Raw genomic sequence first — 112711 nt, 5'->3', positions numbered from 1 at the left:
TTTCTAAGGAAGAAATAAAAAGAGATGCACAAACACATAAACACATTTCCAGTGAGGGCCTCTGTCTTCTGCCTAGAGCCTCATTAGGGCTTGAGGTTGTAAAGTCTGTCCAGGAGACAGGATTTTCCTCATCAGAGCTTGAGGTTGTAAAGTCTGTCCAGGAGCGAGTCATGTCTTTCAGTTCTTGCAAGGTGTTTCCCGGGAAGCGCACAGGAGAATCTGAGTTTGCAGCAAGCCTGGGAAGGCTGGCCCAGCTGTGCTCTGGGCCTCAGGTCCCCCCTATCCCCTCTCGCTGCCTGGACATTTCTGTATGCTCTTCATCCATTTCAACCAAGCCCAAACTTCCTGTTTTGAACTGTGCAAGGGCACCCGATGCGATCTTGATCTGGAGAGATGCATGGAAAGTTTCCTTCATGCAGGTCACTGATCAGCAAGTAGGCGCAACTGCAGTTCCTCTGCCTTCCTGCCCCCAGCCCTACTTCCAGTCTGTGGCTTCGGTCTCAGATTGTCCAATGACCATGGCATGGGGCTGGCTGCTGTCCAAAGGGCGCAATTCCCTACCCTGGCTGACCAGACTAGTTTATTGAAGGTTAGTGTGTGTTTCTTTTCTTTCTTTTTTTTTTTTTTTTTTGAGACAGAGTTTCGCTCTTGTTGCCCAGGCTGGAGTGCAATGGCGCGAATTTGGCTCACTGCAACCTCCGCCTCCCGGCTTCAAGCAATTCTCCTGCCTTAGCCCCCCGAGTAGCTGGGATTACAGACATGCACTACCACGCCTGGCTAATTTTGTATTTTTAATAGAGATGGAGTTTCTCCATGTTGGTCAGGCTGGTCTCAAACTCCCGACCTCAGGTGATCTGCCTGCCTCAGCCTCCCAAAGTGCTGGGATTACAGGCGTGAGCCACTGTGCCCGGCGCGTGTGTTTGTTTTCTTTTCTTTTTTTTTTTTTTTTTTTTGAGACAGTCTCGCTCTGTCGCCCAGGCTGGAGTGCAGCGGCGCGATCTCAGCTCACTGCAAGCTCCATCTCCTGGGTTCACGCCATTCTCCTGCCTCAGCCTCCTCGCCCGGCTAGTTTTTTGTATTTTTTAGTAGAGACGGGGTTTCACCATGTTAGCCAGGATGGTCTCGATCTCCTGACCTCGTGATCCACCCGTCTCGGCCTCCCAAAGTGCTGGAATTACAGGCTTGAGCCACCGCGCCCGGCCAACGTGTGTTTGTTTTCATAGCTGTGAAGACAGCAACAGGCAGGTGAGAGAATCTGGTCTTGTCCCTCCCTCACTTGTGACCTCAGACCAGCCATTGCCCTCACTGGGCCGCAGTTACTCCATCTTTATAGTTGGGGGTTGGATCCAACGATTTTGAAGAGCTCTTTCTTAATCTCTGACATAATGAGTCTGAAACAAAGAAAACTTACCTTACCGTGTCTTCACTTCCTTTCTTCTGGGCTATGAACTCAAGTGCCTTGAGGGCCAGCTAAGAGCTTTTTGGGATATTTGTCTAACTTCATTGAACTGTTACTGAAAGATAAATTAACAAAATGGTTCAGAGTTTTGGATTAAGACCTTTGGAACGAACTGACGGTGAGCACAGCAGCGTCAGTTTCCTTCTCTGTAAAACAGGGTTCCTCATTCCAATTCCACCTGTGCTGTAGCCTCGTGGGAGTAAAAGGAGGTACCACTTGGAGGTGCTTGGCAGGGTGCCTGCCTGGCTCGGAGTCAGTGTCACTACCTGCCCTGAACCAGGCTCAGTTGTAGGGGCTGAAAGGTGGAGGCCATGATGCTTTATGGCTTTGATTTCATGAAATCAGTCAGCTGCAGATCACAAAGACATTTGAACCCAGAAAGAAAAGTGCCTTAAAATATATACTGAGGGAAATGGGCTTGGGACAGAAAGGAAAGAAGAGTGGAATCAGGGAATAGAAGTGAGGAGAGCCCATGGGGCTGAGGGGAACACGGAAGAGGAGGCCTAGAAAGCAGGACTGAGGACAGCTAAAATCGGGCACTCGCTGTGTATCAGATGCCGCCCTAATAACCTCAACATGCATTTTCCACATAATTTTCAGTTAAGGTAGTTGTGTTCTGGGACCGGTCGGTAGCAGGAAGGAAACCCCTAAGAGTTTGCGAGGTGAGGTAGACAAGATGAGAAGTGACAGTGTGTCTCCAATTAAGGAGGACTTTAAATGTCAGGATTTTCTCTGATAACCTAGGGGAAGCCTTTGGAGTTCTTGAGTGGGGAAGGTGTGCGTCTAGCTATGCTCTCAGGACAAATGTAGGAAGGCAGGGTGCCCGTTGGGAGCCTTTTGCAACAGTCCTACTAAGAGCCAGGTGCCTGCTGAACAAACCACATTTTTTTCTCGGAGAGTTGTAGCAGAGGAGGAGAGAAGCCACTGCTCTGAACCGGAGCACCCCATTCGTGCATGCATGCAGTTTACACTTAATGAGTGGCTCCTCTGTTCCCTGTCACGTGCTAGGTGCAAAAGATACGAACCAATGTGTTCTGGTGCTTAAGGAGCTTCCGCTGAGTGTCCCTCCTGCTCAGCTCTCTCCAAAATGACACTGGAGAGTGCTTCTATGGCCAAAGTTTAATCGGGAGAAGTGATGGGGGCTAATTTAAAACTAAAAGGAAAGAGAAAGCAGAAGCCCAAACCATTGCTGTCTCAAAGTGGGAGAAAGGGAGGATGGCTGTGATGTTCTAAGGGTGGAAGGGGCCCTCAGAAATTCTCACCTCCCTCTCTAACTTGCCGATGAAACAACCGTCACTTCCAGAGAGGAAGCAACCGGCCCGGGGTACGTAGCAAGATAGCAGCAGACAGAACTGGCACTGCCATCCCGGCCAGGGCCGGTGCTTTTAGAAGCAGCCTGTGTTTTCTCCTTGTGTCGTCACCCATGGATGGAGGTGGGCTTCAATACTCCCTAGCGCCTCACTGCTCCCCAGCCTGCCTTGAGCCTTGCATTTTCCCTTTAGGGCAAACTGTTCCCAAGCTCTGGACTGGGATAGGCCGATCATGGTCTTTGGGGCCACTAGGAAACATCCGAAGGAAGTTGCCCATTGGGAGGGGGGTGCCCTTTTAACCTGAGCAGCGAGCAGTTATTTGGGAATTGCCGCTCAGCCTCCTGCCCGTGGCGGTGGTGTGGAACCACTGGCCGTTTAAAATTTCCCTATAGCCAGGTGCAGTGGCTCATGCCTGTAACTGCAGCACTTTGGAAGGCCAAAGTGGGCAGATCGCTTGAACCCAGTTCAAGACCAGCCTGTGTGTAGCAAAACCCCGTCTCTACAAAAAAAAAAAAAAAATAGGAAAAAAAGAAAATGTTGGAAGTAGAGGTGCATGCCTGCAGTCTCGAGAGGCTGAGGTGGGAGGATCGCTTGAGCCCAGGACGCCGAGGTTGCAGTGAGCCATGATCGTGACACTGCACTCCAGCCTGGACTACCAAGGGACACCGTGTCTCAAAAAAAAAAAAAAAAAAAAAAAAACCCTATATTCATGGTGCCCCAGCACAGCTGCAAGCAATAAGTCGCCACCAGAATAATCCCGCTTGAGAAACTTTGCTCCCATGGCCATTACTTCCTTTGCTGTGGTAAAGGGGTGATCACCTCATTTTACCAATGAGGAAACTTGGGCTCCAAGCAGTGAAACAAATTGCCTGAAGACATAGGCAGTGCATTGGGGATTGGCCTGCTGGAAATGGTCTTAGAGATGGTCCCAACCAACCCTCTCATTTCACAGGTTTGGTAACTGAGGCCAGAGACAGGACTGTGACCATGGTGGTAGTAAGGGCCAGATCTGAGGCTGGAATGCAGCTGTGCTGATTCCAGGCTCTGCTCTCTCTGCTGACACTTCCTCCTTTACCTATTGATGAGGAAGCCAGACTGAGCTGAGCATGGGAGGGAGAAGTGTTGTTGGGTTGCTCAACCTGAAATTTGGAACCCAGAAACGGTAAACCAGCGCTCTAACATGCCTCCTCATTCCCCACCAGAACTTGGGTTTCCTACAGATTTCCCCACTTTAGCGTTGGTATGAGGCAAGTGGGAAATTGTAGTTACATAACTGAGCCCTCTGCTCAGTGGTTAAGTCTGGAGGTAGGCAGGCCTGGGTTCAAATCCCATCCACCACTATTAATAGAAGTAAATAAGTAACTTGACCTGTCTGTACTGGCAATACACATTTATTTCTGAGCACACTGTCTAGAACATACGAAGGACTCAGTAAGTATATCAGCTCTTTATTATCAATAGTAGGCAGGATTCTATTTTAGAGAAGAGTAGTCAGGGTCAGAGTGGGGAGTCTGATGCTCTACACTATGCCTGCTACATGGAGAGCTAAGTGGGGAAAGATTATTAGAAAAATCTCAACCAGACCAGGCTCAGTGGCTACGCCTGTAATCCTAGCACTTTGGGAGGCTGAGGCGGGTGGATCACCTGAGGTCAAGAGTTCCAGACCAGCCTGGCCAACATGGTGAAACCCCGTCTCTACTAAAAACACAAAAAAATTTTGCCGAGTGTGGTGGCAGGCACCTGTAATCCCAGCTACTTGAGATGCTGAGGCAGGAGAATCGCTTGAACCCAGGAAGCGGTGATTACAGTGAGCCAAGCTTACACCACTGCGGCCTGGGCGACAAGAGCAAAACTGTCTTAAAACACAAAAAAAGAAAAATCTCAACCAAGCAAGGGACACTGAGTGCACAGGCAATGAATTAACCACAGGGAGGACTAACAAAGGCTCCTTGGAGAAGGGGACATTTGAGAGCCCCTCAACAGATGGTTAGAGAAGCTCTCACATTAGAAACTACTGAAGGAGGGAGGTGGGGTCCAGGCAGAGGCAACGGCTGAAGCAAAGGTGCAGAGCTGGGAAAGGAGAGGTGCATGGGAGTGTGCGAGCCCATCACCAGCTGTGCGAGGACGCCCTCTGGGAAGGTCACTGAGTCCAGGCTGGAGTGTGGACTTTATCCTCCAGGCACTGGCTAGCCCCTGAATATGCTAGGGAGGAAGAGTATATGATCAGAGATGTCCTTTAGAAAAGATGTCCCCAGGGACCAGTGTGGAGGAGACAGGACCAGCAGCTGGGGTCCCTAGGTGTGAGAAGGATGAGGACACAAGCCAGCACAGAGGAAGCAGAGATGGAGAAAAGAGAGGGACACTGGGGAGCGAGAAAACAGGGAAAAGGGCCCTAAAGTGCTATGGGGAGTGAGCGGGGAGGAAGCAGATGTGAAACCAGGTTCCATTCCCTAAGAACCCAGAGAAGAACATGAGAACAGAGGTCCCTGATGTAGGCTGTCCCACTGCCCTCCTCTCATCTAGGTAAGGACTGACAAAACCCTAAACGAGAGCCATCTGGGAATGTCCCCCTACCACACACACAGGCCCAGCTGTTAAAGTTTCCAGAACATGCATTTCCCTCTGTGGGATGGCCCCGCCCCTTCCTCCCAACTACCACCATCTGGCTATTGCGCTGCCAGCTGCATACAGAGCCCCTCCCTGGCCCTCTTGAAGGCCATGGACCTTGACCTGGCGGGGTCTGAAAGGAAAGCAGGGAGGGTGGGGAACTGACATTTCTTTCCCCCACTTTCCCATGTGCCTGCTATCCACTCAAGGCCCATAAATACTGCTTGTCACACACAGAATTACAGTCACTGCCAGCCATACCCGCAGAGCACACAGTAGAATGAGAAACACATTGCCGGTAACACAAAGGAATGTAAGGTATTCTGCTGGTAACACATACAGAGACACACATTGTTGACCATATAGAGAAAATAACTTTTTAAATTTGCTGATAACATCCAAAAATACAGACATTGTGTGTGTGTGTGTGTGTGTGTGTGTGTGTGTGTGTGTGTGTGTGTATTGCTGTCCGCATGGGAAACACCTCGCGTATATATCCTAACTTGTTCTTCACACACACTGAGGCATGTGCACACTCACACTTTTCTTAGTGCACAGCCTTAGTGTGCCCCACACACCTCCAGAAATCAGGAGTCTGCCTGTTGTTGTGTAGGCCCATTGGAGAGAACAATCAACCAGGCTGTGTGGAGGGCAGACTTTGAGCCCAACAGCCCTAACTTGAACTCTGATCCTACTTGGCATCCTGTTCTGGGAGACAAGATTAGCTCCCTGGAGAACCAGGCAGTAAATGGAGATCAAGCCTTGGGAAAGGAGCGAAGTCCCCAGGGAAGGCTTTGTGGATATGGTGAGGCACAGAGTGAGTGAAATTTAAAGAGGTAGCAGAGAAAGATTGATTCTCCTTCAAAAGCATGGATCCCATTCCGTTCACTTTTCCAGGAGCATTCTAGAAACTGGTGGTGAAGGGGTTAACTGTGACAGCTACCACATCCCTTGCCCCCATAAGGCTATGAAAAACCAGAGTGCTGGGATTTGCCCAAGGTGAGTCAGGGTCACTACCTTCCTGCTGCCTTTGGCTGTTCCCAGGATAAAACTCCCCTGGTGAGTGAGATGGAAACCTAAAATGAAACCTTGCTAGACTCCCGGACTCAAGCCTCATTACCGTCACCTTTGGCAGCAGCAGCAGCACCAAATCTATCATCACCATCATCACTTCTCCCTAAGGCCTGGTCTCCCACTGGGGTAGGAATGTGCTGATTTTGCTTGGGCAACACACCCTCTCACTGGGCCTCAGACTCTCAATTCTCCTGCATTGGAGGATACTGTAGAGGCAAAATGAGATTAATTTCATGAGGAGCCTTGCACAGTGCCTGGTACCCTGGGGATGTTCAGGTCCTATTACCTGCCCTTCTGTCTTTCCCAGTGTCCTCTCTCCTTTTTTCTCTCTGCCATCCCAGAGTCCAGGTTAATTGCAGTGCCATATTTGCATAGACATGAGACCTCACCCGGGGAAATTCCCCCTGGTGACCAACCAGGCTTCCTTTCTGAGGTCAGGCCACATCATCAGACACTGCTCCTTCCTCTCCAGCTTGCCACTGTCACCGCTGGCTTTCGCCCCTGACATCTGGCAGGGTTAGATCCCGGCACACAGATTTAGGCTCATCCTTTGACCTTGGGTGCTGTCCAGAGGGTGGGGATGTGGAGGCTGGGCTAGGGACCCAGAGTAAAACAGTGAGGGGATAGAGACTGGGGGAGAAGAGGAAAGGGCAGCAGGTAGGTGGTGGATAGGAAGCCGGGATTGCAATTTGAACTCATCAGTAACTCCCTGGCTGCCCCTGGGCATGAGCCTTCCCTTCTCTGAACCTTAGTTTCCCCTTCTATCCAGTGAGAAGATTGGTCGAGATAATCTCTAAGCTTTGTTCCTGATCTGATAGACTAAGAAGCCACTTCCTTTGCTTCCACTTCCTTTGGCTGCACAGTGTTGCAACATTTGTACTTGGATCCTCTTCCTCTGACAAGAATCTTGCAACATACCACCCTGTATCAATTTCCTTGGGAAGCACAATTGTGCAAAATGCCTCCCTGAATCCCATTTTTCAAATGCTGATAGAATTACACAAACCTCCTCTCCACTTAGTGGCTTAGCTTGCGTTTTAACTTTTCCTTTCACACTCATCATATGTTCTGTGACTCCCCAAAAGAGGGATTCTCTCTACATTCTGAAATGTGTTGTCCCTATCCTGGTATTGAGAAGTCACCTTCCTGATACAAAAAGAGGGAACAAGTTGGGAGACCACAGTGACTCAAGGACAGTAAGGTCTTGGGATCACCTGCATCAGAACCAGCTGTTAAAAGGGCAGCTTTGTCTCAAAAAAAAAAAAAAAAAAAAGGCAACTTCTAGGTCAGTGGTCACAACTTGACACCTTAAAATCACCTGAGGAGCTTTATCAATAAATGCCCAGGCCACACCCCCGGAAGATTCTGATTTAATTAATCTGGGGTGGGGCCTGGAGGGGCTGTGTGTTTAGAAAGCTCCCCAGGTGATTTAAATGTGCAGTCAGGACTGAGAACCCCCGTAAAAGGACACTAAAGTTAACAAACCCCTGGCCTATACTGTTCTCTATGAAATTATCCTAATGGATGCCCTTGTGTGCACACAGCTGTGCTCAGTGTTATAAATGGCAAAGAGAATGTACTCCCTTTTACAGATGAGGAAGGTGAGGGATGGAGAGAGGAAGTACTGATGAGGCCACAAGGTGAGTCAGTAACAGCGGCTGGCCTGGCACCAAGCAGATGCCTGTGGCCTCAAAGTTTGAGACCTGTCCATTTACTCATAGTCTGAAAAAGGGTGCTGCCGGCTCTCCAGACAGCTGTTTGCAATCAGGGTTACCCCATGTGCACCAGTAAAATAAGGAGGGATATTTGTGGATTTAAGACCTGCCTCTGTCACTAACAATTCAAATCCCCTTTCGCAAGACATACTTCTCACTGTCTCCAGATCTCTTCCTGAGGTGCCAGTTTGATCAGATCATTTTTGGCCACAAAAATATTTTGTTAATATTAGTGGAAAGAAAGACTCCTATGGCCTCCCCATTGCTTATTGAATGGAGGTGACAATTTTTTTTTTTTTCGAGATAGAGTCTTGCTCTGTTGCTCCGGCTGGAGTGCAGTGGCATGATCTTGGCTCACTGTAAGCTCTACCTCCTGGGTTCACGCTATTCTTCTCCCTCAGCCTCCCAAGTAGCTGGGACTACAGGTCCCCACCACCACGTCCAGCTAATTTTTTGTATTTTTAGTAGAAACGGGGTTTCACCATGTTAGCCAGGATGGTCTCGATCTCCTGACCTTGTGATTCGCCCACCTCAGCCTCCCAAAGTGCTGGGATTACAGGCGTGAGCCACCACGCTCGGCCAGAGGCAACATTCTTTAACCCAGTGTTCAAGGCTCCCGAGGTCTGTCTGCCCAGTCTCAGCTCACTTTACATGTGTCTCCCCAGTCCTCTACTCTCCCCAACCTCAGGGACATTGTACGCATCAGCCTCACTCGATGGGATTCTAGCAGTTCATTCTATGACCCACTTCCTTCTTCTCTCCTTCCCTCCACAAGCATTCATGGATTGTCTGCTGTTTGCTAGGCACTGGTGAAATTGTGACAATCAAAGAAGAAATAGTCCCTGACTACACTGGGCTTGTACTCCAGCACAAGTTTTCTCTATGGACATGTTGAGAACACCAGTGATGTGTTAGGTTGGATCATTTTTTGTTATGGGGATCTGTCCTGTGCATGGTAAGCTGCTTGGCAACATCCCTGACTTCTGTCCACTAAATGCCAGTAGTATACTCCCTCCTCAGTTGTGACAATGAAAAATGTCTCCAGATATTGCCAGTTGTCCTGTGGGGGCCAAAATCATCCCTGGTTGAAAACCATTTCTCTCATCAGATGCTAAATTAACTGCACCAATAATCATTTTATTACAACTAGTTGCAGAGAGAGAGAAAGGGAGGGCCTGAAAATGCAGAACGAGGGGCCTGCTATGGTCTGGAGGGGAGTGCAGGAATGGGGAAGGTCAGGGAAACTTCCTAGAAGAGGCACACTTAAGTCGAGACAGAGAAAATAAGCAGGCATTGGCCAGGTGAAGGGCACAGTGGGGGGAGGTGCTACAGCCAGCGGCCAAGGCACATGCAAGGAAGCCAAAAGAAGCAGAAAGGAAGACCAGGCATGGTGGCTCACGCCTGTAACCCCAGCACTTTGTGAGGCTGAGGTGGGTGGATCATGAGGTCAGGAGTTCGAGACCAGCCTGGCCAACGTGGTGAAACCCCGTCTCTACTAAAGATACAAAACATTAGCCAGGCGTGTTGGTGCGTGCCTGTAATCCCAGCTACTCAGAAGGCTGAGGTAGAAGAATCACTTGAACCTGGGAGGCGGAGGTTGCAGTGAGCCAAGATTGCACCATTGCACATTTGAGGAACCCTTAGGGATGTTTAGAGTGGAAAGGGATGGTAAGTAGAGGCTAGATCATGAACGGCCTTGGAAGAATTTGTCAGCCATTGATAGGCACTCATCCAAAGGAGAAAAAGGCAGACCTGAGCTTTAAATAAGAGCCGACTGACAATGCAATGGACTACCTGTAAGGTAGTGAGCTCTCCGTCATTGAAGTATGGTGGCAAAACTTGACTGACCACTTGCCAATGGTGGGGGAGGATGTGCTGGCTCTGGGTAGGCTATTGAGCCAGCAGACATCTGAAAAACTGTGATTCTCTGACCTCTTCTAGCTGCCTGTCCTCAAAGTTCAGATAAGAAGGTAACTTCATTGGCTTGAGTGGGACTTTGAAAAAATCATAGATTTCATGCTTGGGTGACTCAGAGAAGTGAACGCATCCTCAGGTTCCTGACAGTAAGTTCGACCTGGCTGCCTATATGTGAGCAGATAATTCTCGCTTTGGAGTTGGAAGATCCAGCTCAGAGAGTTTTGGCTTCTCAAACTCTATGGGGAGTATCAGGGAGTTTAATTAAACTGCTGCCTTTCGGGATCCCCTCGTTAGAGAGTCTGATTTCTTAGCTCTATGATGGGGTCCAGAAATCTGCCAAACCTTGGGCTAACGGCATGAAGAGTTTCTATCCTTGGGGAACTTTCAACAGAATTGGTGAACCAGGAAACTCAGAGTCAAATTCATTCATTCCCTAAATAAGTATCAAATAGCTTTTGAGAGACTGGCCCAATCCTGTCCCTACAACATCAGCAGCAAGACCAAAGATGTCAAAATGGGTGAGGTAGGGCTGCATAAAAAGTATCAAAAGAGTGGTCCTGTGAGAGTTTCCTTGCGTATATCCAAATTTTGCCCTCTTTTAAGATCCAGTATAGGTCTCATCCCCTCCACATTCGCGCTGGAGACATTACTTGGGTTTGAACTCTACTTGTGCCATTTATTAGCAGTTGACTTAACTCACTAGAAGCCTCATTTCTTCTTTTGCAGAATAGTAGTACCAGTCTTATACAGTTCTTAAGAGAGCTGCATGAAATAATTCACTTAAGAGCACTGAGTACTGTGCCTGGCACATGATAAGCTTAAATATTAACTATTAGTGTTTTTATTTCCTAACTACCTATTGGCAATCTACCTTTATTCCTCCTGATTTCTCCTTCCTCTGAACTTTTGGACTTCCTTAAAGTGTCAGAATGGAAGGTCCCTTAGTGGTCATCTAGCCTGATTTTTTACATTATAGAAGGAGGAGTTGGGGACCAAAGACTTGCCTAGGGCCATATGGCAGAGCCAGGACTCAAAGTCAGCTCTACTGATTCCCAGTCTGAGGGCCTCTTCTTCCTTGGTGTCTATCCCCTGGCCTGAACAGAGAAGGCAACTTCAGGGAATCCATGGCTGGAAGGGGGAAGAGAGAGAAACTGATTGCTGTCAGCATTTCAGCAGGGAGAGCTCAGAGCCATTCTCCTCACAGGATGTGCCAGTCAAGTATTCTAACTGGAAATCCCAGCTCATATTCACTCCAGCTCCTTGAAACTCCTTAGTCCTTCAAGGTCCCTTAGCCATCTAAGATTCCATGGGCAGGAACTGGTCTAAGCCAGGCTCTGTGAATTTACAGAGAATATGTGATTACAGTGGACTCCAAAGTGAAAATATTGTATATGGGGGGGAAATTGCAATCCAGGAGCATTAGGGCTGAGCTACACACATTTTCACCCCCTGCAGAGAAAAGGGTCTATGTACAGGCAAACATATCATCTTTTTGCCCCTGGTCTAGCTCAAGGGTCGGTGTCATTCATCCAACTGCACTTTCTGTGATGATGGAAATATCTGTGCAGTCTGGTATGGTAGCTGCTTGCCACGTGTGGCAATCGAGCTTGAAAAGTAGCAGTGCCACTGAGGGGCTGAGTGTGGCATGGGAAAGAGCACTGGACTAGGAGTCAGGAAGTCCGTCTGTTTACTCACATGGAAATGTATTTCCCCTGTCTGGCCTCCACTTCCTTACCTGTAAAGTGAGGCAATTGGGCTAGATTTAGCATCCCCGTATAATCCTGATCTGAAGGGCACAGATGCAGTTGGATGGGATTCAATGGACCCTTCTCCACCCCCACCTCTTATCGTCCCTCTCCTCCCGCAGAGGCTGCATGTGGCCCCTTGCGACCTGGACCTGTTTATTTCTCCAGGTCTACCTCTGTCACTTCCCCCAATCTGCCTCAAACCCTTTGGTCTACTCAGAGTGAACAGTTCATGGAATATTCTCTCCTCTTTCTGTTCTCGGAACATGTTCTCTCTTCTCTTTGTATATTCTATTCCCTTTGTGGAGAACACTCTTCCTTATATTCGTTCTTGGCTACTTTCAGGTCTCAGTTTAGATGTCACTTCCTCCAGGAAGACTTCCCAGATCCCTATATTCTGACCAGATACTCTTTTGTCCAGGCTCCCAAAGACCCCTGCATTTCTCCTGCCAAAACACATCTTTCCTATACTTTATTGTAATCGCCTGTTCATTTACCTATGGCCCCCAGAGCAGTGCTATCCAATAGAACTTTCTGTAATAATGGAAATGTCATATATGCATGTAATCTAATGTAGTAGGTACATGTGGTGGTTGAGCACTTGAAATGCAGCTTGTGCTGCTGAGGAATTGAACTGTTAATTCTATTTAATTTTAGTTTAATTCTACTTGATTTATATTTAAAGAGCCCCATATGGCTCCTGAGAGTCTGTGAGCTCTGAGAAGGCAGGAAGCGGGTCTCATTAGTCCACTCTTGTATACTCAGTGGTCCATAAATGTTACCATAAGAATGAGGAAACTCTGGAACCAGGATGATGAAGAAAGGCCACAGCTCATCCAAACAGCCCTCTTCATCCCCTCCCCAGGCATCTTTTCAGGGGATAAGGAACAAAGACATTATGTTTGTAAAGCAGTCAGTAGTTTACAAAGGATGTCTACAAATCATGATTTTTATTTCTAAAGCTATTATTATTTTTGAGACAGGGTTTCACGCTGTTGCCCAGGCTAGAGTGTAGTGGCACCATCATGGTTCACTGCAGCCTCAATCTCCTGGGCTCAAGCGATTCTCCCACCTCAGCCTCCCAACTAGCTGGGACTACAGGCAAGCGCCACCACACCCAGCTAATTTTTGTATTTTTTGTAGAGACAGTGTTTTTGCCATGTTGCACAGGCTGGTCTCAAACTCCTGGGCTCAAGTCTGCCTCGGGCCTCACATAGTGCTGAGATTAATAGGCATGAGCCACTGTGCCGGCCCATCATTTTAATTACCATTAAATGGCAGGAGTCAGGCAAAGCAGGACTCATTAAGCAAGGAATTACTGGGGCTTAGGATGACGAGGTGACTTGTTCAGGATCTCCAGCTGGTCAGTGAAGAATTCCTTGGGCTGCAGTTTCTAAGGCCTTACCTGACATCCAAATGTGACTCGGCATGCACCAAGAAAGGAGTGGGCCCCTCCTTCACTATGGATGGAGAAGCCTCAGAGAGTAAGTGGAAACAGGTGGGATAGGAACGGGGTGGGAGGATGTGGGCTGGGCATCTGGCAGCTTCCTCAGGGCCCTGAACACTGGAATCCCCCACCTTAGGCGAAGGAGGAAATGGAGGTCTTCAGGAGAACCCAGGGAGGCCAGGCCAGGTTGCCCCAGCCCACCCTCGGGTGCCTCTTCCCAGCCCAGCTGAGGAAGCATCAGGCTTCCAGCTCTTCCCCCCATATTCCCCCCACTCCCCTGCCAACTCTCTGTAATTCACAGCACGGGACAGCCAGTCTGGGAAGTGACAGGTGGAGGCTGACAAATAAGGGCCCTCTGCTCTGCCAGGGGGCAGGATGGGGCCTCAGCTGGGCCTTGCGGGGCTGCCTGGTGGCGGCTCCTCCATCTCGGGGAATTCCCCTCCTGCCTAAAAGTCAGCTCAGCCCAGCCCTCCTTCCTGCAGAAGCACAGTGAGCTGAGGAGCCTTCGCAGGGACAGCCGCCCCCGGTGCACACACCCTGGTATTCTCCTGCCCTTCCCCAGGTGAGTGACCAGATGGGGGTGGGTGGCCAGGACAGGGGAAAGGACCCACCGCACAAGGGTGCTGGGGTCAGCAGACACCCCCAGCTCCATGCCAAGAGCCACCTGGCCTCCCATGTCCTGCCAGTCAGGGTCTGCTGCTCCCAGCCCAGCTTGCTCTTCCCACCCAAGTCCTGGGTTCCCAGCCCCTGCTCCTCACCCAGCCTCCTTCTCCGCTGTCTTCTCTCCTCCATCTCGTTTCTTCTTCCTGCCCCTCTTCTTCTGGCCTTGCTTTCTTGGCCAGGCTCTTTCTCTCTAGTTGTTACTAGCTTTTCCAAAGGAAAAAGAAAAGCCTATTTTTGTCTTCTTCCCTCAAGAAAAGGGAGGTGTGCGAGTGTGAACATGGATGTGGGTGTTTGTGTGTGTGAGAATGCCTGTGTTGTGTCAGATCCCTGAGGTGTGTATGTGTCTGTGTGGGTGTAAGTTGGTGACTGTATTTGTTTGTGTATCTGTGTGTACGGTCTGTGTGTGTGTGTGTGTGAATTTTTGATGGGGAGTGTACAGGTGTGTATTGGGCACGTTAGAAGTCTGCAGCTAGATAGGAAGAGACCAAGAATCGATGCTGCCTCCGAGGGGAACACAATGGAGGCTGAGGCCCTCCTTAACACTGGAGCAAAAGGATCTCTTGCTTCTCTCCTGCCTGCTCTGCTTCTAGGGCCGCTGGACTCTTTTGTGGTGGAACCTTTAACAGAGAGCCCAGGGCACAGGGAGTGGGCCAAGGGCAGGCAGATACAGCTGATGCAGCTTCCTCTTTGATTACTTAGAAAATCTGGACTAAAATTCTATTTAATTTTAGTTTAATTCTACTTATTTAGATAGCCCCATATGGCTCCTGAGAGTCTGTTAGCTCTGAGAGAGCAGGAAGCGGGTCTGATTGGTCCACTCCTGTATCCTGAGTGGTCCATAAAAATTACCGTAAGAATGAGGAAACTCTGGAACCAGGAATGATGAAGAAAAGGCCAGCTCATCCAAATGGCCCTCTTCATCTCCTCCCCAGGCATGTTTTCACAGTCCAGGGAAGTCCCTGGCTAGAAGAGGCAAGGAACAGAGGCCAAGTCTGATGGTGGCTTCTAGGCTACAGAGGAATGGAGGGAGAGCGGGGAGGGGCCATAGAAGAAGAGGCTGTGGGAGAGGACAGGGAGGAAGGTGGGTGGGACTGAAAGAGGGTTGCTCTCAGGGCCCTGTTAGGGCTTCCCAGGATTAGGAAATGCTCCGGTTTTGTGGGTCTAACTTCCTGAGAGGCTGGGCCGGGCTGAGCCTGGCTGACCTGTTCCCACTTCCAGGAGGATGACGAGGGGCAACCCTGGATGCAAGCCCAGATCCAGCTTGACACCCTGACCTGGAGACGGAGAGGCCAGGGGGAGAGAAGCTGGAGTCGGAGGACCCAGGGTTCCTAGGAACTGTGGGAGGGGCTTGGCTAGGCCGCATATGTGACTATGTGACGAGGCTGGGAATTTCCCCCAGTGTCACTTTGCCTTTCCTCTCCTCCAGTGGTGCCCTAGAAACTGAAGTGTAACAGGCAGGCCCAGGGACACAGGGAACATAGTTGGGATGGAGAAGGGGGAAGAGGGGAAAGAGCCTGGAGAGTAGTCAGAGCAATGCCTTCTAGGCCCAGCTCCTCAGAGGACAGTGTGATGTCCAGGGCAAGCTGCTCCCCAGCTCCAGGCCTTGGGGTCCTCCTGGGGAAAGGAGAGAAGCAATCCCTGCTGCCTCACAGGATGGATGATCATAATGATCATCACTGAGGCCAAGTCCTGTGGCATTTGATTGTCACCATCCTGTGAATTGGGCACAGTTATAACCTTCATGTCATTGATAAAGAAACCAAGGCACAGAGTTATAAGTGGCAGGGCTGTGATTTAAGCCCAGAGGCCAGAGCCCACACCTTATCCTCTGCATGACAGTCTCTTAGGAGACGGGCAAGTTGTGGATATGAAATGGTTTCATTCACCTTAAGGTGCTGAATGAATGTGAAAACTTCTGAAGATACAACTACCTCCTCATGCAGGTATTTGGGAGGTGGATAGAGAGAATTAAAAATGTGTTCTTAGGCAGAGGAGAGAAGCTGGGACCATGGACTCTGCTCATTTATTTACTTTTTACCAAAAACTGCCACAATTGCCTAGAACAATTTTAGTCAGTATCATGTGCTTGACGTGCATTATCTCATTTAACTATCATCAAAATCTCTCTCTAATATACACTTACACCCAGCACCAAAAAGTACCTAGAATCCACTGGAGGGTTTTACACTCCTGAGATTGCCTCAGGCTATGGATCTAAGGAAGGGCTGCTCTTTTCCTAGTTCATTAGCTGCTCCCCCTGAGTTCCATTCTCCCCTAGCCAAGGCCCTGATTCACTCATTCTCCTAATGGAATGAGGCATGTGCTTGTTTGATTTAGATGCTCCATTTCCAATCAGTGGGGTATGTGGAAACAGCACTGCGCTGGGAGCAGGATACTTGGGTTCTGTCCTGTGTATGAATCATAAACTCAACGTAAGACCTCCCGCAAATCCCTGCCCTTCTCTGGCCCTTGGTGTGGTTCCAGCCCTACAATGAAAAGACTGAGTTGATCATTTCTTTTTTTTTTTTTTTTGAGACGAAGTCTTGTTCTTGTCCCCAAGCTGGAGTGCAATGGTGTGATCTTGGCTCATTGCAAACTCCGCCTCCCAGGTTCAAGTGATTCTCCTGCCTCAGCCTCTCGAGTAGTTGGGATTACAGGTGCCCACCACCACGCCTGGCTAATTTTTGTATTTTTAGTAGAGACGGGGTTTCACCATGTTGGCCAGGCTGGTCTTGAACTCCAGATCTCAGGAGATCTGCCTGGCTCAGCCTACCAAAGTGTTGGGACTACAGGCATGAGCCACCGCATGCCCCGCCTGGGTTGACCATTTCAAAAGACCCTTCAAGCCTGGCATTCTGAGTTCTATGTCTTGCTAGCTGGCAGGACTTTGGAGCATGATGCTTAAGAGTGTTAAGCATTTAAGAGCCTGGATCTTCAAGCTCTGGTTACTTGCTGCGCTGTAAGACCTTGGGCAAGTCATCTAATACCTCAAAGCTTCAGTTTCATCTGTGAAATGTGGATGATAATGGTACCAACCTCATAAGCTGGTTGGGAGACAAATTATGAATAAAAGCGCAGAGCTAGCACACAGCAAATACTCCATATGTTACCTTTTAATGCTTTCATTATGCAGCCTCCACCCCTCTTCTGGCACTTGGTCTAGGGTTAAGTTGGTTATAGATGGATTTTTTGTATGTTTTTTATTTCCTTCAAATGTGTATCTGGGTCTGACTCTGTAGCTACCTCAGTAGAGGTGGTGGAGAAGGGAGTAGCAGAAAGGAGATTGAGAAGTTGTGCGCTTTAAAACAAAACCAAATAAAACAAAACAAAACAAAGGCAGTTTGATCTTCCTTGTGGGTGTGACTTTGTGCGAGTGCTTGTCATTACTCTGGAAGAACAAGAGGTTGCACCTGCCTGAGTCACTCAGCTCCCAGCGTCAGGCCCAGCTTCTTGACTTGGAAATCCCCTTCCAGACCACAAGGTAGCAGGCAGTGCCAGGCTAGGGGGCCTGTCTCCCATTCCTGCCACGCCCCCAGAGGCTAGGGTCTCAGAGAGGATGTGTATGGTGGGATGGAGCCTGGTGAGGTTGCACTGCAGAGTTTAACAGCAAAGTTCTACCCAATGCATGCAGCCCACAGCTAGACACCACTATCATTTCTTGAATGCCTACTGTGTGCTGAGCCTTGGGCTTTATTTGCATTATCCAATTTATCCTCATGATCACATGAGGAATAGGTATATTATCCCCCATTTTCCAGACAGAAGCCTCAGGCTTAGAGGGGCCACCCAGGTAGTAAGTGGCTGAGCAGGGACTGGAATCCCATTAGTTCGATTCATAGCCTGTGTTTATGACAGTGGTGAGTTTCTGCAAGACAGTGAGAAAAATCATGTCATTGTGAAGACAACCTGGTACAGCGGACCAAGCACACAGGACTGGGAGCCAAGGCCCTGGATTCCAATCCCGGTTGTGTCACTCAGTGTGTGTGGCCTAGAGCAAGTCCTTTTCTAGACAGAGGACTGAATTTACCTATCTGTCAAATAGGGGTTTGTTATCAATGGGCTCCAGGGCCTCTATCAGGGTGGAATACCCTGAAGACAAACCAAGACTTAAAAGAATGGAAGGGGTGGGGTTAGTCACGACTTATAAATAAACAAGTTTTCTCACAAATTGTAACTGTTAAGAAAAAGGATCCAGAACTAGAAAATCAGACAAAGAGATGACTGAATGCCATTTTTACGTCAAGCTTGAGAATTCCTAGCGGGCACTTTGAGAAATGAAACTGCCCAGCTAAGGCCAGACATGCTACAAAAACAGCTGAAATAGTGTGGAAACAAAATGCAAGTAATTAGAGACCAGTCATTTTTAGGTGAATTTTAGTTTTCAGTGGATAGAGGGTGGGGGTGGAGAAGATGTGGGTTGGGAATAGGAACACAGCATTGCAGGAAGAGAATTGGGAAGTACAGGCAAAGAGCAGGAAGAAAACTGGCAGGTGGGGACCTGATGGGTGGAGATGATGCCTGGGAGATGATACCAGGGCCAGGATTCCCAATTTCTCTGTAGGATCCCCCCAGTGGTGACACTCAGTGGTGCTTTGGTGTTTGCATCGCTTCCTCCCTCCCTTCCTCCCTTTTGAATCGAGCCATAAGTGTAATTCTTCTCATAATTAAACTAGAATGAATATAGTTTTGAAGATCTGATAACACCATTGAAGTAACTGAAGGAACCCTAGGACGTTACAAAACCTTAGAGAATCCCCAGATTAGGTATCTAATTTGGTCAAGCGTCTGCCTGTGTATTATCGCGAAGTCACAGTTGATTGATGAGTCTCTCTTCTGTAAAATGAGGGTGTGTATTAAACAGTTCCCCAAATCCTTTCCCCTAATTCTTTTCGAGGATGAGGGCCTGTCAATGACTAAGTTTTCAACAGTACCAGTGAAATGAATCTTTTGCAATAGGTTTTTCATAAAGCTATATTTAGTTTAAAGAGCCCCGTTCTTTATTCCAAGGTTAGGCCTTCTACTTTTTGGAATTAAAATTTACCTTTCTCTCTTTTTAAAAATAAAAGGATAAACTTTTAAAAAGCTTTCCTACCCTTAAAGCAAGTTTCTGTTCCTTACCGGTCTAGGAAATTCCAGTCTGTTGGGATTATCTAGCCCACATATAGGTAGGTAGGGTGGAAGGCGGCTTCCGGATTTGCCCACCTGGGTTTGAATCTTGGTTCAGCCCTTTACTAAGGTCATCTAAGCTTTTTGTGACTCAAATATTATTTATTTTAAGAAAAGGCAGTAAAACCCACCTCACTAGGGTGATTGTGCAAAGAAAATAATGCACGCAAAGCATTTACAATGCCAGGAGCAAAGCGTTTACAATGTCTGGGAATCCTTTACGATGTCTGGAGCAAAAAATGTTAGTGGTAAGTGTCTTTACGGGTCCTTTCAGCTCGGAATTTCTATAGTTTCGTTAAGAAGAGTCCTGGAGCTCCCTGGACGGAACTCGGGCCCTGAGCTCCAGCTCTGGCTTAGTGCCAAATGCTTACGTGCCTTTTGGCAGGTCCCCTCCCCGCTCTCGCCACTCGGCACAAGGAAGGGGCTGGGTGGTCTCTGTGGCTCGCCTCCGCTCTGAAACTCCGACTTTCAAGGTGGCCCCAGGCCTCCGCCAGGGGCTTCCGGGGCTGGGAGTGCGGCAAGGGGCCGCGCGGGCCCGGGACGGTGGCGCCAGCGAGGTCGCTCCTAGAGGGGGAGGCCGCCGAGGGGACGTGATAACACCGCGGGCCCCCGGAACCGCGGGCAGCCTGTGTTTACCTCGCTCGGTCCCACCCCTGGCGGCCGTGGGCCCGCCCGGAGCGCGCGGCACGATTGGGCGAGCGGTCTGCCAGTCTCCGGGGACTTTCCCAGGGGTGGGGCGGCCCGGCTAGGCCCCCGGCACTTCCTAGTCCTCGGCCGGGTCCCCCTGCCCCCGCCCAGGAGCCGGAGGAGTGCTACGGGGGCCCGGAGCCTGTCCCTGGCCGCTGCCCAGTCCCTGGATTCGGGGCTGGACGCAGCAAGCGGGGCGCTGTGTCCCAAAGTTCCCGGTCCTCGGGTAAGCTGGTCGGGCCGGAGCGGGGATGGAGGGGAAGAAGGGAGGCCGGGCCCAAATCGTCCAGAGCATCGGTGGTGGCGGGGCGCGAGCTGGGAAGATGGTTTGTGCACCCGGGCCCCGCGCGCGAGGTCCCGGGGCCTCTCCGCCAGCTGCCAGGCAGGGCAGCGAGGGGACTCCCTGCTTGGCGCTGGGGCTGGTGGGGGGCGCGCGTGCGCACTGCGCGGGGCAGCGCGCCTGAGAACGGCGTGGGGCGGCTGTACAGCGCGCAGACCCTCCGGGTGCGGGCGGCGCTGCGGCCGTTTGGGTGTCTACCCTGTGGAGACGAGTTTCCTACGCGGCGTCAGGAGTTTCGTATAAAGTTGTGGAAGCAGTGTACATATGTCACGAGGAGGAAAATAATAATTCTTATTGGGTGCTTTCCAAGTGCTGATCTTAACGCTGTACGTGTATTAGACTCATTTAATTGTCACTTCCATCCTAAACATTGTTTTTATCTCCATTTTATGCTTTAGGAAACCGAGGTACTTGGAGCTTGAGGTCACACAGCTGTGAGTTGCAAAGTCAGATCTGAGCTCAGGCATTTGACTCCAGAGTTCCTATTATACGACTTCTGCTGAACATGTTTTGCGTGCACATTGTTGGAGACATTTGTGTACATGTGCAGGATAGATGAGTGTCCAGGAGTGCTTCTGGGGATGGAGTTTGAAGGCTGAGCTTTCCACTGTAGGACATTTGTGTGCACGTGTGCGTTGTACATTCATTGTGTGTACAGGAGCAGATGGGAATTTTGTGCGACTGGGTGAGAGATTGTGTTTTGGTAGGGGGAGGGAGGGACTTTTGTGGATGATGCAGAAGAATCAGCAACGTCCTTCCCCACCCCCTTGCAGAATGACAGTGCAGGGAAATGTGTAGATTCCTAATGCATCATTTTTTTTTTTCACAGTGCCGTCAAAATGGGATTTAATCAGCACTTACTCATTTTCCAAACAATGGGGTGTGATAGAGGGGAATTTGGCATCTGATGAGAGGTCAGAAAAGGAGACTCAGAATTTTTAAGAAAAATCCTTGACAAAGGAGGGTAGAATTGTATTAGGAGGGTAGAATATTAATTAGTACAAACTCAGCATCCCCGTGGTGTTCTCTGTTTTGCAACAGAAGAAACTGAGGCAGTGAAAAAACTGCTAATGCTAATGCTAATAGCTTACTATGTGCCAGGCACAGTGCTTACATTCTGTATCTTATTTAATCTTCTTTTTTTTTTTTTTTGAAACAGAGTCTCACTTTGTTACCCAGGCTGGAGTACAGTGGCGCAATCTCGGCTCACTACAACTTGCCTCTCAGGTTCAAACTATTCTGCTACCTCAGCCTCCCAAGTAGCTGGGATTACAGGTACCCGCCAGCATGCCCGGCTAATTTTTTGATTTTTTAGAGACGGGGTTTCACCATGTTGGCCAGGCTGGTCTCAAACTCCTGACCTCAAGTGATCTGCCCTCCTCAGCCTCCCAAAGTGCTGGGATTACAAGTGTGAGCTGCCGCGCCCAGCCTCTCTTAATCTTTCTAACAACTCTTAATTTTCAGATGAGGAAACTGAGGCCTAGAGAAGGTTAAGACTCCCAAGACTAGCAACCCTTGAATCCTGGAGTGTGTTCCCTTTCCCCTGACCAAGGCTGCTGTCCTGGTGTGTCCCGGGAAAATAATGTGATCAAGGACTGGCACTTCATGGAAGCAATTGATCATGCCTCTCTGGAAGCTGCCACTGGGAGTGTGCAGTGTTCTACACGCTTATGTAACCATGTTTGTCTCCCAGTCTTGGGTGTTCCATGGGTATGGCATGGCACTCATGCTGAGGGTTGATGCCTACCCCTGGATACCCCCACCAGGTTTTTCGGGGCCCCAGGAAGCTGTGGGGTCTGAGTCATACCCTTACCCCCAGTGCTGCCTGTGACTTGGGGCCCGGATGTCCCGGTTGGGTCAGGCCGACCTGATTTGAGTGAGGCAGCGTTGTAGGTGGTTGTTTGTCTGCCTCTCTCTCCAACCCACTGGTTACTGTTTTACCCGCTGTGATTTGGCCACACCATGCTGGCCTGCTTTTCCCTCTCCAGCAAGCCAAGCTTGTTCTCATCCTTAGGCTTTCAAACGTGCTGCTCCCTCTGCCCAGAACATCTTTCCCCAGCTTTTCCCATGACTGGTTTTTCCTTATCGATCAAGTCTCAGCTCAAATGTCAGCTCCTCAGAGGGGCCTTCCCTGATCTTTTTATGCAAAGCAGCCCCTTTTTTCACTTTCTGTCATTACTATTTTACTTTTCTCATGCATGTATCATGCTATGAAAGAATCTCGTTTATTTGCTGATGTGAAAGCATATGCATAGAACTTAGTGTCTGGCAAATTATTTTTAGTGTTTATTGTCTTTCTCTTTTCCTAGAATAGAAGGGGGTGAGTGTAGTCCTCTCGAGTGTATTTCTGTAGCGGGAGAAGAGTGCCTGGTGGATGGCTTTTCTGAGTTTGTTCAATGAATGAGTAGAATAATGGCACATTTCACAAATGAGGAAACTAAGGCCTAGAGATGAGAAGGCAGGAGTAGAACCAGAGTCTGCTCTCCCAGCGCTCTCCCAAGCATCATTTCCTGATGGCTCCTGTGCCCAGTACCATGCAGTGTCCTTGATGCACAGGTGCATAAAGAGCTGGCTTTGCCTTCCAGGAACTTTTGGTCAAATGGGAAGATGTGCTATGAGTGAGACCTGAAAGGCATTGTGTGCCAGTAAGTGCCAAATGAGTCGGATTGGCATAGGTATAACTGGAGTGCAGAGTAATTTGGGGGCACCAGATGGTTGGGGGGGGGTCTTCTGGAGGGAAGTGACTTCAAGGTCGGACCCTAAAAAAATGACGAAGTGCAGAGTGGAACCTGGGTCTGTTCTGGGACTTAGTAGACTAGTCAGAATATCTGGAATCGGCCTCTCCTAGGTTGAGAGAATTGACAAGTTGGCCTGGGAAATACCCTAGAAGATTTTGATACCAGACACAGAAATACTGATTTTTCTCCTTAGCAGCATGGGGAAATGGTCAGAGCAGTTGGTACACAAACTTGAGCATGCATCAGAATCCTGGGGGTGGAGGTGGAGGGTAGTTGTTAAACACAGATTGCTGGGCTGCAACTCCAGAGCATCTGATCCAGTGGATGGTGGCGGTGCCAGTGCCGCTGGTCCGGGCTGCTCCTTGAGCACCCCTGGTGAAGAGCACATGATTCAGTACTTGGCAGACCTGGGTAGCTGTGTCTGTCACTCTGGGCCTCTGCATCCTCACCTGTCAGCTCTGTATGACATCAGTGCTACCTCCTAGAATGGTGGGAATTAATGGGACAGTATGTGGCAAGCACTCAGCACGGGCCAACAGTGTGGTAAGCGCTCAGTAAATGGTCGTTGCTATTATCGTTAATGATGCTAATCATGAACAGGATTCCAGTAGGAGATGATGAGACTGGTTTGATGTTCTGTGCTCTGGATAACTTGCTGCTAAGGTTTGACTGTGTCCCCCAAAAGTTCATGTGTTGGAAACATAATCCCTATGCTTCATGAATGGATTGTCAGCTCTGCCCTCATAAATAGATTACTGTCACTATCACGGGGCAGGGGGAGGGGGAGGTTAGTTATAAAAGGGGCCAGTTTGGTCAGTACTCTCTCTGTTTCAATCACTGATTTTCTTCTTTTGTCTTCCACTTTGGCATGACCCTTGCCAGATGGTGGTGTCATGCACTTGGATTTCTCATCATCCAGAACCGTGAGCCAAATAAACTCGTTCTTTATGAATTACCAGTCTGTGATATTCAACAGAATAGTAGCAGAAAGGAGACTAAGACACTTGCTTTCAACCCTCTGCCACCTGTGGACCATGCCGTGTCCCCTCTGGATGAGTTGTCTTTGGCTTTGTCTCAAGCATCCGTCCCTGTTTGGAGTGGTAGAAACTCAGATGTGGGTGGGGCTTTGAAGACACCTGGCCTGAATTCCCTCAACAGCCCTGGTGCCCCTCTGCGTGGCCCTGACTCCTGGGATCAGGGCACTCTCCCCCTTGTAGGCAGCCCCTTCCAGTGCTGTTCCAGACTTGTTTCTTTTGTGGGCCCACATCAGCGCGGGTTCTTCCTTTCTCACCTCCATCATTCTCCCTCATTGCTTACCTGACCACTGTGAGGGATGGAGAGAGGCTGAGCAGTAGCATGGTGTGGTAAGAGAGTGCACAGTGGCCACCAGAGGACGGGGTATGCATCTCTTCTGTGCTACTGCTGTCCCATGCAGCTGTGGGCATGTCTGTTCCCCTTTGTCGGCTTTGGTTTCCCAGCTGCAGAATGAAAACGTTTCACTGTCTGGCATCTCAGGGCATTCTCTTCCAAGTCTTAAAACCTCTGTAACAACCAACAACCAATGATTGGGTCACCCTCTCTTTGGCTCTGGCAGCTCCTGGTTTCCCCCTGGGCCAGGCCTTGCTGTGCCTGCCCTCCTAGATTCTTGCTGCTATGTCCCCACATGCCCGCAGTGCCTGCCCCTCCTATCCCTGGCCATCTGTAGGGAGGGTATCCGGGCATCCTCCAGAGAGTTGCCACAGGAAGGCACAGGGTAGCTGCGTCCCCTTGTTCTGTGCTCTGGAAAGACCTTGGCAGCCACCATGACCGTTGTGGGAAGTTCTTGATGATTTTCCCATGACTGGCCCAGGACAGTCACTCTTCAGATTGGAACGGATGACTGGCGAGCAGCAGCTGGCTCTTTGTCTGAGGGCTGCTCTGTGCAGAGCTGAACTCTTCTCTCCCAAGGACCTCACCCTGAGGCTGTTCTTTGAGAGGCAGGAGCTCTGTGTCCTTGAGCACCTACACAGTGGACAAACCGGGCAGCCCAGGCAGGGGTATGTGTGGGGGGGAAGTGGGTGTAGGTGTGTGGGTACTGTGGGAGTTGTGTCACCAAGGAGTCACGCTGAGAGGCCAGGGCAGGTATGGGACTGCCCTATGAGTCAAGGGCCTTTGGCTCGGTCTCCACCTACTCGGCAGAGCACTGGCCAGGCCCTCTGTTGGCCTTCAGGCTGCTCATCCCCTGCCTTCATTACAGTCAGCTTCAGCAGCAGTCTCAGGAGCCTTGGTCCCTCTCCACCCATTTCTGTCTCTGCAGGTGCAACTCCTGCCTGATCCGGTCCCCAGGAAACTGGCAACATAGACTTTTAGAAAATATTGTCCTAAGCACATTAACACAGGAACAGAAAACCAAATGCTGCATTTTCTCACTTATAAGTGGAACTAAATACAGGCACTCATGGACATAAAGATGGCAACAGTAGACACTGGAGACTACTAGAGTGGGGAGGGAGGGAGGCAGGGTTGAAAAACTGTTGGGAACTGTTTTCAGTACCCAGGTGATGGGATCGTCCCTGCCCTAATCACGCAGTACACCCAGGTAGCAAACCTGCACATGTACCCCCTGAATCTAAAATAAAAGTTGAAGCAGAAAAAAAGCAAAAAATACAGTAAAAAGAAAAGAGAAAAAATGAAGGAGTCTGTCAGATATAGAGGGTACCATGCAGGCACCTGCACGCTCACTCATCTGGTTTAAGAAATAACACATTTTCCAGGCCGGGCGCGGTGGCTCAAGCCTGTAATCCCAGCACTTTGGGAGGCCGAGACGGGTGGATCACGAGGTCAGGAGATCGCGACCATCCTGGCTAACACGGTGAAACCCCGTCTCTACTAAAAATACAAAAAAAAACCTAGCCGGGCGAGGTGGCGGGCGCCTGTAGTCCCAACTACTTGGGAGGCTGAGGCAGGAGAATGGCGTAAACCCGGGAGGCGGAGCTTGCAGTGAGCTGAGATCCGGCCACTGCACTCCAGCCTGGGCGACAGAGCAAGACTCCGTCTCAAAAAAAAAAAAAAAAAAAAACTAGCCGGGCGAGGTGGCGGGCGCCTGTAGTCCCAGCTATTCAGGAGGCTGAGGCAGGAGAATGGCGTGAACCCGGGAGGCAGAGCTTGCAGTGAGCTGAGATCCGGCCACTACACTCCAGCCTGGGCGACAGAGCGAGACTCCGTCTCAAAAAAAAAAAAAAAAAAAAAGAAATAACACATTTTCCAATCACCTCGAATTTCTCCTTCATCAGCCACCAACAAGAAACAAGTGTTCTGAATTTAGTGGCTTTTTTTTTTCTTGCATTTCTTTAAAGTTTTTTTTTTTTTAAATAAATGTGTGCATCCCTAAATAATACATAGGTTTTTTTATATTTGAAAACGTTATTTAGGCTGAGCGCTGTGGCTCATGCCTGTAATCCTGGCACTTTGGGAGGCAGAGCAGGCAGGTGGATCTCTTGACCCCAGAGTTTGAGACCAGCCTGGGAAACATGGCGAAATCCCATCTCTGCAAAGAATACAAAAATTAGCTGGGTGTGGTGACGCATGCCTGTAGTCCCAGCTACTTGAGAAGGAAGGTGGGAGGATGACTTGAGCCGGGAGGTTTAAGTTGCACTGAACTGAGATCATGCCACTGCATTCCAGCCTGGGCGACAGAGCGAGACCCAGATTATTCCATTCGTATCTCCAGCTGTGGCTCATCTTTTTTCACTGCTGTATAGTATTCCCTGATAGGAAATTGCCACAGTGTATTTATTCATTTTCCTCTTCATTTTAGGTAGCTTTCAGCTTTTTGTTGTTAACACAAGGCATCTTTGGCTTTTATCTGAGTACCTCAGCCCCTATCCAGCCTTTTCCTTTCTAGCTCCTTGACAGCCATTATTGCTCCTGTCTGGGTAGCATTTTAAGGTTTACAGAGAACTCTATGGTTCCTACTTGGTCCTCACAACATTTCCATAGGGAAAAACAAGGAAAGTGAGGCCTGCCGAGGGTCATTCGGGAAGGGATCATAGCCTGGATTTGAATCTGTGAAACCCTCTTTCCACCGTATTTTGTGTAAGGGGAATCCCCAAAATTGGCATCTTACCTCTTGGAGGCAGGGGTGTTACAGGGTTAAACTCTGGTTTCAAGCTATCCTCCTGCCTCTGTCTCTGGAGTAGCTGGAACTACAGGCATGCACCACTGCACCCAGCTCACTTAAATTTTTTTTAAAAAATATTTTAAAGTTTCCCTTTAAAAAAATTACCAAATAACACATGATTATTGGGGAAAAACCCCCCAAAACTCAAGCAGTGCAAAAGATATAAAGTAAAAAAGTGACAGTTGTCTTCTCTCTCCTTCCTTTCCCCTTCCTCTGTCCCCACTGTGTTTAAAAATTAATTTTGTAATTGTATAAGAACAGGACTAGTTTTCCCATGTAAAAAGTTAAAATAGCATAGGTAAAGCAAAAGTTTCTTTTGGTTTTAGTTCCTTACCCAGGTCCTTCTGTAGAGCAGTGTACTAGTAGCAGTTTGGTGTGTATCCTTTGAGACTTTTTTCTTTTCTTCTTTTCTTTCTTTCTTTCTTTTTTTTTTTTTTTAAGAGACAAGAGTATCACTCAGGCTGGAGTTCAGTGGCATGATCATAGCTCACTGTAGCCTGAACTCCTGGGCTCAAGTGATCCTCCCACCTCAGCTTTCCAAGTAGCTGGGACTCCAGGCATGGGCTACCATGCTCCACTAATGTAAAAAAAAATTTTTAATAGAGTCCGGATCTTGCTTTTTGCCCAGGCTGGTCTTGAACTCCTGGCCTCAGGCAATCCTCCCACCTTGTCCTCCCAAAGCACTGGGCTTCCAGGCCTTTTTCTATGCACATTTAAGATTCCGTACACATTACATACACACACACACACACACACACACACACACACACAGTTACGTGTTTTTGAAAAAAATAGCGTCCTGTTACACATATAAATCTGCACTTTGGTTTGTATTTTATGGGCATTTTCCTGTATCACTGCCAAGCAATCTACCCTGTTCTTTTTGATGGCTGTATAGTATTCCATGAAATGAATGGTAGTTTGTTTAACCAGTCCCTTCTTGATGGACATTCAAGAATAGCAAAAATGTCTATTACAAAGCATGTGGCAGTGTACATTTTTGTCCAGCTTCTGTGTGTACTGATGCAAAGATCTCTGGATTCCTACATAGGGCATTACTGAATCAATCAGACTTCTGCCCTGTTAGGTAAGTCACACCTCCTCAAGCACACTTTTTTTTTTTTTTGAGATGGAGTCTCACTCTGTCTTCCAGGCTGGAGTGCTGTGGCATGATCTCAGCTTACTGCAATCTCCGCCTCCCGAGTTCAAGCAATTCTTCTACCTCAGCCTCCCCAGTAGCTGGGACTACAGGAGTGTGCCACCACACCTGGCTAATTTTTGTATTTTTAGTAGAGACTGGGTTTCGCCACGTTGACCAGGCTGGTCTCGAACTCCTGACCTCAGGTGATCCGCCCGCCTCAGCCTCCCAAAGTGTGGGATTACAGGCATGAACCACCGCACCCAGCCCTCAAGCACACTTTGCTACACGAGAACTTTGTTCTCACCAGTTAGGCATACATGCAGGTTGTTGTCATTGAGAAAGGACATTCTTCGGTGGGTGACTCAGCTGTAAGAAAAGCAAATGTATACTCAGTCTACCTCAGTAGGAATATACTACCTAAAAGGGTAGAGGTGAAAGTCACTCTGCATTTGGTCAGGCAAGCCATACCTGGAGTGTTGGGTCCAGTGCTAGAACCAGCTAGAGCTAGTGTGGGGTAGAGGGTTGGTGGGGGGCTGGAGAGGGGGCAGCCCCTATGTGGAACAGTACAGGGGAAAGGGCTGATCAACCTCAAGAGAAGGCTGCAGGTTCCAAATGTCTTCAGGGCTGTCCTGCTGAAGATGGGCATCTTGTTCCTTATTCCAGGGGACCACAGAGGGGAGAGAAGGGCCAGTAGAAACAGAACTGGGAGCAGCCTAACTATAGCCAGTGCTGGCTGCCCCAGGAATTGTTTTGGGGAGGAAGTTGGTGAGATCTGGATTGCTGAAGTTGGCCAGCTGGAGTCCCTGGGCTCCTCAGAGGACTGGGTAAGCACAGGATGGAATGTCCTCTGAGCTCCCTTCCAGCCTGAGATTCTAAACCCTGTTGACTGCAGGTGATGAGGGGCAGATTGCCACCTGGTTGCATATAAAGCTAGAGACATATAAAGGCAGGGGCTAGGAACTTGGGGCATGTTCTGGAGAACTGGAAAGCAGGTCTGGTTTCCTACCTCTGAGTGTCAGCCTGCCGCCTCTCCAGGCAGTGCAGAGCAGTGGAAAGGGCACCGGTTTTGGAATCTGACAGATTGAGGCTGCATTATTTGTTCTACCACTAACCAGCTGTGTATTCTCAGGCAAATGACTTAACTTCTCTGAGTCTGCTTCCTCATCCATGTACCGCGTCTGTTGGTTTCCTTGCTGGAATGTGTGGATGATAATTTCCATCTCTGTGGCAAGAAGAAAATGAGGTCATGTGCATAATGGTGCAGCCCAGCGCCTGGCATAGGGTAGCACCTAACAAACTGTCACCCTCTCTCTGGCTTAGTTAGGTGCTCTCCCGTCCTCTTTTGCAGTGTGAATTCTGGCTCAGGTGTTCAGCAGGTGGTGTGTAACCTGGGCCTCGGAGGCTGAGTGGAGACAGTGGGGCCTCCTTTGTGGGTGACTCAGGGGAGGGGAGAATGAAGGACATGGGAAGATATGTGCCATGTTGAGGAACACAGAGCAAGCTTGGCCGGAGCCTGGTACAAGTTAGGCAGGAGGGGAGGACCTGGCACAGGGCTGTGGATGTCAGCTGAGGGTCTCTGACTGCACTCGGGGAGGGGATAGCACCCATGAAAGCTCTTATGGGAGGACTGCTGGGTTAGGGAAATCCACCTGGGCCTTAGAAGGGATTGGAGCTGGGAACTGGAGCCGTCTTAAGGTTAAAAGGTTAAAGAAAGTAGTGCTAATAAATTTCAGATCCTGAAATGTTAGAATTAGAAGGGGCCTTAAAGATTGTCTGTGCAACCCCCCATGTTATTACTATTTTTGCAGCTCCCTCTTTTTAGGTAACTGAGGCCTAGTGAGGGTTAAGATGTTTACCCTAGTGTACGTTGGCTTGATCCCACAGTTCTGGAGCCCCAGCTGTTTATATGAGACTCTGTGCCTGCAGCCTCATTATTGCTCAGTTGATTGCAAGGACGGAGGAGTTAAGTCTGGGCTCCTTATTGGTGAGGATGCCAGGGTGGAGCCCTTGAATACACACTGTCTCAAGTAGGTGCAGTGTCCTCACTGATGTGTGAACCTGACAGCCATCAGGAGAGCGCAGCCTGGTCCTTTTCTCTTTTAAATTAAAGACCGTATTTTTTATAGAGCAGTTTTGGTTCACAGCAAAATTGAGATGAAGGTACAGAGATTTTCCATATACTGCGCCCCGCCCCCCACCCCCAACATGCATAGCTTCCCCCATTATCAATATCCTCTACCAGAGTGGTAGATTTGTTACAGCTGATGAATCTACATGGACACCACTGTCACCTGGAGTCCATGGTTTACATCCGGGTTCCCTCTTGGTGGTGCATGTTCTGTGGGTTTGGGCAAATGTGGAATGGCAGGTGTCCACCATTACAGTATTGAACAGAGTGGTTTCACTGCCCGAAAAATCCAACCTGGCCTTTGATGGATGGGCCTGAGGCTGCAGTCTCCCCAGCCTGGAAATTGGTGGGGGAGGACTGGAGGTCATCATAACACAAATATGTGGACAGTTTTTTGTCTATGTGTGCAATGTGATATCATGGCGTCTCACTTCCTTTCATCCTTGGGTGGAATTGCAGGATATTCCCGTTTACAACAGAGGAAATGAGGCTCAGATTCTCAGTCGTTGGTGAGTGTGGCATCGTGGTTCAAGGGCATCTTATAGCTACATCTTCACTAGCTGTGGTGTGCCCGGGCACCCTGCTGAACCACAGTTAAATGGTGATTTGAGATCACTAGAGAATAAGTGGAGGCCAGAACCTAGCTTACTGAGCTGAACGAAGAGCCTAAAATCCCCTGTTAAAGGAGGGAACATATGGGAAAAGCCTTGGCCCTTAGATCAGCTGGGCACGGTTGTGGGGTTGCCTCAGCCTTTTGTTAAGCATCTGCTGTGTGCCAAGTACTGAGCTAGTTACTGTATATGCTTATTATTTTGGAAATCTTATTATAAAACAAGGATGTGTTTCTTGTTAAATCAGATAATCAGGGAGTATTGCATAAAGTAGAAAGTGAGAATTCCCGTCCAACTATACACATTGTTTCATTTGATTTGTTTGATCTTCTATCAGGTAGGTTCTATTATTACTCCTGTTTTACAGATGAGGCAACTGAGGCTCAGGAAAGGTGAGTGGCTGGTCCAGGGTCTCACAGCCCACAGGGTGTACGGAGCTGAGGCTAGTACAGGTGAGGCCCCCTCTCAGGCCTTGTGTTTGCAAGGTTGGCCTTGAGCACGTTCCCTGTGTGGACCTTTCTTCCTGCCTCCAGGGCAGCGATGTTTCCATGGTGCTGGCTCCCTCTCTTTCTGCAGCTTGCTGCTAGCTCCTGAGGCTTGGGTCTTCTTGATCCTGAGGCCAGCTTTAGCCATCACCCGGGTTCTCTGTGGCCCATGCTCCTCCCCTTGCATGTGAGGGAATGAGCCCCTGGTTCCATACACAGCGGAGTAGACACTAGGACAGACCTCTCTGACATTCTGTTCTGTGCTGTCTTTCCTGGAGACCCTTCCCTATGCCCCCTCTGCCAGCCCACCTGCCAGCGTCCCTGGCAGCCTTTGCCTCTGCTGGGGAGGTAGATGTTGGCCTCCATGACCTTCCACCTCCCTGTACCAGAGATTTGCTTCCACTTTTCCCTCTGGGCCAGGGAGGGCATCGCCTGCTCCAGGGTTGCAGGGATAGCTGACCCCAGGATGCTGCCAGTGACCAGAGGCATTCAGTTGGGCTGATTAAGTCCCCAAGCTGGACTTCAGTTTCCTTATCCATCATGCAGGTATCAGCCCTGCCTTCTTCCCAGGGCTCTTGTGATAATCAGACGGAAAAACAATGCTTGGGACACGATGAAGTATTTTGCAAATGTTAGTGGCTATGCAAGTGAATATCATTTGGGGGGTCTGGGGCCACCCCACTACGCAGCCACCAGAACATGGCTAATGGCAAGATAATCTGACAGACCAAAGCATTTCAGTGCAAAAACTGGAATGTAAATTTAATTCTGAATGTAGTCTCTATCACACCCCTCTCTTTCTGGGGTAGGGCTGAGAGTTGAGTCCTGGAGACTACTGCCTCCCTGCCACCCACAAGTGCTTGCCTGCTAGTGGGTGGCTCCTTCGGTTTCAGCAGCATCACTTCCATCTTCACGCTCTGTGGTCGTTGCCTGACCTGCAGTCTGTCTGGGCCCCTTTCTGCCCCCAAACTGGGCCTTTCTGGTTCCGGTGGGCAGCCCCAGGGCCCCTCTGGGGCGGGCTGTGGAGGCCCCCCTGGCTGAGGTCTTGTTTTGGAAGAAAGTCTGCGCTGGCTGCTTCTATACCACCAGCTGTTTCTGGTTTGGGCAAGGCGGGCTGGAGTCCCACTGCTGGTGGAGCACCTGCTGATTTGTAGTTTGTGGAACCAGGCCAGGTGGATAGAGACTCCGCGAGAAGATGTGGCGGGGGCCTGTGGTGTGTCATTGGATTGCTGGGCAGGAAGGGAAATGGAGGATGGGCTGTGGGCACCCTGGAGGGAGAGCAGGGATCTTCTGGTCCCAGCTCCATCCTGACTCCTTTGTGACCTTGGCCTTCCCTGCTCAGGGCCTTGCCTTGCTGCACTGCCTGTGCCATGAGTGAGAATCAGATGAGCTCATGCCCAAGGACTCCTGGGCTCTGAACTCCAGATACTGCTGTATGGAGGGGAGTGGTCAGTGGTTCCTTTTCGCCTTTGAAAACACACTCGTGGTTTGAGGACAGCAGAGGGGAGTACATGCCGTCATCATGTTCTCATGCAGCCCCTCATCCACTGAGTGTTTCTGGGCGCATTTCTCTCCACCTGATAATGCAGGATTCGCCTCATTGCCCTTGGAGAGTCCCCTCCAGCTGTGTCATCCTGAGAATGAGTCCTCTCTCTAGAAGTTATAAAAACCTCACTGATCAGAGGGAGAGTTCCTGTCTGCCCAGTGGTCATCCAGGGACTGCCGCTGACCATCTGGGCATGAAGTCAGCAGGACCTGGAAATTCCCTGTTTCCCTCTTTGTCTTTCTTTCCTCCAGAAGTCCAGGCCCTCCGGGGCGGCTCCTCTGATCTCCAGAGAGGGTTTTCCCACAATAGGATATTTCTCCTGCGTGTCCTCTGCCCGCTGCCTTTCTTTCTCCCCAAGCTGTGCCCCCTGAGGCTAAAGTAGGGGAGCATAGCTCTGTCTGCCCCCTTTTTGCTTCTCATGAACCCCTTTCCCTGTTGACTCCCCAGTGCCAAGAGAAACCGAGTGTTGCGTGTTTCAGAGGACATGGGGTGGGTTTCAGTTCCCACATCCTGCATCCTGCTTTGTCCCTTGACCTTACATCTGGGCCTCTCTGAGGGAGCATGGCTGGCCCAGCCCCGATTCTAGAAGTGTCTGGGTATCCAAGTGCATCTGGTCAGTGGGTCAGGGTTAGGCTCTCTCTGGGATGCTGGACATGGCCTTGCAGGAGGCGGGCTCAGGGTCAAGGGCTCGTTCCCTTCAGTCTGACTTCTCTGAATTCAAGGTTTGCCGAGGCCCTACTCTGGGCCACTCTGAAGATACCCTGGCACACAGAATGGACTTGCTCTCTGTCCTGATGCAGCCTCTAATCTACAGGACAAGGCAGACATTGAGTAAGAAATTCCCCACGCCTTCTTGTGGTGTTGACTGTGAGTTCCACGTGGGGTGCATGCATAGTGGTGGACAGGAACTAGGACACTGCTGTCCTTTTCATGCAAGGTGGCTCCAGGCCCCTTCTAGTCCTCTGTTTCACTGTTCTTGAACTCCAAGCAGTTCTCAAGGAAGGCCCACCTTCCTGTGCTCCCGACAGGATATAAAAATGTGCAGAGTATGCTCCTGCCTCAGGAAGTTCCCAGCCGGATGGCCAATGCCCGCACCCGTCAGACACATGCTGTACCGGGTGGCAAGGCCCGTGAGGACAGAGGCGAGCAGAGGGGAAGGACCCCCAACATCTGTCAACATTTTTGAGTACTTTACTTTGTGCCAGTTACAGTGCTAAGTGCTGCCCCCACACTGTTTCTTAGTTCAGTGGAAACATCTGTGCTTTGTGCTTTGCTGTAGAACATTGACCTTTCAGGTTAAAAACAAGTCGCCCCTAAGCCGGGTGATGACTTGTGATGGGCGTGTGGGTAGCCGTCCTTTGCCTCTCGGGCTCAGCAGGGTGTGGGTGCCTCCCACATGGTGTATTCATCTTGTGTCTGTCAGTCTTTGGGAGCGGGGGTCCTGCTCATCAGAACTTCGTTTTTCTTTCTGGTCTGGCCCAATCCATCCTATGGATGCTCTTGGAAAAGTCCTTATTGGTTCTCATGCTGCAGGGCAAGGGAAACTGCCCAGAGGTGACCCGATAGCGTGGTGCTGCCCTACAAACAGGCTTGAACTCCCTGTCTGCCCCTCTGGCTCTGTATCCTGGCTGTGTGAGTGTGGTGGGGGTTAGAGTCACAGCAGGCAGAGCTGACTTTGCATCTTGGCTCTTATTGCTGGCCGGGTCATCGTGGCTGAGTTACTTAACCTCTCTGAACCTCAGCTTCTTCTTTGTAAAATGCAGATAGATTAGTATGCATGTTAGATACTGTGCAGCTCCACCAAGATTGTATATCTGAAGGGTTTAATGCAGTGCCTGGCAAGGAGATGACTCAAGGATGGTGGTGTTGCCATTAATCCTTTCTCACTCTGATCTTTCATTTCCATTCGGGGAACAGGGTGGTACGGTCGTAGTCGCCTGGCAGAGCCAAGGACCCGCGGAGCATGGTGTGGACTTGGGAGGGTCTTTGAGGATTCCTGATGAAACAGTTTTTGTCTTGGGGGTGGTGACCTTGGGAGGAAGATGCCGAGCCCCCAAACCCTTCTGAGGTCCCCAGTGGAGGCCTTGGGGGCCCTTTCATGCTGGAGAGCTGTTTGGAGGGCTGGAGGCTGGCTCGGTGTTTCAGCCTTAGGGCCTCTGCCCTTACTGTTCTCTCTGCCAAGAGTGTTCTTCCTTCAGATATCTTCATGGCTAGTTCCCTCACCCCTTTCAGGTCTTTGCTAAAATAGCTCCTTCTCCATGGGGCCTTTCGTGCCAGCTCCATTTAACATGAAATTCCTTGCCTCACCCTTCCCTGCCAAATTTTTGTCCATAGACTTTTTGATCACCTGAAATAATGTGTTCCCCACCACCCTCCTCTGCTTTCACCACTAGACTATAAACTCCATGAAGCAGTTTTGTCTGTTTTGTTTGCTGATAATTCCTCAGCACCCAGACGGGTGCCTAGCACAGAGTCGATGCTCAGTAAGTAATTGTTGAATGGATGAGTGGATGGACAGAGAGCTGCTCTGCCAAGTCACGGAGCTAGGATTCTAAAATCACCTTTCCAACTGGTTTCAATGACATAAAGCAGATGAAACTGAACAGATTACTAAAAAAACCTTGGTGCGCAAATAGACAGTGGTTTGATGAAAAATTCTCTGTTCCTTAGAACTGCAAGGGACAGACCATACATGATATGAGACTCACGGAGGAGGGTGACGGTGTATTAAATATTAGTCAGGGTGTTTTTTCTTTTCTTTTTTTGAAGAAGATGATACACATAAAAATGGAACTTTGGACTGGGTTGACTTGCTTATCCCTTAGGGTACAAGCATTTCACTTTAAAGATTACTGAATTAACTTAAGACTTTCATTTCCCTCCCTCAGAGAGGGGAAGGGACTGCCCACAATCCCGTAGTAAATTAATGGCTAGGCCTTTAATTGAGTTAGTGTTTATTGGGCAAAATTCATAGCTAATACTGTGGTAGGCTCTGAGGATGCAATGATGGGTAAAACATATGGGATTCCTGTTCTTCTGGACCTCACAGACAGGACATGAACTCAGATTTGGTTTTTTTTTTTCCCCAAGTCCAGGTTCTTTCTTGTATCCCACATTGCACCCTACTGTTTATTTGGACTCCTGTTCCAAACAAGTCAACAATGCATTGAGGCTGCTAAGAGAAACTAATGCCATTCTAAGGTTGTATTAATAGACGCAAAGTGTCCAGATAAAAGGAGGTGACTGTCCTGCTTTGCTGTAATATGGTCAGACCAGCCTAAAGCGGGGGACTGCCTTCTGGGGCATTGACACAGTAGAGCTTCTCTGCAAAGAATGCCCCCATGGCCTGGCCAGCCTGCTGATATGCTGCTGTTGTCCTTACAGCCAGGCGGGCACCACGGCAGGGGCTGAGCTACCCTCATGGAAGGGAGAGGACCGTACCGGATCTACGACCCTGGGGGCAGCGTGCCCTCAGGAGAGGCATCCACAGCTTTTGAGCGCCTAGTGAAGGAGAATTCCCGGCTGAAGGAAAAAATGCAAGGGATAAAGATGTTAGGTAAAGCAGACCCTGTCCCCTCCCTGCGAGCGCCCCTCCCTGCAGAGTGTGATGCCAGTCCGTCTACCAGCAGCGGAGAATGAAGCTGGCATATGCCTCTGCCCAAGTCATCCCCGTCCCTCCTGGCCCAGCACTGGCTCCTGCCTCACAGTTGTCTCTATGCACCGTGTAGCATGGTGACAGTATTCCCAACCCCGATTCCTCAGCACCCTGAAACCAGGATGACAGGACTCAGGTCCAAGAGGGAGGTGTGGGCTCAGGGAGAGGGGGCTGGAAGGCCCAGTTTGTGGCCATGGAACTAGAATGGCCTCCTCTTTCTGGGGCATGAGAGATGGGGAGAGCTGGCATCACCAGGGCAACTGGGGCACGTGTTCCCAGGTGTTGGAGCAGGGAACAGAGTTTGGCTTGAAGCAAGGAGGTGGTAGATCCCCCAGTTCTCTTCTCCTGGCTCTTGCTCAAGCCGTCCCCACTTTAGAACAACCCCACCTCCCTCCACATGACCGACAGTCCCTGTGCCTCAGCACCCAGTTGCTGTATCCCCTTCTCCTCCAGGCAAGGCTTTCATTGATTTTCCCATCCAGAGGGGGCTCTTTCTTCCACACTCCTGAAACTCTTCCTTTGCCTTGCTGCTCCCTTTTCTAGTCTCAAGTTTTAGAGGGGAGCACGGCTCCCTGATTTTTAAAATGCTTTCTCCTTGCTTGCAGATCCTTGCTTGGGATAGCCGACTGGGGAGGGAGGAGTCAAGTTTCCCCATCTCCGCTTGTAGGAGAAGGCAAATGGAGGCCTAGAGGGCTGGTTGGAATTATCCAAGGTCTCCACCCTGCAGGCAGCCCTTTGCCCTGGAGGCTCAGGCTGTGGGTAGCCCCGGCTGCTATGGTGGTAGGGTGGGGGGCCCCTGGCTGGGTGTGAAGGGAGTGGGGCAGAAAGAGAATGCTGGTGGGGGGGCGGGGCGAGGAGTTTCTCATAGATTCCTTCCGCTCCTGTGTCCCCCGATTGCTGGGCCCTCTTCCTTGCTCTAGCCTGTTTCTTGTGGTGGGCCAGTATGGAGTTTGTCCCATTTGGCCCACAGAGCAATGGTGGGAGTGAAGTCCAGGGCCTGGAGCCTCGGAAGCCAGGCAGCAGCAGGGTTAGGGGCCTGGGACAGGGAGAAGCAGCACAGTGAACTGAATAAATGCTTTTGCTTCCTCTTCCCCAATACCTCTAGGGGAGCTTTTGGAAGAGTCCCAGATGGAAGCGACCAGGCTCCGGCAGAAGGCAGAGGAGCTAGTGAAGGACAATGAGCTGCTCCCACCACCTTCTCCCTCCTTGGGCTCCTTCGACCCCCTGGCTGAGCTCACAGGTATAAGAGGAGTCTGGGTACCTCTGACTGTCCCTGAAACTAAACTGCCCAAATCCTTCACAGTGAACTCCCTTCTTATGCCAAAACCCACATCCCCTGGTGTATCCTTAGGTCACAGGCTACCCTTCCATTCGTGTTTTGGCTGCCACATTCCCCCAGAAGGTCAGATTTGGAAGGGACTTCAAAACAATCTTGTTAAAAATAGCCAGTGACTCAGCACTCCTGAGGCCCCAGCAGACATGAGTAATAGATCACAACAGTTGACTGCATTGCAGACCTGTGGCCTGGGGGCTTTATCAACATATTTAGTGAACAAATATTTAATGAGCAGCTACTATGCGCCAGGCATAGCGCTCTAAGCAGTTACTCCCTGTCACTTGGAGCTGGCATATGAGTTGAAAGCTCCCTGGTCATGGCCTGCGCTTCCATTTTACAATTAGGGAAGCTGAGGCCCGGGAAGAAGCTGGACTTGCCTGTTAGCCTGCTGCAGCGTATTTCAGATGTAAGGTTACGTGTGCTGCCTGTTAAAGGAAAGGGTGACTGTGACTCGGGTTTGAAGTCCCATGTATGGTAGAGGCGTTACCATGCATACAGAGTGTGCATTACTCTGGCATGTCTCCAAGTCCAGGGCGAGGTCTGGGACCAGGATGGAAATGATCCCCACCCCAGCTGGACTCAGATGCCTCCTGCTGCAGCTCTACTGCATGGTGTCTGGCCCAGGCCAATGTGACAGCCTTCTATTGGCTGGTGGTTGCATTTGCTGAATGGACAAATGGAGGAAACTGATGGTCTCAGAGTCCACTGTGCTTCAGTCAGTGGGCATTTCCACCCTCTGCTTGTCTATTTGGCAGTGTTCCTGAGTTCCTGATTGGTGCCAGGTCCACTCCCAGAGTGAGAAGTGAAGGTACCTTCAAGGAGCTCCCTGCAGCAAGAACCGCAGGAAGTCAGGGAGGGAGGTCCAAGGCTCAGTCCTGAGTTTGCAATTGCTGGCCATATGGCTGTGGGCACGTTGATGACCTTCCCAAGCCTCAGTGTCCTGACCTTTAAAATGGGCACATGGGGCTTTTATGAGAATGGCTGGGATAATAGATGCATAAAGACTTTTAAAATTGTAAATCATTGTCTTTATCATTGAGGCCTGTCTGGGGCAGCAAGGAGCAGCAGCCAACTTGGGATTTTCCCAGTAAGCCCAGGGAGCATGGTCTCTCTGCTGAGGCTCTGCTCTGTCACTCCACGGCAGGCCATTTTCCCAGACTACCTGGCCCTGATGAGACCACCTCCCATTCTCCTAGACTCAAGTGGGGAATCCTGTCTGAGAACTCTTTTGTCAAGGGCTGTCCTTGTGAGGGTGGTACCTGGGCTTTTCCCCTTCCCAGTCAGTTCATCTGTGCTCTCTTCATTCTTCCAGGAAAGGACTCAAATGTCACAGCACCTCCCACAGCCCCTGCGTGCCCCAGTGACAAGCCAGCACCAGTCCAGAAGCCTCCATCCAGTGTAAGTTTTATTTGGAGTCATGGGTGGAGGTTGTCTGGATGGACCTCAAGGTCCTACTGACAGATACAAGAACATAAAGAAAGAGGGTCGAGGTCAAGAAACTGTGTTCCGACTCACTGGGTGATATTGGGCAAGTCCATCGCAAGCCCTCTGGGGCCTCAGCCTCCCCATTTTGAAATGAAGGTCATAGTTAAAACTTACCAGGAAGACCCTGATATGTACAAGGAATTCTTCTCACTTACTAAGTTGTATACTGTTAAGTATCACTGAGTGTGCACCGTGCTAGGAAAACAGACAGATGTGATATGGAGCTCACATTCTCAAAGAGGGCTCAGAAACTATCTTCTACAGGCTGGGCACAGTGGCTCATGCCTATAATCCCAGGATTTGGGGAGGCTGGGGCAGGAGGATTGCTTGAACCCAGGAGTTTGAGACCAGCCTGGGCAGGATAGAGAGACTCCATCTCTCTAAGAAAAAAAAGTAGTCGAGTGTGGTGGTATGTTCCTGTGGTTCCAGCTACTTGGGAGGTTGACTGAGGCAGAAGGGTCACTTGAGCCCAGGAAGTCAAAGCTGCAGTGAGCCATGTTGATGCCACGACTCCAGCCTCGGTGACAGAGTGAGACCCTCTCATAAAAAAAAAAAAAAGAAAGAAAGAAAGAAACCATCTACAGATCTGGCTGGAGAAGTTTTGCTTGGTATCCTACAAGGGATTGTATAGTTCAGCATCCTTATCCTACAGGTCAGGTGCAGGGAAAGAAGGACCTGTTTTGAGGTTACGTGGGTAATGGGAAAATGTAGATGGAGGAGAGAGACTTTCTAGGGCAGGGCCAAGAGCCAGAGGTGAGTTCTTGGTGGCCCTGAGGGTCAGCCGGAAGCTGAGCACTGACTCCTCTCATCTATCCTGCCCCTTTCTGGGATGAAGGGAGGCTGCAGACCGGTTTTAAGGGGGACATGGAAATCCCGGATCCCAGAGCTAACGGCTGGTTCAGGTGGGCCATTGGCATCTTGGTTGGTTGAATGACGGAAAGATGTGAAAAAATCTGGGATTCCTTGGCCACCCTGGATTTGGTTGAATCCTGAAAGAGTCTCCAGATTTGTTGAATCGTCTCTGGGACTTTTCTCAGATGAGTTCACTCCTCTGGGATCTCCAGGACGGAGTTGGGAAGGCCAGCACAGGGCCGTGCTTGGTGGTGGCTGTAACAGCTGCCATCTGTGTTCTGGGAAACCGATCAGAGACATCTGGGCCTAAGAGACAACTCTGGGGCTGTGGCAGGAATGCTGGATCTGCAGTCTTGGGTTCGGTCCCTGCTTTTGCATTAACCAACTGTATACTGTAGTTTCCTCATCTTTCCAAAGAGGATATAACCTTCTGAGCCACTCCATGGGTCACTGTGAGAAATAATAGAGCTCACGAAAGCATTTAAAAAGTACATGGTCTTAAAAAATGCAATCCTACAGTGCTGCTGGCTCAAGGTCAGCTAATCCCACATCTCCCTTCTACAGAAGAGAATTGGCCATCGAGGGGATATGACCTCACATTACGTAAAGGGCTATGACAGGCTTGTCGAGAATCCTGCTTTGTGATCTCATGTGAGATGATATGTAACGGTCCCTGTGAACTCAAAGTGGGAAGAGATTCTGTCCCCCTTGCTGCTCTCAGCCGCAGGGCCGCAGAGGAGGGCTGAGCTGTTTTTCTCTCGGTCAGCACCTGACTTCCTTTCTGCACAGGGCACCTCCTCTGAATTTGAAGTGGTCACTCCTGAGGAGCAGAGTTCTCCACCAGAGAACAGCAGCCATGCCAATGAAACGGTGAGTGGACGGGCAGGCCCCCGGCCTTGACCTGCTGCCCCCTTTCTGTCTTGTCACTTGCTACCATGTGATAGACACAGAACCTGTTCAGATCTCTTAGGTACCCTGGAGTCACTTGGGGATGCACGAGGGGCAGGAGCAGAGGGTACTTCTCGCTCACATATGCAAATTCCTGGGCTAGTGACTTCCCCGACTTGGGGCACACAGGCACCCGACCGTTGTGAAAGCCTGGGCTCTTTGCCAGCCCTGTTGCCTTCTACCAGGGGCCAGGCACCTCCGCACACTATGACTCAGCCCTTTGGGTCTGTGGGCTTCCAACCCTGGGGGAGAAAGAAGGGTCAGGAAGGCCCGGGGCCCTGTAAGACAGGTGATTTACCCTTTGTGCAGACTCTTGGAGTACACAGTTAGGAGGTTCAGCCTTCCACTTACACGCATGCATGCACACACACGCACACTCTCTCTCTCTCTCTCTTTCTCCTACAGCTCTGGAGCGTCTGCCCAGCATCCTCTTTCCACAGCTTACAATGCTGGCTGCCTTTATCCTAACTATATCCCTTCTGTTCTCTCTTAAAATGACAGACTTATTGAAGAACCATTGTGAAAAGTCTGGAAGATTCTTTAAACGTCCTAAATTCCTACCTTCTCCCTTCTCTCTTCCTTCCCACTTTTAAGTTTTTTCTTTCTTTCTTTCTTTTTTTTTTTTTTTTTTGAGAAGGAGTCTCCCTCTGTCGCCCAGGCTGGAGTGCAGTGGCGTGATCTCGGCTCACTGGAAGCTCCGCCTCCCAGGTTCACGCCATTCTCCTGGCTCAGCCTCCCGAGTAGCTGGGACTACAGGCGCCCGCCAGCACGCCCAGCTAATTTTTTGTATTTTTTTAGTAGAGACAGGGTTTCACCATGTTAGCCAGGATGGTCTCGATCTCCTGACCTCGTGATCCGCCTGTCTCGGCCTCCCAAAGTGCTGGGATTACAGGCTTGAGCCACCGCACCCGGCCAAGTTTTTTTCTTTAATTGTTGTTATGCAAGCAGTAAGTGCTCTAGCTCTTCACTGATATGTTGATCCCTGCTGCCTCCCTTCACAAAGGTTTGGCTGACAAATGTGCTTGTGTTCACTGGTTGCCCCGTGTACCTGTCAGTGCCCAGTGCAAGGCCCCCTCAGGTGGTTGTCTAGATAACTAGCACGTCTTCAGTGTTGAGAGGTTCACCACGGCCTCAGGCAGCTCTGAGTATTAGAAAGGCTCTTTATGTTCTGTCTGCTGGAACCTTCTGTCCCCTTGTCCTGTTCTGTCCCTGAGGGCTCTGAGATGCTGGCCATGGAGGCAGGATCCCCTGCTCAGAAAGCGTTTCGCTCTGACTTTGGACCGATAACTTTAACTCACTTAGTAAGTTCCTCATTAGCTCTACGGTGTGCCCTGTCTTTGCTGAGCCACTGAGCCAAGACAACACAGGCCCCCCGTGCTCTGAAGCTTGTAGTCTGGAGAAGTAGCTGGCATGGGAAGCATTGCATGAGCCCTAAATAGAGCAGCATCTGCCACCTCAGCTCCTTTATGGAAAGAGGCAGTGGGGGAATGGATGCAGAGTTGAAACAGCAGCATTTCCTCTTGTTAGAATGTGGCACTGACGCCGTTACACAGGTGTTCAGGGAATGCCTGAAGTTGTGGTTATAGTCATTGCCATTCCTCCAGAGTTCAGAGAAATGCGAGGTCAGTGCAGCAGAGCACTGGATAGCGAGTCAGGAAACCTCAGTTCTCATTATACCTCTGCCTCTGACTTACTGGGTGACTTTGGGCAAGTTCCTCCTCCCCGTAGCTTGGTTTCCCAGTCTGATTTCTGAGGCTCCCTGTAGCTCTGATGTCCTGTGATTCGCATAACTGTTTCTGGGAGGCTGCTGGAGGAGCTGAGCCATGGGCAGGGTGGGAAGGATGAGCAGAACTTGCAGAGGCAGAGAGGACACTTGGGGTGAAGCCTGCAGAGGCACCGGACCTGGTGTGTGTGGGTTCAGGCAGGGTAAAGTGGGGAGCCCAACAGGATGCTGCTGCAGATGGGACCTGCGGCTGTAGGGCCTTAGATGCCCATCAGGGGAGCTGGGCCCAGTGCCGTCTGCGGTAGGGTAACACTGTAGGTCCTTGGGTATGGAATTGGTGTAACAAAGGCAATTGTCTTTAGTAGGAGTATTCCAGATAGACTAGAGAGGGAATGGACTATCTTGCCCACGGTGTGCTTTATTTCTTATATACTGTACTAGTTGGGATTTTCTGAAATATCTGAAGCTGTGGTTCTTAAACGGTTTTGAGTCTTCGGTCCTCAGAAGCTGATGAATGCTTGGACTATTCCCCAGAAGACACACATGTAGGCCAGGCACGGTGGCTTACGCCTGTAATCTCAGTACTTTGTGACGCTGAGGTGGGTGGATCACCTGAGGTCAGGAGTTCAAGACCAGCCTGGCCGTTGCGGTGAAACCCCATCTCTACTTAAAATACAAAAGTTAGCCCGGTGTAGTGGTGCACACCTGTGATCCCAGCTTCTCAGGAGGCTGAGGCAGGAGAATCGCTTGAACCCAGGAGGCGGAGGTTGCAGGATGTATATGCAGATGTCCCTTGGTATCCATGGGAGAGTGGTTCCAGAACTCCCTGAGGATACCAAAATCCATGGATGCTCAAGTCCCTTATGTCAAATGGTGTAGTAGTTCCCTATAACTTATGCACATCCTCCTGTATACTTTAAATCATCTCTAGGTTACTTATGATATCTAATACAATGTAAATGCTAAATTTTGTTATACTATATTGTTTAGGGAATAATGACAAGAAAAAAATTCTGTACATGTTCAATACAGTTTTTTTTGTTGTTGTTTGTTTGTTTGTTTTGTTTTGTTTTGTTTTGAGACAGAGTCTTACTCTGTTGCCAAGGCTGGAGTGCTGTGGTGCGATCTCTGCTCACTGCAACCTCCGACTCCCTGGTTCAAACAATTCTCCTTCCTCAGCCTCCCGAGTAGCTGGGATTATAGGCACGTGCCACCATGCCCAGCTAATTTTTGTATTTTCAGTAGAGACAGGGTTTCACCACTCAGGCCATCTTGATCTCCTGACCTTGTGATCTGCCCGCCTCAGCCTCCCAAAGTGGTGGAATTACAGGCGTGAGCCACCACGCCCGGCCTGTTTGTTTTTTTACAACGTTTTTGATCTGTGGTTGGTTGAATCCATGGATGCGGAACCCATGGATATGGAGGGCTGACTGTACAGTGATGTCCATTCTCTGGGCTTGCTGCTCCCAGGGGTCAATTCATGGTCCTAAGAACCCTGTGAGGTTGAAGGGAGAGAAGGGTTGTGCGGACATTTGGTAGATGAGGATGCTGAGGTCCGGCAGACAAGTGACTTACTGTCAGGCACTCTGCAAGGCCCAGTGTGTGGGAGGATGGTGGCCCCGCTGCTGTGGAGCCACCAGTGGCCTGTGGGTCCTGGGTCCTGCCCTGTGAGTCAGCCCCAGACAGGGAACCTGCATAACTGGAGAATTTCCCTGGGCTGAGCTGGGGTTACAGGGGGAAACTGAGTCATGAGAAATGAGGAAGCAGAGGGAGAATGGACTGGCGGCGCCTACTCAGGCCTTGGTGAAGAGTGGGCCATGTGCCCTTTCCCTCTCCAGGTGCTGGGTCCCCTGCCCCATGAGGACGGCAACCTGATGCTGCACCTGCAGCGCCTGGAGACCACACTGAGTGTGTGTGCTGAGGAGCCGGACCACAGCCAGCTCTTCACCCACCTGGGCCGCATGGCCCTGGAGTTCAACCGACTGGCATCCAAGGTGCACAAGAATGAGCAGCGCACCTCCATCCTGCAGGTGAGGCACACGGGGAGGGCGGCCCGAGACAGGCAGGCTTGCTTCCCCCCGAGCTCTTCCCGCCTTCCCGCTCCTGGGAATCCACGGGTACTGTGGGGACTTCTGAAGGCTGTGTTGTGGGCAGACTTTGGGCTTTTTGTTCAGGGTGATGAACAGGATAAGGAAGTTGTGGGGAGGGATGAGGAAGAGGAAGGAAATGGGGAAATATGGGATGGGCAATGTGAGTGTCATGGTTGGGGATACCCCCAGCAGTCCTGCCTTTCTTTCTCATGTGCAGGGTGGAGGGATGGGAAGGGAGGGAACAAAGGTCAGCTCCTTTTGTTATGCCCCTTTCCCCCCAGGGTAGGCACCCTCATTTTCACCACTTCACAGGTGGGGAAGCATCCCTTTTTTTGCCCAAGGTCACCTAGCTGATAAATGGTGAAGTTGGGATTGGAATCTCGATCTCTTGCATTCCAAAGCCCATACTCTTGACCACCATCCCAACCTGACTCCCCTATTGACTTCCTTTTAAAAGCTTCCCTGGGCTGTGGGGAATGGCCAGATTTCCTTGCTAGGCCAGACCAGACCTTGGAGTTATATGGTCCTTGGTTCCAGTATGACCCTTTATCGCTACATGACCTTGGACAAGTCACTCATCCTCTCTGTCCCCCAATGTTCCTATCAGTAACATGAGCTAGGAGTGCCTCCATGGTTAGATTGCTGCATTAAATGAGGCCATGTACAGGATGCCCCCAGTGTGGTCCAGAGCCTAGTCCATGCTGGAAGAGAGGTCCCCATTCGGAATTCATGACGGGCATCCACACTGGGCGGAGGGTCTTAGCCTTGCAGGCTTTGGCAGCAAGAAAGTGTTCAGTTATAATTGGTGACCATTCTAAAGATGGCAATACAGAGGCTTCTGAGGGACTGCTTGTGATCTGAGCGCCCGCCACCTTAGTGACAGAGCCGTGACTTGAAGCCTCCTTACTCCCTGCAGGCCCTCTGGTCTATGGTCTATGGTCTACCTCTGGTCTATGGTCTCATTCATGTCAGCAGGCACTCAAGTGCCCCACTGATGGCAGAAGGGGGAGTCCCCCTTGCGTGACCTTGGGTTGCCAAAAGCAGGAAGGGCAACCAGGTTGGAGACGCAGTGTGAGGAGAAGTGTGGGGGCAGAGGAGCACGCAGGACGCTTATCCTACCTGGAGGGGAGGGGTGTTTTGGGAGGTGAGGCTGAACGAGAGGCAGAGGCCTGGAGGGCCAGGCTGAGAGAAAGGAACCCCTTTAAGATGTCAGTGAGGCTTCAAGGTATCCAGGCCGAACCCTGGCAAGGTGAGCCTGGCACAGTGCCTGGGCTGTGGGCAGGGTGGGAAGGTGTCTGGGGTGAGAGCACTTTGTGCATCCACTTTTCAGCTTTGAGATGGGGATAGATCCCAGGTCCCCTAAAAGGGGTCCTGCCAACCTCTGTTATTCTTTATTTCAGGCCCCTCCCTATTTATTTCCTTCTTAGCTCTTATCATAGTTTGTAATAATTTTATTTAATAAATTTTTTCTTATACTCTTTTTTTTTCTTATACTCTCTGCTAGAAGGTAAGCTTGAGGGGGGCAGGCACCATGTCTGTTATATTCACTGTTGCATCCCAGTTCCTGCTACTTCATACACATTTGGTGAATGAATGAATGAACAAAAGAATAAATGATCAAATGAACTCAGAGGTTAGCTCTTGTAGCGCCTTGGATGGAAGGTGATGATCTTTATGACCTCTGATGATTCTATGCATTGGCCGGTTTGCACCCAGGGCATTGACCCAGAGACTCCAAGGAAACAGCCCTCTAGACTGCAATGGTAGAACAGTAAGTGAGGCCTTGTCCTGGCCTTCCCTTAGGGACCAGGAGCAGGCCATTCTGTTCCCTGGAGGCCTCACCCAGAGACATGGCATCTCGGGTATTTTTACTGCCTGGGTGGAGGTATATTAATCCAGTTCCTCCTCATTCATTCACTGATTTGTTTCTTGGTTCACTAAACATGTTCAAGGTCAGGTATAGCATAAGGCTCTCTGCTAGGCATTGAATGGACTCAACAATAATTTTTCAATTTCTTTTTTTTTGAGGGGTGGTGGGGGACAGGGTCTTGCTCTGCCACCCAGGCTAGAGTGCAGTGGTGCGACCACAGCTCACTGCAGCCTTGATCTCCTGGGCTCAGTCCTCCCACCTCAGTTCCCTGAATAGCTGAGACTACATGCATACGCCATTATGCCTGGCCAATTTTTTGGTATTTTTAGTAGAGACAGGGTTTTGCCATGTTGCCCAGGCTGGTATTGAACTCCTGGGCTCAAGTGATCCTCCTGCCTCAGCCTCCCAAAGTGCTGGGATTACTGGTGTGAGCCACCATGCCCAGCCAGTTTTCTGTTTTCTGAGCCTCATCTCCCTCATTGTCCAACCACCTCCAGTTTAAGGCTGTGTCCTCCATTCAGCCTTCCCAAGAGTCTCCTGTGTGAGTCAGAAATGAAACAACTCTGAAATCTCCCTGGATTACACAACAAAAGTTTTCGCTCCTGTTCCGTGTGGCAGGGGTTTGTTTCTGCTCTACACAGTTCCTCAGAATCCCAGGGAGAAAGGGGCCCCACCTTCCAGTGTCCTTTAGAGAACGAAGCATCCACATCAGCCCCTGCTACCAGGAAGAAGAGACTGGGGAATTGTGCATAGGACAACCCAGGAGTGACGCTTGTCCCTTCCGCACCTCTTCTGTTGGCCAGAACTAGTCACATGATTGCATCTACCTGCAACGGGCCTGGGAGATGGAAGGCAGCAGATGGCTGTTTAGTGAATGGCCCTGGTGCTGGCCCAGCTCAAAGACTGTCCCCTCCTTTGGGCACCATCTCTCTCCCTTCTCTGATCTTTCATCACAGGGGAAAGAGACACCAGTGTAGGGTCTGCCAGATGGAGTTTTACTCCCAGGGATGAGTCTTAGCAGCTGTGCACCTGTTAGACTGTATCATTTTACCTGGTTTCCCCACCTTTAACATAGAGATGAGTGACTTAGCTTTGGGGAAGTCGTGAGGCACCAGTGAGGTAGTATATGAAGAAGCACCCAGCCATGTACCTGGCACAGGTCGGGTGTTCAGTGAGGATTTGTGGAAAGATTGAACAACTCTGTGCATGTTAGCGTTGCTAGTCAGCACCTTTCCTTCCCTGCAGCCTGTGAGGTCCTGAGTCTGGTGACCCCTCTTTCATCCCCAGTTCACAGAGCTTCCAACATGAGTCCCCACACATAAGCAAGTGGCTGATGGTTCATGGACACTTCCACTCTCACTGTCTCATCTGTCCCTCTCAGCAGCCCTATAGAGGAGGCAGAGAAGAAACAGTTGTCCCTGGGCTGGGTGTGGTGGCTCACGCCTGTAATCCCAGCACTTTGGGAGACTGAGGCAGGATCACTTGAGGTCAGGAGTTTGATACCAGCCTGGCCAACATGGTGAAACCCGTCTCTACTAAAAATACAAAAATTAGCCAGGCGTGGTGGCACATGCCTGTAGTCCCAGCTACTCAGGAGACTGAGGCAGGAGAATCTCTTGAACCTGGGAGGTGGAGGTTGCAGTGAGCTGAGATCATGCTACTGCAGTCCAGCCTGGGCAACAGAGCGAGACTCTGTCTCCAAAAAAAAAAAAAAAGAAAGAAACAGTTGTCTTTCTTTTGTAGAGGAGGGAACCAAGTGTTACAGCCACATTGTGAGGGCGTGAGGGCATAGTGAGGTCCTGACTGAATGCCCCGTCTTCTGACTTTCCCCTTGGCAACACTGGGTACCTCTCACACCTGCAAACTGATGTGTCTTCCAGGCCCCCCACGACTCGCCTGTTCATTTGTCCATTCGGCTGTTCAGTCACGTTGTTCCTTCCACAGACTTTGAGCTGGGGGCTGGGGATCTGACCGTGAACAAGAGAATGGTTAGGGGTCCCAGCCCTCCAGGAGCTCAGGAATTCATTGGGAGTAAGGGGGGTAGATATTAAGAAAATAGCAGCACAAACAGTTCTTTAGCTGTATCTGTCACAGGTGCTGAGAAGCATAAAAGCAGGGGGCTGTGAGCAAGGATAACAGAGTTGGCCTAATGTAGCTGGATGGGGGATTCAGGGAGGACTTCTCTGAGGAGACAGATTTAAACTAAGACTTCAAAGGAAGAGTAGAAGTCAGCCAGGGGAGGCTGGTGGGGAACAGGGGTCTCGGCAGTGGGAGCAGGGACGAAGGAGAAGGGATGGAGCTGTCTGTCTTGGAGAAGCAGAAGGCCCCACCGCTGATTCTTGGTCAGGCTTCTCTGTAGTTGGCTCCCAGGGGAGAGGACACGTGGGTGGCCAAGTGGCTTAGCTCCTTAGACAGGGATTGGGTGAGGCCAGGCAAAGGGAATAAGGAGCTGGGCCCTGGAGTGGCTGCAGCCCGTCCCTGTCCTCTAGTTCCGCCTGCACCTGGGAGGTGTCCCCTCCTTCCCCTCACCCTGCCTGTTCCTTGCCGGCAGACCCTGTGTGAGCAGCTTCGGAAGGAGAACGAGGCTCTGAAGGCCAAGTTGGACAAGGGCCTGGAACAGCGGGATCAGGCTGCCGAGAGGCTGCGGTAAGTTCAGGCCCCTCAGAGAAGGGGTGAGGAGTGGGGGCTGCAGGAGGAGGGGCTGGTGTGCAGCACTGATTCCTGGGTTGAGGACTGTGGCTCCGGGGCCCTGTGCCCAGAGCCCTGTTTGGAGGTTATGTCTCTTGATCCTTCTCCTTGGCTCCTTTGGTATTTTCTCTCTGGCCCTTTTGCCACCTTGGGAAGTATATAGAGTGCTTTGAGAGCTTCGGAAGAAAATCAGCATAGATTGCACTTACTTCCTCCTCCAACACTCGCCTCTCTCCCCTGTTAACGGTGAACTGGCTGTGCCAGAGGACTCAGGACTTTGCTGCCTCCTGCTGGTCACCATCCTGACCTGCTCTGTCTTCCTGAGAACATCAGAGGTCCGCCTCTGGACTAGCGGGCTTAGACTTAACTGAGGGTTGAGGGTCAGGGAAAGGCATTACAAGTTTATATGCCTTCCCTTCCTTCCTTTGCAAGATTCTGAATTGACAGGTCTTAGGCAAGACCTAGGAGCCTGCATTTCACCAGGAGTCTCTGTGATTATGACGGAGGTAGGCCCAGGATCATGCCTTGGGAAACACTGATCTTGACTGTCAGGGCTTGACAAGCCCTTGGAGATCATGCAGGCCAGACCCCTCACTGTGCAGAGGGGAAACTGAGGCCCAGGGAGAGGCAGGGACTTGATTGGAGTCTTACAACATGAACTTGGGCCTCCTTGCTCTCCATCCTCTGAGTGGCCACAATTCCTGCCTGCACTGTGGCCCTGGACAATTTGGGGGATGAGTCATCTGTTGGGTGCCAGTTGGGCTCAGGCACATATAGGAAAGGCCTTTGTTATAGACAAGACTTGCCACTGTTTTTTCCTCCTCCTCTTTTTCTTATTAGAATCAACAGAAAGAGAAGGAATATAAACTTCTTAAGTATGGCCACAGAAGTAATGTTTAACTACTGAGCCATTGGTTATTTTGAATCAGTGTGTAATTTATTTGCTTTTGGATGGCCAAGGATGCAGTTTTGGGGTTTTTATAGCCCTACTGACCCCATCCATGGATTCAAAAACCGAAGCTGGGGAAAAGACTCACGGATTAGAAGGCAAGAATGCAAGTCTTTCCTGTATGACTTTGGGAAAGTCACTTTACTTATTGGCTTTTCAAGTGGAAACTCAGCTGGCAAATAGAACATAAAGAAATGGTGACCGGGCATGGTGGCTCACACCAGTAATCCCAGTACTTTGGGAGGCTAAGGTGGGAGGATTGCTTTGAATTTGAGACCAGCCTGGTGAAATGCATCACCACCCCTCCCTCAGCCCCAACAAAAAGTAGCAAAAAAATTAGCCAGGTATGGTGGTGTGCCTATAGTCCTAGCTACTCAAGAGGGTGGGGGTGTGTGGTGGGGGAGGTGGGGAGTGGCTGAGGTGGGAGGATTACTTGAGTAGGAGCAGTCGAGGCTGTGGTGAGCTGAGATTGGGCCACTGTACTCCAGCCTGGGTGACAGAATGAGACCCTATCTCAAAAAAAAAAAAAAAGAAACATTTTAGTCAGACCTGACTAAAATCACTAATTTTACAATATCCTCTATCACCTGCCTTATTAGTTACTTAGAATTTTACTTTAATTTGATTCATATTTTTACTTAAAATTATAAAAAAAACTTCAGAGTAAGTGGAAAACAGCGTTATCTATGATAAATAGAAGATAACTCTAAATACAAGGAAAATGAAAGGACGTTAATAAATTCAGGCTAAGTATCATTGCACATTGAAGGCTCTGAGCCTGCAGCCTGCACTTCTGTGTTAACAAGGGAGACTGGCGAGTAACTAGAGAAGTGCCCAGGGTCTGTTAGCACCAAGTTCGCACTGTCTCCATGGTCTACACAGGAAATGTGAAGATAATTGGAAAGGGTGTCACTTTCTCACTAGAATGTGATCCAGGGTTATTTAATTTATCCTGAAGGTCTGATGTGCATAGAAATTCCACAGCTGGGGAAACCCTGCCGTTGACAATCAGAGGCCTCCAGGGAAGCCCACAGATTGAGAGCAAGGTGGCTGAAGATGCCCTTTTTGGTTTTCCCTGAGGGCAGGTTTCAGGATCCTGCAGTACTCCCTGGGGCTCAGCTGCAACTCATGCGACAGTGAGCATTAAGGAACCCTGTAGGTTTCTTAACTCAGGGCCAGCGTTGTGACTTCTCTGTTTACCTCCATCCCAGGGAGGAAAATTTGGAGCTCAAGAAGTTATTGATGAGCAATGGCAACAAAGAGGGTGCGTCTGGGCAGCCAGGCTCACCGAAGATGGAAGGGGCAGGCAAGAAGGCGGTGGCTGGACAGCAGCAGGTATGTGGTCAGAAATTCCTTCTGTAGCATCCTTGGTTGCTGGTACTCAGCCTCTGCTTACCACCTCCAGTGACAGTGAGCCTACTTCCTCCTGCAGCCAGTGCCACTGGTAGAAGGTTGTAGCTGTTACATGTTTTTTTCTTTACTTGGCCTGACCTCCATGCTTAGAGGCTGCTGGTAGTCACTGTGGCTCTGTGGGCCTCATAAGCCTTCTCTTCTCCTGGCTAAATAACTCCAGTTCCTTCAGCCATTGCTCATAGAAGGCAGTGTTGAGTTATTTGCTCAGTCTGGGTGCATTCCCTAAACACATTCCAGTTTGTCAAAGTCTGTCTTAGAGAGTGGTTCCCAAAAGTCAATTTAACATCTTTGATATCCCTGGCAGAATTAGGTTGTTTGGTTGAGCAAGCTCCCTTGGATTCTGCTAAGCTCCTGGGATTGTGTCTCTGGAGCCTCTAAAGTGGACAGGGGAGGGTGCTGGCCAGTTTTGGTGTGGTCTGGTGATGCTGCAGGGCTGGCCCACTCCCCCATCCTCCTCTAGTCCCAGCACTGGCCACATCCAGGTCCCAAGCAGGAGCAGACTCTGCACCGCTTGCCCAGTTGTTACCATTCGCCTTGCTGCAGAGCTGAGTCCCAACTCTTTACCAACATGTTTTAATTTCACCCTTTAATGGGGTTTAATAGCTGAACAGTAGGGCTCAGTGTCTTTAACCCACCCTACACCTATGCAATAGTAGTAATTACCGTAATGGCTTAATTTCTTATTACTGTGTGGCAATGTAGAGTTTATCCAGGACTTGCAAATCTATTATCTTACTTGGGCCTCATCTCTACATATAGAGTAGGCAAGGCTGGGACTATTATTCCATTCTGTAGCGATGGCCGTAGGTTTGGGGAGGTCATGTAACATCATATAATTAGGATTTCTGCGTGACCTGCTGTCAGGCAGATGTAGGGTACGGCCAGGGAAACATGCTGATAAATGGCAAAAGTCTGCTCTTCCCTGGTCTTCTGAATCCCAGCCCATGGAGATCCTCTTTTCTTCCCTTTATTCCCCACATCAGATCCTGCCTTGTCTGCCATCTTGTGGAAGGGACTTGTGGACTCAGTTGTTCTGCCCTGGGTTCTCTGAGCTGCCTCAGGTGTGGAATTCCCTGGGCAGGTCTCTTTACTTTTCCTGTGCCCTTTAATCTCCACTCATCTTCCTTGAAAGCCCCGAGCCAGATGCTCTTCCTGCCCTATCTGAGAGTGGGAGCAACTTGCCCTTCTGCCCCAGGGTCTCCTGTCCCATAAGAGGTGTGTGTTACAGAGGGGCAACAAGTGTGCCTTGGAATTGCATGCAGGTAGAATACTAGCTCCACCTTTTACCAGCACTGCAGCCTTGGATAGGTCATATAAGACTCCTAGGCCTCAGTTTCCTCTGTAAAATGAAGATAGTAACACCTGCCTCAAGGGGTGGTTGTGAGGATTCAGTGATGCAATGCTTGTAAAGTAGGTTTAGTGTCATAAACAGTGAACATTAGCTGTTGCTCTTTAGGGGAGATTTGGTGCCAGCAGCCAGCTCTGCTGACTCCACATGGACTCCTCTCTCCCTCGTGGAGGTTCAGGGTGCTCCACCCTAGAACCTGGAGTCCACCCGCTTCCTCCTTCCCCAGTAACTTGTTGACCTTTTTGCCAAGCACAGCTCCCATCCAAGATGCCGCAGATTTCAAGTGGGCAGGCCTGTCTGTCCCCTTTCTCAAAGGGGGTGACCTTCCATGGAGGGCTCCCCCTCACCTTGTTCCTTGGTGCTATGGTGTGCTTACAGGCCTGAGCCTGTAGGGGGCAAGCTCTGCCCCCAGCCCTCCCCGAAGCCTCTAGGGGGTGCAGTGTGGAGGGAAAGAGAACGCTGAGAATAGAGAGAGTCTGATTCCAGGATGATGGCGGACAATGTCAGAAGTCCAGGACAATGTCAGAAACTTCTTCTGTTTGAGCTTCTCATTGTATGAAGCCCAGAGAAGACGAGGGTCTTGGTGTCCATCACAGAGGGACTTGGAGATAGAGTCGACACACACCCTTTGGACTACTGGCCTTGTCTGCTGTTTCACTCCAGCACTTGCCATTTTTTTTAACCTTTAAACCTTTTTATTTTGATATAACTAGACTTACAGAAGAGTTGCAAAAATAGTCCAGAGAGTTCCCCTATCCCCTTCCTCTACTTCCCCTAATGGCAACATCTTATAGAACCCTGGTTGAATGATCAAAACTAGGAATTAACGGCATGTACTACTTAGTAAACTACAGACTTTATTCAGATTTCACCAGATTTGCACTCACGTCCTGTCGCGTGCCGGCTTGGAGTCTGGGATCTCACATTGCATTCAGTTATCTCATCTCTCTCGTTTCCTCTAGTCTGTGACAGTTCCTAGTTGTTCCTTGCTTTTCATGACCTTGACACTTTTGAGTTGTACTGGCAAGTTACTCCGTAGAATGTTCTTCAGTTTGGGCTTATTTGCTGTCAAGATTGATGCCTCACAAGTGATTGGATCTCATGATGAGATTGAGGTTATGTGTTTTGGCAAGAATTTCACGGAGGTCGCGTTCTATTTACATCAGAGTGTGCAGAACATTTCTCAATCCAGCAGGCCAGGGGTACATGACGTCAATGTTTTACTACTGTTAACCTTCATCACTTGCTCAAGTGCTGCCTTTCAAGTTTCTCTGCAAACAAGTGACCAATTTTCCCTTTGTAATTAATAAATGTTTATTTTTGAGAAGCAACTTTTGAGACTATGCAAGTACTCTATTTTTCCTTAAACTTTCACTCACTGATTTTAGTGTCCATTGGTGGATCTCCACCTGCAACAGTTATTCCTGTAGTAATGGAATGGTGATTTTGTACTTTACTCATTCTTCCTATTATTAATCGGAATTCTTTTGTAAGGAAGAGCTGTCCCTTCTCCCCATTTATTTATGTATTCAGCTATTTTGTTCTATCGGTATGAACTCAAGAATATTTATTTCATACTGTGACTTACAATCTAATACTATTGTGATGTATTTTGCTGTTCAAAGTGTTCCCGTTTTGGCCATAGAAGTTTTTTTCAGGTTGTCTCCTGTGCCCTTTTGACATGCCCTTTTATTATTATTGTTATTAGTATTATTCATGTGAGCACTTCCTTACTTTCTGGCACTGTAAGATGTACCAAACTCACCTTATATTTTATCTGCTCCACCTTATATTTTATCTGCTCCAGCCCCTCAAAGCAGCCCTATTTCTTTTTAATAAAAAGAAAATGATATTTAGAAACCAACCGAGCACTAGGTGTACTCAGTGCTGCTGGATGTCTCTGCTTTAGCCCCTTACAGAGGACAGAGCTGGGAAACATCTATGTGTACTACACAGATCTTTATTTCTGCATCTTTCTAAAAGTGTTTTTAAATAAACATTTTATGTAACTTTTATGAAAGTTTTATAAAACATATATGTTTTATAGAATGAATATAGCTATATCTGTCTATATCTATATCTCAAATGTCTTACCTTCCAGGCCACAGAGTTTTTTGGCCAATGTGTGTAGGGGGTGAGGAGAGTGGCTGGTAGTACCTTAGAGGTTGTACCTAAGCAGGGAGAGTGGCTATGGGGAGGGCAGAAGGGAAGGGGAGAGGGCCTGGCAGCCACCCTGAGTCAGGGAGGGGGAATCATCACCTTGTAGACTTCTAGAAGGGGACGTAGTCATGACTGGGACGGTTAGTGCTGTCCTGGTGGGTGGGAGGAGTAGGGAGATAGGAGACAGAGAACTGGGGCCACAGGGGTGAGGGGCCTTAGAGGAGCACTGAGTGGGTGAGATAATTTGTATTGAGATTTTGGTGAAGGCCCCTCTGTGCTTCTCCCCAGGCTAGTGTGACGGCAGGTAAGGTCCCAGAGGTGGCGGCCTTGGGCGCAGCTGAGAAGAAGGTGAAGATGCTGGAGCAGCAGCGCAGTGAGGTAGGTGGCCGGGGTGGCCGTAGTGGGAGGATCCCTCTTCCCTCCCAGGACCAGCAGCACAAAGGCTTGCCCTGGCCTCCTGGCTCTGGCAGGTCCCAGGTCACCATGAGGAGTTGGCATGGTGACCACTGACCCACCTGCCCATGGATGAGGTCTGCCTCCTTGCCCTGGACTGCCCTCTCTTGATCAGTCCGTTTGCCTACAGCAGTCACTCTGAGGAGGCGGCATGTGGGGCATGGCCTAACATTGTTGGGGGTAGAGTTTAGGCAGGCTCCCATGGTAGACCTTGGATGGTGGAAAGAGGTTGTGATAAGTTAGGCAAGTTTTAGCATCACTGATGAGGAGTGGAGGGACCCTCGAGAGGTGGTTTAGGGAGGGCCCATCATGGAAGGAAGGAATTAAGGCCTCTTCCCACTAGTCTGGAGGCTCCATAAATTTACTGTCAAAATTTTTAACGTTAAAAGCTACCTCGGCTGGTTGTGGTGGCTCATGCCTGCAATCCCAGCACTTTGGGAGGCTGAGGCAGGCGGATCACCTGAGGTCAAGGGTTTGGGACCAGCCTGGCCAACATGGCAAAACCCTGTCCCTACTAAAAATACAAAAAATTAGTGGGTGTGGTGGCACATGCCTATTAATCCCAGCTACCCAGGCTGAGGCAGGGAGAATTACTTGAACCCGGGAGGCCAAGGTTGCAATGAGCTGAGACCATGCCATCGCATGCCAGCCTGGGAAACAGAACAAGACCCTGTCTCGGAAAAAAAAAAAAAAAAAAAAAAAAAAGCTACCTACCTCTATTGGTGTAGCTACTTTGCAGGTATTTTGAGACTCCCATTTCAAGAATTTTCATAGGCAAGAATGAAAAAGACCAGCCAGCAGCTGAAGCCTGCCACAGAATACTGAGTGGATTCCTAAACTCCATTAGGGCGATGGCCAGGTCTTTAGGTAGTTTAAATGTCCCCCAGTACCACTAAGGTGCAGGAGCCGGTTCGTAAGAGGCTCTTAGTTTCCCTCTGCTGCCAAGAGAGAAGCCACACCGCAGAGTCCCTGTGCTGCAGTCCATTCCGCCTTTTCCCGTGGATCCCACATGTGTTCCTCCTCCTCCTCCTCCTCCTCACACCCCTAGTCTAGTCCAGTCTTTCCAGACTCGAGGTCGAAGTGCAGCTCCTTTTTGGTAGACACTTGTTCTGTGTGTTCCATCTAGCCCCTTTCCACACTGCCTAGGTGCTTCTCTAGAACCCCGAGCCTGCCTGTCCTCGTCCTCCCGCACATTTGAAAGCTTCTTGATGTGCATGTTAGTTTTAGATTTCTTTTTGTATTGTTATAAGCGTTTTTTTTTCTGATTTCAAAAGTGATATAATGCTCATTACAAAAAGATCAAGAACACCACCTCCTAGAGAAGACCACAACTGATTACAGTTTGTTGCATATCCCTCAGTTTTTTTCAAAGTAGAATAAAATTACACATATACATGTGTGTATATGTATATGTATATACACACACTGCTTTACAGATTATTTTTTCTTTTCTTTTTTATAAAATTAACTGGGTCAGGCCTGGTGGCTCACACCTGTAATCCCAGCACTTTGGGAGGCTGATGCAGGAAGATTACTTGCATCCAGAAGTTTGAGACCAGCCTGGGCAACATACCAAGACCCTGTCTCTACAAAAAAATAAATTAGCTGGGTGTGGTAGTACACACCTGTAGTCTCAGCTACTCGGGGGGCTGAGGTGGGAGGATCACTTGAGCTCAGGAGGCTGCAGTGAGCCATGATCACACCCCTGCACTCCAGCCTGGACCTGCCTCCAAAAAAAAATTAACTGCCTTTGAGAGTGTCTATTCATATCTATAACATATACTATATTCCTTCAATTCTTAGTGATTTTTTATCATATGCAGTGTTTTTGAAATTGGTGTGGATCCTTATGACGCATCTTAAGGGTCAGGGCCAATACTCCTTTTGTTTTATTTAGTTGATGATGTAGATTTGTTTTTCTTCCCTGAGGCATTGTTATATCAAGAGTATGGTGGATAATTAGTGTCATCTTCTAACTGAGGAAGTGTGGTAGATGCCTTATTTTCTGTTTTCTTTTTTTAAAACAGGGTCTCACTTTGGTTGCCCAGGCTGGAGTGCAGTGGCATGATCTCAGCTTACTGCCACCTCCGCCTCCTAAGTTTAGGTGATCCTCCCATCTCAGCCTCCCGAATAGTTGGGACTGTAGATGCGTGCCACCATGCCTGGCTAATTTTTGTGTTTTTTGTAGAGATGGGGTTTTGCCATATTCTCCAGGCTGGTCTTGAACTCCTGAACTCAAGCAATTGGCCCACCTTGGCCTCCCAGAGTGCTGGAATTATAGGCATGAGCCACTGCACCTGGCCGCCTGTTTTCTTATTTTCTTAACAGCTGCACATTGTCTGTTTAAACTATCATTTACTTAACCTATCTTCTGTGGTTAGACTGGCCTCTGGATTTTTTTGTAATAGAGATATTGCTGAGATGATTAGCCTTGTGTATATATTTTTGCACACTTGTGTAAGTGTTTCTATTGGTTAAATTATTCAGAGTGGAATTATTGGGTTAAAGTTGATGAAAATGTGAAATTTCAATACATCACCCCAGACTGCCCTCCAAAGAGGTGTGTGTGTGTTCCACAACTATTCACCAGAATGATGTGGTTTCCATGTCTTAGTGTTAATCTTGCTTTCCTGGCAAGGTAAAATGCAGCAGTGGATAAAGGTAAATGACTTTGAGTAACACTGAGTTTTTGAGAGGTGAGGGCTGGAGACGTAGCCACTATTCACACACACTGAGCGCACCTTGGGACGCTGGTGTACATGGGGCAGGAGTTGGCTCTCCTTATTCCTTCTCTGCTCATCTCCTGCTAACTCCAGTCTCTCCCCACAGCTGCTGGAAGTGAACAAGCAGTGGGACCAGCATTTCCGGTCCATGAAGCAGCAGTATGAGCAGAAGGTAATGTGGGGTTCCTGGCCACGCCCACAGGGCATGCCTGGTCTTCATCTCACTGCCTCTTTAGCAGCTTTGAACCTTGGGGAGTGGCCACGCTGAGCCCCAGTATGGCCCAGAGGAGAAGGTGGGGGCAGTGTTGGAGGGCCCAGGGGCAGCCAGGCCCTGCCCACATCCTGGAAGTGCTCTACATCCTTGCCTTATACACTCCTTCTCTCTGCCTCTGAACCCAGATCACTGAGCTGCGTCAGAAGCTGGCTGATTTGCAGAAGCAGGTGACTGACCTGGAGGCCGAGCGGGAGCAGAAGCAGCGTGACTTTGACCGCAAGCTTCTCCTGGCCAAGTCCAAGATTGAAATGGAGGAGGCAAGTGTGACTGTTGGTCCCTGCAGAGTCAGCTCCCCTCCACATTAGCAGAGAGTTCACTGGAGCAAACAAGCCAGGAGCAGGAGTCAGGAGACCTGGGGGTCTAGTGCCAAAGAGCTCTGTGACCAAAAACACAGGCACGTTCCTTCCCTGCACTGCAGTTTCCCATCTAAAAATTGAGAAGGTTGCATTAACTGCAGCTTTGCACATTTTCTTGTTTTTATTCAGAACTTTTTGTTCCATTAAAATCGTAGGGACTGGGGAACTGTACAGGGAAGCACACTGTATAAAAGATCCAAGCAGGCGGCCAGGCACGATGACTCACACCTGTAATCCCAGCACTTGGGGAGGCCTAGGCAGATGGATTACCTGAGGTCAGGAGTTCAAGATCAGTGTGGCCAACACGATGAAACCCCGTCTCTACTAAAAAAAACAAAACTTAGCTGGGTGTGGCGGCAGGCACCTGCAATCCCAGCTACTCAGGTAGCTGAGGCAGGAGAATCGCTTGAACCTGGGAGGCAGAGGTTGCAGTGAGTCAAGATTGCACCATCGCACTCCAGCCTAGGCAACAACAGTGAAATTCTTTCTCAAAAAAAAAAAAAAAAAAGATCCAAGCAGGCCTGCTCTGTGGCACTTGGTGGGGTGGGATGCTGCTAAGTGTTCAGCGTAGTGATGGTGATATGCCAGGGATGGGCTACAACATGAGACAGAGCTTCACTTATCCATTCATGCAGGCATTTGTCCTCAGAGCCTGTCTCAGGCATTATGCTTGGGCATAGAGTCCACAGGAACAGCTCAACCCTGCCCTGGCTGGGAAAGAGGTGCCAGACAACTAATTACAGAAGCAAATCAAGTAAAAGTGTGTTAAGTATTGCAAAGAAGACCAGGTTGGGTGGCTTGTACCTGTGATCCTGGCACTTTGGGATGTCGAGGTGGGAGGATTGCTTGAGGCCAGGAGTTTGAGACCAACCTCGGTGACACAGCCACACCTTGTCTCTACAAAAATTAAAAATTAGCTGGGTGTGGTAGCGTGCACCTGTAGACCTCGCTACTCAGGCTAAGGTAGGAGGATTGCTTGAGCCCAGGAGTTGGAAGCTGCAGTGAGCTGCGATCGTGCCGCTGCACTCCAGACTGGACAACAGAGTGAAACCCTGTTTCTTTAAAAGAAAAATGTATGGCCGGGCATGGTGGCTCATGCTTGTAATCCCAGCATTTTGGGAGGCCAAGGTGGGCAGATCACTTGAGGTCAGGAGCTCGAGACCAGCCTGGCCAACATGGTGAAACCCCATCTCTAATAAAAATACAAAAATTAACCGGGTGTGGTGGCGCATGTCTGTAGTCCCAGCTACTCGGGAGACTGAGGCACGAGAATCGCTTGAACCCAGAAGGTGGAGGTTGCGGTGAACTGAGATTGCGTCACTGCACTCTAGCCTGGGCAACAGAATGAGACCCTGTCTCAGAAAAAAAGTACGACGAGGAAGAAGTTACAGAGATCTGAGAGTGGGCATAAGTGGGACCAGATTCTTTCTTAGGGGGGAAACAACAGGTCCCCTAAGTAGCAGTATCTGCCCAGTCATATGTATGACTGAGACCAGCCGAGGCCCATCAGGACCTTGGAGCAGCTTAAAGAGGAAAGGCCACTTGACTGCCAGACTCTCGGGAGATTTTATTTATGTCACCATGTTTCCCCCTTCATGGGAACTGGACATGGTCTTTTGCCTAGCTTCAAAATGGACGTTTTCAACATGGATTGCCTTTCAGAGTTCCTCCCATCAGCATGGGACACCAGGGGCCTTATTTGAGCAGTCAGCCTGCGTCTGTGACACCCCCTCACCTTGGAGGTGTGGTAGGGAGAACACTTCTGTCTTTCCTCACGAGTGCACAGTCACATCTGGTGACTCACAGCGAGACATCCTGGATCTTTGGCCTCTCTGCCTTGTTAACAGTGATAGGTGAGAGAAATCCCTGGAATCTGAGGGCTCTTCCCTATCAGCTGCAAGGAAGGTAGGGCATTTCGTGACAAGGTGTGGCCCTGTAGATAAGTACGCATTTTGGTAAAGGCCATGCCCGTCTGGGAGCCTCTTGATGGGGAGTCCAGAACGATTCCCACGGAGTTCTGACCAAGGCTGCCCTCCGCAGTCCATACTGACTAAAGGTCACACAGGGCTGGGTGAAAACTAACCCCTGCGACTGGTCTCCTAATCACATGCTGTGAATACACAGTTAGGAAATGTCCACATACTACAAAGTGAAAGTTTCCCTGGACTACCTCCCCCTGCCACGATCCCAGGCCCTCCCCAGAGGGAACCACTGTTACCGTTTTGGTGCATCCGTTTCCAGACCTTTCTCGCATATATGTACACATAGGAATGTATAGTTTATTTTGGGATGTGCCTTGTCTTTCCACTGCACTGTGCTGCCATCCCCTCGTTTAAACACCTCCTTTGACATGGAAGGGGAGAGTGCAAGGGAATAGGAAACCTGGGCTCTAGCCCCAGCTCACTATGTGGCCTTGGGTTTGTCACTTCCCCTCTCTGGACATTTGTTTTCCATCGTATTACAGGGCTGGGACTTGATGCTGTCTAAAGGCCATCCCAGTCTTGGCTGTCTGTGGCGAAGCCCTGCTGGTTCCATAGAGGGTATGGAACCGCCTCCTGGAAGCCTTCCCTCAGCTGTGGTGATCTTTCTTTTAGCCCCTCAGTACTTCGTTTCTTTCTGGAGGAGCACGCTCTGCCTTACGCCACAGTGCTCTCTGGGCGTGTCATCTCCCCTCTAGGCTCCAAGGCTATACGAGCTGAAGTGTCTGTTAGGGATTATCAGTAGTTTATCACTTTCTGTGGATCACGGAAGACCCCCATGTGAATATGGTCGGAACTATGGCTTTTCTTTCTAGCAGATTACACACAGACAAAATTCTGCTTTCAGTTTTGGGGCTCACAGCCCCCCTGAGGCCTCTGTGTGACTCACGTTAGGAACCCCGTACCTGTGACAGGTAGCTAAGTTTAGACAAGAGAGGGCTGTGGCAGTGCCGGGGGTCTCAACTGCTTAGTGAATGAACTGGTGTCAGAATCCAGGGTCTTCTACTCAACTGAGCTGCTGCTTTTTCTTTTTTTAAATTATTATTTTAAATTGACACACAATAATTGAGGGCAGGACCAGATGGACATTACTGCACCGACCCCAGGTGCCTTGCATGTGAGCATTGTGGAGTGATGGCCAGGGGAAAAGGTAGGAGCTGGGCCAGGCAGGACGGAGTCCGAGGCCTCCTGGAGAGGCCATCCCTAGCCAGCTTACCAATCCTGTGTTCCCTGCAGACCGACAAGGAGCAGCTGACAGCAGAGGCCAAGGAGCTGCGCCAAAAGGTCAAGTACCTGCAGGATCAGCTGAGCCCGCTCACCCGGCAGCGTGAGTACCAGGAAAAGGAGATCCAGCGGCTCAACAAGGTGGGTGTCTTGGCCCGGGTCCCTTGGCTGGGCAGGGGTCCCTTGAATCCAGCTGCAATGCCTACCCCATCACTGGCACCCCCAACCATTCAGCTCAGGAAGGGTAACCCCCAGTCAGTGAACTGGCATCCTGTTTCCCGCCTGCTCTGCCATTGCCTCCCACACTCAGAGTGACTCAGCCCTTGGATGAGCCTGTGTCACCCATCCCTCTGGAGGTACACTCTTCCTCTTATGCCTCACCTGCCCACCCTGCTTGTCAGGGTTCGCTTTACCTTCACTTGCTCAGCAAAGCCTTCCCTGAACCTCATTCAGGTTGCCCTGGTCTGTGCTCCTGAGGTCCCAGCAACTTCTCTGACACTCCGTCTCATGGCTCGTCATCACTTATTTAATTCTGTCTTCCCATCTGGCGGTGGGAGGTGCACACCTTCACCAAGGTGTACACCCTGGGTGCCTTGCACAGCTCCTGCCATTGAGCACGTGTTCAGCAAACACTGAAGGGAGTGGAGGAGCACGGGCTGAGGGGCCCGCCCTTGTGCAGTGGGATCCAGGGAGACGGGGCCCCCAGGGTGGAGGCTGGGGAAACCAGAAACCGTGTGGTCTGAGCCAAGCGGAGTGGTCTAGTCCCCTTAGCCTCTCCAGCCTCTCCAGTTGTTTTGCCATCTGAGCCCTGGTGGGAATGGCTCTGGCTCTGCCTACCTTCCAGCAGGGTTTCAAAGATACAAGCTGACGGGAGGGAGCTTTGAAAGGAAACGTTCTCTGAGGGCCTGGAGGAGTTAAGTTCATGGCTCAGCTTTTCCTTTCGTGCTAATTGTTTTTCTTTCCCTCTGCCTCCTGACCCTGGTCACAGTGGACTCTGGCATGAGTTGAGCATTCCTAGGCCTGCTGGGGACACCCTTTCTTTTTGGTTTTGGTGTTTTGTAAACACTGATTATGCCAAGTCTGGGGCCCTTGACCTGTTTCCAGAGAAAGAAAAGCCATCTGTCCTGAGCTGGGGGACTTGGGGCTCTAAATAGAGGCAGAGAATTGTCCGTGCTGCTGATCATAAAGATGACCTTGGAGGTTTTCTTGGCAGAGCTGGGGACAGACACCATGTGGATGAGTAATGCAGGGCATGTGGCCTTCTTTGCTCATGACCTCAGGCATCTCCCTGTCCCTGGACCTCAGTCTTTTCATCTAAAAAGTGGGGTGGAGTAGGAAGATAAAGTGGAGCCATAACTTCCCCTCGAAGCATCCTGAATTTAATCTCGGTCCTGCAGTTTCTTTGCATGTCTAGGGGAGCTGAGGAGACCAAGTGGAAGCCTGAGTCCAAGTTGGGCCAGGTCTCTATCTCCCCATGGTCCAGGGAGGCCCATGGGTGATGCTAAGGCATGCGAGGGGCAGCCCTGCTGTCCTGGGGCTGAAGTGCAGGGTGACCAGTCTTGAGACGTGTTCCAGAGTTCTGAGTAACATGTTAACAGAGTTAAAGGGGAAACACGGTTAACTGAAACCTTTAAGGAGATGTGAGCACACTGTTTATATAAAGAAAAGTATTTTGTGAACCTGATAGATTAAGAGTACTTTTTTTAATTTTCAAAATGTTATCTGGTGATATTTCAGCCCACTTTCAGGGTTAGAAAGGGAAAATATTAACTAAGTAGAAATTAAATCCAGTCTTCTCTACATACGGAAGTGTTGGGGATGGAAGGGGGTGGTTTGGATGGGAATGGGTTGCTGAAGCTGAAGAATCTCAGGGCAGGCCAGCTGTTGGGGAGACTCAAGCTTCCCCCGGAGGACTTAATCTTCCTTCTAGGTCTGGATGCTAAGAATTGAGCCACACCTGTTCAGGGAAGGGGAGATTTCCCCTTCTACATGACAACCAGTTTAGCCTGCTGGGTAAGAGCATGTGCTGAGCTTGAGTCTGTGCTCTGCCGCTTACTAACTGTGTGACCTTGGACAAGTCCCTTCAGGTCTCTGAGCCTCGGTTTTCACATCTGTAAAATGAGGATGATGATCATAGACTTTTTTTCTTCATGGCACCGTGCAGAAGATCCAGTGCTACCCTATTGTTTAGCATTCTACACATATTTCATTGGATCTTCTGCACAGTGCCATTAATGGTGGTGGCTATTATTAGTATCATTATTATTAGGAAGGAGGTCCCTGAGGATGACCCCTCCAAAGGGCCCTGATTTCCAGGGGTTCCTGCTGATGGTCCTGTCTTTTCTTTCCCTGATTCCAGGCCCTGGAGGAAGCACTGAGCATCCAAACCCCACCATCCTCTCCACCAACAGCATTTGGTAGCCCAGAAGGAGCAGGGGCCCTCCTAAGGAAACAGGAGCTGGTCACACAGAATGAGTTGCTGAAACAGCAGGTGAGGCTTCCGGGAGGAAATCAGGTGGGAGGTGCTCAGTGGGAGCTGGAGCTTTCCTGAGGGCCCAGACGGCTTGGAATCGCGTGGAACTTGTAATTAGTAATCCACTTTCTGGCCATTGGCCAGGGCCCCCGTCTGGCTCTACGTTTATCCTTTCCAGCACCATAGCCCTAGCTTAAGTCATTCCTCTACCACCTTTATGATTTAGCCATCTCTGTGCCCCACACGTGCTATCATTTACCTAGTATTTAAAAAATACATTCTAAATAAATGAATTTAAAAGGGAGCTGTATATCACTACTGTAAATGGAAAAACACATTTATTATTTGTCATAAGTAGAAAGTAACGTGTAAGCGATAAACACAATAAAAATAATGTTATTAAACTCTAGCTAGATACTCTTGCCAGATGAAGACTCTGAACTGGAGTTCTTTTCCCCTTTATTTAAAGGAGATTGGCAGGTACTAGAATGGTATTAAAGACTTACTAGTCCTGAGGGACACAGAAGGATTGGGGTGAAAGGAAATGAAAAGGTTGTGGCTCTCCCATTGTCTCCGTGCTATTTAATCCTATGCTTTTGATCCTCCTAAACCGCCTTGAACCTAGCCAGTGTCTCAGCTGATCTGCACTAAGCATGTGAAACTACAGGCTAAGAGACAGAGGCAGGCCCCACCCAACCTACCTCTGCTGGGGCACCCCGGAGCCCGAGCAGAGTTTGTAGGGTCTCTACCCTCAGAGCCAGCAGACGCAAACTCCGGTCTCCACCAAACTCTGGTTCTGTGGTCACTGCCCCTGTGGTTCTCAGCAGAGTGAAAGGATTGTACTGGTTGATGGCTTTCAACTTTGCTTTTAAAGCCGTATATCCTTTGTTCAAATAAAGTCCTACCTTGTGGCCCAGAATGTAAAATAGAGGGACACAGAACTACTCTGTTTGAAGTTAAGGTGGGGGTTGGAGGCGCACCTGTCCCACTCTCCACGGCGACCCCCAGCTCTGCCATCTGTGACCCCAGTAGGACGCATTGGAGTCTGGGCCTGAGGAGAAATCCCCACTCAGGCCATCCCACTCCCTCTCTTCATCCTCCCTCCACACCAGGTGAAGATCTTCGAGGAGGACTTCCAGAGAGAGCGCAGTGATCGTGAGCGCATGAATGAGGAGAAGGAAGAGCTGAAGAAGCAAGTGGAGAAGCTGCAGGCCCAGGTCACCCTGTCGAACGCCCAGGTGAGAGTGACTGGACCCAGGAAGGGTGACTGGCCTGTCCTCATTGGGAGAGGGGTATGGATTGGAGGGCCCTGGTGAGGCTGGATGTCGGGACACTCACTGCTTCTCTCCAGCTCTGCAATCATATTTGACCTCGGCAAGGCCCTTCCCCTCTCTGACTCTTGCTTTGTACAATGACGAGGTTTAGTCTAAGATACCTGTACCTCTGACTTTCCACAGTCATTTCTAGGGCTTTACTCTCCCAGAATGGAACTAAAAGATGTTAGCACAGAAGCAGCGAGGTTCACGCGAACCCTCTTGACCTGCGCACAGACCACTGTGACGAGCAGGTGGCCTGCAGCAACATCCTGGGCTGCACTCGGCCCTCAGGACCCTTTCCCAGGCCTGGCCCATGCATGGTGGCCCGGCGGGAAGCGTCAGCCGGGCAGTGCTCTCCACTGGTTAGGCCCTGGATCCGGGCCTGGCCAGAAACCACCTTGCCGACAGTCTTTTCTCTCTCCCTTCTCTCAGCTAAAAGCATTCAAAGATGAGGAGAAGGCAAGAGAAGCCAACAGACAGCAGAAGAGGAAAGCAAAGGTGAGGAGGCCTGAGGGAGGTGGCAGCACTGACATCATCTCACCTTCCTCAGGGAACTAGCCTGATGGACGCACAGTGTGTGCTCGGGTGTGGGGACATTCTCTACCAACTAACTGATGAGTAATACAGGAAGAGCCTTAGAGCGGTATTGGTACAGAGACAGTGCTTACGATGCGTTAGCTGTCATCACTGTTGACATTCTGTGTCCAGGTGGCACCCTTCTGTGCCCATGTGACTAGCCTTCTTTGGCTTTGTATGAGCCTTCCGTGTCCATGTACCCACCTTCTGTGCCCAAGTGTGAGCCTTCCATGCCCATGTATCTAACTTTCTGTGCCCATGTACCAGCTCTCCGTGCCATGTACCAGCCTTTTGTGCCCATGCCCAGCCTTCCGTGTCCATGTACAAGCCTTCCATTTGCATGTACCAGCCTTCCGTGCCCATGTGCCCAGCCTTCTGTGTCCATTTACCAGCCTTCCATGCCCGTGTATGAGCCTTCTGTGCCCATGTGCCCAGCCCCCCATGCTCATGTGCCCAGCCTTCCATGCCCATGTACCCAGACATCCGTGTCCGTGTACCAGCCTTCCCTGCCCATGTACCAGCCTTCCGTGCCCATGTACCAGCCTTTCGTGCCCATGTACCAGCCTTCTGTGCCCATGTCACAACCTTCCATGCATGTGTACCCAGCCTTCCATGCCCATGCAGCCTTCCATGCTCATATATCCAGCCTTCTATACCCATGTATCCAGATTTCTGTACCCATGTAGCAGCCTTTCATGACCACGTACCAGCCTTTGGTACCTAGCCTGCTGGCCTTCAGAGAGCTAACGTTCTAATTAGAGATACGGTGATGAGGTGGGTGTCCCGTACAGCCTGTTGCAGGCCAAAGCCAGATGTGAGCCTTTCTTGCAGGCCTCGGGAGAGCGCTACCACGTGGAGCCCCACCCGGAACATCTCTGCGGGGCCTACCCCTACGCCTACCCGCCCATGCCAGCCATGGTGCCACACCATGGCTTTGAGGACTGGTCCCAGATCCGCTACCCACCTCCCCCCATGGCCATGGAGCACCCGCCCCCACTCCCCAACTCCCGCCTCTTCCATCTGGTGAGTCTGTGTCCCTCCCTTGCTCCAGGGCACACACAGAGGCTGCCCCAGACACCTTCCAGAGAGGAAGGTTAAGTGAGGGGGTCAGAAACTGCATCCTTCTGAGCTAAACAGCACCATGGTGGCAGGTGGGTGTCCAGGGCCTGGCTCTGGCCTGCTACCCAGGGGCAGGGATCTGGCCACCATCCTGCAGGCTGCCCCACAGCTGTTCAGGGTCACTGGTGTAGGACAGAGAAGGCTGAGTAACAGTGCAGGGTAGGAAGGAGGACTCCCTCCAGGCCCCAGGCCAGGGGTATCAGAGTTTGGGTTTGCTTTTTCTTATAACTTCCGCATGTAACCAGGTTCCAGAGCCTCACCATGTTTCTCTCTCTTTCCTTCCCTTTTCTCTCCACTCCCCTCCTTCCCCTCATCTCCCCTCCTCTCCCCTCCTGTCCCCTCCTGTCTCCTCCTGTCCCCTCCCTTCCCCTCCCCTCCTTTCCTCCTCTCTCTCTTTTTTTATTTTCTTTTCCCTTTTTCTTTTCTTTTTTTTTTTTTTCGAGATGGAGTTTCACTCTTCTTTGCCCATGCTGGAGTGCAGTGACGTGATCTCAGCTCATTGCAACCTCTGCCTCCCAGGTTCAAGCTGTTCTGCCTCAGCCTCCCAAGTAGCTGGGATTACAGGCATGCACCACCACGCTTGGCTAATTTTTTGTATTTTTGGTAGAGACAGGGTTTCTCCATGTTGGCCAGGCTGGTCTCGAACTCCTGACATCAGGTGATCCACCTGCCTCGGCCTCCCAAAGTGCTAGGATTACAGGCGTGCACCACTGCGCCTGGCCTCTTTTCCCTTCTTACCATTCTTCCTCCAAAGATCTGCTATTACTTTTCCCCAGTCCTCTGCCACAGCCCCACCTTAGGTGTCCCAGCTCTCCCCTGGACCATTACGGAAACCTCCTGGCTGGCCTCCTTTTCAGCTTCTCCCATATGAACATTCTTGGTACACATCTTTAAACACCAGAGTATAGTACGGCGCTTAAGAGGTTGGCTCTGGATTTAGAAAGACCTGGATTCAAATCCAAGCTTAGCCATTCTCCTTGCTGGATGACCTTCAGCAAGTTATCCCCTCTGAGCCTCAGATTCCTTACCTGTGAAATGGGAGTGCCAGCCTGAGTTGTTATAAAGATTCACTTATACTTGACTAATATAGATTTAGTATTGTCCTGGCACAGTAGGTGCTATTGTAATTTTCGGGTGTGGTTATTGATTATTAAGCACCAGTTTTGTCGCAGCCGGAATACACCTGGCGTCTACCCTGTGGAGGGGTTCGAAATCCAAATCAGAGCTCCCAAATGATGGACTCTCCCACAGCCAGGCCTACAGAACCAGGTGAGCCCCGAGTCCTGAGTCTTGGTCCTCCCTGGGGGAGATAACGGCTCATCTGCCAGCATTGCCTAAGTCTGGGGTGATATTGTTACTTTCTAATCTTGGTGGAGGAGAGGCCCAGCTTTTCAAAACAGTGTTGAATGGAGAGCGATGGCAGCCACAGAGTGAGGGGGGCTGAAACCATTCATTCTAGTGCATTATCTAAATGCCAGGCATTGTGCTAGGTGCTATGGATGCCAAGAGAACAGAAGCAGATACGGTCCTTGCCCTTATACAGCATAATGTCTAATGAGGGAGGCAGAAATGGCTAAACAGACACCACACAGACAGGCTGCACTCGAGTGCCCTAAAGGAAGAAGAGCAGGTTTCTGTGGGAGAAAATAGCAGAGGAAGCCGACCTAGACTGGGGGCTTAGGAGAGCTTCCCATAGGCGGCAGCATTTGAGTTGAGACTCTCAGAATGAGTGGCACTAGTTAGGTGGAGAGGTAGGAGTGTCATGCTTTTGCAGAGAACACGACAAATGCAGAGGCCTTGGTGGGAGGAGGGGAAGTAGGGAAGCCGATTTGAGGATCAGAGGGAAGACCAGTGTGGCTGGAGCCAAGAACAAGGTGGGGAAAGAGAGGGGCAATGCAAGGTTCAGGATATAGCCAGGCCCTGACCGTGCAGGCCTGCAGAGCTTGGTGGGAGGCCTGGGTCTTATCCTCAGCGTAATGTGTAGTCACTGGACATTTTTAAGGCAGAGTGGTATGACCATATTTCTGTTTGAAAAGCTCCCCTGACCATGGTGTCCACCATGAAAGGCTGAAGGGCCGGGAGTTGTGTCCACTCGTCAAAAGACTGGGACCTTAGCAACTGCCATTGCTCCCTGCAGAGCTCTCATGGGACACAAGGCACTGCCTCGCCTGTGGGACTTCTGGGAACACAATTATAACTAGTGGGTGGGAATGACAGGGAGGTCAGGTCCATCGCAGCATGAAGAGGAACTTTCTAAGGGACACAGTTGTGCAGAAATGGAACCAGCTCTGGGAGGTAGCGAGTGTCCCTTTGCAGAAGGTGTGTGAGTAAAGGCCATGGGATGGATACCTTGGAGGGGTTGTGATTTGGAGGATTTGGTGTTTGGAAGAAAGGATTGGACTGCTCGGTCATTTTCTGTTTTTCCCTGAAGAGCCCCACGAGTTCAGTGGAACCCCTTAGAGGCTGCTTTGATGAGTGGTAGAGGTTGGTTTAAGGGGAGGGGCTCCCTCCCCAGAACTGCTCCACTTCCGGGATCTGGAGCCAGATTGGGTTCAAATCCTAGCCCCACTACTTCCTGGACCTGGAGCTATGAGCAAGTCATTCAAAACCTCTTAGTGTCCCAGTTCCCTCTTCTACAATGGGGTAATAACCTGCCTTCTTCATAGGGCTGGGGGAAGATTACATGACCAGCGTACCTAAGGTACTTAGCCCTGGCGCTTGGTAGCACCCCGTAACCCTAGCTGTTATTTTCACTGTTCCCGTATTGCATTCCATAAGAGACTTTGAAACTCACTCGACCACATAATCATGAAGTCCTCAAAATTTTTGTTTATTTAGAGTCTCCAAAAAATGACCGTGAGAGGCCTCAGTGAGACCAGATTGTGTCATTTGGCTCCACCTTCATCTTGCAGAGCCAGCTGACCTCAGATTGCTGAAAAACTAGAAGCCACTTGCACGGTGTGGCCAGAGCCTCAGCTGGATGAGAGGCTGAGATGGGTGGCCAGCTTGTACACCAGTCCCTGAACCGAGCTGTTTACAAGACTGGGGAGGCTCCACCCAGAAGGCTTTCATTTGTACTCTGATGGGAGTGACTGGGAAAAACTCACTTCCCTGCTGCTGAGTGGAGAGAGGCCTCGTCCAGCTTTGACCTGCCATCTGTTGCAGAAGCCTCCAGGAGCAGCAATCCTAAGAGTGGGGTGCAGTGAAGATCCCCTTCCTTCAAAATCTCCTGGAAATGGTTTCAGGCCCTCTGGTGCCATGACCAATTTGTGTGTGTGTTTAATTTTTGCTTCAAGCTCTAGCAGGACCTGCCCCACGCACACCCCTACCCCTCTGTGAGGAGCTGTGGGAAGTGTGGGTTTGTTTCCGGAACAGAAGAGAATGATGGATGTTCTGGCTCTGGGGCCTTCTCCACCTCCACTCACAGTAGCCTTGCTGAAGCCATTGCAGATGGGAGAAGGTCATGCCAGCCAGGTCCGATGAGGGGCCCCAGCCTGAAGCTGCCAGGCCCTGAGGTTCAGACCCTGGACCCTGCAGCTGGAGGCCTGTGGTGCCAGAAGCCCAGATTAGGGTGGCTGTCCATCCCTGGATAGCTATTTGCACGAATCATGGACATAAATCCAAGTTGAAGATCAACATTCTGACTCATGTTCATTTATGCACTAATGTTCCCCTATCAACCCCCTGCTTTCCTGGGTCCCTCCTTCTGTTCCCCTTTTCTTCCTTTCCTTTTCTTACTTTCTCTTGAGTAATGGTGACATATCAGGGCCTCCCTGAGGGTAGGGCAACCAGGGACAGTCGAAGGAGCCTAGGCCAGGAATCAGGGGACTTGGGTTTAAATTCCAGTCCTGCCCCTCACTCATCAGGAGACCTGGGGCAAGGCGCGGCCCTTCTGTGAGCCTCAGTTTCCTCATCTGTCAAACGGAACACCTCATCTTAACTGACTTGAAGAACTGTGGGAGGGAATGAGAGTAGATCAGAACTGGTTTTATAAATTCCCAATGCTGAGTGACAGAAGCAGAGTGGGCCAAGGTAGGAGCCAAAAGCAGAGACCCAAATTCTCTAATTTCTCTCTCTTTTTTTTTAAAGAGACAGTCTCACTATGTTGCCCAGGTTGGAGTGCAGTGGCTATTCACAGACTCAGTCACGGCGCACTATAGCCTCAAAATCCCACATCAGCCTCCCAAGTAGCTGGGGCTATAGGAGTGCGCCACTGCACCCAGCTATTAGGTTGTTGCAAAAGTAATTGTGATTTTTGCCCCTTTTTTGTGGCGGAGGGGGCCTCCCTCATGAAGATGCCACCCCTGACAGGGTTATGTGGTCCTTGCACTCTGCTTTGGCTGATCTCGGAGAATTGTGGGGTGGGGAGGTAGCCTTGGATTTTGCCATATGGCGAAAACCACAGTTACCTTTGCACCCACTGTAAAAAGTTTTTGTTGTTGTATTTGTTCTTTTCTCATCCTCCCCACTTTACCCTGCCCCACCTTCTCCTCCTCACTCCCCACCCAGGCGGGGGCAGCCACCATTGAAAAAGCACCACACACAGTAGGCTCAGCTGCTGCAGAAAGGCTTTTACTGGGCAGACAGGGGGTGAGTCTCATGCCAATGGACCAGTGAGGGGAGAGGGCACATCCTCTGAAGCAGCAGGGGTGGCATCCCTGCCCAGGGGCCTTAGCCTGAATGCACTAAGAGCTGGCCCCTCAGACAGGCTCAGGGGAGGTCCGCCCACAAGGGCTTTGGGCCCCTCCCTCATGAAGACGCCACCCCTGACATGGGGTACGTGGCCCTTGCTCTCACATCTGTCTTGGCTGATCTCAGGGAGGTTGATCTCTCTCAGGGAGAACTGTGGGCTGGGGATGTAGCCTTGGGAGGGCCCTTCAGGAAGGAGGAGTTGGGGATTGGGCAGTGTGGTAGACCCAGAAACTTCTGGGGACGTCAGTGGTAGTTACTAATATTTGGAGGCAGTGGGAGATGCTGGCCCCAAGGTTGAGGTATCGATTACAGCAGAACAATTGGACCTCGAGCTGGTTTTTCCTTTGGGTTTAGGTGTAAGTGAACTATCATCATTGGAATGGAGAACTGGAGAGAAAGGTGGTTATTCTCCAGCATTACACAGCTGCAGGCACACAGATGGCACACATTCCCAGAAAGACACATAGGTAGACACGTGGCTGTACACCCATACACACACACAGTCACGCACACCTGTAGGCCTGTGTGTAAACACCCACATGCACCCACACTCACATGCCTGGCAGTACAGACACAGAACTGTATGCATCCATTTGTGCCAGGCTGGGGCCTTGAGTGATAGGAAAGGGGTCTGTGGTGGGTAGATAGTGTGGTTGGAGACACGGATTCCTTCCTGAACAAAGTCCCTCCCCTACATGGTGGACATGGGATGAGACAGCCTTCAGTTACTTCCTCTTGACCCCCAGGGCTGCCTGCCGCCTCATGTAGGACAGGATGTCCATCTTGACGTTGCTGATCGTGGTCCGGTGGTGCCAGCGCATGACAGGTATACCATCTGGCCCCACCAGGAACTTCTCAAAGTTCCAGCGGATGTCGTGGACCTTCATGGGTTCCCAGAAGAGGCGGTCAGATGTACCCAGGAGCTCCGAGGTGGGAGGACAGGAGTTCTAGAGCAGGGATGAGAGGAGTGTCAACCTTGCTTGAGGCCACCCGACCCTCTTCCTTCCTAGACCTTCCTGGGGTGGGAGAACAGCCTGGCCCTGAGAAAAGAGCCCCAGTTTGGGAGTTAGAAGACTGACTGCCAGTGCCAGCTGTGGCTCTAGAAGATTGTGAAACCCTTAGTATGTTCACTCTGGGTCCTCCTTCTGGGCCTTTCCTGTAAAATGGGCCAATAGTCAGGGTCTGCAGAGCCCTCTAGCTGGAACAATAGATACCAAGAAATTCCCTAAGAGCCCAGGAGCAGGGGAGGTGGCATGGCCTTCATGGTGTGGACTGGAGCCAAGAGGGGCTGCAGTCCCAGCCAACACAGGTGGGAGCTCACTCACCTTTAGGAAAGTGTAGAATTTCTGCTCTTTCTCTCCATTCACATCCCCTTTCTCAAAGAGCTGGAAATTAGGGACAAAGCCTCCACCTGGTCGGACATACCTGTTGAGGAATGTTCTTAGGTGGGTTCCAAGGAGGTGGGCACAGGGCTCAGAAATGAGAGGAAGGGACAGAACAGGGGAGGGGGGTGTTGGGGGTCTGGATTTATTCCGCAGTGGGAAGCAGGAGCCAGTGAATGTGCAGTGGGTGTAGGCATAATGTGAGTCCGCGGTCTTCCTTTCCAGCCTGGTCCCTTTTCAGTGTCCCCCCACCTCGGTGCTCCCCGCAGATGCACATCACAACTAGTCATGTCTGTCCTTTTCCCTCTTTTGTCCCTTCCCTTCCATTCCCTCATTTCACTGGGGATCCTAGAAGAGGAGAGTGGTTCTTGGTGGCTGATAAATGTTCACCATGGATTGGGGTTGATACAAGACACATGGGCCATGTGAGAGGTGCTTTCTTAGGATGCTGAGTGAGCACTCACTTGAGGCTGGGAAGGATCTCTGAGTTCTCGCCTGGTTCCTGTTTTCCAAATTGGTTGCAGGGAAAGCCGAGAAGGACCAGACCAAATGGTGCAAGCTCTTCTTGTAGTGCATTCAGTTCTGGGCCAAAGAGAAAGAGCAGACATGGGAGTATCCTGGCAAGGAGCTCTGTCTCATCCACACCACTCCCCCAGCTCACCTGCTGTGCCACTGGAACTACTGAGGCCCGAGAAAGGGAGGGACTTGCCCAAGATCACCAGTGAGTTCACAGCAATGCTGGGACTCAGGTCCTATCCTCTTGACTCTAAATCAGGATGGATTGGAGGTTTGGGGGAAAAGAATACCCTTCCTCAAATCAGCTGTCAGTCACCTGCCCATTGCCAAGGCCCTCCACCTGGGCCAATTGGAGCACTCATTCAGGGCCCTCAGGATTGAGTTTCCTGGAGCAAGAACTATGCATCCCTGGATACAAGGCAGAGACCTTTGGGGTGAGGTTACAACCCTCCCATAATCTTTGGCAAATCAGGAACACAGATGAGGCCCTGGCCCAGCTCCCCAGTTTCCTCAGTGTCCCCTGGTCTCTTTTGCAGCAGCACCCAGCCCATCTCTTGCCCAAACGCACTGTGCTCTGTTCCAAGGCTAGAGAGAAGCATCCCAGACAGAGCACTCACAGCCACTGGACCACGCGACCACCGTCCTTCCGCTTACGGGAATTCGCCTGATTGCCAGGCAGAGCATAGAGGGTCAAATTGTCCTTGCCTCCCTGACCCCCTGCCAGCAGACTGCTCAGCCCCAGAGCGTTTTCCCCTGGGTGCTGTCGCTTGCCTTTGGTTGCCTGCTCCCCTAGCCTCTGTATTCTACCCCAGCTAGGGAGAAAGGAGTAAGCATATCAGGAGATCATGAAACCTGGGCCAAATGCCCCATTCCGCCACTAATAGCTTTCTGACTCTGCTTAAGTTGTGTTTCACTCTGAGTCTTGGTCTCCTATCTGTAAATTGAGAAGGGGGGAAGGCTAAACTAGATCATCTTCAAAGTTTATTTTAGAATGGGCATTAGAAATGTAGCCTGCCCCTTCATCCCACTACACCATGCATACACTCTGGGGCCTCAAGGCAATTTGCCAGAGGCCAGAGTTCCAGAGAGCTGCCAAGAGAAGCACCAAAGCAGATGGGGCTGAGGGAAAATGAGACATTCTCAGCAAGATGGAGCTCCAGTTACCATCTCATGCTCCAGCCAAAGGGAGCTCTAATCACAAACCGAATCTCCATCCCTCTGCCTTTAGGGTGGTTGAGGTGCCCAGAGATGAAGACAGATAACTGGGAATCTCCTAGAACATGTCCAGAGGCAATCAGACCTCAGGCTTATATAATCATCTTCACAAAACCACAGAACACGGTGGAGCTGGGAAAAGGGGCTTGGACTCTCATGATTGCCATCACCCTTCCCCCTGTGCACCAGAAAAGATCCTGTGATTGAAATATGCCATACAGCCCCAAATAAAGCAGGGAGGAAGGGTGGGCTCTTACCAATGTATTGGCCCGTCAGGCCTCAGTAGCTGGCCACGTTGACAAAGAGGACGTATTTGCCAATGTACTGCTTGAAGGGGATGTACTCCTCCCCATCAATGGTGAGGGCTCCGTACTCGTAAATGGTGCCGCTCACGCCACCATGGCAGTCCATCTGGAACACAGAAAGGCCATAAAAGGAGCAGTTAGAGCTGGAAGGGAACTTGGACATCTCCATTTTCAAAAGAATGAAAGATCCCAACAGGGAAAGTGACTTTCTCAAAATCATCCCCGAGAATTGGAACTGGACTAGCACTGAGGTCTCCTAATTCCTTGTGTAAGATAATGATTTTGAAAGCACTTAATAAGTGCTTATTAGGTGCTTACTATTAAGTGCTTAATACGTGAGTGCTTAAGTGCTTAATAAGCACTTAATAAGTGAGTGCTATGGAACCCTAGAGAATGACTTACTTTGCTAATTACTTCCACATCACATGTCAACTTCAGAATATTTACTGAAGTTATTTAGGGAGACTGCCCTAAAGCTGATGGCTGGGTTCCTGGACGGGCTGATGGAGACTGGTCGGGTGGCTGTTGGGATACTCCAGGCCATTGAGGATGAGAGCCTGAACTAGGCCAGTGTGAAGGAAAAACTGAACAGAAAGGAGGCAGAGGCAGTATGGACATGGTCATTCAGAGGCTCCCAATCTGGAGGACAGGAAAGATGAGGCTGTTGTTACCAAATAGGGAAGCAGGACTGAGAGCCAGGCATGGGGGAAAGGGCTGGGCAAGGTAGGGAAAAGCAACAATACCTGCAGGTGTTAATGTTCCGGGCCTGAGCAGGCTGGTGATGACCCTTATGCCTTCCTCCCTCCCCAGCTGCTGCTCACAGTCAGCCTCCAGGACAAGGAGGGACAGAGTACAGTGGACTGTGGGCTGGGAGACCTGGGCTCCACGTCCGTCTGCCATTAACTCCCTGTGTGGTCTTGGACTGACCCTTTCTTTTCTTCGGACCTGAGTTTCCTCGTTTATAAAATGAGAACCTTGAACCGAACCAACTCTTCAACCAGGTCAACCATGATGGCTTGATAGGATCATGATCAGTGGGAAAGGGGGGACTGGGCTCACTGCTGGCTAGTAGGATGTGGCTTATGAGCCTACTCTGCCTCTACCTCATCCCTGACACAGACAACAAAACTCTGAGACTACCCTTGAAAGGATGTCTGTCATTGCATCATTGACATAATTTGGCAGGTGGGCTGGTCGTGATGGGAAAGGAAAAACCTTGAAACCATTGTATAAGGTGATCTTTAAGGTCCTTTGTGGCCTTGATATCCTTTGAAAGGTGGGCAGACGATAAACAAATGGAATGCAAAGCAGCATTATAGACCAGGAGAGGGCAGAGACAGATGGCTGGAGTTAGAACAGCAAATTCACTCCCTCTCTTCCCCTCAGTTCTGGAGAACTTGCTGTTGAGGCAAGGAACCTGGGCCTGACCAGGTGAAGGGAGTGATCCATGCTGGCAGGGTGTGGCCCCTGCACAGGATGCAGAAGAGATACCTCTGTCATGAAGCAGGCCTGCTGAGCCGGGCGAGGCTGCGCTTCCTCCGCCAGGCCATTCCCTGGCAGCTGCAAGCTCTCTTCTTGGCACTGGTGCAAACTTCCTGCTTTACATGAGTCTAATATTCCACACCCTGTGACTTTTGGTGGGTGCTGGAGGCAGGCCCAAGACCTAAGATCAACATTCCTCCTGCTCCTGGAGCTCCTCGTTCCAGCTGGGGCCATTTCCACCTTAAAATGCAGACAGACTGGGGCACAACACATATACCCTAGACCGCCACAAAGGTCTAGTGGCCAGAAAGCCGGGCATCTCTATAGCCTGTTCACTTTTTTAACTCTGCCATGACCCAAAAATGAACTCCGAGACATGGAAGAAAAAGAGATGACAGGTTGTCCTAATAATGGGAGCTTGTAAACAGAAGGACCAGCTTCTGGGCACAGTTTCAGTTTGGGGGTGTGGCAAGGAGAACCCTATTTCATTCGCTTCTGGTTTTTGCTGGCTGCGTGGCTCTGAGCAAGTCACTTTCACTGTCCGGGCATATAATGTCCAGGGAGATAAGCATGCTGCTGCCCAGAACGGTTGGGAGAATCTATTGGCAGAACAAAACAGGCATAGAATCTCTTGGAACAAAATCCCATGTCAAGGGATAGTGGGGGTCAGAAGGTGGCCCACGGGTGGAGAAGCCACAGCTGTGCTCCCCACTGACCACTACAACTCAGTCCTCTATGAGTCCCCTTCCCTTCTCTGGGCACATGGAATCCCAGAGCACTGCATCTGAAACAGTGGCTGAAGGAGATAACGGGGAGAGGCCATGACAGTGCCTCAATCCTCCCATAGCTGGGCAAGAGAGGAGGGTTCTGGTGGCTTGAAAGTTGGATGATGGGACTCAGCCAGGACTCTGGCTGGCTGGGGCTGCTGGTCTTGTGTCTTTCTCCTCTCCTGTCTTACCACTGCTATCAATATGATCTGTGAGAAGTGGTCTGGGAGGCTGGAGACCTGAGTGCTGGGCTTTGCTGTGTCTCTGATGCCATGTGACCCCCTTTCCTGGGGCTCCGGCTCCTCCATTGTAAGATGGAGTCAGGTTCAGGGCTGTCTTAAAGGCCCTTTAACTCTGTCAGCCTGTGGTTCCATGATTCTCTCTGTCAGGTTTAGTCACCTAGAAACCAGCGGTTACTAGGATCCCATGCACGTCAGCAGTTGTCACTCTTTCCGGCTTCTGCAGTCCTTTTGTAGAGACAAGGAGCCTGGGCAGCCTGAAGTTGGACTGGGGAGGGGATGCAGCAAGAAGAGGAGGACCCCATCTGTTCCCTAGCCTCTTCCTTTGAATTGGTAGGAGGCAAACACCTCTCTGGGGCTGAGTCCCCTTTCATCCATTCCATTCTCCACATGCCCCATAACCCTATCCCTTTACCCTGGGGTTGGGGGTGAGATGAGTGGTTGGGTCCTAACCCAGAGCTAAGACATCTCAACTGTAAGAACTTGGGAGCAGAGATGGGCATGTCCAGGCTTTCATTAGCCAGCAAGTCCTGACTAGTTGTATGTGATATGATTATACCTCACCCTAAAACTTTTCTAGACCATCCCCATCCTATTCTCTCTGAGTCCATTTATCCCTCCCCAGAGTTCTGCAGAGAAGACATAGCTATGATGAGTTATTCATAGAGTCCAGGTTCTCCCCACTAGCCTTCTTGAGGCAGGGCCCAATTCGTACCTTCTTTGACCCTCCCCAGTCTGAGAGGTTGGGACTCACTCCATGGTGCTGGCCTGTCTATGGCCCACCCCCAACATCAGTGTTGAAAATCGACCCCATTCCTGACCTGGAAAATGCCTTCTGAGTTGGGGATTATGAACAGGGATGGATAAAAAAGGAGGGGGCTTGGACAAAGTGGCTTCACATCCATTTAGACTGACTCCAAGGAGAGGCTGATTAATGGGATTTAGGCTGAGGACAGAAAGGGGGTGAGTAACATGGAAGGAAGCCTGTGCTTGCAATGGGCTTCCTGAGAAGTGGATAGAATTTTGGAAACGGACTCCTAGACTCGTAAGATCTTAATTAAAGTGAAGGCCCAGAGGATTTTAGAAACACAAGCTCAGAGCTTGCAAAAATGTGAGTTATTCGTGTTGGGAGGTTGGAGACAGAAATTGCTCTCTTTGAGTCTATCCCTACACCTGGTTTCTGCCTCCTTCCCCACCCACTCCCACTCAGTGGGTAGAGGAGAGGTCTACAGAGCCCACCCCGGCACACACTGTCCAAGGAGATCAGCATGCTGGCTCTTCCCGCTCTTGGCCTCAATATCCCCACTCCAGGTATGGGCCACACACCTGCTGGAAATAGACCGAGGCTCCAGAGAATTCTACCTCTCCTTCTGAATTAGCAGTCCCCAGCTTTCTCCAACTACCAGGTTTCCTCAGGCTAATGACAGTGGGTCCTGGGTAGTGAGGCTGCCCCGGAGGAGGAAATTGCAGAGAACAGCTTGTGGATTTTTCAGCTTCTCCAAGCATCCCCTCTGAGGCCCTCAGCTTCATTGTGCCCCATGCACTCCCACCCCCAAACTCCCCCCTGCAGATGGAGAAACGGGGGTCCAGGAACAGGTAAGGACTCAGGGTCCTGAATGTTCGGCACTGCCACTCCAGAGCTCTTTCTAGCACTGATCTCTGCCTCTTCTACCAATGCCCTGAATCCAAGTGGCCATTTCTACCCGCCTGTATCATTCCTGGACTAGAAGAGCGCCCACAGCAGTTCTTCAGGACCAGGCTCACCCAGCTGCCTCTCCCCTTTCTCGTTGTCTGTCTCCCTTGGAACTTGCACAGCCCACCCAGACGCCAGGCATTTTTTCTGTGACGCCCTCCCTCTCAGGTCCTACTGAAGGGGAGCAGCTCAGGCACGGAGGTGACATAGATGTAGCAAGGCGATCCCCGAGGTGGCAGTGGGGAGAAAGTGCGAGCTCGGGGGAAAGAGACCTTCCTCCCTTAGTCATTCTGCCCGCCTGAAGCACCAGGTTTCAGCTCTCCAACAGATGGAACTACAAGACGACGACGGTCGGGGGCGGGGTCGCGGCGGCAAAAGGGTTCAGGGGGTCCCTCGCACCTGGGGATCGCCCATCTGGCGGGGAGCCTGGGAAAAGGGGTGCATTGCACTAAGCGCTGGACACCGAGGGGCTAGGTTTGTTCTCCTGGCCCCCCGCCCGGAGGCTCACTCACCTTCGACTTATCTTGTCCCCGGCTCTGCGGGAGGAAGCCGGCCAGGAGCAGGGAGAGCAGGCAGGACGCCTGCAGCAGCCGGGCCATGGCGGGCTGGGGGCACACTCAGGGGCGCCTGAGTCGCTGCCTGATCCCTGGCCACCGTCCGTCTGAGGTGTCCGGCGCTCCCAGCCACCTTTCAAGCCCTCGGGTGTGACCAATCCGCGGCCAAGCCGGGGCCCTTGCAGCCAATCGCTAGGCGGCTGGGATTTCAGGGGCGGGCGCGACTTGCCCTCAGCTCCCCCTTCCCCGGCCCGGGGCGACAGTGACATAAGCAAATCTGGGCAGAGAGGTGGAAGTCAGGTCCCTGTGGACGTGGGAGGCAGTCCCTTCCTCTTTTGGCTCCAAAGTGCGAATGGAGGCAGGCACAGCGGTCTCCGTTACAGCGAAGGCAAGGGGGCTAATAGCACCCAAGAACTGCTGGAAGTCTCCATTCTGGGAAGCATTCCTTATTCCTATCCAGGCTTTAAAAACACCTTGCGATGGTCCTCTGGAAATTGAGGGTTTAAAATTTCAGCAAGATCTGAAGTTAAACTTCCAGAAACATTTACTATATATAGGTTTAGTGCTTAAGAAACAAAGAGTGGGTGTCCCGGGATTTTGAAAACCCCAGTCTGGTTAGGGCACTGGGACTGTAGGGACAGAGAAGGTGGGGTGCCTTTCCTCCCCATCATAAGGGTCACAGCTGACACACCTGTAGCAAAAGACAGGTTAGCAAGAAAAAAGCATAACAGATTTATTTAATTAAAGGTTTCTGTGACATGAGAGTCTTCAGAAATGAAGACCCAAAAACTCAAGGAAAACTGTTTATTTTTAGGCTTAAATTCTATGAAGACCATGGAAATGCGCAGAAATGTGAGTGGAGAAAAAGGGAATGGTCTAATAGTAATCAACTGAGTGGGAAACCCAGCAAGGCTTGTCTGTTTGTATTCTTGGCCTATCTGTGGCTAAACCACCTGGTTTAGAAGCAGAAAATAAATTTGCTCCCTGTGTAGTCTTTAACATGTGGCAGTTCCTCTCTGGGCCTCAGTTTCCTCAGCTGTGTAATGATAGGATAGATTTGTGATCTCCAGTGCCCTTCTGACTCTGACTAGATGACTTGTTTCTAAAGTAAGTGACAGACCGAGACCGGGAGTCCTTTGAGAATAGAGCCCATAATCACTACCTGGCACAGGACCTAGCACACAACAGATGTAAAATATTTGCTGACTTAATCATTCATTACATTAAAAAACAAAATCTCCATGAAACACTTATGATCAGGCCAGGCAGTTCTAGGGCTGGGCTGTCTAGGTATGATCCTGTCCACAGATGGGGAATGTGTTTGGAATCAGTCTCAAATCTGACCACCAGAGTCAACTGGGAAGCCTTTAATACAGATTCCTGGACCCCACTTTGGAGTCATTGCATTAGAATCTCTAGGGGCAGAAGCTGAGAATCTGCCTTCAGACATGTTCTAAAGGTTATTGTGAGGCAGTTGGCCTGGCTGTAGCCTTGATAGTGTGAGTCCTAGGATTAAGTGCCTTCTAGAACTTTCTTCTGACCAAGAAATGCCTTGAGAAACCATGCCTTTACTATGATTAAAGGTATTAACATCCCCATTGGAATTTGGAAGATGTCTCTCAAGTTTTGCCTTCTCTGTGAAGTCTTCCCACCTCGAACCACAGCCTGTTGAAGTGGAAGGAACCTCAGAGGCCAGGAAGTCTTTAGCTGAGTTACAGCCTGGGAGCATATGAACAATGGCTGACACACAGTAAGTGCTCAATACGTTTTATTTATTTTTTATTTTTATTTTTATTTTTATTATTTTTTGAGACGGAGTCTTGCTCTGTCGCCCAGGCTGGAGTGCAGTGGCCGGATCTCAGCTCACTGCAAGCTCTGCCTCCTGGGTTTACGCCATTCTCCTGCCTCAGCCTCCCGAATAGCCGGGACTACAGGCGCCCACCACCTCGCCCGGCTAGTTTTTTGTATTTTTTAGTAGAGACGGGGTTTCACTGTGTTAGCCAGGATAGTCTCGAGCTCCTGACCTCGTGATCCGCCCGTCTTGGCCTCCCAAAGTGCTGGGATTACAGGCTTGAGCCACCGCGCCCGGCCAATACGTTTTATTTAACCACCTCACTTCACTGAATCCTAGAGACGAGGAGCAATTTACCCAAGTTCCCATAACCAACTGATGGCAGGGAGGGAATCAGAATCCAGGTCTCTAGACTCAGTCTCAGGCCCTCTCCATGTTGTTCTGTTGTCTTTTGAGGTTTGTATTTACCCAAAATTATAAACATCTGTGTACACATCAGTTTGTCAGAAATCCATTGTTCATTAGCATCAGTTGGCATCTAGTGACCCTCAACATGTCACCTAGCAACATGTTAACACCATGAGAGATGCTAAAGAGTTGTCTAGAAGCCAAAGTCCCTGCCCTTAAAGGTGTTTCCAGCAGAGACCAGCAGGGTGAGGGAAGGGAAGGTACCTAGGGTCACACAAGCGCAGGCTGGCACCTGGCAGCGGGCATCTCTCTACATTTTGCACCTTCTGTGTCTCACTTGTCTCACCTTAATCCCAGCCCTGGTGGTCTCTTTCTTTGGGGGAGACAAGAAGGAGCCAGATACCTGAGACGCTACCCCTGGATTGCTACGGAAAGTAATAAAGTTACTTTCCTTCTCTGATCTCAGTTGTCCACCTATCTATCAAGGATCTTTGACAGTCTCTCAGCGGTGGTGTCTGTGGCTCTTCATTCCTAAGGGTATAAGGATAGCCTGAGCCATACAGAACAGGAGTACAAAACTGATGACATGGACAGTGGGGTGGGGAGGGTGGGGGAGCCTGCCCTGGCATTAAGAAGGGCCTTTATGCTGCAGTCAGCTTTTAAAGGAGGTCTAACCATTGGCACAAAGAGCATGACAATGAAAACAATGAGAATGAAAACGATACTTCCCAATATTTTCATCAGCAGCCTTTTAAATACATTTGGTTGACTTGTTCTCAAGGACCCTATGTTTTGAAATATATCGTTCTCCACCAGGCTGCTTCCGACTGCCCTCAGGTTAAAGTCTAAATTCCTTAGCACTTCAGACAGTACCCTCAAAATCCATCTGCTTCTTCATCTTTTGCCACACTCTCCATATTCTCTCTGCCTCCGCTATACTGGACATTTTTCAGTTCTTGCAGTCTGCCATTCTCCCTCACTTCCAGGTTTCATCTCTGCTGTTCCCTCTGCTCGGAACAGAGGTTATCTCCCTTCAACTGGTTCTATCCTACTCATTTTTCATGTCTCCACTAATGTCACGTCTTAAGAAAGGAGTTTCGTGGTGGTCCCCTTGTCTTCCTATAGTTCCTAGAGTATGTGACACTTTCTACATCAACCCTTTGTTGTACTTTATCATCATGTCTTGTTTGTCTGTTTTCTGCACTAAATTATAAGATCCAAAAAGGCACCAGCACCAGCACAGAGCCTAATACATAGTAGTTGCTTGATACATATCTATCAAATAAATTAATGTCAAATAAAACAATATTTGGCATACAGAATAAGGAGAGCTTCAAGTCAGCAAGTTCTAACCATGTAGAGCCCGCAAGACTGGTCTGATTTCATCTTCTAGGAAGAGTCAAGACGTGTGGATTATGCTGAGTAGGCTTGTCAGAGGAGAGTGGATGATTTGCATTGGGCAAAATGAGAAGGGAGGGATAGAAAGAGAAGCTGTAGAAGAATCGTAAGCTAGTTTTGCTTCCATTCTGAGAACACGTCTTCCACAACCCAGACAAGTGAGCACTCGGAACCTCTTCATCCTATTTGTTAGAGACCTCTACAGGGAGCTCACTACTTACCTACTTGGTAGGTGAACAGAGACTGAAGATGACTTAAAAGGAGGTTTCACAAAAAGTGCTGATGCACTGTGTCTTCGAGGAAGATAGAACACAAGTTAATAAACTCAAAGGATTGTAAAAAGTTAAAACAATGAAAGCCAGCCTTATTATTGCTTAGTAAACACTTCAGGTTCTGGACTCAAAGATGGGATCAGCCACTCTAACTGATGAGCCTAGGTGGAAGCAGAAATGAGGCCCAGCCTGCGTCAATTCAGTGCCAACTTCCAACAGTAGCCCTTGTTTTGCAGTCAAGAAGAAATTGCAGAACTGAGCTGGGGCCCTGGAGCTGCCAGTTTCCTAAACAATTAGCAAATTTGATCTGAGGGCCAGCCAGAAGACAGGGAGTTCATCAAGAGGAGAGATGGGCGGCTGTAGTCTTTGCTTGTGAAACTAGTGCCTTCCAAACTCTGGGCTGCAGTTTTCTCATTTATGGGACAAGGTGTTAGACAAGTTGGTCTCAAAGGGCCAGGCTTTAGCATAAAGAGAGTAGCAGCCAGCATTCACTCAATATCCTATCCATACCAGGTACTGCCTTAATTAATCTCTGCAACCTCATGAGGTAGCCAACATTATTATCCCCATTTTGCAAATGAGGAAACTAATACATAGAGAGATTAAGCAACTTTGCTTAGGGTTATGCAGTTGGTAAGTCACAGAACCAGGCTTCTGACCCACACATACTATTCTGCTGTGAGCAGGTCTCTGTAAACCTACCCTACCCCTGGCCCCCGCCAAAGTCAGAGGAGGCTGAGAAGCTGAAGAAAGAAGCTGACATACCCAGTTCCTCAGAAAGAAACATTTATTAGGCACTTACAGACAGAAGCCACAGAAGTCTTAGGTGACTGTGAAGTGAGATAGTGGATCCCCGAGCTATTTACCCCTTCCCAGCCCAGGGCTTATATAGCATAGGGAAGGGGTGATCTCCCTATCGAAGGGATGTGCAGGCCAACCAAAGTGTGATAATATTAAGGTTGTTTTCACCTAAGGAGAATATTTTTGATAAGGACATGCTCTTACACAAGGAACAGTAGATAAACTGACAATCTTAGAGGCTTTTCTGGAACTGGAGTTAGTCAGAAATCAACATGGTTGAATCGGCATCCCAGACAGAGTGTCTTTAGTCTCCGCATATACTGTCTCCAGAGCCCTTGCCATTAACCTCTGAGCCAATATAGCAGGCAGGCCGTAGCGGTGTGTGGCTATTGCGTGCTGGGAGCGGGGCTAGTACAAACTGATCTGTGCTGTGAGTATAAAACACACAGTGTTCTCTGAAGACTTAGTTTGATAAAAGAATATAAAATATCTCAATAATTTTAATAAAATTACATATGGAAATATTTAAAACATATTTTTAATATAATGGATTAGCTGAGCACAGTGGCTCATGCCTATAATCTCAACGCTTTGGGAGGCCGAAGTGAGAGGATACCTTGAGCCCAGGGGTTTGAGACCAGCCTGGGCAACATAGTGAGACCACATCTCTACAAAAATTTTAAAAATTAGCGAATCACTGGAGCCCAAGAAATTGAGGTTGCAGTGAGTGGTGATTGTACCACTGTACTCCAGCCTGGGTGACAGAGTGAGACTCTGTCTCAAAAATAAAAATAAAAAAATAATAATGCATTGGGTTAAAGAAAACATATGCTTAAAATTATTTTTGCCTGTTTCTTTTTGTTTTGAAAATATAGCCACCAGAAAATTTAAAATTACATGTGACTCACATTATATCTCTGTTGGATAGCGCTGGCTTAAGCTGTATACTCTTAAGGGATTGGCACAGGATTATGATTGACTCTGTGAAATCTAGGCTTATCTCCTGTTGGGGGTCCCCAGATCACCTCTAGGTTCAGTGATTTGCGAGGAGGACTCACAGCACTCAGCATATAATTATACTGACACTATGATTTATTACAGCACAAGGTTACAAAATCAGCAAAGGGAAAAGGTGCATGGGACAAAGTCTGGAGGAAAATAGCCACGAGATTCCAAGAATCATCCCCCAGCTGAATTAAGCACACAGGATGTGCTTAATTCCTTTGTCAATGAACTGTAACAGCATGTGTAAAAATGTTGTTTACCAAGGAAGTTCACTGGAGACTCAATGCCAGGGTTTTTATTAGGGGCTGGTCACATAGGCATCCTTGGCTAAGCACATACCAGAATTCCAAACTCCCAGAAGAAACGTAGGCAGTCAACAGAAACTGCATTGTTTGTACAGTTTAGGCATAATGAGCTACTCTTATTAGTTTGGGGAATGGTGGAAATCCTTCTGAAATAGAAGTTCCCAAGTGCTGACCCCAGGCCAAGCGTAGTGGTCTTTCTAAGGATCACAGTCTCGGGCCTGTACTACCAACAATTTGCTACAGATTTCCCAATGAGGCCTCAACAGGACCTGGCCTGGCAAATACTAGGTTTGTTGGGCTTACCTGAGATGGAGTTATCCTAATCCGTTTGGGCTGCTATAATACAATTCTATAAACTGGGTGGCATGCAAATAACACATTTATTTCTGCTAGCCCTACTCCACCTACTCTCCATACTTTTTTTTGGGGGGGGCAACGGAGTCTCGCACTGTCTCCCACACTGGAGTGCAATGGTGTGATCTCAGCTCCCTGCAACCTGTGCCTCCCAGGTTCAAGCAATTCTCCTGCCCAAGCCCTTTGAGTAGCTGGGATTATAGGTGCCCCCCACCATGCCCAGCTAATTTTTTTGTATTTTTAGTAGAGATGGGGTTTCACCATGTTGGCCAGGCTGGTCTCAAACTCCTAACTTTGTGATTCACCCGCCTCGGCCTCCCAAAGTGCTGGGATTACAGGCGTGAGCCACCGCGCCTGGCCACTCTCCATACTTTCTAGGTTATTGTTCAGCTGGGAGACTATACTGCTATAGTAGCAATAACAATCTTCATAAACAGTCACTAAGTAGTAAGCGACCCACATCCTACTTCCCGTGGGCTACCTACCAATGCACAAACCATTGAGGAGTAGAGGGAACTAATGAGTTCTAGAGTAAACTACCAGAGGAGCTGCCTCTCTTCGCCCAGCCTGACTACAGCTAACAAATGGTTAGGTCATGTCCACATCATTCTTAGCCCTTTCCCAACTTAGAAGGTTCATGTCAAGGGCACTTGTGAGACTTACTTCAGAAAGTTCTGACGCTGGAGTTCTGAGCCTATCTCAGTATGTGCCATAGACTAGTTCCTTCTGTCTAAACTTTGGATTGCCCCCAACTGTGAAATAAGGAAATTAGAAGTCTAGGATTTTGTCTGTCCCAGTCAATCTATGGGTGGAGAGTTTCTCATGAGTTGCCCCCGGGCGGGGAGTCCTTGAGGACGAATGGGGTGGTACTCTGCACAGTCTGCCCAGGAGCAGTTGGGCTAGAGGGGGAAGAAGGTGGACGATGGGCAAATCATGTGTCTACTTTTTTTGTGGCAATAGCTACTATTTACCTCAAATGGTTATTTTGAGTTTGAAATGAGCTAGAGCACTTAGTTCAGAGTCTGCTGGTGACCACCCCCACCCCATCCCCTACAAGAGGGAGGAGTTGGATCTGATGTCTCTGGTCCCTAACTTTCTTCGGACATGCTTTGCCACCACCTGGCTGGGTAACTTCAGCTGAAGTAGGTTCACCTCTCTGAGGCATGACTTTCCCCAGCTGTTGAATGGAGGTCAATAATTTCTCCCCAGTCTGCCTGCTAAGCCTTGTAGGAGGCCCAATACAGTGTAGAGCTGAAAGTCACTAGAATGTGGACTCCAGAAAGGACTGAGGAATTGTTATATTCTTTTCCTTCCAATTTATCAATTTATTCTTTGTCTCCAAAGCCATGTCTTGTAGATGCCTTTGTCTTATATTACTGAGCTTTTTTTTTTTTTTTTTTTTTTGAGATGGAATTTTGCTCTTGTAGCCCAGGCTGGAGTGCAGTGGTGCTATCTCAGCTCACTGCAACCTCCGCTTCCTGGGTTTAAGCGATTCTCCTGCCTCAGCCTCCCGAGTAGCTGGGATTACAGGTACCTGCCACCACACCAAGCTAATTTTTTGTATTTTTAATAGAGACGCGGTTTCACCATGTTAACCAGGCTGGTCTTGAACTCCTGACCTCAGGTGATCTGCCTGCCTTGGCCTCCCAAAGTGCTGTGATTACAAGCATGAGCCACCATACCCAGCCCATTACTGAGCTCTTAAATGTACTAAACTTAGTGTCAGTTAATTCAACAGGTATTCCTTAAGCACCTGCTCTGTGCTATGCATTGCAGCAACTGCTGAGGATTCAGGATTCAGAGTGAATAAGACAGGACTCCTGCCCTTGAGGAGCTTACAGTCTGGTAGGGGAAACACAGCCAACTAACATGACTTCACAGGTGATGGATGCTGTCATAGGGGAAGGTGGCACAGAGGGATTCCTAGCCCAGATCAGTGGCAGCAGGGCCAGCTTCCAGTGGGAGTGGCGAGTAAGCTGGGAAAGAGCAGGAGGGGTTAGTTGGGTGAGAAAGAGGGAAAAAGAGGAGGAGGTAGGGACAAAGAGAAAGAGTGATTGGGGCTGAGAGAACCACTGCATCAAAGGCTGTTTGGCCTCTTCCAGCCTTGATACTCCATGTCCTGTGTGGCTGGAATGGAAAGTTCAAGGTAAAAAGTGACAGGAGATAAGGCTGGAGAAGCAAACAAGGGCAAGTGGAGATGAGCTTTTCCAGCCTTGGACTTTGTCCTGAGAACAATAGACAGAGGAAGCCCCCCTACCCCACCACTTTGTTTCATTATTCTTTTATTGCTTTTTGTGATTTTAGATGATCTCATTCATTTTTAAAATCTACCTATTTATGTATGACCTGTCCCATTTTCCTCCCAATTAGAATGTAAGCAACATGAGGTTAGAGACCCCATCTGTCTTATTTTCTCTGCTGTAACCTCAGCCCCTAGGAGAATACCAGGCACACAGAGAGTACTCAGTAAATAGTTGAATCATGACTAATGAATGAATGAGTGAGAGAAAGGAAGGACAGAAAAAGATTCTCAAGTGTCTCTTAAGCCTTGTTCTTTGTCTTGATTAGGAACAAGCTTCTCCCTCCCCAGCCCTGATAGGCTAGGGAAGTGGCTTAGAAAATTTTGTCTCTTCCGTTTCAGGAGGGGAAGTGCAGGTGAGGGTGGGAGATGGGCTGGGAAGAAGAGTCCAGGGAGCTGGCTCTGCGGCTGAATGCCTGACTGAGTTGTGCACATCAAGCTCCTTTTTAAAGGGATCTGTGGTTCATGGGAAATAGCCTGGCCCTCACACTGGACCCCCAAATACTGTGGGACACCTGGGGCAGAATTTGTTTTTGCTCTACTTCTCAGTCTTTGGTTGTATCGCGCTCATAGGCATTATCATTACCAGAAATGTCCTTCGAGCTGATCTAGTTCCTTGCTCCTCAGAGAGTGATCCTTAGCTCTGCGGACTGGCATGGCCTGGGAGCTTGTCAGACATTCAGAATCTCAGGCTCTTTCCCAGACCTACTGAGAATCAGAATCTCCATTCGAACAAGATCATCAGGTGACTCAGAGCCTCATTCAAGTTTGAGAAGCATTAATCTTGTTCAACCTTTCATATACAGCTGGGGAAACTGAGGCCCAGAGAGGAGAAGCAATTAGCCTAGTGAATAAATAACTCAGATGATGGTGGAACACAGGGTCCCCTCTTCTCTTTCCAGAGCTTATTTTTCTCAGCTCCTTAAATCAAAGATGAAACAAGGTTTGTTCTGACTGAGCTCCAGACTGATTGGAGTTTAAAATTGGAAATGTCTCTGCAGCTACCAGAACTCTGGCTTTGTGGCTGCATTACTGTCTGGACTCCACAGATAGACATTTCCACTGCTGCCTGCCCTACTCACTAATTCTGATCTTTGCCTGCCTGGTCTGACAGTCAGGGCATCTGGGTTCTAGTTGGTTTTGCTGTCTACTAATTAGCTATTGATTTGGGTAAGCAATTCTCTTTAGGTCTTGGTTTCCCCATCTGCAATATGAGACTAATAATAATCCTACCTCATAGGATTATTGTGAAGATTACATGAGAAAATTCCTTAAACCCAACTAGTGATAGTAACTAACAGTATGTTACAGGCTTTGTATGTGTCAAGGACTGTGCTAAAGGCTGCAGAAGCATTATATTTGATTCCCACCACATCCATTTTACAGATGAGGATCCAAATTCATAGAAAGGCTAAGTGGGGCCAGGCGCAGTGGCTCATGCCTGTAATCCTAGCACTCTGGGAGGCTGAGGGAGGTGGATCACCTGAGGTCAGGAGTTCGAGACCAGCCTGGCCAACATGGTGAAACCCCGTCTTTACTAAAAATACAAAAATTACTCAGGTGTGGTGGCATGCGCTTGTAATCCCAGCTACTCAAGGGGCTGAGGCAGGAGAATTGCTTGAACCCAGGAGGCGGAGGTTGCAGTGAGCCGAAATGACACCATTGCAGCCAGCCTGGATGACAAGAGCAAAACTCCATCTCAAAAAGAAAAAAAAGAAAAAAAAAAAAAAAGAAAGGCTAAGTGATGGTCTACCTCACACGCTTGCTTGTGACCACTTTGCCATGTTGCCCATTTGCAGAGCACTTTCGAGAGGATACAACCTCCCTCCACTTCCCTTTCCTAACCTGGTCCCCAGGATAGGTCTATGGGGTAGGCACTATTGCCTCATGCTTCACATGAAAATTTGAGGATCAGAGAGAGGATTTGCCCGAGGTCACAGAGCTTATACATGGCAGGGCTGGGTAATGAAATGGGCTTTCTGATGCCGCATCAGTAACTCTCCACCACAGTACCTTACAACATGCAATAAGCTATTACACATGATATAGTTGGAAACATAATCCACATAGATGGAAGACATTATTTTTAACCATTTCCCCCTCTTGTTCCTCCTTCTTTAACAAGATATCTCCTATTTTGAAACCCCTTTGAAGCTGTTGCTACATGGAGGCATTCATTCCTTGGTCCAATCTGTTTCTCTTCAAATTCCCCCTCACACCACCCCACCTCCTTTGATGGTGGCGTGGGAGGAGTAGCATTGAGCTGGGAATTAGAATATCTGGGTCTTTGTCTCTCAGCCTTTAACCCCTCAGTGTGTACTAGATAATCTGTAACATCTTCTGATTTAAGCCCATCTGTGCTCCCGCTGATACTAATGACACCTTGCATGGGCAGGGCTGTAGACTCTCCAGGGCAGAGAGTATCTGTGATGCCTGCCTGGTCCACTGTACCCTCCTAATGCTGTGGTTCTCCAAGCAGATTTATAGTCTCTCTCATTAATCCTCATTCTTAGAACCATACCTCTGGCCTTCCCCTGGCCCTGGTTCAGCAAGACCCCTTGCATAGATTGCTAAAGCCAGCCTCACTCTGAAGAAATAGAATTTTCAACTTGACATTCAGGGTTTATGGAACATGACTCCTATGGAAGTCTGATTTCAAAGCCCTGTGCGGTAGGAATTGCCATAGTATCTATTTTACACATGTGGAAACCAAGGTTTACAGAGCCAAAGTGACTTGTCCAAGGGTTGCAGTGAGCCATGAAGCTAAAAACTGTAATGCAGGTTTTCTGACCCATGTTTCAGTGCTTTTCCTTATGTCCTTCCATTTTTTTTCGTTCATTTTCCATGTATTTATTTATTGAGCACTGACTCTAGTCAGGCCTTGGGTGGAGCACTAAGCATGTGGTAGTGAATACAACAGATGTGGTTCCTGCAGTCTTGGGGAAGAAGACTGTATTAAACCCTATGCTTCTTACACTATATTAAGTTGACAAATTCACGTCAACTATAAACTTCATATTTGGGGAGGGGAAAAGTTCTTTTTCACCTTACCTGGTTTCTTGCTTCTCCTACCACTTTCTGTTTGTTCCTGCTCCTCCCATTCAAGTCAGGGCCCTGGCTGAAGTCTGGGGGGGGTCAGGCCCAGCAGCCAGAAGCGTCACCCCAGGCTCTAAGCCCTCCTCCCCTGCCTGTTCTGAAAGCAGCCACTGCTTCTCCCATTGACAGTGGGGACAGATAACACAGAGGCAGGGCCCCTGGAAGAAAGATCTCCTACACAGGGTCTGGTCTCTCATCGTGGCTTGTGGGCCAGGGTGGAAAGGGCTGGAAAGGTGACTAGGACCCAGGCTGATTCATTAGTGTTATCTGCTTGGCCAGCCCAGTCAGACAAATACAAGATCCTTATTTATTGAGGCTCAAACCTCAAACTAGGCTCTGGGAAACATGAAAAGAATGTTGCATGAGAACCCTGGTTTTGGCATCAGAGAAACCTGGATTCAAAGCCCAGCTCTGCTCCCTTCTAATTGTTGCAGCTTGGGCAAGGTATGGTTCCTCATTTGTCAAGGGGATTTTGTATGGACTAAGTAATGCATGTGAAAGCGTCTGGTGCAGTGCTTGGGATATAGTCCCTTCTCATTACAGGGTTATAATTATTAAAGATGCCAGTGGTGACATCAGTGCTTTAGTCATGGGGAAGTGCCTGAATTAAGAATCCTGGAGGTCATGGAGCCTGGGAATCTGACCTCCAGCATCCCACCAGCCCTCTGGCAGCCCATCTCACTGTCCCCTTAAAGTGCCTCCCTTCCCTGCAATGCACCACTTGCAGTTCTATAACTCGTCAAAAGCTCTATGGTCCCAGATAAATCCGAATCTCTCTGGTCTGCCCTGTTCTTACTGTAGCATGACAAGTTGGACCAGATGACCTCTAAGGGGTCCATCTGGCTTTGAAAGCCTTTGACAAGTTTCCTGTGGTCTCCCTGGGAGAAGTACTTTGTGTTCAAGATTCTGTCTTGTTCTTATCCGAAAAGGAGGAATGTGGGTTTTCAGGACTTTAGAATACCTTCAGAGAAGGTCCAGCTCTCCTCTCATGCACGCATACCCCTGTTCTACCTCTCCATTTGCATATCATAGCTGAGATTAATTTAGTACCAACTATGAGCTAGGCACTATTCTAAGTACTTTTAAAAGTGCTTTTATAAATTAGGTATGCTATTTATAAAAGTGCTTTTATAAATTAGATATACTATAAATTCCATTTTATGGTTGAGGAAACTGAGGCACAGAGGAGTTATGTAATCCAAGCTAGTAAGTGGTGGAGATGGTCTGGTTCCAGGACCTGCACTTCTACCCAACTTCTGCTCTTCGTTTCCTTCCCACACTTCACTGAAGCCCAGAGAGTGAAGGGGACTTGCCCGAAGTCACACAGCAATTTACACAGTGATCTCTGACCATTAAGCCATTGGAAGAGCCAGATTAAGGGCAAATATAAGCCAAAGGTTAAAATATCTTGGCCTCACCCATTCTACATCCTCCTTCCACTCCCAGTTCCCATGGGCTATTTACTAAAAGCAGAGAGGCCTAGGGTGTGGTCTTGTGGGGAAGTGCCAAGGACAGGCGGGCCCCGAGGTGGTCAGCCCTCCTCTGAATAAAGGCTGGCTTCTTCGTTCACCCTCCCAGGCAGCAGCACCGCAGTCAGTGGGGTGGAAGTGTCCAGGGTAGAGATGGGAGCAGGGCTGGAGCAGGAAAATAGAACGAAAACAGGGCAGTAGCCCGGATTAGGGCAAAAGGATAGGGTGAAGGGGGAAAGGGATGACCAATATGTTTTAAATGTCCACTGTGTGTGCCTAACACAGTGCTAGGCACTTTCCCATACATCCTGAGATGATGGCCCCATTGTTACCCCATTTTACAAAGAAGGAAACTGAGACTCAGAAGGATGAGTGATCCTGTGTGTCTACTGTGAAACGTATCCTCTTGCCACTGAAGAAAGGGAAGGAATGACAGCAGAGCAGGAGAGGAAGGAGGAAAGAGGAAGAGAGCCAGATTCAGGAGAAAGGAGAAGAAAGTGAGTATGGGGCCTTGGCGCTCTGCCCCAGCAAGGGCAATGGACCCAGAGTCATCCTCATCTCCCAGAAGGCTTACTGGGGAAATGTTTATGAGAAACCTCAACATTCAGAAGGAGCATGACCTTCCAGCTGGCTGTCCCGTGACTGCTGCTGGCTATAAACAGCCTGCTTATTAACCCCAGGAACCTGGCTCCTCTGCCACTTAAGGGATTGCCTGGAATGGGTGGGTTTGGAGAGCAGGAGGGTGCCTTGCCAAGAATTTGCAGACCAGGAGGAGTGGCTGCTAGGAACTCGATGATCTGTAGAGAGCAGGGCCAAAGGGGGCCCCCTCTGCTCCTACCCCTTGCAGAGTTGCTCAAGACCACATAGTGAGTTAATGCGCCCTAAAAGCCCTTAACCCAGACTTGACCACTTTAAGGGAATTACAAAGCTTGATTCATCTCATTATTTTCCCTAATGACCCATGTCATTAAAGCACTGTGGTGACATCAAATGAATTAATGGTCATAAAGGCATTTGGTAAACTGAACCCCCTTGTATACCTGAGACCTTGTTCCTAGTCCAGTCCCCACCCCTGTTGATCACTTAGGACAGACTCACATAGTGAGACAAACACAGAGTCACCCACCACAAGCTTACCGCCACTTACTACCTTAGGTCACTCACCAACACTAAGTCCCAGCTGTGAAATGAAGGTTATAATAGTAGTGACCTACTGGGGTTGCTGAAAGGATTAACCGAGTTACTTCCTATGAAGTTAGCACAGTGCCTGGCACCTTTGTGTGCTCAGTCAGTGTTTGCCACATCTATGCTGTGGGTCCCATGAGAAATTCTATAAACTCCACCACCACCACCACCACCACCACCACCACCACCACCACCACAGTTAATGCTCTTAAAAATGACCTCAAATTGGAAGTTTTTTGAATGGAGAACAGGAGAGGAGGCAGGTATTTGCAGGATCTGGACTGGGAAGAAGTAGATTTCATACACAGCTTGAAGGACTGGAAAGAGAACACTGAGAATATCGCTGTGGAATTTCTGAGAAAGGAAGGGAATGTCTAAATACAAGAAATTGACGAAATACTTTATGATGTTTACAACTCAAAAAAGAACAGAAAATCTCCATCTCATTCAAGGGCAGTGGTGGGACATGGCGATCTTTCAAGGACACAGGAGCTAGCGGCTGTAAGCAAAAGGTGTTGACAACCAGTCAAGCTCACAGGACTCATCCTGCTGGCTGCTGTCTCCGCAGCATTGCTGAGTGCAGTGGATCCTTCATCTTGCATTCCAGAAACTTCTCCCAGTGTTCCCAGTAACAATGTCCTACCTAGAGTCTCGGAATATATTCCTGTCTATTCAATTGCTTCCTCTTCCCATTGAATCTTTCTTTTTAAAAAAAGTTTGAGAATTTTTATTCACGTAAGTTATAGATGATTACATTTTTCTTACATACCTGACAACTATGCTAAAACCCCATTTAATCCCTTCTGCTCTCCATGTTTGTCCCAACTCCTCCCCTTTATCACAATTAGCATGGGTTTAGCCTTCTAGAATTTTCTCTATGCCTACACATACATCATTTAAAATATATATGTGACAGCATTGTTTGGCTTTTCTTCTTTTTTCATAAGTATTATTATACATTATTATTACAAGTTGTTTTTCTTTTCTTTCTTTCTTTTTTTTTTTTTGAGATGGCGTCTCGCTCTGTCACCCAGGATGGAGTGCAATGGCGCGATCTCGGCTCACTGTAACCTCTGCCTCCTGAGTTCAAGCGATTCTCCTGCCTCAGCCTCCCATGTAGCTGGGATTACAGGCACCTGCCACCGTGCCCAGCTAATTTTTGTATTTTTAGTAGAGATGGGGTTTCACCATATTTGGCAGGTTGGTCTCGAACTCCTGCCCTCTGGTGATCCGCCCACCTCAGCCCCCCAAAGTGCTGGGATTACAGGCGTAAGCCACCGCGCCTGGCTACAAGTTGTTTTTCTCATCCACTGTATATTCTGCAGATCTGTCATGTCAATACCTTTGATCTACTTAATTTGTAACTATTGCACAATGTGGATGTTTAATGGTTTATTTGCCTGCTCCTCCCCGACCCAGCCTTTCACCAAGACAGACAATGCTGCTGTGAACACCCTTCATACGCTTTCTTGTGCACGTGTGATTTTGTTTCTCTGGGATAGAAACCTGGCTGTGGAATTGCTGGTTATCAGGATCTAACATGCCTTGCTGAATCTTAAGTATAGGTTTTTCCCTGGCCGGCTCCCTTGGTCATTTCTTCTTCTTTTTTTTTTTTTTTATTTTTTTGAGACAGAGTCTCGTTCTGTCACCCAGGCTGGAATGCAATGGCGCAATCTTGGCTCACTGTCTCCTGGGTTCAAGTGATTCTCCTGCCTCAGCCTCCTGAGTAGCTGGGATTACAGACACCTGCAACTACACCCCACTAATTTTTGTATTTTAGTAGAGACGGGGTTTCACCAGGTTGGTCAGGCTGGTCTTGAACTCCTGACCTCAGGTGATCCATCTGCCTCGACCTCCTAAAGTGTTGGGATTACAGATGTGAGCCACTGCACCCAGCCTTCTTCTTTTTTTAAATTTTATTTTATTCTATAGAGAGAGGGTCTTACTATGTTGACCAGGCTGGTCTTGAACTCCTGGCCTCAAGCAACCCTCCCATCTTAGCCTCCCAAAGTGCTAGGATTACAGGCGTGAGACACCATACCCTGGGTCGTTTCTTCTGATTCTCAGGTACCATGTCTAAATCACCAGCTTCCTGTTTCTAACTCTCCACTAAACATCTCCAATCAAAGGTCCCTGAGGTCCCTCCAGCTCATAAAAGTGAACTCGCCTATCCCTTCTGTCCAGTTCCTCTCCTCGTGTACACACTCACATTCTCGTTGCCCAAACATGAAAATCTTAATCACGATTCTTTCCTCTTTTTCCCCAGCATCTAATAAGATCTCGTGGATTTTATCTCTGTAATGTCTTCTGGTTCTCATTCCTTCGCTAGTTATCTTTGGTCAGGACTATTTTAACAAGCCCCTAACTAGTCTCCTTGTTCTCTTATGCAGTGCACCAAATTAATCCTCATAAAGCACACATGATGTCATTCTCTTCAGTTGGTTTCCCCTGAATACAAAATACAGTAGGATCTCCTTCACTTGCTACTCGCGGTCTTCACCACTCTCAGTTTTATTTCTCTAGTTTTGTTCTCTTCAGATTCCTCCTTTTTCACACACCAGGCACGCTGATCCCCTTGCCATTCCCAGATGTGCCTGTATTTCTTGCCTCTAAGGCTTCGTTTCTGTGTTTCCTCTCTTAGAAGTCTCTCTCCCAGCCCTGCCCGTTGAAAGTCTACCAACCCTTCTAGGGCCCCCTGAATTCACATTAAGGACGTGCGTTCCAGTGTTGTGCCACAGTAGTCGGTTTCTTTACCTCTCTGACCATCGGTTTTCTTCTCTGTAAAAATGGGTATGAAACCTTTCAGGTCTATGGGGATTTTTTTTGTTTGTTTGTTTTTTAAGAGACAGGGCCTTGCTATGTTGCCCATGCTGGTTGCAAACTCTTGGGCTTAAGCGATCCTCTTGTTAAACAAGAGGCCTTTGATCCTCTTGTTTTGGTTTTAATGAGATTATGCAGGTAAAGCACTTAGCACAGTGGCATGCACAGAGTAAAGGCTAAATACACCTTACTTCTTATTGTTAGCATATCTCTTCCATAAAGCTGTGCCCAGCCTCACTGTCGAAGTGAATTTCCTGCCTTCCTGGGCTCTCCTCTCTGTTACGGTGGGCACTTGGTTATTTAGGTGTGTCTGTCCTCACACCTGACAATGACCCCCCCGAGGGGCAGGGATTGTCTTCTTTATTTCTGCATGCCTCATAGTGTCCCCAGCACAGCGCCTGGACTTGAATGTAGGCAGAATGTTGTACTGCTGTCAGTTTATTCAGAAATACTGTGAAGAGAAGAGCGCCTGATAATGAAATCAGAAGACGGCTTCACATCCAAAAAACGGGGCTAATACTAATGCTACTACCTGCTCACAAGGTTGGGGTGAGCTTATGTATGTGAGATATGGGAACTTTCTAAATAGGCTTTTTGTTTTTGTTTTTATTTTTGAGAGAGGGCTTTGCTCTGTCACCCAGGCTGGAGTGCAGTGGCGTGATTATAGCTCTGTGTAACCTCAAACTCCTAGGCTTGAGCTGTCCTCCTGCCTCAGCCTCCCAAAGTGCTGGGATTATAGGCGTGAGCCACTGCACCCAGCCTCTTTTTCTTTTTTCTAAATCTTAGCCTGTCTTCCCATGGTTGCCTGCTTCCCCCTTGTGGTTAACATTCCAATCATGTATTAAAATCAGTCACTAGAAATCATCGAGCTGATAGCCAGAGGTTTATCTCAGCATTGTTTATATTACTGAGAAATCAAAAACAAACCAGGCCCCCACTAGGAGTTTGGCTGGATGATGGCACAGTTACACAGGGGAATATTATTGAGCCATTTGGATATAATGAAATAGATGTCTGTGATGTACTGCTAAGCCAAAATGTATAAACGTATAAACTACATCCCATTGTTCTAAATATCTATACAAACGTGAAAGGATAATAAGCTAAATGTTAATAGTGTTCAAGGGAAATGCAGTTGATCTGAGTTTTTAACAATGAGCATGTATTGCTATTAAAGAAATTTAACTCCTTTAGTTTTGGGAGAACCTATCAATAAAACAAGAAACCCATTAGTTAACTGTTATGCCAGACCCATCTGAATTGAGAGGCAGCATCGACCATCATTTATCTGCTCTCTGTGCCTGCTCTCTGCAGAGGGTCTTGTGTGGGGAGAAGGTGGAGTGTACAGAGAATAAAGGATCCCGGGCTGGAGTTCTAGGAGCATCTGAGAAGTGGGATGATGGGGGCTATATATCCACTGCTCTTGGCCAGGCTGATTTTCGTCCTGAATTTGACCCTTTGTCCTAGCCCCCAATCAGACTCGCAGCCTAGACAAAACCCTAGAACCATCAGAGGCCTAACTGGAGACCTGAAGGGTAAAAACCGGCCTCTGCCATTCATGGCTCACAGTTGAGACTGGGGAAGGACAAGAGTGTGAAGAGCACAGATGCGGTAGCTGTTGAAGACTAGGAGCACTGCTGGAGCTCACAGAAAGCACGTCTTGGGTCAGGGGGTGGGGAATATTCTTGGAGGAGTTGACAAGTAAGTTGGATATACATTCGTTCAGTGTCTACTCAGCCTTTCTCAAAGATTTGGCAACCAAGGGTCACCTTATGGACATCCAATGCATATAAAGACTATACATTTTAAGTTTTTAATTAATCACACCTTAAAATTTAAATGATAAAAAGGTACTTACATATCAGCGAAAGAGGTGATATTGTTTTCAAGCTTCAATCAGGGTGGGTATATTTGGCTTAATGAAGGACAAATTACTTCCACTTCTATTTGTTTTCTTTTCATTTATTTCCTGCTATTTTAGAAAGTCTGAGCTCAAAACTGTAGGTCATCAGACACTGTGGAGAACAGTATGATGGTTCCTGAAAAAATTAGAATGATGTTATGATCCAGCAATCCCACTTCTAGGTATATATCCAAAATAATGAAAAGCAAGGATCCAGGCATGGTGGCTCACGCCTGTAATCCTAGCACCTTAGGAGGCCAAGGTGGGTGAATTGCCTGACCTCAGGAGTTTGAGACCAGCCTAGGCAACATGACGAATCCCATCTCTATTAAAAATACAAAAAATTAGCCAGGCGTGGTGGCACGCCCCTGTAATCCCACCTACTGGGGAGGCTGAGGCACGAGAATCACTTGAACCCGGGAGGCGGAGGTTGCTGTGAGCCGAAAATCGCACCACTTCACTCCAGCCTGGGCGACAGAGCCAGTCTGTGTCCAAAAAAAAAAAAGCAAGGACTCAGATATTTGTACACCCATGTTCACAGCAACATTCTTCATAATAGCCAAGATCTGGGAACAACATGTTTATCAATGGATGAATGAATAAACAAAATAAGAATTAATAAACAAAACATTATACATACAAAGTATGTATAATACAATGGAATATCATTCAGCCTCAAAAAGGAATTAAATTTGGATATGTGCTACAACATGAATAAACCTTGAAAACATTATGCTAATGAAATAAGCCAGTCACAAAAGGACAACATTACATGATTCCACTTATATGAGGTACTGAGAATAGTCAAATTTATAGAGACAGAAAGTAGGATAGTTACCAGGGGTTGAGGGAGTAGAGGAGTTATTGGAATGCAGGAAAATAAATCTGTATTAATCAGGGTTCTCCAGAGAAACAGAATTAATAGGATATATAAAAAAAATTTTCTGTAACAAATTGGTTCATGTGATTTGGAAGCTGAGAAGTCTAGACCTAGGAGAGCAATCTGAGTCTGAAGAACTAGGAGAGTCAATGATATCAATTCCAGTCATAGTCTGAGTCCGAAGGCAGAAGAAGACAAATGTTCCAGCTAGAAGAGTGCCAGGCAGAGAGAAGGATGAGGACCACCCACACTGGGGAGGGCAGTCTGCCTTACTGAGTCCACTGATTCAAACTCAAATATTAGTCTCATCCAGAGACATCCTCACAGATGCACCTAGAAATCGTGTTTAACCAAATATTTGGGTATGCTGTGACCCAGTCAAGTTGACACATAAAACACAAAAGGCTTCTCGTTTCTGTCTTAAAGCCAGCCAAATGCTGATGCCAAGGTCTACAATGCATGCAAAAACACAGGGAAAAGCAAATACTAGAGTTAGTGGCACAACACATTCATGTTTTCAGTCTTCATCCCTTGGGGCCTGACCTGATTGGAGCTGGCTCCTTGCCTGGATTGAGGCTGCAGCTTGTACCAGCTGTGCTTCTGGGCAGTGGTTATACCCTGGAGCATCGCATCCAGGCTTCGAAGCTGAGGTAGTGTCCTGGCCTTGGGGTTTAGACAGAATCCATTGCCTGTCCCTCTTCTGAGTCTTCAGGATCTCCCGGAGTGGAAGGACTGTAGTGGGTAACATCAAGCACATTTTCTGCTTGTGTCTTTTTTTTTTTTTTTTTTTTTTTTTTTTTGAGACGGAGTCTCGCTCTGCCACCCAGGCTGGAGTGCAGTGGCCGGATCTCAGCTCACTGCAAGCTCCGCCTCCCGGGTTCACGCCATTCTCCTGCCTCAGCCTCCCAAGTAGCTGGGACTACAGGCGCCCGCCACCTCGCCCGGCTAGTTTTTTGTATTTTTTAGTAGAGACGGGGTTTCACCGTGTAAGCCAGGATGGTCTCGATCTCCTGACCTCGTGATCCGCCCGTCTCGGCCTCCCAAAGTGCTGGGATTACAGGCTTGAGCCACCGCGCCCGGCCTTCTGCTTGTGTCTTGTGTCCTTGCTGTGCCTTGTTCTGTAAGCAGACCCTGTGGGGTTAGGGAGCACAGGGGAACAGGTGAGCAGATGACCCGCTGACCATTTGGTGTCAAATTCTCCCTCTTCTTACACCACAACCTGACACAGCTTTTCTGCCTAGGATATCTGTTAACAACCTCCTCCAGTCCAAGAGGCTTTGAACCTTAGGGGTGACAAAGTGTCCTCACCATACCCCAACCCTGAGACCCTATGACCTTAAAGCCTATTAACTGCCTCCATTCCTACATCATCAGTAGAGGCTCAGGGCCCAGCTATTTCTGTGGACAGGTATTCACAATCCTAAAATTCTGACTGATAATGTTATCTTCAGCCTCGGACTTCATTCTTTTCTACCTATTTGAACCACATACAGACCCTATTGGGACATCAGTAGAAGCAATAAAAATCTCTCATTTTCAGACAGTTACCCTGAACCTCCCTCAATGTGTCAATCTCTCCTACTAATCCCCCAAAAAGACACCCAAGCCCCTGGGTGTTGGATCTAAAAATCACCACCACAGGATATCTCTCTTCCTTGTTCCCAAGACTTCCAAGTGCATCCCCATATCCAAGGACTTCATTACCAATGTTCTCACACACTACATTATCCCACAGGAGTCCAGGGCCCTGTCTGGATTCTAGAAGAGGCTATTTCCTTGTTGATATAGGAAGGTTTTTTGCTTTCTCTTCAATCCAGGGCTCCACTTCTCCCTCCTCATTCTCGCCTGATATTCATCAACAGATACTGTTTGGTCTGGAAGCTTATCTGGTCTTAAACGTAAATCTGGAAGGAAGGAATACTGGCATTTGAGGCCTCAGCTCTCTCTCCATCCCTCCACAGCTAGCCTAATGGCAGAGTCCCTTGGATAACAGTGAGGCAGGAGAATAGGGTCTGGAGGCAGGAAACCTAAGGCCATTTCACGCTGACTTCGTAGAGCTAAATGGAAAGGAAAACCCTAACGTTCCATGCCTAAGTAAAAAAAGGACCAGAGGCTACTCCCTTTGCAAACTCCCACCTTTTCTGCGTGGCAGTTGGTTAATTGAAAGTACCTCTGATTGGTTGCTTTTGGCAACCAGACGTTTGCATAAGAGTGTAACTTTGTAACTTCACTTCAGCCTCTGATTGGTTGCCATCTGCAAACAATCAGACTGATTGGGGGCTACCACTTTATTTACGTGGGGTGAACACCAAGTGGCCAATGGGAAACCTCTAGCCGGTATTTGGACCCAAGAAGATCCTGTATCCCAGCTCTGGAGTGGCTGCTTGGGCCTGCTCCCACTGTGGAGTGTACTCAGTAAATCTCTGCTTTTGTTACTTTATTCTTTCCTTACTTTGTTTGTGCATTTTGTCCAATTCTTTGTTCAAAATGCCAAGAACCTGGACACCCTCCACCGGTAACATATTTTGGTGAGCCAGCCAGGAGAAGGTAGGCCCAGAGTTTGGGATTTATTTTTCTCCTTTCCCCTTTTACATACAGGGAAATCTGTCTCTCTCTCACTTTTCCTTTCCAACTCGGGACCCTTGGTAGGCAGTGTGTAAACATGGAGGTAACTGCAGGTTTCTGGCTGTGGCTGATGAATACTAAGGGGTTTTCATGTGAGGAAGCCTAACCGCCACCACCTGGTTTCCCTAAAGGACCTGGGTCTTTTTCATTTTTTCCCCCTTTCTTCTTTATTAGTCTTTCAGCAGCTGTTTCCTAGTAGCTCGTTGGAAGTTGAGGGCAATTGGCTGGGGTCAAACCCCAGTATTGGCTGAAGACCACAGAGTGAATGGGGATAATTGCCTTGCCAAGAGGAGGCAAGGACTCTTTTTTTAATCTTTTCTGGGTGTGGTCCCTGATCCCTATGTATGGCACAGCTCAGAGCAAATTTGCCTGTGTTTCAGGCAACTTACACCTTCTTTTCTGATGCTAAATTCTTCTATTTCCCTACTCAATTGGCTCGGGACCAAAGAAACACATCCAGCCTCCAGTTATTAAGTTCATGGAATGGGAAGCTTGGGAAAGTGTGGCCTTATCAAATTATAAGGATGCTAAAAGTCAAAGCCTTCATCCAGGGACAAAATGAAAGCTCATAGTAGGCCATTGCCTCTGGAGGGAAAACATGCAAACGTCACCGGTGCCCGCCTAAGGTCGGAGACACCTGACATTCTAAGATTGGACCCCACTAGGGGAAGCCCCAGAGGGGAATCCTCCAGACCTCAACCTCTCCAAAGAGGATGCCCTTGGCAGAGGTTCTGAGGTCTAGTACAAAACCGTCCTTAGAATTTTATCTCGCAGTTGCAATGCTGTTTGGCCCCAATATTGTTTGGAACGTGGAGTTTACTGTTGAATGGAAAACTGGGATGGCATTGCATATATCCAGGCTTTGTGTGCTGCTGTTCTAAGCAGAGGGCCTGGTTAAAGAGTGATGCTCTCCTTTGGTACTGTTTGGTCCCAGTGTTCTTTGGAGTCTGGGGAGGTTTGATCTTTATAAATCAAACTGGCCGGGCCGGGCATGGTGGCCCATACCTATAATCCCAGCACTTTGGGAGGCCGAGGTGGGCGGATCACTAGGTCAGGAGATTGAGACCATCCTGGCCAACATGGTGAAATCCCATCTCTACTAAAAATACAAAGAATTAGCCGGGCATGGTGGCACGTGCCTATAGTCCCAGCTACTCAGGAGACTGAGGCAGGAGAATCGCTTGAACCTGGGAGGCGGAGACTGCAGTGAGCTGAGATCACACCACTGCACTCCAGCCTGGGCAACAGAGTGAAACTCTGTCTCAAAAACAAAAACAATCAAACTGCCATCTGGGCAAGGTGGCTCACGTCTGTAATCCCTGCACTTTGGGAGGCTGAGGCAGGCGGATCACGAGGTCAGGAGTTCAAGACCAGCTTGGCCAACATGGTAAAACCCCATCTCTGCTAAAAATACAAAAATTAGCTGGGCGTGGTGGTGTGTGCCTGTAATCCCAGCTTCTTGGGTGGCTGAGGCAGGAGAATTGCTTGAACCGGGACCTGGGAGGCAGAGGTTGCAGAGAGCCGAGATTGCACCACTGCACTCCAGACTGGGCTACAGAGCAAGACTCCGTCTCAAAAGGAAAAAAAAAAAAGAAAAAAAGAAAAAAAAATCAAACTGCCATGGAAATTGCTTTGCCCAAAATTTTGGTTCACAGCCTTCATTGGATTACCTATTGGGGCAAACAAAGTAAAACGGGTAAGCTTGTGTTGCTATCTCATGGCCAGGGTTTCAAGCTATTAGATCTTCATTTGTGTGTGTGTATACATGTCTAGATGTGTTTATTTGTATGTACACTTATTGTTGTATGTTATGTTTGCCAAATTGGCTTATAAGTCACAGAGCGCTCATAAATTAATAAGTCTAAGCAATTTTCAAGTTCAAGTGACTTAAGTATAACTTTATACTAAACAAGCTGGCTTTAAAATTATTGGTAGACTAAAAATAGAAATGCCTTCAGAATTGTCATCGTACATTTTGTCTGAATTTTATGTTTGTCTTTGCTAGATATTTTGGATGTCACTGTTTGGCATAGAAGGTTATAAAACTACAAACCCAGCCAAAACAAAATGATCTTGGTTTGTGTGCCTTTTTTTTTGAAAAATAAGAGTAATTTAATGTTAGCTACGTCTTCTGAGTTATTGGCAAAATACTTATGTATTTAACTCTGAGACTCTTAGGTTTAGGTGAGCACTTGATGTTCACTGGCTATTAAAAACATGGTTAGCAAGAAAATAACTAACTTTAAATGATAGTGTCTAATATCTCAGTTTACAGAAGTAATCTAGATAAACTTAAAAATGAAATAATTGAGTACAGTAAATGGGATGAATGTTTTAGGTAAACTTTTTGTGTGAATTAAAAGCTTAAAATTAATTTTGATGCTCATTGAATATTTGGGTCATTTCCAATTAAGGAAGGGTTGTGATATGAGGAAATATGTTTCTAAAAATTGTGGAATTTTTCTTATCTATAAATGCCCATATCTGATAGTTCAGGATTTCTTTTTAGGGTTTCACTAAAATTTTAGGTTACTAAGAATAATACTTCTAGTTAACACAGAGTTCTGTATACAAAATGTGCCAAAAAGGTTGTGTTATTAGTGAGAAAAAGAATAATTTTATCTAATTAATAAGTTATCTAAAAGTTAGTTCAAATTACAGATTTGAAAAAATTATTTATGAACCAATGTAGTAAGGAACCAGTGATTAGGGGAGAAAGATGTGGAAAAAGTTTAGGTAATAAAATATTCTTTAAAACATGATAAAGAACTGGAGACATTTGGCTAGTTAACATTTTCATAGTTAAAGCTCTTAGTCTTGATTAAAGTAAAATAATAAGTATTGTAAAGAAATGCATTGGCAGTTTGGCAATTCTTTCTTTTATATAGTAAAGCTTGAAGCTGGATTTAGTGTGGAGCCAAATTTCACATACATGCTTGTATTGCTTCACACTATGTTTACTGTTTTGTGTGGATAGTGCTGGCACTGGAGTGCTTATTGGTCTTGTGCCTAAAATGGACTTCTTGATTGCACAGGATGTATCATGATGATATTGGTGAACTTAAGGATATTGAATTGTGTATCAGGAATAAAATATTTATTATGTGACTCTTTTGGGGCTCTGAGCAACACTTTAGCCTCCAGGGTAAATTGAGTAAGAAAAAATTAGGGTTGGTTTCCTGTTTATTTGTTTTTGCTTCTAGAAAGCTTTTATTTGGTTTTGTGGATAGTTATTTAGTTTCCTGTGCATTTCTAGCAAGTCATCATTTGTTCCATTTATCTGGAATTCCTAGCCTTCCATTTGTTGGACCCACAGGAATTAATGGAACACACCAGCTTTTTAAACTTTAACTTCTTGAAGTTTAGGCTTCTTGATACTTTAAGTATGTTGAGTATACTTTTGTAAACAGAATTTAAGTCATATTTCTCTCTCTGCCTAATTTCTCCAAAATTTGTAAGCTATTTGTAAATGTTCTTAATTCATGGTAGTGTGTTTGTTTGCATACAGTTGAGCAGGGTCGCTAGGGCTGCTCAGGGAGAGAGAACCCAGAAACCTGGCCTACTGGCAAAAGGGTAAGAACTTCCTACCAGTCAGACTCTGGCCTCTTTCTCTCTGTGCAAACTTGTTAAATGAGACGTAAAAGTCACTGTTTATCTCCTCCGTAAAGTTTTCACAAATGTCTTCAAAATATAAACATGTGGTCTAAATTATGTTCAAATATTAGGTTTGCTAAATGCCTTAAGGTCATAAACTGCTGCTTTGGCTTTTGAAAATTGACTTGCCTGCTTTACAGCTAGGTAAGGCCTGGGGACATGTGGAGGTGGCCACACCCCTAGCTATGCTGGAATAGTAAGACTTTATCAGCACCTAGTACATAATTAACATAACTTACCAGGTTTACATTATAAGTAAGATTGCTAAGAGTCATCATTATAACATGTAATTGATACTACTAAAAGTATTTTTACATGCAAGGTGTATTAGGAAAAATGTCTGTGTGTGTGTGTGTTTTACTAAAAGGTTATAAGAAGGCATGGAAATGTAAATTTTTGCATAGGGTTAAAAGATTGTTTTGAATTTAATAGGGCAAAGCTGAAGGTTCAAACAAGTGGTGGAAGGAGTGTAGAAATTAATCTAGCAGAAGTGGTTCTCTGTGTGAGAAACATTGGCCTGACCACCTGACTTTCTGATCACATTCTGCTGGGAAAAAGTCCAAGGAACATCACTGTCACACTCTGCTGGAACAAGGACCAAGTCACCTAATCATGGAAACATCTTATCAATAGCCTGTTGGGCAGCAAGCCATACTGCCCAGACCCCTCCCTCCCATACCTGTAAGTACACCAGCCTGTAAGTGGCAGTGGGCTCTGGCATTAACCTGGTCCCCCATCTCCACAGGTCTTCGGCTAGACATAAAACCTGCATGTGCTGTAGAGCATCCAGCTCTCTTTCTTTAACCCTCACCTTCCCTTCAAAACCTAACAACTTCCACTGTATCCTCTCAAATTCCTGATGATGAAAAAAACTCCACTACATTTTGGCACAGAAACCCAGGACATAGATTGGGTTCTAAACAGGTAAGTCTTCTCTTGCAACCTGGAAAGCAGCAAGCAGCAAAAATTAGAGACCGAGGCCTGCTTCCAGATCCTGAGTGAACTCCCTGTTCGCAGCCCTGTTTCTATTATTCTCTCTTCTTTGGCCCTGGGCTGACCTCCAGATCCTGCTCAAACTCTCTATCCTCTTTTTTCTTTCTCCCCCTTTCTGGGTGGCTTGGGCAAGGATCCCCCATTGCAGAACATCACATCCAACACCAGTCTCCAATTAGTGGGTGAGTCTCCCTTTTCCTCCTCTCCAGATTCCTCTCATGCTTCTACTGGTTCACCAGAAAATCCCAGTGCTGGGTGAGAGGTCTCCCTGGTCACCAGGTAACCATGGTCTGCCTTCTCAGGGGACGCCCTCAGAATGCTCGCCACTCCAGTCACTCTGATCTCCAGGGGACCACGAAGAGCTGCAGGGATGCCCTGGCTTTCTTATGTCCCTCCTCTCAAGAGAAATCAGGGTACTTAACTCCCCTCCAGGGTACTCATACCCCTCCTCTATATTTCTCACCCTTCCAGCCACCAGTATGGGGCAAGGCTCCTCAAAACTTCCTCCAGACACCACTCTTAGATGTCTAATCTGGAACCTCCAAGCCCAAAAATGCCCCTTCCTTCAGACAAGCCTTCCTCTTCTAATTTCAACCTGGCCAACAAAACCCCTCCTTCAGTCCCTCTCCCACCACTATCCCCTCCTCCTCCTTCGGCTCCGGCTCCTTCACTCCCTTATTGTTGCCCTCTGTTCCCTCTTTCTTCTCCACCACTTACCCAGTCTCACACTTAACCCCCTTCCGCTGAAAACCAGGCATACGCCCAAAGGCCTTCCAAAGTCCTCCCCTTGCGGGGAGTTGTAGGGGCTGAAGGTATAATCTGAGTTTATGTTTCCTTCTCCCTAGCTGACCTCTTCCAGCTTGAAAAAAGACTTGGCTTCTTTTCCATGGATCCCACCTCCTTCCACAAGAAATTTCTGTATGTCACTCAATCTTATAAATTACCTGGCATGACACTTATGTCATCCTCTCCTCCTCCCTCACCCTGGAGGACAGGGAGCACATCTCAGACTGTGCTCAGCAAAACCCTTTATCCCACTTCACCACCTCTACCTGAAGACTGATAGGGCCCAGAATCCACCACTCCCACTACCATCACCACCTTGGAACCAAGAGTAACGCTGTCAGTCTCTGCTAAGCCCATGTCTTTCCCATTAAATATGGGGCTAGTTATTCAATTTTACCAGAATATTCTGAGCCCCTCCTCAGTTCTTCTATCTCTATTGTGGGAGTCGATAGAATCCCCTCTAGGCACAAACAGACTGGTTCTCTATTATGCAACCTATTCATCACCCTCTTCACCCACTCTTTCCTGGTTATCCATCAGTGCCCTACCCCTATCTTGGGGTGGGACACCCAAGGCTCAGGTTAGCCCAAATGCAGGTCACTTACCTTGGGCTTGTCCTAACTCCTAATTCTCAGGCCATTCCAACCCAATGAAAGGAGCTAATTTGGGACATGCCTCTTCCCCACACCAAAAAGAACCTCCTCTGCTTCTCAGGCTCCAAGGGATACTTCCATCTGCGGATTCCCAATTTTGGCTTGCTGGCCAAGCTGTTCTATATGGCCTCACATGGGCTCATTCTAAAACCCCTCAACCCAGCTTGCCCCATCAACTCCCATTTTAAAAAACTAAAAAATGCCCTTTTTAATGGCCCCAGCACTGGGCCTGCCCAACTCCACCAAGCCTTTCACTCTATATTGTAGGGAAAAGAGAGATCAGACTGTTACTGTGTCTATGTAGAAAGGGAAGACATAAGAAACTCCATTTTGGCCTGTACCCTGAACAATTGCTTTGCCCTGAGATGCTATTAATCTGTAACTTTGCCCCAACCTTGAGCTCACAAAAACATGTGTTGTATGGAATCAAGGTTTAAGGGATCTAGGGCTGTGCAAAATGTGCCTTGTTAACAAAATGCTTACAGACAGCATGCTTGGTAAAAGTCATCGCCATTCTCCAGTCTCCATAAACCAGGGGCACAATGCACTGTGGAGAGCCGCAGGGACCTCTGCCCTGGAAAGCCGGGTATTGTCTAAAGTTTCTCCCCATGTGATAGTCTGAAATATGGCCTTGTGGGATGGGAAAGACCTGACCGTTCCCCAGCCCGACACCTGTGAAGGGTCTGTGCTGAGGAGGATTAGTAAAAGAGGACGGCCTCTTGCAGTTGAGATAGAGGAAGGCCACTGTCTCCTGCCTGCCCCTGGGAACTGAATGTCTAGGGATAAAACCCGATTGTACATTTGTTCAGTTCTGAGATAGGAGAAAAGCTGCCCTGTGGTGGGAGGCGAGACATGTTGGCAGCAATGCTGCTCTGTTACGCTTTACTCCACTGAGATGTTTGGGTGGAGAAAAGCATAAATCTGGCCTACGTGCACATCCAGGCATAGTACCTTCCCTTGAACTTATTTGTGATACAGATTCCTTTGCTCACATGTTTTCTTGCTGACCTTCTCCCCACTATCACCCTGCTCTCCTGCCGCATTCCTCTTGCTGAGATAGTGAAAACAGTAATTAATAAATACTGAGGGAACTCAGAGACCGGGCCGGTGCGGGTCCTCCGTATGCTGAGTGCTCGTCCCCTGGGCCCACTTTTCTTTCTTTATATTTTGTCTCTATGTCTTGTTGCTTTTCTCAGTCTCTTGTCCCACCTGACAAGAAATACCCACAGGTGTGGAGGGGCTGGCCCCCTTCACTGTATGTACATTCTGACCAAGCCTTGCTCTTGGACTACTCTGCCAAACATATGGCAGTGCTCCACCAGCCATTGCATACCTCTCAAAACAAGTGGACTGTCATCCAAGGCTGGCCACCCTGCCCAAAAATCTTGGGTGCAGCCACATTGCTGGCCTCAGAGGCACAGAAACTCACTCTCTACCAACACATTACTACTGCATCTTCCCATAACCTATAGGATCTCATGAGCCATTGATCTCTTCTATCCCTCCCACCGTCCTGCTTACAGGATGTCTTATTCATAGGTAACCCTCTAATCACCTAAAAATGTAAAGCTCTCAACCCGGCCACCCTCTTCCCTTTAAACATCTCTGACTCTAAGCTCTCTCACTCCTGCCTGGACCTCTTAAACTCCCTCTTCTCCCCCTTCCAACACATTTCAAAAGCCCTTTTGCAGGGAACAGCTACATGATTCATTAATGGAAGATCTTTTTAGCTCTTTTAGGGAGCCATGTCCAGCAGCTGGCTCTGCTATCATTGCTGAAAATACACTCCTAGAATCCAGCACTCTCCCACTCCATGCTACCTCTCAACAGGTGGAGCTAGTTGTCTTAACCAGGGCCCTCACCCTAAAAAAGGGAAAGAGGGTTAACATTTCCACCAATTCCAAACATGCATACCACATCCTACCCTCTCATGCCTTAATCTGGCAGGAAAGGGGTATTCTAACTACAAAAGGAACCCCCATAGTAAATGGCAAACTCATACACAAACTGCTGAAGGCAGCTAAACTACCACTAAAGGCCACCTTTATCCATTGTAAGGGACATCAAAAGGCTACAGATGCCATAACCAAGGACAACCTCTCAGCAAACTCAGCAGCCCAGCAGGCAGCTCTTAAAACTTCACCACTATTGCCCATCTTTCCCAGCATACACCCTGTGTATACCCAGGAGGAACAAACCTCACTCACCCAGGCTGGTGCTATTTGGGGAGGAGGATGGTTCTACCTCAATAATAAAATTGTCTTGCCCAAGTCCCAGGAACTTTCTGTGCTTTCATACATGCACAACCATTCCTATGCCGGTTACTGCCCCCTACTCTAGCTCTTAAAAGCTAGATATAAATATATTTTCCCACCATGGCTGCCAATCTCATAGGTATTACTAAGGCATATTCCATTTGTACTCAAACAACTTCCCCTCAGGGAGCTATCAAACCACCTCCTTTCTCCACACACTAGCCCAAGGACACCTGCCAAGGCAGGACTGGCAGATCAACTTCTCCCTCATGCTCCCCATAAAATGGGCCTGGTACCTTCTGACAATGTAGATACATTCTCTGGATGGATAGAAGATTTTCCTACCACCACCGAAAAGGCACACACTGTCACTTCTATTCTCCTCACCCACATTATCCCCTGGTTTGGACTCCCCTCCTCTATCCAGTTAGACAATGGGCCAGCATTTGTTTCACAGGTTAACCAATAGCTGGTGGAGGCTCTAAACATTAAATGGGTCTTTCATGTTCCTTACTGCCCCCAGTCTTCAGGTAAAATGAAATGGGTCAATGCCTTTTTAAAACAACAACTAACCAAACTTCCTAGAGGTTAAAATGGCCTGAATTTCACGTCTTCCAATGGCACTCATGCATTCACAAGCTGTTGCTCACAAGCCCCTCAGCCTAAGCCCATTTGAATTCATGTACCAATGCCCCTTTATCCTCCAGAATCTCCCTGTATCTGCCCCCATCCTGCCCCTCCGCCGCTTCTGTGCAGGATACTTGGCTGGCATTATACCTCACTCAACATCTAATAAGACAGTATGCAAACACTTACTTGCCCCAGCCTAAAAGTCCATCCTCCTAACACTCCTCCCTGCCTCTACAACGAGGGAACTGGGTCTAAATCACCAATTCCTTCTCCCCTCTCCAACCTAAGTGGACGGGTCCTCACCAGGTTATCCTAACTACTCCTGTGGCAACAAA

The 112711-nt window shown here is 48.9% G+C and overlaps 2 protein-coding genes across 26 annotated transcripts; one reads left to right on the top strand and one right to left on the bottom strand.

Annotated features, from left to right (window-relative positions):
• The first annotated feature begins 13752 nt into the window (after positions 1–13752).
• Positions 13753–71584, top strand: TNIP1 (TNFAIP3 interacting protein 1). 24 transcript variants are annotated; one of them, XM_065545931.1, is made up of 20 exons: positions 19831–20016; positions 20529–20564; positions 36323–36494; positions 37699–37833; positions 39242–39327; positions 41056–41136; positions 44776–44967; positions 49449–49543; positions 51746–51869; positions 55744–55833; positions 58738–58803; positions 59031–59162; positions 62477–62605; positions 64824–64955; positions 66050–66175; positions 66686–66751; positions 67661–67852; positions 68392–68512; positions 69121–69217; positions 70787–71584. In XM_065545931.1, exons 3-20 carry the CDS (start codon positions 36359–36361, stop codon positions 70800–70802), a joined length of 2016 nt encoding a protein of 671 aa, XP_065402003.1. In that variant the 5' UTR covers positions 19831–20016; positions 20529–20564; positions 36323–36358; the 3' UTR covers positions 70803–71584. The 24 variants fall into 24 exon arrangements, with proteins under 24 accessions (XP_065402002.1, XP_065402006.1, XP_005558352.3 ...); XM_065545930.1 differs by lacking the exons at positions 19831–20016; positions 20529–20564 and adding an exon at positions 13753–13836; XM_065545932.1 differs by lacking the exon at positions 20529–20564 and having other exon boundaries at positions 70861–71584.
• A 920-nt stretch (positions 71585–72504) lies between these two features.
• GPX3 (glutathione peroxidase 3) lies at positions 72505–80902 on the bottom strand. Of its 2 annotated transcripts, none has more exons than XM_065545937.1 (5): positions 80752–80902; positions 76011–76164; positions 74487–74604; positions 73966–74065; positions 72505–73680 (listed from the first exon to the last, which is right to left on the bottom strand). In XM_065545937.1, exons 1-5 carry the CDS (start codon positions 80836–80838, stop codon positions 73588–73590), a joined length of 552 nt encoding a protein of 183 aa, XP_065402009.1. In that variant the 5' UTR covers positions 80839–80902; the 3' UTR covers positions 72505–73587. The 2 variants fall into 2 exon arrangements, with proteins under 2 accessions (XP_065402009.1, XP_005558346.2); XM_005558289.4 differs by having other exon boundaries at positions 72505–73587.
• Positions 80903–112711: the final 31809 nt, after the last annotated feature.

The sequence above is a fragment of the Macaca fascicularis genome, chromosome 6 (genome assembly GCF_037993035.2).
Source record: "Macaca fascicularis isolate 582-1 chromosome 6, T2T-MFA8v1.1".
Taxonomy (NCBI): Eukaryota; Metazoa; Chordata; class Mammalia; order Primates; family Cercopithecidae; genus Macaca; species Macaca fascicularis.
Note: the sequence above shows the minus strand (reverse complement) of the source record. Positions and strands in the feature narration are given on the sequence as shown.

Coding starts and splice junctions, on each gene's coding strand:
- TNIP1 (XM_065545930.1), top strand. CDS start 36,359: ATGGAAGGGAGAGGACCGTACCGGATCTACGACCCTGGGGGCAGCGTG. Junction 36,495..37,698: donor GCAAGGGATAAAGATGTTAG/GTAAAGCAGACC, acceptor CAATACCTCTAG/GGGAGCTTTTGGAAGAGTCC. Junction 64,956..66,049: donor ATGAGTTGCTGAAACAGCAG/GTGAGGCTTCCG, acceptor CCTCCACACCAG/GTGAAGATCTTCGAGGAGGA.